General features: G+C 53.5%; 9 protein-coding genes across 12 annotated transcripts; 5 read left to right on the forward strand and 4 right to left on the reverse strand.

Annotated features, from left to right (window-relative positions):
* Positions 1 to 592: 592 nt before the first annotated feature.
* PRKACA (protein kinase cAMP-activated catalytic subunit alpha) lies at positions 593 to 17,197 on the forward strand. Its single transcript, XM_033134364.1, has 10 exons — positions 593 to 846; positions 8,818 to 8,879; positions 9,316 to 9,444; positions 10,931 to 11,029; positions 11,957 to 12,039; positions 12,870 to 12,996; positions 13,086 to 13,181; positions 13,277 to 13,399; positions 15,127 to 15,291; positions 15,714 to 17,197. Exons 1-10 carry the CDS (start codon positions 801 to 803, stop codon positions 15,837 to 15,839), a joined length of 1,056 nt encoding a protein of 351 aa, XP_032990255.1. The 5' UTR covers positions 593 to 800; the 3' UTR covers positions 15,840 to 17,197.
* A 1,010-nt stretch (positions 17,198 to 18,207) lies between these two features.
* Positions 18,208 to 21,398, forward strand: SAMD1 (sterile alpha motif domain containing 1). The gene is made up of 5 exons (XM_033134363.1): positions 18,208 to 19,473; positions 19,897 to 20,191; positions 20,280 to 20,376; positions 20,475 to 20,586; positions 20,671 to 21,398. The coding sequence occupies exons 1-5, from the start codon at positions 18,535 to 18,537 to the stop codon at positions 20,827 to 20,829; spliced, it is 1,602 nt and encodes a 533-aa protein (XP_032990254.1). The 5' UTR covers positions 18,208 to 18,534; the 3' UTR covers positions 20,830 to 21,398.
* Positions 21,399 to 22,561: 1,163 nt separating this feature from the next.
* On the forward strand, positions 22,562 to 25,491 carry C18H19orf67 (chromosome 18 C19orf67 homolog). Its single transcript, XM_033135161.1, has 6 exons — positions 22,562 to 22,926; positions 23,598 to 23,742; positions 23,869 to 23,969; positions 24,058 to 24,243; positions 24,593 to 24,727; positions 25,179 to 25,491. Exons 1-6 carry the CDS (start codon positions 22,592 to 22,594, stop codon positions 25,351 to 25,353), a joined length of 1,077 nt encoding a protein of 358 aa, XP_032991052.1. The 5' UTR covers positions 22,562 to 22,591; the 3' UTR covers positions 25,354 to 25,491.
* A 3,004-nt stretch (positions 25,492 to 28,495) lies between these two features.
* On the reverse strand, positions 28,496 to 30,825 carry MISP3 (MISP family member 3). Its single transcript, XM_033133473.1, has 3 exons — positions 29,700 to 30,825; positions 29,116 to 29,189; positions 28,496 to 28,871 (listed from the first exon to the last, which is right to left on the reverse strand). The coding sequence occupies exons 1-3, from the start codon at positions 30,265 to 30,267 to the stop codon at positions 28,854 to 28,856; spliced, it is 660 nt and encodes a 219-aa protein (XP_032989364.1). The 5' UTR covers positions 30,268 to 30,825; the 3' UTR covers positions 28,496 to 28,853.
* Positions 30,826 to 35,914: 5,089 nt separating this feature from the next.
* Positions 35,915 to 44,380, forward strand: PALM3 (paralemmin 3). The gene is made up of 7 exons (XM_033134874.1): positions 35,915 to 36,065; positions 38,500 to 38,548; positions 39,503 to 39,583; positions 40,130 to 40,272; positions 40,416 to 40,500; positions 42,164 to 42,209; positions 42,321 to 44,380. Exons 1-7 carry the CDS (start codon positions 36,025 to 36,027, stop codon positions 44,138 to 44,140), a joined length of 2,265 nt encoding a protein of 754 aa, XP_032990765.1. The 5' UTR covers positions 35,915 to 36,024; the 3' UTR covers positions 44,141 to 44,380.
* IL27RA (interleukin 27 receptor subunit alpha) lies at positions 40,891 to 57,102 on the reverse strand. 2 transcript variants are annotated; one of them, XM_033134876.1, is made up of 14 exons: positions 56,871 to 57,102; positions 56,324 to 56,441; positions 53,583 to 53,740; positions 53,336 to 53,493; positions 51,910 to 52,069; positions 51,736 to 51,809; positions 49,535 to 49,718; positions 49,258 to 49,446; positions 47,956 to 48,057; positions 47,725 to 47,883; positions 46,063 to 46,188; positions 45,578 to 45,671; positions 45,314 to 45,407; positions 40,891 to 41,069 (listed from the first exon to the last, which is right to left on the reverse strand). In XM_033134876.1, exons 1-14 carry the CDS (start codon positions 56,968 to 56,970, stop codon positions 40,944 to 40,946), a joined length of 1,842 nt encoding a protein of 613 aa, XP_032990767.1. In that variant the 5' UTR covers positions 56,971 to 57,102; the 3' UTR covers positions 40,891 to 40,943. The 2 variants fall into 2 exon arrangements, with proteins under 2 accessions (XP_032990767.1, XP_032990766.1); XM_033134875.1 differs by lacking the exon at positions 40,891 to 41,069 and adding an exon at positions 44,518 to 45,195 and having other exon boundaries at positions 56,871 to 57,101.
* A 180-nt stretch (positions 57,103 to 57,282) lies between these two features.
* Positions 57,283 to 59,697, reverse strand: RLN3 (relaxin 3). The gene is made up of 2 exons (XM_033134877.1): positions 59,383 to 59,697; positions 57,283 to 58,048 (listed from the first exon to the last, which is right to left on the reverse strand). Exons 1-2 carry the CDS (start codon positions 59,657 to 59,659, stop codon positions 57,819 to 57,821), a joined length of 507 nt encoding a protein of 168 aa, XP_032990768.1. The 5' UTR covers positions 59,660 to 59,697; the 3' UTR covers positions 57,283 to 57,818.
* A 10,361-nt stretch (positions 59,698 to 70,058) lies between these two features.
* RFX1 (regulatory factor X1) lies at positions 70,059 to 101,496 on the forward strand. Of its 3 annotated transcripts, none has more exons than XM_033134427.1 (21): positions 70,059 to 70,321; positions 78,048 to 78,413; positions 84,971 to 85,080; positions 85,300 to 85,383; positions 86,025 to 86,132; positions 87,170 to 87,280; positions 88,333 to 88,428; positions 89,957 to 90,051; positions 92,782 to 93,151; positions 95,123 to 95,304; positions 96,268 to 96,387; positions 96,473 to 96,588; positions 96,806 to 96,924; positions 97,009 to 97,118; positions 97,484 to 97,635; positions 97,719 to 97,816; positions 98,871 to 99,020; positions 99,113 to 99,321; positions 99,727 to 99,880; positions 99,959 to 100,004; positions 100,149 to 100,351. In XM_033134427.1, the coding sequence occupies exons 2-21, from the start codon at positions 78,095 to 78,097 to the stop codon at positions 100,316 to 100,318; spliced, it is 2,919 nt and encodes a 972-aa protein (XP_032990318.1). In that variant the 5' UTR covers positions 70,059 to 70,321; positions 78,048 to 78,094; the 3' UTR covers positions 100,319 to 100,351. The 3 variants fall into 3 exon arrangements, with proteins under 3 accessions (XP_032990318.1, XP_032990319.1, XP_032990317.1); XM_033134428.1 differs by lacking the exon at positions 70,059 to 70,321 and adding an exon at positions 70,729 to 70,949 and having other exon boundaries at positions 84,974 to 85,080; XM_033134426.1 differs by lacking the exon at positions 70,059 to 70,321 and adding an exon at positions 70,730 to 70,949 and having other exon boundaries at positions 100,149 to 101,496.
* Positions 101,497 to 101,562: 66 nt separating this feature from the next.
* DCAF15 (DDB1 and CUL4 associated factor 15) lies at positions 101,563 to 109,290 on the reverse strand. Its single transcript, XM_033134429.1, has 13 exons — positions 109,126 to 109,290; positions 107,320 to 107,417; positions 107,101 to 107,236; positions 106,306 to 106,412; positions 106,085 to 106,224; positions 105,827 to 105,997; positions 103,541 to 103,975; positions 103,343 to 103,434; positions 103,110 to 103,238; positions 102,929 to 103,014; positions 102,636 to 102,740; positions 102,437 to 102,552; positions 101,563 to 102,063 (listed from the first exon to the last, which is right to left on the reverse strand). The coding sequence occupies exons 1-13, from the start codon at positions 109,255 to 109,257 to the stop codon at positions 102,008 to 102,010; spliced, it is 1,803 nt and encodes a 600-aa protein (XP_032990320.1). The 5' UTR covers positions 109,258 to 109,290; the 3' UTR covers positions 101,563 to 102,007.
* Positions 109,291 to 116,676: the final 7,386 nt, after the last annotated feature.

Below are 116,676 nucleotides of genomic sequence, written 5' to 3' on the forward strand. Positions count from 1 at the left end.
CTCCACCCCCACTCCCGGGCCTGCCACTGTTATCCTGCGTCAGGCCTTAAAACTGACGACGGCTGACGGCCCGGCGACCTCTGACCCGCGGCGCCGCTGCGCCCCTCCCCCGCTGGCAGGTGGACAGCGGCAGCATCGGGGGTCCGCGGCGCCCGCTGGCCGGCGGCCGCTGCCGCACTGAGCGGGGGCGGGGGACTGCGGCGCGCACAGGGGCTGGCGGGCACCCGCCTGGACCGCCTTCTGGGCCTCGGAGCAAGCCAGCCTCCGCCGCCCCGCCCGGTCGACCCCGACAGCAAGCTGCGCCGCCGCCCCGCCCTCTCACCCCGGGATTGACACTGAATGTTCTGTGGGGGGCTGGCCGGACCACGCGCTTCGACCAATTGGCGGCCTCGCTGGGCGATCCCCAAGCCCTGTCGCGAGCTTCGGCCAATCAGGCACCTCGCAGGCGCGCGAGTGGCCGGGCGTCCGCGGCACGCGTCACGGGGCTGAGAGCCTATAGCAGCGCGGGAGGGTCGCGGAGGGCCAATGGGCGGCAGCGCGGCGCCGTCAGTCAAGGTGGCCTGGGCCAATGAACGCGGGCTGCGGGAGCGTCACGGACAGCAGCAGCGGACTTGGGCTGAGGTTCCCGGGCGGGCGGGCGCGGAGAGACGCGGGAAGCAGGGGCCTGGCGGGGGTCGCGGCGCCGCAGCCAGCGCAGCAACCCTAGGGGCCGCCGCCGCCGCCGCCCAGCGCGCTCCGGGGCCGCCGCCAGCACCCGCCGCGCCGCAGCTCCGGGACCGGCCCCGGCCGCCGCCGCCGCGATGGGCAACGCCGCCGCCGCCAAGAAGGGCAGTGAGCAGGAGAGCGGTGAGTGCTCGGGCCGAGACCTGGATCCCGGCCCCGCGCTGCCAACCCCCGCCCTGTCCATCACCGCCTGGCCCCTCCCCCACGTGCCCCCCCATTGCTCTCTGCTTACCCCCAGCACGCCCTCCCCCTGCCTGTCCAAGGTTGGGGCCCAGGTCCCGCAGAAGACCCTCCATAGGGGCTACCTTGCCAAAAGCCGCCCCTCGCTGCAAAGACTGTGTCCCCCCCACCCAGCTGTCACTGCCAACCATGGCACGTATGACCGCTGGGGCCCCACATGGGGCCCTGTCACCACCGCACCCCCTCCTTTCCTGGACCCTCTTCCCAGATTCTAATCCCCCCTACTTCCTCACTCGCCAATCCCACAGATGGGACCCACCGCAATACCCCAACCCAAGCTTCTGACAGTCTTGGGAGTGTTGTGGGGTCTGTCTCCACCCCACAGGAACCTTGGCCACTTGGTGACCACACCCCTCCCCCCTCCAGCCCCCGCCATCTTTCTCCTGTCCTTCCCCTCTTCACCTTACCACAGCCCCCCTCCAAACCCACTCTGTCCCCTTGAGTTTTTCCCAGAGCCATGTCCAGCATTGTTTTTACTTTCTGTGTCATTTGGCATGGGGGACAGGATCTTTCTGGGTCCCTCTGCTCCTTTCATCCTGTCACTCTCTGTCACTCTGCTCCTGTGCTTGTGCTTTCTCCTCTGAGCAAGCGTCTGTCCCTGGTTGGGGTAGCAGACTGTTTATGAACCAAGAGAATTGCTTCAGTGTGTCCAAAGCCAAGTTTGAGCTGGTCTTCCTGGGTTCATTGCATCCTCCTTCCTGGGTTGGGGGCGGGGAGAAGGGGCGGCGGCAGGAGTGCCCCTTTCTATCTCCTGTGGTGCAGTGAGCTCTAGCTAGACTCCTTGGAGGGTCCTCAATAATAAATGGTTGTTTCACAACTGAGGCTCCGTCACTCACCCAGTCCTGTGGGCTTCTTCACCCGCTCCTGGCTCAGGATGAAAAGGGGGGGATTAAGAGTGTCTGGATTTAACAAGGCTCATTCAGCTTGAGCCAGGATGGTGAGAAAGGGGACTTGAGGGATGGCAGTTGTGGAGTAGTGGGTGACATCCAGTGACTTGCCTTTTACCAAGGGACATCCTGATCACTCCCTGGGCTCAGCCAGAGAGAGGCTTGTTCCTCCTCAAACCTCAAATTATGTTGGCCTTTTCCAGCCAGCCAGAGAAAGAGATTCTGTATCTGGAAATGCCTTCAGAAATGGCCTTGAGCCCCTTCCTCAATTCCTCCAGCTCTTAAGTTGTCATTGCTCCAGGCCTAAAGCTGGACCTCAGCTAGGATACCCTTCCTGTTACCCAGAAATAGTCAGAGATGAAAAAGGCGACGCCAGATATGCTGTTCCTAGTTACTGGTCTCAGACCCCAATGTCTGAGTCCCCTGAATGCCCTCTCCCAGAAAGACCCAGGCACCAAATCCAGGGAACTTTATTCCCACATGGATTCAGATGGCAGAACTCAGAGTCACTAAGCAGCTATGGGGAGGCCTGACATGTCACCAATGGGCGGGGGACAGGGAGGCAAGTGCCTGTAGCTGAGTGCTTGATGACAGAGGAGCAGGTGGATAGTGACCAAAAAAGGTCTGGGCATGAGCTTGGAGGGGACTAGGCAGAGGGGGGAGGGGCTGGGCCCCCAGCAGGTGAGGCCTGGGAGGTAGAAGGTGGAGGCAGGCAGCTATATATTGCAGTGGCTCAGTTGAAAGTTGGGGAGATGACATAGTCCTGGAAAACTTTCAAGGCATATCAAACACATGCAGTGTGTGTGGAGGGGTGGGAGGGGGTGGAAAGTTACACAGGGAAAAGGATCCCCAAGAAAAAGATCAGAGGCTCCGGAAGTGACCACTAAATCTCTCAGAGCACAGGCCAGATACTCAGGAATTGACCATCACAGTGAAATAGAGCCACTATTTATTGGGCATCTAGGATGTGCCAGGCTAAATGGTCTCCATAGATCTTTCTGCTCAAGTGGTTTTCATAACGGGCTGTTTTCTGAATTTTCCAAACGACCTCTCTAAGTTTGACATAGATGATGTCACAGAGGCAGGATTCACATAGATCCACCTTCCAGCCAACTTTCTGGACCCCAGAATTTCCCAACCCAGACATTCTCAAGCTGCCTCCCTGATTTTTACTCTATTATATTTCCTTAATTTACAATAATAAAAGTTTGATTCACTTTTGTTCAGATGTAAACTTTGCTCCATCCTAAGCAGTAATATAAATGAAATCATGGAATTGTTGTGCCAGTTACATTTCTCTGCTACACATTGAAATACAATGTAACTAGAAAAGTGAAACATACCTAAAATCATTTTTAGCCCTGCCACTGGGACCTATGTCATATATCAGGAAACGCCTGAAGCTGTAGTTAGTTCTAGAGGCTTGCAGGGACTCTCAGAGAAGCAAACAGGATAAGGAAGGAAGCCCCTCTTTGCTTGGAACTCTAATTCTGCAAGGATGGAGTTAGACAAAATTTGCTTTCATATAACTAGAGCCAGGCCTGGGGTGGGGGGTAGAGGGCAGTAGCCAGGCCATCCTGCAGGGGGCACCTGAATTTCATCTGCCAGACACCAACCCTACTGGGGTAAGGAGAATGTCCAAGCCTTAGTAGGCACTACTTAGGCATCCTCCAGCCCCCTGTGCCATCGTCTGGGCGAGACAGTGCCAGCCTCCTTCCAAGAGAGCAGGGATCTGTCTATCTAAAACAAGCCCTGGGGTGGGGTGGGGGAAATCTATACTCAAAGATGCCAAAACCTTGGCAGGGGCCCGGGTAAGATGCTAAGAGGGCAGAGAAAAACAGATCTAGCACTGGACTCTGAGAAGCTAGAGAAATTGAGAGAGGGCAGTGGTCCCAAGAGGCCCCTGGGATAGGCCGCCAAGTGGGGCTCAGGCCTTGGCTAGCTAGCACTGGCCAAAGGCACCCCTGGGAGCTGGCCCACGGGAAAGGGGGCAGGGCTGGTGAGAGGGAGCCCTCAGACACTCTCCCCACCAGGCCACAGGGACAAGCAGATCCAGACTCTGAGAGAAAGATCCCTGGATGGGAAGAATTGTCATCTTCTAACATCCTACAGAAGTCCAAGAGGGTCAAACTCCTTCTGTGCAGTGGCAGTTGTATGGGTGCCCAAGAGGGTCTTGCCAAGGCAGCTTTTTTCCTTAGCCCTTTCAGACCTACGGAAGCTTGAGGGTCTTACTGCCCCTCTCCTTTACCCACTGGCCGCCAGATTTGGTTTCTCTTCTTGCCATCACCCCCACAACTCCTTGGCTCCCCCTGTAGGTAGGTCTCTGGGGATGGGGCTCCAAGCTGGTGAGGCAGGTCTCATGAGCCTTCCCAGCCACCGTAGTCCTGGTGCCCTGAGAGGAACACTGAGTGATGGCTTCCAGCCCCAACAACGGTGAGGCTGAGCCCTGTTGCTATAGCAACTCCTCCGGCACACTCTGCCCTTCTGGTCAGGGAAGGGCTGTAGTAGGATTTGGGGAGGAAATGAAGAAGAAAAAGCTGTGGACTTCTGGCTGGCCCTGGAAACCCCTTATAACTTTGGGCTGGGAGCCTGGGGAAGAGCAGTGGGGATGGGTGGCCCAGTTCAGACGCGGGGGTATGGCCCATCCAGAGTGGGAGTCCAGCTCAGAGCAGGGCAGTGGTGTGGTCCGTCTTAGTGTTGGGGTTCAGCTGAGACTGGGTGTTGGTCCAGCTCAGTGATGGAGTCTGGGTCAGAATGGGGATGTCCATATGCAATCCAGGTTAGATGCTCCAGTACAGAATGGGGAGCCATCAAACTGGGAAGTGGTCTAGCCCAGTGTCAGGGTCCAGCTCAGACTGGGGGATCACCTAGTCCAGAGTAGGGGTCCAGTTCAGAATGGGATTAGTCCAGTCCAGTGTTGGGGTCCAGCTCAAACTGGAGGGTAGTCCAGCCCAGAACAGGGGATCCACGCTAGACTGGAGGAATCAGCCAGCCTGGAATAGGGGTTCTAGCCCAGGCTGGGCATCCGTGCCCCAGAATTCCTGGGGCAACCAGGTTTCAGAGGGCAGATGGTACTGAGAATGTTGTCCGTCTGGGGGGAAGAGCGGGTCTCTGAGTCTGGGCTCCTGCTGCTTGCTGTGGTCCTGGCTTTTCAAAGGGTATCTGGGGTTCTCTTTGGGAGCGAGCCCAAATTCAATCTGGACCAGGGTGGAGGCTGGCAACCCCCCTGTGGAAGACGTGGGAAGGGTGGCAGGTTTCTCAAGCCCACAGCTGGCTGGGTTTCCCTTCTCTGCCACTTCCTGTTGTCAGAAGGGCACTCTGTGAGAAGCTGCCACTGACCCTCTACTTTTTGGGGGATTTGGAAAGAAGGAGGAAGATGGTCAAGGCAGCCTCCCCCTCCCCCACCCCTGGGTTTAGCCTTTCGTTTCCGGTTTGGACCTTCATGGCTGAGAGCAGAGCCAAGCACAGGGCAAGGTTTGACAGAGGCCAAGGACATCCTAGAATGCCATCCCCTCTCTGCCCCTGCTGAGGAGCAAAAGAAAGCCAGATGTACCCATTTGTCTCTTGGGGTAGCAAGATTTGGGGGCTCCAGGGTCACAGAGGACTCAGGAAGAGATAGGGTGGCTCTCAAACCTCCCCTCTTGCCTTTCTCTCCAGCTGCTCTTTCTGCTAATTAATGGAGCTCTGGGGCCTCTTTAGACCCCAGGGAGCCCCTGACTGCTGCCTGCGCCTAAGCCTTAACTCCTTCCCCTCTACCCAGTGGGCACTACACTGGGCACATTGAGTACCATCCTCTGGGTAGTCCAGCACCCACTGGGGAAGGCAGAAAGGGCCTGGCATACCGGCAGTAGTGAAGTCCCTAAAATGGGAAGTTAGCTTTAGCACCCCGCCCCCGGGGTAGTCAGGCCAGCCAGGAGGGACAGCCTCTGGAGAATCTTTTCACCACCTTCTGCCAAGAAGGGCCTTTGCAGACCTTGGCCAGCCATGAGCAGGTACCTTTAAATGCTTCCCTGGCAACCAGCTCCTCCTCCTGGGTCCCTCGAGGCCCTCCCTCCCAAGGAAGCCAGCTCAGAGGCTCTGTATTTCCTAGTTCCCCTGCAAAGGGAAGATTTCCAAGGAGAGCCCAGGGTAGCTTGGGATGGATCTAGGGTTAGATAGTGGCCAGGGTGGCGACTCAGAGAACACCTTCCAGCTGTGGCTGCAGCTGCTCCTGTGGGCCCACCTGACTGTCCGTTTCCTGGGCTACCTGCACCACGCCCTCTGCGGCACCTAAGCCACAGCCAGTACCCTGAGCTTCCCTGGCCCGGGGCAGACGGGCCCCAGATCACCCCATCCTACTCCATCCCCCATTGCACCCTCTGTTGGAAGAGGCAGAAAGCAGAGGTGAGTATGGGGGCTCTTGGCTGGGGGTCTCCCATCATTATCCTTCTTTATCTGCCTGCTCTTCCTGGTACTGCCCTTCCCCCATGCCCATCCCCAAATCTGGCAAGCCAGTGGCACCAGAGGAGATGCAGCCTGAACCCTTCCGCAATTTGAGAGGTGAGAGAAGGGTGTGCTACCCTGTTTCCCCGAAAATAAGACCTAGCTGGACAATGGGTCTTTGGGAGCAAAAATTAATATAAGACCCGGTCTTATTTTACTATAAGACAATAAGACCGGGTCTTATATTAATTTTTTTCTTTAATTTATTTAAAATGTGTTCTTTCAGGACCCATCAGCTCCAAGTCAAGTAGTTGTTTCAATCTACTTGTGGAGGGCGCAGCTCACAGTGGCCCATGTGGGGATCGAACCGGCAACCTTGTTAAGAGCACCGCACTCTAACCAACTGAGCTAACCAGCTGCCCCTCTTATATTAATTTTTGCTCCCAAAGACGCACTAGAGCTGATTGTCCAGCTAGGTCTTACTTTCAGGGAAATACGGTAGGACCTAGGCATCCTGTGGAGCCTCTCAGTGCGGTACCAGCAGACAGCCAGAGGCCCAGGCTCACTGAGTGGGGAAAAGCAGGACATGGCAGTTCTCAGGGATGGCTGAGAGCAAAAGGGGAAGCAGGACTAGTCATTATGGATTTCCTCACAAACCTGCTCTTCCCTACCTCCCTGGTAAGTGAAGGTAGAGTCCCAACAGGGTACCCTCTCCCCCACCTTCATCCAGAATTCAGTGTGCACATTTGAAGGTGTCCAAGGAAGGTGGTGTGTGTCAAAAAATATTCTGCTAGTGAAAGTATTAGACGTGGCGCAGTTCCTAAACTCCGAGAGTTTCTCAGTTAGTGGCCCAGCCAGATGCCAACCTAGGACTCCTGGTCATTCCTTGACTGCCTGACCTCTCTCTGCCTGCTCACTCTTTGTAGGGCTTTCCTAACCAACAGTCTCTCCATCTGCCATTCTTGTAGCCCCACGGAAGGTTCTTCTGTCCAAACTCTGAAGGGAGAGCCTTGGGGGACAATGGGGGAGTCATGGCTACCCAAAGGTTGTGTGGGCCTCCTGGTACTGCATATGGATGGGACAGGCAGATGACAGGCAAAGCCAAAGTACAAATGTACAGGAACTCTCAGGGTGGCAGCCATCAGAGGATCCAGGTCAGGTCTGTCTGTAGGCCACCCGAGTGCACTGCGACCCGTGAGGAGCGAAGCAGTTAATCTCATGAGCAGTGGGATCGGGAAGGCAACCTCAGGCCTGGTCTGGTCTTCTCTTCTGTGTAATGAGAGTAATAGTAGCTCTGAGCCATCAGAATAAAAGTTAAGCATAGAAAGTGTTTAGCACACGGCTGGCACACAGGCAGGCTCCCTAACAACAGCGTGCCTGGCCCCGGGGAACGGTCACAAGGATGAGTCTGTAATGTACAAATTCGTCAGGCTGCACATTTAAGATCTGAGCACTCGACACACCCCCTGTATTTTATACCTCAATTTTTAAAAATACTTAAAAGCAAAATTAATAGCTGACAGTTCTATGACGCAAACTTTGTGCAGGCCACTGTCCAACCAACCCCCTTTGCCAAGATTAACTCTTTCAGTCCTTACAACCCTCCTGCCAGGTCATTACGATTATTATCCCTGTTTTTCAGATGAGGAAAACTGAGGCCCAGAGAGGTGAGGTCAGTTACCGAAAATCATACAGCTCATCAGAGACTAGGCTGTGGTCTGAGCTTTATCTCAGTCCCAGGGTCCTGGCACTTAACTGCTTTTCTGGGCACTGGCAAGAATGACTTTTCAAGCCTCAGTTTTCCTAGAGTTTTAAATGGGGAGAATGGATAAAATGAAAGCTGGCAAGCGAACTGAATGAGGTAGTGGAGATGAAGCAGCAGGCCCAGGGTCTGCCTACTGGGAAGTCTTCAGTATTAGCCAGATGGTGATATTCTTTGGGGTGCTGAGGAGCCCCTGGGAGGGTGGGCATCAGGTGAGGCCTCCCTTGAACCAGCTGTGGAGCCAGGGCCCCTCGATTGGCAAAGACAGAAACAGGGCCAGCTGGGGACCAAGGCGACAGCTGAGCCCCCCAAGGGCGCCTGCTACTCGAGCCCCAGAGGCCTCCACCCTGGCCCAGCCTCCCCAGAGAAGGGGCCTGAGGAACAGCCAAATCCTGAAGCTATAAATACCTCGGCTGGCGTCGTCCCTGGCCGTGGAATGTCGGTCAGAACTGGGGCGAGTGGGGGTGGGCTGGCCTGGGTGCCGCCCTCTCCCCCCTGAGAGTAAGCTCCAAGTCACCCTGCACCCCATTTGGGACGGAGCTGAGGCTGGATCCCACCTCTGTAGTAAAGGGGGCCCAGGCCTCAGCCCAGATCAGGGCCCACCAAGCTGCCCTCAGATTTCAGCCAGGGCACCCAAAGGCCCTGGGAAAAAGAAGGTCAGTCTCTGGGTTGAGACATCTATCTGTACCTCACTTTCCACAAATGGGCATCTCCCCAGTAATACCCTGGGCCTCTCCCAATGAGATGGGGTCTCCATCTAACTCTCCCCTCTCTTCCTTCCAGTGAAAGAGTTCTTAGCAAAAGCCAAAGAAGATTTTCTTAAAAAATGGGAAAATCCTGCTCAGGTAAGCCCCCTGGGTGCAGGGCCTGGGAGGGGTGAGCTGACAGCCCCCATCCCCCAGTTGTATCCCTGTGACATGGCGAGGATTTTAGGGCCATGTGGAGGGTGTCTAGACACCCATGGGGGCTTTGTGTGGAGGCACCTGATCACCCACTGCCAGGCTCCCCTACCCTAATACCCCCTTCCAACTGGCAGCACCTGCCCCCCACACAGCTGCCATCAGCTCCTGGGCCCCAGGCCAGGGCCAGATCAGGGCCCTGCCACCCTCCTCGCGGAATGTGCCCTCTGCCATCTTGTTTTTCCGCCCTGTCCTTACCTGGTCACTCCCCCTGCTCCCCAGGGCCCCCTCTGCTGGTGGCAGAGGGGATGCCCCAGACCTCGTCATCCCAGCAGGCCACAGAGACGGGGGTCCCGACCCATCCCAAACCTTCTGCACACAGAATACAGCCCATTTGGATCAGTTTGAACGAATCAAGACCCTAGGCACGGGCTCCTTCGGGCGGGTGATGTTGGTAAAACACAAGGAGACCGGAAACCATTTCGCCATGAAGATCCTGGACAAACAGAAGGTGAGCCCCGCTCTGCCCTGCAGCCTTGTCCTACTTGCTGCCTGGAATGCTCTTTCCGCCCATCCACTCACCAACTGCTTCCTGAGTCCCCATCATGTGCCAGACCCAAGGGCCAAAAGGATACCATGCTGCCTTCAGGAGGTTCCCGTCCAGGCCAGCCCCTGAGGGGAATCCAGGCATTGGGCATGGGCTCAGACGCCTCGCCGGAGGTCTTCCTAAAGGAGGTGGCTTTTACATGGGCCTGCTTTCTGTAAATATTTTTGATACCCTACTTCTGCCGGGCACTGCTCTAGAGCAATGCTGTCCAGTAGAAATGTCACACAAGCTACATATAATTTAAAATTTTCTAGATAGAACCCCATTTAAAAAAGCAGATGGAATACATTTTAACAATATGTTGTAATTAAGCCAGTATATCTACAATATTATTTCAATGTATGTAACCATTGTAAAATATCATTAATGAGACATTGTACATTCTTTTTTTTCTATACCAAGTCTTCAAAATCCAATTTGCATTTTACACTTACAACACAGCTCTGCTCCGATGTTAAATTTTCACTGGAAAGACAAGAAAAAGTAGCGAAATTGAAAAAGCAGATTTCCATAGCCCAGTTGTTCCAGACAGGCTTAAAAGTTATCCAGTAAAAGTTATCCAGTAACTGCATTGAGTGTCAGTTTTTAAATTTTCATTTTAGATACTTCAAATTTTAAACTCGGTTCCTCAGTTAACCGGCCTGATTTCAAGCTCTCAGCAGCCATGGGTGGCTAGTGTGGATGGTAGTGGGCAGTGCATGTGTAGACCCAAAGGACACAGCTGTGAACAAAGCAGAAAAGGCCCCAGTGCAGAGGTTCAGAGCTGACTGAGAGGCCAGGCTGCCTGCCTCTGACTAGCTGCCTGTGACCTTGGGCAAGTCATTTCCCTTATCTGGGCTTCCAGACTGACATGCTCACAGTGCATACCCCTCAGGGCTTCCATCAATACATGTAAGCTGCCTGCTAGGGACAGCTGAGGCCCAAGGAGGAATTAGCCCAGGGTTCAGATGGGTGTGTTTGGGTGCTTTAGATGCAGAGAAGGTATTTGTAAGCCCACCCCCACACCTCCTTGGGCACTACACCTGCTTGTCTTTCCATTTTCAGCTCTACTGTCCCTTCCTCCAGGAAGCCTTCTCTGATTACCCTGCCCAAAGACTTTGCAGGGTACCTCACCAAGGGGCACAGGCATCATCCGCAGGCCCTGAGCTTCTCCTACCAAGGCTCTGACCTCTGTGGGCCAAGAGGCCTAGTGACTCACATATTCTTGCCCTGAACTTCAGGCATGGGGACAGGCAGCCTCGGCCTTCTATTGTGTCCTCAGCACTCAGCCCAGGGCTCCACAGGCCACAAACACTCACAGGAACCAGCCCAGCCTGCACCCCTAGTTCTGGACATCATGGGAGGGGGACCTCTCACACTCCCTCCTCTCCACCCTGCTCTGGGCCCACAGGTGGTGAAGCTGAAACAGATCGAACATACCCTGAATGAGAAGCGCATCCTGCAGGCGGTCAACTTTCCGTTCCTCGTCAGACTCGAGTTCTCCTTCAAGGTGGGGGAAAAGAGGGGGCAAAGAGGGAAACCACACCTGGGGGCTGAGGACAACCAATGGCTGCCCTAGAAAGCAGGCCTACCCACTGATGGTGGGGCGCGGCGAATCAGCCTGGGCTCTCATACACCAAAATTCAACTCCTGGATCTAACTTGATAACCTTAGGTGGGTAAATCACTCAAGCTGGATGACATCCCTCAAAAATCACTGCCCCGTTTATAAGAACCTGATACACAATCTGGGTTCAAATTCCAGCTCAGTACCACCTGCCCATGTGGGGAAGAACTTCATTGCCCTGAGGCTCAGTCACCTCATCTGTAAAATGGGGATCATAACAGTCCCACCTGGTGGATTGCCATGACAGTTCCAGGTACATTGTGAACACCCTGTGTGAGCTATTTTTGGTGCTATCCTAAGGCAGGACTTCGAAAGTGGGGAAGGGCCACTCGGGGCCTGCCACCCAGGCCCATGCTTGGTGTTATGCTCTACTACTGTTGTCTTGAAATTCGTCATCATTTTTATAGCAAGCGGCCTCACATTTTTATTTTGGGGGCCCCCTCACAAATTCTGTAGCCTATCCTGGTCCCATTTTACAGATGAGAAAACTGTGGCCCAAGAGCCTTGCTCAGGACAGTCACAGACATGAGCTGCTGTGGAGTCCCCTCTCCAGCCCAGGCACCTCTAGCCAGCCCTCCCTTTCACCCTCCATGAGCAGGATAATGGCTGTCCCTTCTTCCTCCTGAGCGGAAGAAACTGAAACTGGTAGCTGAGTGAGCACTGCGCCTGGTCCTTAGCACGTGCTTCCTATGGAACCCTAGATTGATGTTGTCACCTAATTTCTGAACATCTGCTAGGCAAGGGCACCAGGGCTTCAGATGGGGCCCAGGGCTTGGGGAGCAGAGCCCTGATCAGCTGCTGCTCCCCATAGGACAACTCGAATTTATACATGGTCATGGAGTATGTGCCTGGTGGGGAGATGTTCTCACACCTGCGGCGGATCGGAAGGTTCAGGTGAGTGGACCACCGCTAGCCACCCCAGGCCTGGGGCTGTCCACAGTCAGTGCTACACAGCCAAGTCATGTGGGGAAGTGAAGGGGGCCTTTCCAGGGCCCTGTGGGCTCTCATTCCCTGAGCTGAGGAATCGGTGATGTCTCAACCACCATGAAACGAAACAACATGGAGACTTAGGTTTTGCCATTTAAGTTGGCGATTTTATGCAGTTTTTAAATTGATGCTGTTGTTTTATTTTGTTTATTCATATAGCTATGCACTTTACATGCAATAAAATGCACAGGTCTTCAATGTTCCATGAGTTTTGACAGTTGCATGCATTTGTGTAACCACCACCCAAAACACCATATTGAGCATCATCACCCCAGAAAATTTCCTCGAATGCCTTTCTTGTCAGATCACCACCCTGACACAGGCAATTGTCCCCTCTGGCTTCAAACACCATAGAATGTCTTCGGTCTGGGTTTGGGCTTGATATAAATGGCATCACACAGTTCATATTGTTTTGTCCCGTTCTACTTTCACGTCACATAATCATTTTGAGAGGGAGCCACAGTGTGCGCATATTCATCGTTTGTCCTGGTGGCGGTATTGGGTAGGATTCCATTGTGTGACTCTGTCACAATCTGTGACACCATTCCTCTGTTGATAGACATCTGGGCTCTTTCCAGTTTGGAGCTCTGTATGAATAAGGCTGCTCCTCTGACGCATTTTGGATATCTGGGCTGGAGGCAGCTCTGTAGGCCCACCTGTCGGACCATTTAGGGGCGGGCATGTCCTGTTGGGGGTGGCCATCTACTCACCCGTCCCCTCTCCACTTATCCCACCAGCGAGCCCCATGCCCGCTTCTATGCCGCCCAGATCGTCCTGACCTTCGAGTACCTGCACTCCCTCGATCTCATCTACCGGGACCTGAAGCCGGAGAACCTTCTCATTGACCAGCAGGGCTACATTCAGGTGCCCACCGGCCGGGCGAGGGGCAGCCCCAGGTGGCCATGGCCTGGACCCTCCCTTCCTCTCTGCCAACCCTGCTCTTGTGCCCTCAGGTGACAGACTTTGGTTTCGCCAAGCGTGTGAAAGGCCGCACCTGGACCTTGTGCGGGACCCCTGAGTACCTGGCCCCCGAGATCATCCTGAGCAAAGTAGGCACCTCCACCCCTCCCCCTGCCCGAGGCCCACTCTGCACACGCCTCCTCCTCAACCTCTCCCCTCACACTTCACCCCTTTCTCGCTCTAGGGCTACAACAAAGCTGTGGACTGGTGGGCCCTGGGGGTTCTCATCTATGAGATGGCCGCCGGCTACCCACCCTTCTTCGCTGACCAGCCCATCCAGATCTACGAGAAGATTGTCTCTGGGAAGGTGAGGCCCGGTGCAGGGGCTCCGCCCAGGACAGACCCTTCCCTACCCACCTTCATTGTCAAAACAATCTAGAAGTTCTTTACGTCAGGCCAGGTGGCGAAGCTAGGTGCACCGGCCACGCTAACCAAGGCCAACACCTCATACAACCTCACTGGCTAATCCTGGGCCCACACTGCTGATCTCCCCAAATCTTCTAAAACCCCAAGTCTCACTCAGACTCCCGACCTGCCCAATGTGAGGCTCTTGCACCTAGTCATCCCCCTTAGCATGACTTCTCACAAGTTTCACAGAGAAGTGAATGTGTTCAATTCCCAGACCCCACTGGGAGTCATTTCGGGTGTATGGCTCACACCCACTTTCCCAAATGTAGACTTCCTAACTCCGAGTGTGCCGGTGGGTGATGGGTATTTAGAGCTTGCTCCCACAAAGTGCATTAAGCACCCACCACCCCCTGCATCTCCATCCTACCCAGCACTCTGAGGGGCTGAGGAAGCAGAGACACAGAGAGGGGACATGTCTGGTCCAACATCCAAGGGCCCAAGAGAGCCTGGGACCCCCACTTCTGTCCTCAGTTCACCCACCTCTCTGGGACGACCCAACCATCCCTGCACCCGGCCCAGGAAATGGTGGGAGCAGCTCCCAGCTCAGCCTGGGTGGGCCAACCTGACTCCAGGTCCCAGCTATGCCACCCATTGGCTTTGAAACCTCGGGCAAGTGCCTTTCCCCCTAGCCTCTTCTTAACCCACCTGAGAACTGGGGAACTAGGCACCTGCCTCTCAGGGAGGAATCACCAACTGCAAAATGGGGTCACAAAAAAGGGAAAGATGAGGTGTCTGCCAGTAAGCAGAATAGAAATTTCCAAGAGAATGGCCCAGAGTGGGAAACAATAAGCCATAGAAGGTTCCGAGGGGGATGAGAAGAGCATAACTCCCTTCTTTGTAGCGTTTCACAGTTCCCACGCACCCTCAGCAGTATTATCTTCCTCGTGCAACCCTGGGATATCTGCCCTGTGCTAGAGAGGCAGGCACAGGCCCAGAGAGGTTAAAGGCCATGGCCAAGGTCACACAGTGTGTAAGAGGCAGAGCAGTGGTGGAAGTCAGTTCTCATAGCTGTAAAGCCAGTGACTAGTTGTATACAAGGCTGTGGGCTTAGAGCATTTGGGGAAAGTTTCTGAAAGATTTGAACTGAGCCTTAAAGAATGGAAGAGCTCTAGCTATGCAAAGAGAGAAATAGAAAAAAAATCGTTTCTCTCACAAGCATGAATATTTCTGAAGTTCCCAGACCCCAGGAGAGCCACCTTAGGAAGCACTGGCTAAAAATGCAAGTTCTGAAGTCCAACAGACCCAAGATGGAGCCACTGGATCCCATTCCTCTGTGTGACCTTGGCAAGCTGTTTAGCCCTTCCCAGCCTCAGTTTCCTCTTCTCTAAAATGGGAACCATTAGAGCACTTACCTTGGAGCAGCAGTTCTCAAAGTAGTCCCCTCTCCAGCACCATCAGCATGGCCAGGGAACTGGCTAGAAATGCAGACTCTCAGGCCCCAACCCAGATATCCTGAATCAGAAACTCTTAACAGGCCAGGTGAGCTGTTTTAATGGGATTCCAATGCACACTCAAATTTGGGGTCCTCTGTCCTATAGGATTGTTGGATGACAAAGGCAGTGTTCTCAGGTCCCCAAGCTCCAAGCCAGTTTCCCACCCTGTCTGTGTCACCCCATCCATCCCCAGGTACGGTTCCCGTCCCACTTCAGCTCTGACCTAAAGGACCTACTGCGGAACCTACTGCAGGTGGACCTCACCAAGCGCTTTGGGAACCTCAAGAATGGGGTCAATGACATCAAGAACCACAAGTGGTTTGCCACAACTGACTGGATCGCCATCTACCAGAGGAAGGTGGGCCCCCCACCCCGCCCCAGGTTGCTGAGGGTTTTGGGGGCAGGCCAGAGACAGAGAGGGCTTCCAGTGGAGAGAGAGAAAGGGAAGAGGAATTTGAAAATAGCCACGGGCCCTGGGTCAGTCTAACTGGGGCAAGCTTAGAGCAGTGGGGGTCTAGAAATAGGATTATGGGGTCACTTGGCCACTCTGTGACCTTGGGCAGGAGACAACCCACTCTGGAAAGTCATTTCCCTATTGATGAGTTGGCTATAATAAGATTCTTGGGTGGTTAAGGTGAGTCGACACCCTAATTCTAAGTTCAGGCCTGGGTCCTAGTAAGTTATCTCATGAATTTTAAGCCATTCATATTTATTGTTGTAATGGGGATTATGTTGACTGCTTGACTGCTGAGGTCTGGGTGGTTCTTGACCCCTCTCCAGGTGGAAGCTCCCTTCATACCAAAGTTTAAAGGCCCTGGGGACACAAGTAACTTTGATGACTATGAGGAGGAAGAGATCCGAGTCTCCATCAATGAAAAGTGTGGCAAGGAGTTTTCTGAGTTTTAGGGGTGTGCCTGTGCCCCCAAGGGTTTTCTTTTTTTTTGTGGGGGGGTGGGGTGGGTGGGAGGGTTGGATTGAACAGCCAGAGGGCCCCAGAGTTCCTTGCATCTAATTTCACCCCCCACCCCACCCACCAGGGTAGGGGGAGCAGGAAGCCCAGAGATATTCAGAGGGACAGAAACACCAGCTGCTCTCCCTCACCCCCTTCGCCCTCCTACCTTGTCTACTGCTTTGGCCTTCCTCCTCCCCCACGGCCCTCCACCCCAGACCACTTCAGCCTGTTTTAAACGAGTTTCTCAGTTCTAGTTAGACCAGGTCTTGCTAGTGTATCCAGGGACAGGGTGTGGAAAATGGGGCCCAAATTTAACTCCAGCCCCCACCACTGGCACCACTTGCTAAGAACCAATGAAGAATGGCCAACCTTCCCTTCAGAGCAATCCTGCTTGGGAAGGAGAGATTTTAATGATACATGCAGTGGGCTGCTTGCTAGAATTTTTTAAAAAACAATCTACAATCTTATTTACACACTTATTTAATTAAGTTCCACCAGTGCCTCCCACCTTCCTATACCCCCCTCCCACCCCCACCCCAAGTCCATTTTAACCAGGCTGGGAAGCAGACTGACTTGTAACGGAAGGAGCTGGGGTTCCAACCTCCCCACAAGCTGCTAATCTCCCCTGCCCCCCTGCCCCCAGGCCCCCTGCCAAGCCTAAAAGGGTCGCAGCCCTTTTAGGAAGCCCCTACCCCCTTCTGCCCCAAGAAACCTTTCTTCATCCTTGGGCTTTGGGACCCAGACAAAGCAGCTGCCCCTCTCCCTGCCAAAGAGGAGTTGTCCCCCAAAAAGATAGAGGGGGAGCCCCAAGCCCAGGGTCTCTCCTCCCAGCACCACTCCTCCCCAAACTCCTTAATTTTATTCTGAACTAGATTTTAATGCCCAGCCTCCTTTCAGCTCAGTTGGGAAGGCAAACCTGCAAAAGGAGGCAAAGCCCTCCTCCCCCTCGTGGCCCTGGTTCAAGGCCAGGGTTGCTGGGGAGGGGCTGCCTGTTTTATTCACCCAATAGCCTCCACACCCAACCCATCCAGGGCGCTCCTCTGCTTAGCTGTCAGCTGTCCGTCACCCCTAGCTCCCCATTTGTGCTTTTTTCTCTGAATAGAAAAGTGGGGAGCCCCCCCCATCCATCCCCGTCTGTCCCTCTCGTAACTTCTCCCCATCCTAGGAGGAGCTCTCAGGCCTGGGGTGGGCCCCGGGTGGGCACGGGGGTGATTCAACCTGTGTGCTGCGAAGGACGCGACTTCCTCTTGAACAGTGTGCTGTTGTAAACATATTTGAAAACTATTACCAATAAAGTTTTGTTTAAAAAAAAGTGTCGCTGCTGTTCCCGACTTCGGTCACCCTACACACACACACACACACACACAGTTGGAAAGGGAATTTCGCACCCCACCGTACACACGTACGTACACACACACACACACACACACACACACACACACACACGGTTGGAAAGGGAATTTCGCACCCCACCGTCCAGGCTGATCAGGATCTGACCTGGAGTCCTTGTAACCGGGTTCAGCTGACTTCCGCCACTCCCCCCCAACGCCCTGCAGAAGGGGGCATCCAACTGCCCTTTGACCCGAGATTCGGGGTCCCCCACATCTACGGCAGTCCCCCTCGGCGTCCAGCCCGGGGCCAAGAGGGCGCTCCAGAGAGACTGTGGGGCCGCCGCGCCGGGAGGCCGACCTGCGGCGGGGGCGGCCCAGGTTGGGGGCGGTCATAGGTGGGGGAGACGGTGCGCGCCCTCCTCCCGCCTTCTCAACGCCGGGCCATGCACATCCGACGGGCGCGGGGGCGGCAGCGGCCCGAGGGTCCCCGTGGCGCCCTGCGACCGGGGGAGCCCGGCCCGCGGGCGGCGAGTTCCCGGTAAGTGCGGTCCCGAGAGCGGAGCGCGCCGGGGAGGTGTGGAGAGGGGGGCTGGGCGCCGGGGACGTCTGGGTCCCGCGCCCAATGGCTGGAGGGCGGCCGAGCGCCGCCCGCCCGCCCTGCCCGCCCCCTCTCCCCTCCCCCTGGCGCTCCCTTCCCCCTCCCCCGCCTGCCGCTTTCCCCCGCCCCCGCCCCGGCGCCAACTCCGCGGCGCCTCCTTAAAAAGCGCGCGGGAGTTGTAAGGGGGGGCCGGGGCGAGCCAGAGTGAGCGAGAGCGCTGGGTAAAGGGGGTGGGCGGGGGGCCCGGGCTCCACCTTAAAAGCGGGCGCGTGGGGGTGGGAGGGAGGAAGGCGGGCGGCGGGGCGGAGGGAGGGAGGGAAGGAAGGGGGGTCGGAGTGTCCCGGGCGCAGGGCGCGCGTGCGGCGGCGGCGGGGAGGGGCCGGCCGCGCCGCGCTCCCCTCCTCCCTCCTCGCATCCCCGGCCCCGCGCGCGCCCAGCAGAAGCGGGTCTGTGTGTGCGTGCGTGCGAGTGAGTGAGTGTGTGCATATTTTTTCTCTCTTTTCTTTCTCTCTCACTGTTTTTTCTCTCTCGCTTTTTTTTTTTTTTTTTTTTTTTTTTTGCAAAGAAACAGCAGCGCCGCCGCCGCTCCGCCGAGGCGCTGCGCCCCCCGGGGGGGGAGGCAGAGGAGGCGGGCAGCGGCGGAGGGAGGGGAGTCGGGGAGGGGGGCGCCGCGCTGGGAGGGAGGCAGCGCGCACGGTGCAGCCGGGCCGGGCGGGAGGCATGGCGGGGCCCCCGGCCCTACCCCCGCCGGAGACGGCGGCGGCCGCCACCACGGCGGCCGCTACCTCGTCGTCCGCCGCTTCCCCGCACTACCAAGAGTGGATCCTGGACACCATCGACTCGCTGCGCTCGCGCAAGGCGCGGCCGGACCTGGAGCGCATCTGCCGGATGGTGCGGCGGCGGCACGGCCCGGAGCCGGAGCGCACGCGCGCCGAGCTCGAGAAACTGATCCAGCAGCGCGCCGTGCTCCGGGTCAGCTACAAGGGGAGCATCTCGTACCGCAACGCGGCGCGCGTCCAGCCGCCCCGGCGCGGAGCCACCCCGCCGGCCCCGCCGCGCGCCCCCCGCGGGGGCCCCGCCGCCGCGCCGCCGCCCACGCCCGCCCAGCCGCCAGCGCCCGCGCCCGTCGCTGCCGCCGCCCCGGCCCGGGCGCCCCGCTCGGCCGCCGCCGCCACAGCGCCCCCCTCACCCGGCCCCGCGCAGCCGGGCCCCCGCGCGCAGCGGGCCGCGCCCCTGGCCGCGCCGCCGCCCGCGCCTCCTGCTCCGCCGGCAGTGGCGCCCCCGGCCGGCCCGCGCCGCCCCCCCCCGCCCGCCGTCGCCGCCCGGGAGCCGCCGCTGCCGCCGCCGCCACAGCCGCCGGCGCCGCCACAGCAGCAGCAGCCGCCGCCGCCGCCGCCACAGCAGCAGCCGGAGGGGGGCGCGGCGCGGGCTGGCGGCCCGGCGCGGCCCGTGAGCCTGCGGGAAGTCGTGCGCTACCTCGGGGGCAGCGGCGGCGCCAGCGGCCGCCTGACCCGTGGCCGCGTGCAGGGGCTGCTGGAGGAAGAGGCGGCGGCGCGGGGCCGCCTGGAGCGCACTCGCCTCGGAGCGCTCGCGCTGCCCCGCGGGGACAGGCCCGGACGGGCGCCGCCAGCCTCCAGCGCCCGCGCGTCGCGGAGCAAGGTGAGCGCGCCGGGAAGGGGGGGCGCTGCTCGGTGGGCAGGTGCGGGCGAAGTTGGTGGCGGGGGCGCGAGTCCCGAGAGGAACCGGGCGGCGGGCGGCCAGGGCTTTGCGCGTCTTTCCTGCGGTCTCCGTGCGTGGTGACCTTGGCAAGTGACTTAATCTTCCCGAGCCTCAGTTTCCTTCGATGTAAAACGCGATTTAACTACAGTAGCGACCTCTTGGGGTTGTTGAGCGAGTTTAGTGAAATTTGGCTACTAGGGGCTTTTTTAACACAGAGCCTGGCACGGAGTGAATGCTTAAAAGTTAGTTCGCGTTGATATTAAAGGTGGCCGTTAGGCACACCATTTGGTCCTGGATCCGAGGGACTGACTGGGCCCAGGGCCAGAACAGCTGGTAACCTGTGCGCTTCTCCGTGGTAACCAGAGAGGTGGAGAAGAGCGAATGCTTGAGAAGGAAGAAGAGGAAGATGATGATGAAGATGAAGATGAGGAAGACGATGTGTCTGAAGGCTCAGAGGTTCCTGAGGGTGACCGTCCTGCAGGTGCCCAGCACCACCAGCTTAATGGCGAGCGGGGCTCTCAGGGTGCCAAGGAGAGGGTTAAGGAGTGGATGCCCGGTGTAACCCACCAGGGCCAGGATGAAGGGCGAGGGCCAGCGCCAGGCAGTGGCACCCGCCAGGTGTTCTCCATGGCAGCCATGAATAAGGAAGGGGGATCAGGTAAGGACTCCTCTGGGTGGGGGAGGGTGCCTGGTGGGGAGGAACCAAACCCCAAGACAGCCCCTGATAAATGCTTTTTCTTTCTCAGTCTCTGCTGCCACTGGGCCAGACTCCCCATCCCCTGTGCCTTTGCCCCCAGGAAAACCAGCCCTGCCTGGGGCCGATGGGACCCCTTTTGGCTGTCCGTAAGTTGGGGTGTTTGAGATACCAGGGTGGTGCCCAGGGGTGTGTAATAGAGCCAGAGAAGCATCACTGGTCACTGGTTTTCTCTGTTCCAATACAGTTCTGGGCGCAAAGAGAAGCCAGCTGACCCTGTGGAGTGGACGGTGATGGATGTGGTAGAGTATTTCACAGAGGCTGGCTTCCCTGAGCAGGCAACAGCTTTCCAAGAGCAGGTAAGTGCCCCACCCTCGACTTCTTGGGTCGCGGTGGGGATCTACTCTGACCCTGCTCTCTCTGTCTGTCTCTGTCCCACCCAGGAAATTGATGGCAAGTCTCTCCTGCTCATGCAGCGGACAGATGTGCTGACGGGCCTGTCCATCCGCCTTGGCCCAGCCTTGAAAATCTATGAGCACCATATCAAGGTGCTCCAGCAAGGCCACTTTGAGGACGATGACCCTGATGGCTTTCTAGGCTGAGCGCCTGGCCTCACCCCTGCCCTGATCCATTCCTGCCCCATCTCACCCAAGATCCCCCGAGTCCAGGAACTGGACCGGGGACACCCTCAGCCCTCATAACATATTTCAGTGAGGGGGCACCCCTCCCTACTCATCTCTTCTCTGTGTCTCCCCAACACATACACACGTCTGGCCCCCAGCACATCCCAAACTCCATGATGGAAGAGTGGGGGGTAGGACAGGGCCTGCTCATTTTACCCCAGAAGGCCAACTCTTGCCCCCCAGCCTAGGACATTTTTGGAAAAAAGAAATGGGGACTTCCCATCTCCCCTAGATCTTCAGTCCAGCCAGATGTTTCCTGTATAAATGTTTTGTTCTGCCTGTTCACTTTGGTGGGTGGCCTTTCTTCCCTCCCCCACCAGCCAAGCCCCTTCTCAGTCTGCCCCGGCTTCCAGCACCAGGGAGCAACTGAAGTGGGGTCCCTGGATCTTCCCCATTCCTTCTCTTTCTTTCTGTTGGTTGTCGCTCCAACTGGCTGTATTGCTTTTTAATATTGCACCGACGGTTTTTTAAATAAAGTTTTAAAAAAAATAATGAAAGGGCAGAAGTCCCATTTTATGAATGGAGTTGGGGGAGGGGCATTGAAGAGCCACACCAGCCTCCTGGGAGAGTCAGGTTAGGAGAGAATTCTTGGAAGGAGACAGGTAGTGAATGGAGCTAGCTACCTCATAGCCAGGAGTGACTGCTCCAGGAGGGCCAGAATATTTACTTAATTCTGTCACGTCGCCATGCCCAGAACAGTGGCTGGGCACGCAGTAGGTGCTCAAACGTCAAAGTTCACTCAGCTTTATGAGCATTTTCTGGGTTCTCTCCGTAGCTCCATGAGACAGTGTGTGTAAAAACCCACTTTACAGACAAGGCAGCTGGCTCTGCACAGCAGATTCTTGCTCAGGGACACACAGGGTGGCGTCCAACACCTCTGAGCATTTACCCAGGTTCTTTATAATTAATGTATTTGGCTTGGTAGGTTTTATATATATATATAGGTAGGTTTTATATGTATATATATATATATCTGACAGCGTTTATGTGCTGCAAAGAATTATTGGGAGCAGGGATCTGTTCTGGGCCCATGGCAGAAATCTCCAAGCCCCACAGTCCTCTTCATAAAAGGAACAAGGGATTGGGTCATCAAATGAGATCATGGGATGGGAAAATTTTTCCAGGTGAAGAATTTTATTACTAGTAGTAACTACTACAGCATTAAGTACCTGCTAAGTTCTAATGCCATTTCTTAACTCCATTAGTTTTTAAAATACAGATTCCTGGCACAAAAAGAGACTGCTGATGAGGGGTGGGCGGCTATCTCTATATTCCTGCCCTCCAGGGTTTCCACGCGCGGTAGAGACCCTTCCTCTCTAGGAAACCGCCTCGAAGAGATAAAGGCGCTGGCCCCCGGACCTCCACCCCCAGGACGTGGCCGCTCCAGTGCCAGTTCAGGTCGCCCCCGCGGGCTGGGCTGCAGGAGCGCGCGTGTACCCAGGGCCCCGCGGGCAGTCAGCGCCGACGCGAGCGGCACGCCCCTCCCGCGTGTTGAAATTCAAAACAGGCAAACTCCCTCTGCGCTGTGCGCCGCCCGCAAAGAGGTCGAGGTAGGGGAGAGTTGGCCTGGGCTGCGCTCCCAGCCCAGGTAAATCCCGAGTTCCCGGGGCGGGGTCGAACCCGCGGCCAACGGGAGTGGTGGAGGCTTAAAGAGCTCTAATCCCTGCCTCCAGCCCCCAGGATGGCCACCGAGCAGTGGTTCTTGGGGCCGCTCCCCCGGGGCCCTACGGAAACGCAGCCCCCAGACGACTTCGAACCTGGAGCAGAGCCCTGTGGAGACCCCTCGTGGTCGACGCCCCCTGGCCAACCTGGGGACCCAGCCAAGGCTCAGCAAGAGGATGTCCAGGAGCAGCTGCTGAAGTCCTCCCCCTCTACTCCTACCCCCGAGCCTCTGGCCCCAGGCCGGGGGCCCGTACCTTCTCGCCTATCCTTGGACACCATGTTCAGCCCCATCACCGAACAGCTCCACTACCTGCTCAAAAAGGCAGATGATTTCCAAAGCTACTTAATCTACAGGTGATGCTGGACAGGGTCCCAGGTCCCCGTGGATAAGGAGGATGAGGAAACAGGAGACAGAAAGAAGCGTGACTGGATAGGCGGGTGGCACACACCAGGGTTGTAAACTTAAAAGCATTAGGAGCCAAAGACAGTAAATGAAGCTAGCTGATTAGGAATCCAATTTGAAAGTGCTGAGGGCTGTGAACAATTTGAGGTTAGGGAGCGCCTGCTATTATGTGGGCTCTGGGTTGCCAAATCTCTAGGACTTTTTTTCCTCCAGTTTTTAACTGATGGCTTAAGTTTTGGACCCTGGGCAGGCTAAATAAAAAACCTATCTGAGCCAGATTTGGCCTGCTGGCTATAAGTTTGGGAGCCCAAAGCAGAATGTGATTCCCAACCCAGGAGAAAAGGGACTGTGATTCTCACATTTCAGCATCCATTGGGATTTTTCTAGATTTCTCAGCTCCACCCTGCAGAGAATCTTGAGTCAAAGGCAGTAGTAGTAGGACTCAGGTGTCAGCATTTTAACAAGTGTTCCAAATGGTTGTGATGCAGGTTGTCCTGGAAGATGCTCTGATAAAGGCCTGGCATTGGGGGGGTGGGGGGGAGGTTGCAACGGAGGTCCAGGCCAGAAACAGAATGGGAGAAATGGGGGAAAGGGAATGAGAGACCCCCCCTTCTCCTTTCAGCAGGGACCAAGTGCAGAAGGAACAGCTGGCAAAGGCTATGCCCACCTTCTTAAAGATGTGTGAGCCTTACTTCCTGTACCTGGAGGCAGCTGCACGGAGCATGCCCCCCATCTATGGAGCTCTGCAGGAGCTGGTCCGAAAGGGGGTGTGTGGGGCGATTTCCTAGACGCCATGCCCCTTTCTTCATCTTTTAGGCCTGGAGGATGGGGAGGGCCGGGGGGGGTGATCCTGGCAGACCAGCTAATCTCATGATGCCCCCTCTTCCATGCAGCTGTTAGAGATCTCTCAACAGCTGACACTGCGCCTGGAACAGCTGGTGCTCATGTATGCCTCCTTTGGGTTCGTGGACCTGGAGGAAACTGACCCCCTAAGGTAAAATGGTAGGAGACAGGGATGGTGGTGGTGGTGGTGGAGAAGTCCAGGGCTCAGCCTCCTTTGCCATTCTCCCATCTCCTGCCAGCATCTCCTGTTTCTTCTGCGGGAGGTTCTCCATCAGTCCTTCCCACGAGGTGTCCATCTTCAGATACTGTGCCCCTGCTGCCTACACTGCCAGCCGCTTCCCCCGGTACCTCTATAAGAAGATGCGCTGGAACCTGGAAACCACCTCAGAGCCCGGAGGACAGGGGCAAGACTCCCATGTGGATTAGTGAGTTCCCTTACCTGAATCAAAGCCCCCCCCACCTATGCAGAATGCCAATATGGGCCTCTGAACCATGACCATCAAAGTGTGGAAAGCCAATCAGGAAACCAAGGAAAGGCCATCCCCACATTAAAAAAAAAAAAAAAAAAAAAACGCATCCCCCAATCAAAATAAAAGTACTCATCTTAAAAGTAAGCTAAGCTGGCAGGGAGAAAAGGCCTCAGTGTTGAGTCACATCCCTACCTGAGAACTTGAAGGCAATTTCTGATGAGTTTCCACCTCACCTCCAAAATTAAAGCCCTCAGTAGAAGCTAGGAAACTGCTCACTCTTAATTTCTGCCCCTTCCCCTCCCAGCTACTTCCTGTGCTATCGAGATACGTGGGAAGACACAGGCAAGAGTCCAGCCAACTCGTGCCCCCAGATTCAGAAGCTGTGGTCGATCGGGCGATGGGTGCCCCTAGGACCAGCAAAGGATGACCTTTATTCTTGGTAGGAGCTACGGCGATGGCAAGGTGGGCCTGGGCTCTGGAGAAAGGGGCTGAACCCCACCAAAGTCCATCTACCTCCCCCAACACTGTTTCCCTTGGTAATAACAACAGCATTTTATTGTACCCTGCTTTATGCAGACTCATGTAACAAACCATTGAGGTCTATAGTAATAGCCCCATTTTACAATGAAAGAAACAGGTGCTCAGAGAGGTTAAGTTACCTGCCCAAGACACCCAGCTAGCTAATTGGCCAGGTCAGGGCTAAGTTGTTCAACTTCCCAGAGCCATCACCCTCTAGGCTTCTCATCAACAAGGAAACCACTTTCCCCCAGGGTTTTTCCCACCCCCAGCTGAAACAAAGCCTCTTTCAGCCACAGCCTCTCACTCGAGGGGAGGGGCTCCCGAGTAGCTGGGGGCGCTCACGTCCAGGCCTGTCTGTCCCCGGCCCCCAGGATTTTGTGCCCGCAGCCGCCTGGGGACTACCAGCAGCTGCTGACCATTGGCTTCGAGGAGCCGTCACACATGCTGGCCACCGACCTGCTGGTGCAGATCCTCACGGGCCAGGCAGGCCCAGCCCGGCCCCCGAGCACGGCCGACCCCGCGGCGTGGGCTGCGCAGGGGTCTTGAACCTGGAGAGTGTGAGAGCTGGAGCTTGACAGTTCCAAACTCCAGGAGAGGGGGCAGGGGAGGGGCTCAATCGTTCTCCAAGTGCAGCTCGGCCTCACCTTCCAAGAGGCGAGGCCGAACTGGCGCGTCCACATCGGGTCCAGCCCGGCCGCGGAGCCCAGCGTGCGGACACACCAGTTTTGCGTTAAATAAAAGAAAGAAAAGAGGTCACAGACTCAGCGTCCGCTCGGAGCGCCGCGCCCCACCCCCTGGGGGAGAAAGCCCCGCCCACTCGCGCGGTCTTCTGGGAAATGTAGTCTTTGGAAACAAAACCGTGGTCCAAGGACCGGTGGGTGAGAGCTCTGGGCATGCGCAGAAGGGTACATGAAGCAAAAAGGGAAGTAGTGGTGCTTGTCAACAACCGGAACCCAAAAAACCTCAAGTTTCGGGTAGCCGGGAAATTCAACTCCCGCTGGGGGTGAAGGGATCCAGGGCCACGCCCAATCGCATATTTTGACCCGGAAGTTATTTTTGTATACTGTAAAAGACGTATTTTCCCGATGGACCCCAGGAAAGGGCCCGCGATCAGTTTTCTAAGGGCCTAAGTCAAATCTTACTCTTCCAGCTTTTGGGTCCAGGAGCGGGCCGGTCGCTGTACCCCGCGCTGTGTCCGGGGCGCAGACGGGGTGGGAGAGCCGCAAAGAACTACAACTTGGGATCTCTAAAGCCTTACCCCAGCCTTAGACTGGAGAAGAGACCTGGGTTGAGAGAGGTGAATTCACCTGCCCAAAGCTACAGTGAGGAAGTGGCGGAGCCTGGACCTGAGCTGGGTCCTTGCGAGAGGAGAGGTGTCCTTCCTGACCCGGTGTCACTCAGCTGCAAGTTACACCGTTCAAACTAAGGGACGCCTTTTGGTACCCACCCCCGGGCATTTTCAGAGTTGGAGAAGAGACCTAGAGCCCTGCTTTTATGCTTTTAAGCAAAGAACTCGCTTACCTACTAATCCCTGGCTATAGTATTATCATAAGCCCTAGTTTACAGATGACAAAAACGGACGTCCAAAACCCTTGTTCTTGGAGGGAGGGGGCTTCTGGTGACAATTTCTGACTGCATTAACGATTTTTTACTCCATAGCCCACGTATGAATGAGTTCAAAGGGGTTCTGAAGCTCCTTAACACTGATTTGAGGTAGCCCGTGTGAGATTTCTGCCAGTTGTAAAACTATATAAACTGACTCAGTTCAATAGAAATATAAAGCGAGCCACAATGCAAGTCACATGTAATTTCAAATTTTCTAGTAGCCACATTTTAAAAAATAGAGATCAGACTAATTTTAGTGATATTTTATTTAACTCAATGTATCCAAAAATTATTTCAACATATAATCAATATAAGAAATTGTTGATATCTCCTTTTTATAGTCCTTTGAAATGTGTGTATTTTACACTTAATAGCACATCTCAATCTGGACTAGCCACATGCAGCTTTAGACTGTCTCATCTTAAAACTAATCCACAGGCCACTTAAGACTAAAGATTTCGGTGTGTGATGGTAGTACTGGGAGAGGAAGGAAACAGGCTGGATTTCCTGGGTCTTGTTGCTCAGGAACTGTCTACACCCATGATTCTCCAATTTGGGCATGCCTGAAAATCACATGGAGGTTTTGATCAAGGCTAGGATGAGGTCCAAAAATGTGCATTTCTAAAGAGTTCCCAAGGGATACTGGTACTGCTGGACCAGGCAACACCCTTTGAGAACTGCTAGCCTTTACATTATGGCTCTTAAATTGGGCTCCATGTTGGAAGCACCCGGGGAGCTTTACCAATGAATGCCAAGGCCTCCCTCAGATTCTGCTTTACTCGTCATAAGTGTGCCTCAGGTGATTTTAACTTGCAGGAAAGTTTGAGAATGCAGGTCTACACTTAAGCTCCTGTCAACTCGTTACATGCTTAATTCTTATCTGCCCTGCTGGAAATTAAGAAAGGACTCTGGGTGTTTCCATTTCCACCTTGGCAGTGCTCTTTCTTGCCTTTCTCTCCAGACCTCTCAGTCACGGTCAAGCATGTGATTAGTGTGCTGATGATGTGGTCAGTGGGCTGATGACAGGGTCAGGGGGAGGGTCCTTAGGCTGAGCTGCTCTGGGGGTGCAATGCTTTGTGAGCATTCTTTCGGTCTTCATTAGCCATCTTTTATCCCTGTGCAAGTTCCAGCCTGTTGCTAGATCCATGGTATACAGAGTTGGACAAATTCAGGAGTTTAAACAATGATTCTAAAATGTTTCCTGGGTCTCACCATTTTTTGGGTCTCATTGCACCTCTAAGAAACTGGTACACTAAAACCACAGAATATGATTACACCGATACAGTTTTACAACTTGGGGTGTCCACAGAACGTTTGAATCCCATCCAGGGGGGCCCTGAACCCCTTGTCTTGGGACAGAGAAATTAGGGAGACCTTGCCAATTGACAGCCATAAGCCCCATTGCAGACGGGCTGCTTGCTGCTTCCTGCATCCCCCTCCCCATTTAAAATGTTTCCTAGTCACATTATTTAAAGTTTAGTAGATTTCTCTTTTAAAAGCTGGGTTTCCAGTTGCTTTTGGAAAGCAGAAGCTCTGGCACCACTTAACTCACTCATTGGTAGCACTGCTGAGACGGAGGGACACTTACCTGCCCGTTGAAATGAGGCATTTGTTTTCAAGCATACCCCATCTCTCTCCTTACTGTCTGCCTGGGGCCCTAAACATGTGAGGTTTGCAGTCTCTGGGAAGGTTGTAAATGGCCTTCCATGCCCTGCTAAGGAGCTTGTACCTTCACTTTTTTTTTTGGAGCTGCTGTTTACATCCCGAGGGCAGGAACAATCTCTTATCACCTCTGTCTAGCCAGCGCCCAGCGCGGGGCATGCCGTTTGCACTAATAAAATGTTGACGAAGTCTGGAAAGGGAGGTGTGAGCTCATTGGTCGGAAAGCCGCAGCTCGCGGCCGCGCCGCCAGGGGGCATCAGGACCCAGGACGGGCCGTGGGAGACCCTCAGCCCCAGAACAGGGCGTTAAGGGCACATGTCGCATTACTGCCCGCGCCTCCTGCGGCTTTCTTCTTCGCTTGCCGCTCTCCCGCCCCACCCCATACCAAGAAGACCCAGAAGAAAACAGTCCGCAGTGCCCAGAAAGAAGGAACTTTATTGGGAAGTGGGGACAGCCGAGGCGGTGACCCGGTCCTCTTAACAGTCAAGGCAGGAGAGAGAGGCTAGCTCCGTTTGCCGTTAGGCGGAGAAGGGCAGGACAGTTTCACTGGCTGTGTTGTGGTGGTGTTTCCCAATGCTGAATAACACTTCTACAGCAAAGACTGATCAATTTCACAAAGTCAAGTTCAATGATGGGCTGGTCGATTTCATCTTCCCCGGCGCAGACCGCTGGCCCCGCTCCAGGCCTTCCGCTGATCTGGAGGGCACTCTTGGGCGCCCCTGCCCGCGTCTTCTGACGGGAATGTTACTTCCGGCCGGGGGTCCTAGCCTGCTCCAACTTCAAGGCTTCCGCTCCTCCTGGGAAGAGGGGGCCAGTCGGGACACGCCGGCGCAAGGTGGGGCGGTTTGGGGCCCAGGACCACCGCCGCCTCCTCATCCCCGAGCCGCGCCGGGGACTTTGGGTCTTAGCCTAGACTGACTTCCCGGGGGCGCAGGGATACACTTTTCTGGGCCCAGCATACTGGCCACACGGGGATAGGGGTGTGTGGTGGTGGTAGGGTAGTGACCAGAGCCTGAGGCACGAGGAGAAAGGGGTCCCCACCTGCTCCAGGCCGTTCTCCGAAGCTTTTCTGCGGGGAGGCCAGATCACCGCCAGCTTTCCGTCGCCCCTGATCGCTGCGGGGAAAGGGGCACTCAGCGAGGGTCGCCTCTCCTCTCACCAGCTGGAGGCGGCCAGGACAAAGGAGGCCGGCCGCGCCCCTTAAACACACACAGGCTTTCACTTCCCTCCTCCCCCCGGGAGCCTCCATTCTGAAGCAGGAGGGAGGCAAACCCAGACTGGGGAGGTAGGATCCCGAAAATTCAGGACGACCCCAAGAGTGGCAAAACCCAGGCAGGGTTCTCTGGGACACGACAAAGAGAAAGACATCTGGAATCCTCCTCCCTTCTCCCACCACGAGCTTAGGTGGGATGGATCTGGAAGTTGACCCCTCCGAATGGGGGGCGGGGTGGAGCACAGAGATGGGCAGCCCAGAGGGGTGGGCATGGAACGGAAAGTTGAGAGGGGGTTGTCCCAGGTGTCTGGGAGCCAGGGGAAACCCCCAGGAGGCCAGAAGAGGGAACACTGGTGTTGGATAGTCGGTGAGGGCGGCTGGAGCCCTGGGAATCCCGGCGTGCGCGGCTTACCGGTGAGGCTCGGCGCGGGCTCTCTGAACTCGGCGGTGCCATAGACGCTGAGCCTCTGGCGTTGCAGCTCCCGCTCGCGCTCCTGCGCCTCGCGCACCTCCTGCTCCAGCAGCGACGGCGCCATGGGCGGCGGAGCGCGGGCCAGCACCGGGCACCGGCCCTGCACGGCAGAGCGCGGCCGGCTTCCGGGCTGGGGCAGCCGCTGTGGCCCCGTGCCGCCCTCTGGAACCGGCGAGGCGCCGCACCCGCCCGCGGCCTCGAAGAAGCGCTTGAGCTCGCCCAGCGGCTGTGGCGGCGGCCGAACGTGCGGCTCCGGGGTCGCGGGGCGCGCCAGCGCCGCCTGCCGGTGGGCCTCCCGCTCGATGTCTCGCTGCATCTGTGCGCCCGCCCGCGCGCGCTCTAAGGCGCGCGGGAGCGCGGGGCCTGGGCCGGGCAAGCTGAGCACCGGCCGCACGCGCAGCTCGACTAGTTCGCGGCCCGCGCGGCCTGGGCTCAGGCCCCGGCTCCGACGCAGGCTTTCCTCACGTTCGCAGCTCCGGCGGATTTCGCGCTCGATGGGCGTCTCCATGAGCGGCTCCTCTGGGGGCTGTTGGGGAGTCTCGGAGCGCAGTGGAAAACGCTGCTGGGGGGCTTCCGAGTCTGACCCAGAGGAGGAGGTCTCAGAACCCTGAGGGGGACACTGCCTTGGAACCCCGGGGCTTAGCGCTTCGGATGGCTCGGAGTCGTCGCTGCCTGGCCTTGCACTCTCAAAGCTCCCAGGTGTGCACGGCTCGGGGCGCCCTTCGTCTTGCCCCGTTGATGGCCCGAGGACTTCGCTCTCTTGCTCGGGGGTCTCCGCGCCCTGTTCTGCAGAGGGCACGGGGACCTCGCCGCCCGGCCTGGGGACTTCGGTGTCCTGCTCTGCGACAGGCCCGGGGACTTCGCTGTCTGACCCCGGGGGCTCTGGGCCCCTCTCTTCTGACGACCCCAGGGCTCCGTTCTCAGGCCCGGAGGCCTCGATGTCCAGGGTTGGTAGCAGCTCGGAAGCGTGGGTTCCTAGAGCTTAAGTTTTGATGCCCACAGCTGGGACACGGTACCCTGCGCGGCACCTGTGGCCTCAGTCGTCGCCCGCGGGTTCCAGGGCGTTGTCCGCACCGGCCGCTTCTCTGACCCGCCCCTGGCCTCCAAGAACAGCCCCTGGGGGCAGGGCCGGGCACCGCCCCCTGCACCTGCCCGGAGGACTCGGGCCCCGCCCTGGCCCCGCCCTCGGGGCGGGAGCGCCTCTGTCCGGCACCCGGTTTTGTCCACTGGCGTCTCTCGGGTCAGCTCAGGGCACCGGATTTACCTAGACTCGGCTCGCTATTTGGGGGGCCGGTCTGGGTGCCGTTTCACTCACTGGCCGTCACGTTGGCACTTTTTCGGTCCCACGTCCCTGGAATTGCCAGGAGGCTTGGCCCCAGCTGCGCCCCGGGCTGGGTCTCTGAACCACTGGCCCTCTCGTAGTGACGTCTGTCCCCCGAAGATATTCTGGAGACTTGCCAGCTTTGCCCAGAGGGTGCCAGCGGGCAGCTACGCCCCTGGCCTCCGGGCTGTCGGTCCACGTTACACCCCTGTGGCGCACAGCTCGGGCTGGAGGGGGCGCCAGGAGTCTGGGCGTCATGCGAGGCTCCCATCTTTGCGCCACCGCTCGCTCTCATCCAGAGGCCGCTACCCCTCGCCCCTCCCGGAAAAGTCCGCGAGGCATCCGGGTCCAAGCGCATTCCCAGATTGAGGGAAGAGGGAGGAACAGATACAGTGTGGGGTGGCTGCAGTTGAAAGGCGGTCACCTTGGGCCCAGATGGCTGGGAAGGTCCAGAGAAGGATCCAGGCTTGCAGGAAGGAGCAGCTCTCTGCAGCTGGAGTCAGATCCTGGCACTCACGCAGGCGACCCACTCCCAGGGACATTGTCCACTCTCTTCCCCCCGGCTCTCTCCAAATCTGCTTTCTGTCTCCCACCCCAACCAACCATTCTGGGGTGACCTGTTAGAAAGATATAATTACCTAGAAAAAGTAGGGGCCTATGCAGCCTCAGGAAACCCTAATAATCCAACTGATCATTCCTTCTCTCAACTCTCTGCCTACCCTTTCCACCCTCTCATTCTTCTCTCTCCCGGATCCCAATCTCAAATTACTACCCTCCTCACTCTTACCATCTGACCTTCCTTCCTCTGACCCCATTGGCCTAATTGGAATCGGGCCCACCTGGGTTCCATCGTCTCATAACTTGAGCAAGGTGCCAGCCTTCTCTGAGGCTCAGTTTTCTTGTCTGTAATACGGGGATAACAGTGCCTACTCACTTGGGAGGAGACAAAGATTAAAGCTGTACTTCTGGAAAGAGTTGTCTGTATAGTGGCCTCTCCATTTTATCACCTCTAGCCCCTCTCTGGCCATGCTAACCCAGCTCTTGGTCCCACCGTTCCATTGAGCCTTCTCCATCCAAGGACGCTGATGACCTCCATTTGTCAGACCAAGTCACTGGCTCCCCTCTGACCTCCTCTCCATTAGCTCCTTGGTCTCCAGAGATACCACCTTCTCCCAGTTTTCCTCCTACCTCCAGCGCACCCCTTCTCAGACTTCTGTTCACCTGCACCAGCAGGCTTTTTACCCCTCTGGCTTCCATTGGGGTTGGCTGATGAGAGAGAGGAGAGTGAGGTCAACATATTTATCCCATGCCCCCTCCCTCAGCTGGATGCAGTTGGCTGTGTTCCTCCACTCCAGGCAGCAGCTCTGCACAGCTCTCTCTCTCCAACGCCAAGGGGTGTAACAGCTCTTGGCTGTTGCTAACCCAGGGTGTGCACAATGCTTTTATTGTTTCCCCATACCTTTGTAAACCAACTCTATTAGGTTCTCATCAATTACTCAGTTTAAGCACACAATCTCTGGGACCCTGACAAATTCCAATCTCATGCTTTAAACACCACTTCTATGCTGATGTCTCCCAAATTTATATCTCTAGCTCTGACTTCTCCCCTGAGTTTTGGACCCATGGCCAACAGTGTTCAGTCTAATAGATATATCAAACTGACTACTTTCAAAACTGAACTCTTGGTTTCCTCTAGTCCTCCCCACTATGTATGACAACTCACCCAGTCCAGTTTTCATGCCCAAAACTTAGGAGTCAGCCTCAATTTCTTCCTTTCCCTCAGGCCCCCTCCAATCCATCTGTATATTGAATCGTTGTTGGATTTTTTGGCTGTGCTCCAAAAACGTATTCTGAATTCATTCACATCGCTCCACCCTCATCCCAGCCACTTCACTTTCCTCCAATGGCTCCCCCTCAAACTTAGAAGAAAATTCCAAATTTCCTGCCCCAGCCCAAAGGCTCTGCCCACTTCTCAGTTCTCATCTTCTGACACTCTCTCCCTCAGTCACTCCTCCGTTCAGCCTTCGTGCTTCCCTCAAACCACCCACTTCATTCCCATCTCGGGGCCTTTGCCCTTTTCTCTCCTTTTGCTTGGAATGACTTATTATGTGGCGAGCTTCTACTATTCAGGTCTGGGCTCAAATGTCACTTCTTCAGACAAGTGGTCCCTGATCATCCAGCCTACATCATACACAGCCCTTCTCATTACCCTACCCCTCTTATTTTCTGTAACTCACCCTATACTGCAGTTATCACCAATCACCTTTGTTTCTTTGTATATTATCTGTCTTCCCTACACCAGAAAGTGAGCTGCGGTACAGCATTTTTGGTTTATCTTGCTCACCTTTATACCCAACTCCCCCATGCCTAGAACAGGGCCTGACACATAGCAGTTGCTTAAGAATTATTATCGAATGATACTGGGCCTACACCAATGCTGGGAATAAAGAAATAAATCAGACCTGGAAGTCGTGTTTGAGTTTGGGAGAGACACAATTATTAATATAAACAAAACAGTCTTGCCTTAATGTGGAACCCAGGACAAGAGTACAAAGGGAAGCTTATATATTTATTATACATATAAATTGTTAACAGTAATAAAATTGTTAACCAAAAAAAAAAAGGCCAAAGTGAGAAGCAACAAGCATTTATTTGAGATCTAAAAGAATTGCCATTTTGGAAGCACAGATTCAGGCAGAAACCCAACAGTGTTCCGAGTAGGAGACAAAGGCAGCGGGTGTTTGTGAGAGAAGGAAGGGGAACAATTACATTATAGAGGAAAGGCATTTCTATTGGTGCAGATGAGCTAACATAGTTATGCCAATTCGAAACAAGGTTTTAAATTTTCAGTCTGATAGTCATCAATCTGGTAGTCATATATCTGCTTTCTTGTTACCCTTGCAAACGAGTTTTTGGGACACAGTGTTGCTTTAGGCCAGTCCAAAGGTTATTTTGCCCTGTTTTAAAATTCCAAAGGTTTGAGGCATATGACATGTGAGGCAGTTTCTCTGGGATGGCAGCTCCAGCTCCATTTTAAGGTGGCTCCGTTTATATTATTATTATTATCATTATTATTATTTACAAAATCAAACTACAAGCAATTAAATAAAATATATTCTCTCCTCCAAATAGTGGGAACAACCCACATGTCCATTAACAGATGAACGGATAAACAAAATGTGGTTCGTCCATACAGAGGAATATTACTCGGCCATATAAAGGAATGAAACACTTATTCATGCTACAACATTGTGCTGAGTAAAAAAAGCCAGACACGAAAGGCCACATATTGTATGATTCCATTGATATCAAATGTCCAGAACACATAAATTCATACAAACAGAAAGAAGATTGGTGGTTGCCAGGGATTGGGGGAGGAAGAATAAGGAATGATTGCTCATGGAGACAGGATTTCCTTTTGGGGTAATGAAAAAGTCCTGGAACTAGATAGTGGCAATAGTTGCAACATTGTAAATATACTAAATGCCACTAAATATAATAAACTTTGTTATGTGTACTTTACCATAATTAAAAACTAATTTTAAAAATATGCTCTCTTTTTATCATGGCAAATATACTTTCAGAATGACCTAGAAGGCCAGGTTTAATTGACAACATTTTGAATCCCTAGGATTCAAATGGTGGTACAGGGAAATGTGTGGTATAGGGAAAACCCAGCCCTCAGTCTGGCCTTCTTTGCTTTCCACCCCCAACTCCGTCCTGCATAGCAAGGAGTGTTGTGCATGCCCCCGGGGACCCTGTCCTACATGTCCAATCTCCTTCCTCACGCTTCCCAACAGCTGTCCTTAGCCACTTCTGAGGTGGGGGGCAGGAGGCACATCCTGGCTGCATGGTCTGCCCTCAGTGCTCAAAACCACTGGGACAGGGAATTCTGGGGTCCCAAGTACCCTGAGTAGGATGAGGGAGGTGCAGGATGTAGGTGGGTATGTTCCCTTTGCTCCCTGGGGAGGGTCTCAGCTGGAGTGTGCTCTCTAAGGCAGGGGGAGCAGGGCAAGGACCATTCTCCTTGAGGTTCATGTCTTGGAATTGCACCGTGTGACCAGGGCTATGATAGGGGGAGCACTGGAGACTGTGGGAGACCAACCTGGAGGGTAGATGATTTCCCCAAGGGGTGATTAATGAAACATGAAGTCAGCTGAGAAAGTGGCTGCTGGCACTTTAAGAATGGCAGAGTGAGGCAAAACAGAGACCCTCAAGATTTGGATGGGAAGTTCTCTGGACCTTCCTCATCAGACCCCACCCCTAACTGTTACAGCATCTAAGGGTCCAGGGTCCTGGAGGACACTTGATCTAATTCTCCCATTGCACAAAAGGGGAAACTGAGGCCTCGAAACCTGGGGCAAGTTACCCCTGGGGCAAGTTACCCACAGTTACCAACAGCCCAGGTCTCCTTCTTTCCATGGTGCTCAGAATCTTCTAGCTGGATCAGCCCCTCCTTCCCCACTGAGAGCTAGTGTCCGAGAAGGGAGGGCAGTAAGCAGTGCGTAAGAGCAGCCAGCATGTGTGGTGTGCAACGACTCTCACATGTGGGGGACCCTCGGTGGGCAGCTGGACTTGAGGTGTCTGGGGTGCCACATGAAGGCGCCATACTCCAAGGTGACTCCCCACTCTGGTCCACATGCCTGACCACACATGTGAAAGCGTGTTTGCTGGGAGGCAGCCGGCTGCCGCAAGGAGGCCAGTGGCCGGTAAATAATTTATCAGGACAGCTGATAGTACCTCCCCAGAACTGCCCGCCAGCCCCCAGCCCCCCTCACCCGGTGCGCCTCCTGCCGCCCAGCCCAAACCAGCTGGACCAGCTCTCCCGGTGCCTGACCGCAGCCCCCCCTCCCCGCCAGCAAAGTCACAGCTTCCAGGGCACCTTCGGGCAAGCGGGTGGTGGGTCCTGATCTCGGAGACCAGAACGTGGGCTTCTGGGCAGAGATGGCCCTGCAGAGCCAGGTGTGGTCTCCGGCCACACCCATGTAAGTGTCCAGGGTAGGGGGGCAGGTGGACAAGACATGGGAGGGACTCATGGGGCACACTGGCCTTCCCATGGAGGTGAGAGCCCCAGATGGCCTCTTCTTAAGGGACCAGGGGGAGTGGAGGGACGCCGCTGCAGCCAATTCCGCAGGCTCTCTGATGTCCCCCTCCCCAGAGAGTCGGGTGGGAAAGTGGACCTCCATCCCCTTCTTTTTCGGGGATTTTCCGCTGGCAGACTTCAAGCCCAAAGACCAGCCTGGGGGTGGGGCTATGACTGGGGGGGCGGAGAATGCCAGGGCCCCTCACTCCTACACTTTGCCTCTAGGGACACCCCTTAGCTTCCAGGGTGGGAGGGAATGCTTGAGATCCAACGAAAAAAGTTAACAGCTCCTGAACTGGGAAAGACGATGGCAAAATCGAAATGATCACCTGCTTAATGAAATGGCCACCAAGTGTTCCTGGTGGCAAAAGGCCATAGCCATGAAAGCTGTTCTTGTAGAGTTAGAGATAAACAATAGTGATTGTGTGTACAGAGTATTTTAATATTCGAGGTGTGAGGGCCTTTTAGAGTAGGAGAGTGGAGGGGGTCCAGAGGTTTGTAAAAAATTCTAGAAAAGGGGCTCCCCCAGGGACCCCAATTTGGCTCCTCACTGTTTTGGGTCCCCATTGCATTATTCACCAACTACAAACCTGGTTGCCTAGCAATGGGAACCCGATCCCCCCCAGCAAGGAAGAGGCTGGGAGATTACATCTTGGGGGTGGGACAGCAGAGAGGGGACTTCAGCCCTTCCCCAAGGACAAACCTAGTTAGCAGGGGGCCTGGCCTTCCTGCAAAGCATGACTTCAGCCCGCTGCCCCAACTGAAATCAGAGATCAGCCCCTAGGCTGATCTCTGGCCTTCTGGCTACCAAAACAGGGTGCCCGGATTCCCCCCGCCCTTCCCTAGTGTTCCCAGTGTTTTGGGCTTGAGAGGTTGGAGTTCCTATCCTGACTCAGTGACCTTGGACAAGTCTTTTTGCCACTTCTCGGAGCCTCAGTTTCCAGATAAATAAAATGGGGTCAAGAACACTGCTTACCTCTTAGGATTGTTGGGAAGATTCAATGAATTACTATGGGTAAAGCATTTCACAGAACCTGGTACGTGGTATGCGCTGGCTAATGGTTGGCTGATTTTATTCTCAGTTGGAATGTCAACTCAGCAATGAGTCAACTACAGTGTCTCAAGATTAGGGCAGGGAGGGGGAGGCAGAGGTAGCTGTGGCAGCCTAACGGAAGCCCCATAGAGCACTTAGAGCACTATATATAGTAAGTGCTAAATGCGTGCTGATATTATGCCTTCAAGATGTGGTCAGAGAAGATCCAGTAGGCCCCACCAGAGTTTGGGCAATGAGGCTAGTACTCACCCAATAGGGTTCGTGCTCAAATTAATAAATATTTGAGGGCTTGCCCTGGGCTGAGTGTCCGGGACAACAGGCAGATAGATAACACCCTTCAGGATATTGGCCTGTCAAGCTCCTTCATGTAGTCGGTGCTCAATGCATGTCTGTGATGATAGGTTGGTGTAGTGATGACTGTCCCCTAAGTGCCCTGCAGTACCACAGTCAGCCTCCAGCTTCCAGAGGTAGCCCAGATGGAGCCAAGGGCGGCCCTGGAGGCTGGGAAGCAGGATCCTGGGGTGCTGCAAGGAGGACAATGATGGGGGTATCTCAGGTTAAACCTTAAACCACAAATCCCCCTCCCCTCCTCCCAGCTCAGAGTCCAGAGCTAGGCAGCAAGACTTGGTGACCCTTGCCCCCGTAGGAAGAGTTAGCAGGTGGAGAAGACAGCTCTGGAGTTACCAAGGCAATGGTGTGTGTCCATGGTGGGATGGACAATTCTCTTCCCAGACTCCCTCGCCCTTCAGCACTGAAAGGATCCTGGGTACGAGACAAGGTCCAGAGAGGGTGTGGAATTGGAAAGAGACACATAGCATGTTGGGAGCCTGGTGGGATTTGAAAGTTTCTGTAGGATGGACTGGGAATGGTTATTATAATTAATCAAAAACATTATTAATCATGGGAACTATTAAAGGTATTACGAATAATAAACTATATTACTGTTTTTGGAGCAGTTTTTTCCTTGTTAGGGCATCTCTCTGCAAGGTCACGGTCAAGCTATCCAGGCCCATTTTACAGATGAGGAAACTAAGGCTCAGAGATGTGATGTCAGGCCTAGTAGCTCAACCTGTAATGGTCTCCACTCTTACCTCCTCGCAGGACCCCCACCCTCTGTCCTGACTCCTCCTAGGTGCAAAGGAGACATAGAGGAAATGCTGGGCTCTAGTTGCTTTTCAAGCAGCTCAGGGATCTTGGTTCAGAAAGTGGCATTCAAGAGGTCAACCTGCTGAGGGTGGGGCCCTGGGAGAACCCCTCCGCAGCCCCTGTCCTCTCCCCACAGGCCCATGGCCGAGAGCTCCCTCTACCGGCAGCGACTAGAGGTCATCGCGGTAAGTGAGGCCCTCCCTGTGCGCCCCCGCCCCGCGCCCTGGGCATCTTCAGCCTTGCCCCAGGCCTCTTCCAAGCTTTCCTCCCATCCCAGGGAGCTGGCCTAGCGCTGTGAAGGAGGCGGGGATGAGGAGGAGCAGCACCCTCAGCTCTAGCTCTGCCTGGGGCGCCCCACCTAAATTCTCAGGCACCCTCCGCTCCCCAGTTCCTCTATCACCACCACCCCCAAAATGGGGAGGCTGCGGACCCACACTCCCAGAATCTGCATCATCCGATGCTTCATTCTTGAACCCCGATCTCCCACGTACACCATGTTTGAACCCCATCTCTCATACCCCTGTCTCACTAACCCCCATCTCTCTGAACCCTCAAATCTAAATAAATTTTCATCTCTGGACCCCATCCTTCTCACCCCCATATCTTTACCCCATGTCCCTGAACCCCCACCTCACTAACCCCCATCTCACTGTCCCCCACCTCTCTGGACCCCATCACTACAGCCTAGTCTCGCTGGACCCTCATGACTGCACCTCCATTCCGGACCCCCATTTCTTTCGCCCCCTCCCTTTGATCCCCGTATCTGGACCCTCCTCTCTGAACCCCGTCTCTCTTAACCCCATATCTCGGACCTCCACAGTTCTGTCTCCTCTCCAGATTCCTACTCCAAGGTTCCCCGCGCTCCGCATCCATAGACCCCCATTCGGCGCTGGCCAGGCCTCCGCAGCATCCGGGGCGCGACCGGCCCCGCCCCCGCCCGCCCCGCCTCCGCCTCCGCCGCTGCTGAGTCAGCGCCTCCGCAGCCCCCCCACCCCCATGGCCCCGGCCCCGACGTGCGAGCCGCGGACCCGCAGCCCCAGGAGCCCCGGGAGCCCCCGCGAGCCTGGCGAAGGAGGGAGGGCGGAAGGGGAGGCGGCGGCCCAGCGAGGTCCGCAGGCAGCTCCGTCCTCTGTCCGCAGGAGAAGCTGCGGCTGCAGGAGGAGATCCGCGCAGCACGCGGGGAGCTGGAGGAGGAGAAACTCCGCGTGGAGCGGCTCAAGGTTGGGGGGCCAGCGGGGGAGCCTGCCTAGCCTGGGCCAGGAAGTGAGGGTGCCTGTGAGAGTTGGCTGGCGGGACCATAGGTGCCTCTAATTTGGGGCTAGTAGTTGGGGGCACTGGTTCCAGCTTTGGGGGCGGGTGTCTTTCCCTGCTTGAGAGAGGGAGCGGTGGTGGTGGTGATGGGTACATTCGTTCCACCATTGGGAAGAGTATGGGGACAGTGAAGGTATTTGTCTAACTTTGGGGTAGGGAGGGGGTCAAGAGAAACATTGATTTCACCCTTGGGTGTGTCTGTCCCATTCTGGAAGGTTTGGGGCTGTTGCTGGGTGTTTTCTCCAGCCTGGGGAAGCTATGGGCTGGTAATGGGAATGTCTGTCTCACCTAGCAGTGTTGGGGGTCAATGAGGGCATGTATCCCAGCCTAAGGGAGAAATGTCTGTCTCATCTGGGTGATTGAGGGGCAATCTGCCCAGCCTGAGGGGTGAGGCAGGGACCCTGCATGGGGCAAGGGCGTCCTGTACCCAGCTGGAGCCCCCTTCCTATGCCCAGAGGAAGTCTCTCCGGGAGCGGTGGCTAATGGACGGGGCGCCTGAGGGGTCTGAGGGACCCGAGGATCCCGCCTCCCAGGACCCTCAGTCCCCCGAGGGACAGGCACAGGCCCGCATCCGGAACCTGGAAGACAGCTTGTTCACGTGAGTGGGGCCCCTGCCTGCCTCCTTGGCCCCAGCCTACTAGGCCAGGACTTCCTGGGGCCCACTCCCGGGTGGCATATTGAGACTGGGGGATCGATTGAGCCTGGGGGGCTTGGCTCCCAGCAGCCCCCTCTCTTCCCCAGACTCCAATCTCAGCTGCAGCTGTTGCAAAGTGCGTCCACAGGTGCCCAGCACAAGCCCTCAGGCAGGCCCACCTGGCGCAGACAGGTGAGGAGTCAAGGAGCAGATGGTGGGGCAGGGGCTGTGGCCACAGGGCCCCAAGCAGGACCTCTGCAAGGGCAGTTTAGATGCTTGGTCCTCTGCTACTTCTTTGCTTTGTCGTCTTGGGCAAGTCACATTCCTTACCCAAGCCTCAGTTTCCCAGTCTCTGAGAAGAGAATATCAGCACACATCTGTAAGAGGTGTGTGAGATGGAAGACAAGATCACAGCTTAGAACCAGAAACAGGCACAGGGAATGTTTTGATACATGGTTGCTAGTATGGCCCAAATAAGGAAGGCAGGTGGAAAATCTGGGTGAGTGCTCATGAAATTCAGTTTCAAAGGTGGGAATAGGCCCCCATGAGATGCTCTACACAGATTCTGGGGATTTGGGGTTTTCATTTTGGTAATGCTTTTATTAAGGTAGAATCCACATGCCACACACTTTGCTCTAAAAATCTGGCTGGGTTTTCCCTGAAGTCCAAAGATCTGGCCACATTTGCGCCTGGCCACAGTGAAGTATGGGTTTTCCACAGTCCCCACCTCGGCATGATGTCTTGCCGGAGCTCCCAAGTGCCTGTCACAGGACAGAGAGAGAGAGAGACCTGTTAATCGGCATGGGAAGCACTGGCGGGTTTTTGGTATAAGCCAGCAGTTCCTGGACAGTGATCACGCACAAGGCGTGCTTCCTTGCCCAAAGGAGCTCATAGACCAGATGAGGATAGGGTTGCACAGAGTCAGTGAAGGGGAGCCCTGGGCATGTGATTGCATGGAGGAAGCATCTGAGTGAGGGTGAGGATTCAGGGAAGGCTTCCTGGGGGTAGTGACATCTATGCTGAATCTGGGTGGGATCCAAGCAGGAGGGGAAAGGGAATTGCAAGCAGAGAATAGGTTGTGCAAAGGCATTGGGGCTGGAAAGAAGACAGGATCAGAAAACTGTGAGGAGATCCATGGAGCTTGGCCTAGGCGACCTGCGTAGCTGTTCCCGACTTCCCTCCCTGAATCCATCTTCCTCTTCCTTCCTTCCTTACCCTTTTATAGTCAGCCATACTGACCCTCCTTTCTGTTCCTTTAACTTGCCTAGTTCATTGCAGCCCCAGGGTCTTTGCACTTGCTGTCCCCTCTGCCTGGAATGCCCTTCCCCACTTCTTGACTCAAGGCCTGCTCTTCTCATCCTTCAGATCTCTGTTCAATGTCACCTCTTCCGAGAGGCCCTCCTGCATCTTATATCTAAAGGAGGTACCTCATCACGTTCCAGGCACTCCTTAACCTCTCATCCTTCTTTTTTCCCCTGCCATAGTCCTTTTTATACACTGATGTTATATATTTATTTGTGTGTATTTATGACCTGCCTTCTCCCACTGGAATGTATATTCCAAAAGCAAAAGGCTTAATGTCCCTTGTTCACAGAATCCTCCGTAGCTGGCAGAGTAGGTCCCTAGTACAGAGATATTGGCTGCGCAGCACAGTATTGATTAAGCACCTACTGTGTGCAAGACGCTGGAGCAGAGGGCAATAAGTTGGGTGAAGAAGGCTAAGGTGCAGTAGACGGTTTGGTTCTGAAGGTAATGGGGAACCATTGAGGGTGTTTGAGCAGGAAAGGAGTACTAGCATGCAGGAGGTTCAAGGTAGAGACAGGCTGGCTTCACCTTGTCTCTGCCATTCCTGCAGGGTCATCGTCCGCTCTCCCAGCCCACTGTGGAGGCAGGTACTACAGGTGGGTGTTTGTGCCCCTAGGTGTGGGGGTCTCAAGAGGGCGGCCTGAATCTGGGTGGCCTGAATCTTACCTTGTCGCTCCCTCTCTCCTCTCCTCCCCCGACTCCCCCAGGCCAGACTGATCTGAAGAGAGCCTCCTTGCCAGCTGAACCGGGCACGTCCCCAGAGTCCCCCTCTGAGCCCAGAGATGAGGTTGTTGGGGTTCCACCAGCCCTGAGGCGGGTCCCCGGGCCAGCTGGGGGCTCCTTAGAAGCCAACGGGCCCTGCCCCAGACCCAGCCCCCCTCCAGAGCAGCAGAGTCAGGGGATGACAGTATCTGAGGTGAGGGTGGATGAGGCCAAAGAAGAGGGCATGGTGAAGGTGGTGTGGAAGGGGCTGCGGGCCACAGAGGACTGTGCTTTGGGGCCCACAGGCCCTGAGCTGGAGGCTAAGGTGGAAGAGATGGTGCTGGAGGCCATTGGGGACAGGCCGGAAGCTGACCACCCAGAGCTCCCGTCCTGGGTGAAGACAGACAGGGGAATCGTGGAGGTGGTCTGGGAAGGGGTGGGAGGCAAGGATAGCAATGACGCAGAGGCCACGGGGGAGGTGGGTACAGGCCTGGAGGCTGTGCAGACCTGCTCACCTAGACTCCAGGAGGGACTAGAGGGAGTAGGTTCTGGAGAAGGGGAAGGGGCCCCCAGGGGCAGCCCTGATGGCTATGGTCAGGGGGGCTCTGCAAGAGAGGAGGGGTCCTTCATTTGGGTGGAAAGAGTGACCCTCAGCGAGGAATGGGAGGAGCTGCTAGTGGAGGGCTTGGAAGGGCCAAGGGCACTGGGGAGGGAGGGAGGAGATGAGAGTCCACTGGGAGCGGAGAGGGAGGGAGGAGAGGAAACCTGGGAGGTAGAGAGGAGACAGGCAGAGGAATCAATGGGCACTGGGAAGAAAGGAAGTGAGGAAAAGGCGAGGGCACAGTGGGAAGGAGTGGAGATGTTGCTAGGGGTGGAGAGGAAAGGAAGTGAGGAACCCTTGAAGCCAGAGAGGCGAGTTAAGGAAAAAGTGGAGACAGATCCGGAAAGAGGTGAAGAACCATTCTCAGCAGAAAGCAAGGAAGCTGAGGAGCCTTTGAGGGCAGAGAGGGAAAGAAGTGAGGAGCCACTGAGAGTAGAGCAAAGTGGAGGTGAGGCAAAGCTGGAGGCAGAGAAGGAAGTTGAGGAACCATTGGGAATAGAAAGCAAGGAAGTTGAGGGATCATTGAGGGCAGAGAAGGAAAGAGATGAGGAAAAGCTCAGTGTGGAAGAGAAGGAAGTTGAGGAACCATTGGTAGTAGAGAAGAAAGATGAAGAAAAGCTAGAGGCAATTGAAGAACCATTGGGGACAGACAGAAAGGAAGGTGAGGGATCACTAATGGTAGAGAGAACAAGAGGTGAGGAGCCATTGGAGGGAGAGAAAAAAGAAGATGAGGAATCACTGAAGGCAGAGAAAACAGGAAGTGAGGAGCCATTGGAGACAGAGAAGACACAAGGCATCCAGGAAGATGTGAGTCCAGAAGAGCAGAGAGAGTCAGGAGGAGGGAAGGAATGTGAGGCTGAGGAGGTGAGTGACGTAGAGGTTCCCCTGGGGGCCAAGGAAGAGCCACAGCCAGAGGAGGAAGGACCACAGCCCCAGGAGAAGCAAGAAGGCTCCCTGGAGGAGGAAGCAGTGAAGCCCCAAACCCCTGCTGAGGGCCAGGACCCCTCCGGGGATGCCACGCCCCTTCTGGCAGAGACCCCAGCTCCTGAGCAGCCTGCCGAGTGCCAGCCATTGCTTCCAGTGGAGCGGCCCAAGGCCAACCCCAGTGCCCACCCTGTGCCCACCTATGCACCTGCCCAGCAGCCCGAGCCACCTGCTCCTCCTGAGGGCGAAGAGGCGAGTGGCCCTAAGCAAAAAACGTGCCAGTGTTGTGCGGTGATGTGAGCTTGCGCCCTCCACCCCACACCCCGCTCCTCTCACAGCTACCTCGGCCTCTTGGCATCCAGCAGAGGGTCCCAGGCACAGACAGGGCACAGGGGACTGGCAATGGCATCCGGGAGCCAGCTGGCCCACACATCCACTCCACCTGGGCTTCTGGACCCCTTGCCCACTGCCTGACCTTGGTCCCCTTCTCCGACTAAGCCTTTATACTTGAAAATAAAACATTAAAGCATTCCGACAGCATGAATGTGTGTTTTTGGCACGGAACCACCTTACTATCTCCTGGTGGGAAACTGAAGGCTTCACTCAGAATCAGAGAATATGAGTGATTGAGCGTATAGGGATCGCTGCTGTAACAAAAGACCTCGAGCTACAGTAACTATAAAAACAAAAGTTTATTTCTCTAGGTGGCTCTGATCCCTGCAGTCACTTGGGGACTCAGGTTCCTTTCCATTTCTTGCCACCCCCCCCTTGGGTCCAGCTGAAGCTGGATCACATTGAAGTTCCAGCTCATGGGAAAGGGAAGAGGATATGGAGGCTCCCCACTCAGTCTCAGCTTCTGCACATACCACATTCTGCACATACCACAGAACTCTGTCCATGGCCACACCTAGCTGCAAGGGATGCTGGGAGTATGCCCAACAACGGCTCTGTTACAGCAGGAGGACAGATTTGGGGAGGCAGCTGCCACTCTGGATTTCGTTTGCTCCCTCATCCATCCGTATATTCTCTATAGGGCCAGGCCCTTCTCTGTAGGGGTCCTTCAATCTCAGTTCTTCCTGGCTCGGTGTCCTCAGGCAATTCACTCAAGCCTCTCTGAACCTCAGTGTCTTCAGCTGTCAAATGAGCACCCCGCTCCCAGCCTGGGGTTGGTTCAGGCCAGAACCTGGAGCTTGAAGGCCCAGAAGGGCCAGCTCTTCAGGCGTGGGCAGGAAGTGTTTCTCATACCCAGAGTCAAGCTGGGAGGAGACCTGCGGGGGTTCCGTAACTGGTAGCGGTTCTATGTCTTCCACTTCCATTATGGGCAAGTCCTTGGGGGGCTGGGCCTGGGGCACCTCCTAGAAAAAGAGGAGGCTCAGATTCTGGCCCCCATTCTCCCCCCACTGCTCCCCACCCCACTGTCTCAGCATCCCCCAACCCCCTGGAGGTTCCTGACAAGCCAGGCTTTTTGCTTACCTCCATACAGGGCTGGGTGGAATTGCTGTTGGCAGGATCAGGGACCCTCTCCCAGACCCAGCGGGGCAGTACCTTGTGTCGCAGGTGGGGGCACCTGGCAAGTATGTAAGAGGGAAGGGAATCCAGGTGGCCAGATACCCATGCCCAGGTTGCAGTGTCCAGTGATGTCACAGAGCCCTGGGGTGTCCCCTCACCCCAGAAGCTCAGCCAATATCCAGCTGTCCTCCCCACCTGGGCAGAGACCCATGCGTCTGACAGCCTCACCTTCTGGAGGTGGCTAGGCTCACACCACAGCCTATCAGGAACAAGCCCCACAGGAAAAAGATACCAGGCAGAATTTTCAACTTCAGGGTGTTATCTAGGGGGAAGGAGCAGACAAATAGTTGGACACCTGGAGGGAAAGGAGGGGTCAGGTAAGGCTCATTGATGGGTGGGACTTGGGTGAGGGCAGTGGATAAATGGGTGGGGCTTATGAATGGGTAGGGCATAAGAGTGGGGGAAATCTTGGGGTGGGAGTGGGGCTTGTGAATAGACCAATAATCAGTGAAGACGTCCAAGTCAGGGGTGGATGAACGGGTCAGAGAGACACACAGTGCCTGATAATCCACAGCAGTATTTAACAGAATCAAAATGCATCATCAATAAACCGCCCCCCAAGTCAAAAGATTGCCCACTCACTGAATCCCAGTGAACCATTTCATATACCCTTCAAATGGAGCAGGCCTCCTCCTATGGCAGTGCCATCCTACCTGGTAGGTGAAGCCGGAGCCTGGGACCAGGTGGGCCCTGTCCTGCGATGGTAGATGCCATCACCCACAGCTCACAGGGACCCCAGGGAAGGTTGGGCAGGGTGATGTTCTGGGTGCTGCCACTCACTGAAGGACACACACAAAGAGGTCGGGGAGGCAGTCAAGTCCTACCTCAAGGCCTTTGCACATGCTTTCTCTCTGTCTGCAACACTCCCCTAGATGTCCACACAGCTCTCTTCTTCAGGTCTTTGCACAAAGGTCATCTCTTCAGGGAGGCCTTCCCTCACCGCATTACATATAAAGTTGCACCTCTTTCACTACCCATTTTCCTGTTTCATTCTCTACCCAGCATTTATCACCATCTGACATACTGCTTAGATATTATTTACTTTGTCTATACTTGCCTGTCCCCCATTAGAAAGTAGCCCCACATAGGCCATATTCTCAGCACCTGGATCATCCTGGCACATAGAAAGCACTCAAAAAATGAAACAGATTTGAATAAATGAAAGAATGAATGAACATCACATCCCTCACCTGCATAGAACCCAGTGAAGGGAGACGCCCTAGACCAGGGGAAGACATTTGGACCTCCCAGAACTATTGTTTGCTTTTTTCCTGAATTGCTCTTTTTTGTTTTTAAGCCAAAAGAGGAAGTAGCTTTTTGGTTTGTTATAAGGTTATAGGAGACATAAACATGGATCAAAATATATTGCCAAAGAAAGATGCCCAAGCTAAGTCATCAGGTGAAAAGAAAAAGTTACAAAACATCACAGTCATAAGATTCATGGATAAAACCATAGCTTATAATATGGTCCTCTTTTAATAACAATAATATACATGTATGTATATTTAATATTATATAAATATGTTTTTAACCTAATGATCTATACATATGTTTGCAAGGTGCAATCATGGCAAAGTAATTATGTTAAAAAAGTAGCCTTTCTCAATTAGAGACAAAGGTGAAGCACTGATGTATTTAGGGGTGAAATGACACCAAGACTCCAGGAAAAAGAAGTGTGGGGATAAACTGAAAAAAGATTGGCAAAATGCAGGTAATTGTTGAAGCTGGCTGGTGGGCACACGAGGATTTGTTATATTCTCCCTACTTTTGTATGTGCTTGACATTTTCTATAATAAAATGTTTAAAATCTTTAAAAAAACACAACTCCCATCTATGTTGACATATACATGGAAAAATCTGGAAGCTTTGTTGTCAATATCAGTGAAATGATGAAAATGCTGATATTCTTGATATGGTCCTTCATTCAGTGTGTCAGCTTTTGTTTAACAAGCACAGATAATTTTTGTGTTTAGAAAAAAGGGTAATGAAGATATTTTTAAAAAGGAATTTGTGCTCAGAGTGAAAATTTAGTGTATACCCTAAGGTATGAAAAACAAATAAAAATCATCTGTAATCCTGCAATCCTGAGGACATTGAGGGGAATTTATTTTCATATTTCTACCTCTGCTTTGCTCGATGCTGGTTTTATTTTATAACAATGGAATCATCCCATGGAGTTTTGAATCCTTTCATCTTTTTCACTTAATAAAATACGAAAGGCATCTTTCAGTGTCAATAAATGTAGATTGGAGTCTTGGTTTTTAATGGTCAAAAGACAGTCCATTATACTAACAGCAGGAGGCAGGAAAGCTCACCATTCATGCAGACAGAAGGCCTGGTGCCACTCTGTGTACACAAGGTGTAGTGGGTGAGATGGCCCCGAAGTTGGTGCCTTGGGACTTCTCCCCACGCTATGGCTGGGGTCCCTGGGGGGCCATCCTGAAGTCGCCAAGGCGCTGGTCCTGCTAAAGGAGCTGAGGAGAAAGCCAGCGGGTCAAGTTCTGCCGGGGTTCCAGGACTCTCCACCCCGCAGTCCCATCGCTTACCTAGCTCCTCTCTGAAGCTCCAGACGGAGGCGGCAGGGTACATGCCCCCAGAAAAGACTGCAGTCACTGTGATTCGGTAGGGGACCCCTTCTTTGAAATTCCCTGGGCAGGGGAAAAGCAAAGACCAGTTAGAGTTGGCTCCCTCTGTCCCACTCATTGCCTAGGTGGTAAAAGTCTTCATTTGGGTCTCCAGAAGGACACACTGAAATCAAGATCTGGGTATAAGTCATTTATCTGGGAGGTAACCCCAGAAAACACCCAGAGGGGCAGTGAGGAAGCGAAAAGAGAAGGAAGAGCAGCCAGTAAACGATGCGTTTGAGAACCAAGTTCCCAATGTGGGCAACGGAGGCTGGCTCCAGCCAGGCTGCAGCAGAGCACACCAGACGCCCATCCATCCCGCTTGAGGAGGGAGGGAGCAGGAGTAGTTATCCACCAACCCTTATTAGTCCTTGGTCAGGGCTGCACCTGAAGTGCCTTAACTCCCCACACTCCCAGGCAAAAGGCTTCAGGAACCGGAACAAGGCCTCAGGCCAGGAAATGCAGGCGCTGGAGGCTGGGAGATGGTCAGACACCAGTGTAGGAGGGGGGCCCTGACACCATCCATAAGGGGTAAGTGGGGTTCCTGAAGTCCCTCCTCAAAACCTCCTGCTGCTGCAATGCTTCCCCCAGCTGGGAATTTTCCAGAATTGAGGCTCCTCTTCTTTTGTCCCTACCTGGTCCAGCTCTCATCGTCTCCCTCCTGCACCAGTAAGTTCCTTCCGTTGTTTAGCTCCTGCTGATGCCCCCTACACCTCAACCTAGTCCGTTCCCCCCATAGCAGCCAGGGGGCGCCTGTGAACCCCTGAGTCAGAGCACGTCCCTCCTCTGTTCAGAATCCTCCCCCATCTCACTCAGGCAAAAGACAAAGTCCTCCTCTGGGCCACACGGCAGAGAGTGGAATGAAGGCTCAGGGTTTGGCTTCAGGAGCCTGACTATGTCATTTAAATCCTGGTTCTACCACCTACTTGCTGTGTGGCCTTGGGCAAGTTACTTAACCACCCTGGGCCTTTCTCGTCATCCATAAATTGAGCATAATAGCAGAAACCTATTTTATAAGGAAGTTTGAATAATTTAATGTTTATGGTAAATGCCAATAGACATCAGCTGTCATCACTGTGTACCAGTGTCTAGAACAGAGCCTGGCACACAGTGGGTGGTTAATGAAGTAACGATACTTTAAGCATAATACTTTCTCCTGCAAACGCACCCATCAGCCTGCTCTCCAACAGCTGGGATGGGACCCCAGGTCTACCAGGGCCTCACCTGGCAACAGGGCACTGAGGTTCCCAGGAGGAAGCCGGACCCAGCTGAGGTCCTCCAGGCGGTCGCCATCTCGAGCCCAGTCTACCACGTGCTCCTGTGGCTCCCCGGACCCCTGTTGCCAAGTCACCAGCAGCTCTGTGCTCCCAGCAATGCTGCTGACCACCACGCCATGGGGGGCAGAGCCTGGACCTAGAGGACAAGTCTCAGCTGCCCACTCAGGAGGTCCCCTCTTCGGCACTTCCAGGCTACTGAGTAGAGGAAGTTCACAGCCTCTTACCCAAGCAGACCAAAGAAAGGTTGGTGAGAGGCTCCCAGCTTGTGGCATTGATGGCGGACACTGCAGCCCACTCCGCCTGGGTGGGGATAGAGTAGCTACAGCAGGGAGTCTCCTCTGGGATCAGCTCCTGACCGTTAACCTGGAACCAGACTCTATAGCTCACTTGCACGCAGTGCCCTGGGGCCTGAGGGATGAAGGGAAGAAGCGGTTAATATCTCCCATTTATCAGACCTACTGTGTATCTCAGCGAGGTCACCTGATGAACCAGTCAGTGAAATATTTTTGTTGGCTCTACTTTACAGATAAGGAAACTGAGTCTCAGAAAGCCTCAGCGGCAGAGGTGGAATTAGAATACAGTGCCAGGGCCAGAACTAGGGTGAGGTGAGTGAGGAACCTACCTGGGGTGCAAAATTTAAACGGGAGGATACCAAAAACCCAGTAATCAAGTTATATTATATTTTAATCAAAATTAATGCAAAAGACCCCATAACAAACAAAACATCAAGATTTTAAGTAAAGACAGGATCTGACTCTGTACATGTACATTCCTGCTTCATTAACTTCACCCTAGCCCGTGTCCTGTGCAGTTTTTGGGGATTTCGGAACTCCACTGTTGTGTAGAGGAGTGGTTATATTTAGCAAAGATGATGGTACCCTCCAGGGGGATTGGGGAAAATTTGTGGAAATTTTTAGTTGCCTCAATGATTGCTATTTGATGGGCAAGAATCAGGATACTACATTGTCCTAGAAATAAAAAACTGTCCCCTGATCCTTATGTTTGAATGTCATCCCCACTGGAAACTTCTGAAGATGAAAAACCTAATACTTTTAATTGATCCTAGAACTAAAAAATATCATTTGGAGGTCTGATTTTAATATTCACTGCATTGTTATATATTCAGAACATATGGGGACTTTCTAGGCAGTTTTTATGATCAATTCCCAGGACAATCTATGTTTTGATCAGAGACTGTTTCAGTGTGCCCTGTATCACCTCACCCCTTTGAAAGTCCCTGGAAACTCGCTCTATAGCCGGGCATGTGACTGATTGTGGTAAATGTCCTGTTTGTGTATGAAAAGAATATATGTTCTGGTGTTTCTTATGTGAGTCCATTAACTTGTTTGTTAATCACATGTTCAGATATTCCAGATCTTGACTTGTTATCCATCTGTTTGTTACGAAATTACTGAGAGTGATGTTTTAAGCTATCCCACAATGGTTGTGGGTTCACATATTTCTCCTTATTGTTTGGTCAATTTTTGCTTTATGTATTTTTTTAAAGCCATGTTACTAGGTACATACAGATTCAGTACTTTTATATCATCCTAGTAAACTGAATTTTTTGCCATTACATAGAAGTGTATTTCCCCTTTATTTTCTACTGAATATTATAATTAGAACACTGTATTATACATTTTTAAAAAACATGTATACATGGGTTATATTATCTAGGTATTTCATGTCAGTATAGTAAAAGGGCATTAAAAGTATGTGTTGTGAAACAGAGGTACTGTTTCTGTGAACTGCTATGTGAAAGCCAGTAAATCTCAGCTCTGCCACTTACTAGTTGTGTGGTTTAGAGCAACCTCTCTGTGTCTCATTTGTTTCTCATCTGTAAAGTTAGTTAATATAAATAAGTGTACAGGCTAGGACCTGGCTCATAGTGAGAGTTCTATAAGTGTTATGTAATGGTTTAAATGAATGCTATTGGATTGTGTGGCCCGAGAAGGTATGGGCTCTGTTGTTTTGTTCCTTGCCATATTTACTGTGAGCCAGGGCCTAGCAAAGCCTAGAACACAGTAGGTGCCCAGCAGATTTGGATCAGTGAGGTCTGTTGCACCCTTGTCTGTCATCTCTTAATGCCCTTTTGATACTAGCAACTCAGCCCTCTGCACACTGTGCTATATTTTGTGGAGCTGAGCCTAGTCTTGCTTCTAAACTCTTCACCTGCTATCTCCCCTGCCTGGAACACGTGCACCCATCTTCAGGTCTCAGCTCAAATCTCCCAGAAGCAGCTGACATTGGTGGAGGCTTGCTGTGTGCCCAGCGCTGTGCCAGGACCGCTCCGAGCATTCCCCTGCTTTAAGCCTTGACACAATCTCTAGAGGGCAGCACAGGAACCTCTGTCTTCTTTACATCATTGTTATTTGGGCGTTTCCTGACTTGTGCAGAGAAATGCTTAACGGTCTCCACAACTCACCTTCCACAAAAGCAGGGATTTCTGTCCACCTTGTGTCCCGCAGAGGTTCCCTGATATCCATACATCTTTTGGAGCTGGCAAGGATGAGGAGGGCGGCACAAATAAGAGGGGCATGACTGGACAGGCTTCCAGGAGAGAGGACGAAGGCAGAGGGGTAAGCCAGGAGATCCCTACCGGAAGGCAATGTCTGGAAGGACAGAATGGGGCTCCACTCGCCCCACAGCTCCTCTTCTTTCTCCATTCGGCAGTGGCCAAACACCTCGTAGCCAGTGGCTAGCTCCAGGTCCTGGATATCAATAGAGGTCAGGGGTATGGACTTCAGTTCTGGTTCCAGCTGTGGGAGAGACAGGAGAGAGCAATGAGGCCGAGGGCTGAGTTGACAGTACTTGACCTTATATATCAGCAGGGTGGTCAACTGTCCTGCTTTGCCTGGGACTGAGAAGGTTCCCAGGACATGGAACTTTAGGTTTTAAAATTGGGACAATCCCAGGCAAAAAGAGATAAGCTGGTCACACTATGTGCCAGGTATGACAGTAGGCGGTAAACTATTATTATCCCCATTTTTCAGAAGAGGGAAACTGAGGTCCAGAAAGGGGAAGTGACTTGCCAAAGGTCACAGAGGGGTGAGTGCTGGAGCTGGGATTCGTACCCAGGCAGTGAGATTCCAAAGTCTGCATCTCAGCATTGTTCTGAATTGCATGAATAATCACAATGCCAACAACTCTTCTCTATATTGTGGTATTTTGCATCAAAAGCTGTGGCTGGGACAGTTCATTACTCACAATATCCATTTCCCCTCTTCCTTTGGAAATAGAACCTCTGGTATCAGTTGGGAGCCTGGCTATGAAGGATAAAGTCTATATTTCCTAGCTTCCTTTGCAGAGAGGTGAGACCATGTGACTATATCCTGGCCAATGAGATATGAACAGAAATGACATATGCAACTTCCAGGGTGTGCTTATAGTGTATGGGCAGGTCCTCCAACTGCGTCTGGGGTCTCACTGCCCTGGGGTTGTCTTCCACTTTCTTGCTGGGTTAGCTTGGGAAAGTTGCTTAACTTCTGTGAGGTTCAGCTTCCCCAACTATAAAACAGAGATCTTAAGATCTCAAAAGCATCTGCTATGTAGGGAGGTTGGGTAGGAGGTGGGAATCAAGAAAATCCACGCTGATTGCTTAGCCTGGGACTTGATACATGGCAGGTCTCAGAAATGTCAGCTGCTTTTATTAATTATTTTGGAGTGTTTTGAGAACCAGGTGCTGCCCCTCATCTGTAAAATAGTGCTCTCTAAAGTGCTGTTATTCTTGTTTTAAGGTTAACGTAGCTCTTTGAGGATTTTTATTCATTTACAAAAATGTTATAGGAAGTTTGCTGTTTCTCAAAAATTCCAAGAGGGATTTGGATTGGGACTGCATGAAATTTATAGATTTTGCAGAGGGTGAGGGGGTGTTAATTTTTTAGTTGAAGAATATATGTGTACAGGCCTTTTATGTGGGATGCAGATAGACTCCAGGGGCAGGTGAAGAACGCACGCTGGGCTGGGTGTCTGATTTGGGGACGATGCCTGAAAAAGGGTGAGGGGAAAGCACTCCTGACACTCACCAGGGTCCAAGCCATCTCCTGGCATCTTCGATAGTAGAACTGACAGACCAGGACCTTATCGGGTGGCCACACAGGTGGGGTCCATTGAACAGTGGCCTCCAGGGGCTCATCCTCTGAAAAGTACACATCAGGGTCCAGCCGAGGAGCTTCTGGCTTCACTGAGGAAGGGGAGGCCAGGGTACATTGAGTTGGGGCCTCCAGGACCACCCACCTCCCAAATAGCGCCTCCCTCCCTTCTGCTTGTTACTTCGGGTCTCCAGGTTCACGAAGACTGGGGGCCAGAGAGGCCGGCCTGCCTCGGCCCCCCACACAAGGAGTTCATCAGATGTGGTCAACTGTTCCCTTGGGATGGTCACCCAGCTCTGCCCGAAGGGTACTGTCACAGTCCAGGTTCTGTTGGAATGACTGTGAGGAGAGAAGTGCGAATTGGAGGGGTGTACATAGGGATGGACCCAAGCCATAGTAACAACTTCTCTGCCTGGGTTCAAATCTCAGCTCTGCTGCTTTAGAACTGTGTGACCTTGAGCAAGCAACTTAACTTCTCAGTGCCTCAGTTTCCTCATCTACAAAACTAGGGTGATAAAAGTACCTGCTAAAAGGGCTGAATAGGGGAGGGGAATCAATGAGATAATAAATGGAACACCGTTGGGTGCCCAATACATTTACGTGAGCATCGGTTGTTTGTATTTATTGAGCACCTATTATGTATATGCACATTGACATCTATGCAACTATTCAGTCAGCAAATATATATGTGCCAGGTCCTGTTATAGACGCTGAGAATAGGACTATGACCAAAGGAGGCAAGGACCTGCTCTCTGGCGCTGGTATTCCAGTGGAGAAGGTAGATGAGAAACATAAACATATAATTGATGGTGGTATAAGCAATATAAAGAACAATCAAGTTGGGTGAAGAGGAAGCAACATAATGATGGGCTGAGGAGTGACAGTGCTATTTTAGGGAGAGTGGTCAGGAAAGATCTCTCAGATGAGGAAACATTTGAATCAAGGTCTGAAGGACGTTGGAACTATGCAGTACCTGGGGAAGAGCATTTTAGGAAGAGAAAACAGCCAATGCAAAGACCCTAGAGTCAACTGTCTGTGTTTGAGGAAGAGCAAAGAGGAAACTGTGTGGCTGGAGTGGAGTGAGTGAGGGGATGAGTGGGAGGAGGTGAGGGCAGGGAGGTGACAAGCAGATTGTTCAGGTCCTGGTGGGCCACAGGGAGGACTGGCATTTACCCTGAGTGAGGTGGGAGCCCTGAGAGGCTGTGAGCAGAGGCGGGACATGCTTTGACTCAGATGTTCACAGGTGCCCTCTAGATGCTATAGGGGAGAAGAGTGTGTACGGTTGAGGGTGGAAACCAGACCCAGAGAGGAGGTGACTGCACTGTCCAGGCCAGCGAAGATGGGGGCTGGACAAGGTGGGTGCTGAGGAAGTGGGGAGTGCCAGATTCTGGATTAACACTGAAGGTGGGGTAGGCAAGGCTTGCTGAGGGATCGAATGTGGGTGAGAGAAAGGAGCGAAGATATTCCCACAGATTGGATTTCAAAGTTTCAAAACAAGGCCTTCATTTAAAAAAAAAAACAAAAAAAAAACCCAGAAACACAGGTATTGGAGAAGATGTTGAGAAATTGGAGCACTCATACATTGCCGGCGGGAAAGTAAAAGGCTGCATCGGCTGTGGAAAAGTTTAGTGACTCTTCAAAAAGTTAACATAGAATCGCCAGAGGACCCAGCAGTTCCACTCCTAGGCATTTACCCAATAGAATTGAAAACAGGGACTCAACAACTTGTCCAGGTATGTTCATAGCAGCACGTGTCACAGTCACCAAGAGGTGGAAACGGCTGACATGTCCATCAGCTGGAGGATGGATGAACAATGGAGTATTACTCAGCCATAAAGAGGGATGAAGTCCTGATATGTGCTACAATGTGGATGAACCTTATGCTCAGAGAAAGAAGCCAGTCACGAAATGCACATTGTGTATGATCCCACTGATATGAAATGTCCAGAACAGGCAAATTCATAGAGACACAAAGCAGATTCGTGGCTGCCAGGAGCTGGAGGAGGAGGGATAGGGAGTGACTGTTGATGGGGAGGGAACATCCTTTTGGGATGACAGAAATGTTTTGGAACTAGAGACAGTGGTTGCACAACATTGTGAATGTACTAAAGCCACTGAATTGTTCACTTCAAAATGGTGAATTTTATGTTATGAGAATTGCACCTCATTAGGAAAAGGGGGACTCTTCTCTAACTCCCCGGCCCTATACCAAGTAAAACTAGGCCCCACCCTTCTGGAGATGGATGGTGGTGATGGTTGCACAGCAATGTGAACGTACTTAATGCCACTGAACTGTAAAATGGTTGAGAAAAAAAGATGGCAAATTTTATGTGTATTTTACCACCATTAAAAAAAAAGACAGCCCCCAACCCTGGTTTCCCACCTTTCAATGGCCCTTTTACTCTTTGCTCACTTGGCCAAATTTGAAATGAATTTGAGTTTCCAGGTGTGATTCATCATGAAAGAACGCCAGTCACAAAGCCAAGACTGTGGGCCCCATGAGGGCCAGTCTTTCTGTCTCTTTCACTGCTGCATCTCCTGCACTAGACCGAATGATCTTTTCATATGCTCAGAGTGGTTAAGCTACTTGCCTAAGGCCACACAGCAATAAAAATAGTTTCTAATTATTAAGCATTTTCTCTTTGCCAAGTGCCTCACTCATTGTAACCCAGAACCAATCCTGGGAGGCAGGTTTTATTTCTTACCTCCATTTGATAGGGGAACAAAGGAGTCTCAGACAGGGAAAGTGACTCATCCAGGGTCACACAACAAGAAAATGAGGGAACCTGTAATTATTGAAGGGCTTGAGAGTTGGGGAGAACTGGGGACCAGGACTCCTGGGTCCTCTCAAATGAAGAAGGCCTGGACCTGATCCGCCACCCCTCTAAAGCCTGTTTTCCCAAACCCTAGCATTGTACTCACTACTTCTGGCTCTGGAGGTACAGCGTGGAGGGGGCTCCCAGGTCCCTAAGAGTCTCCCACGAGCAGTTCAAATCGCCAAAGGGTCCAACTCCATAGCACTGCAAGGGCCCAGGGCTGCCTGAAAAGGGGAGCGGGAGGGTCACAGAGAAAAGGGTCAATTGCCCCAGCCGCCTGCACTGCCCAGAACCTGAACTTCCTCCGACTCTTCACAATCCTGGAGGACGATCGGGGTCCCTTACGGAAGTGAGCAGCAGAAGGGGGGCGCTGGGCACTCCTACCCAGGCTTTAGGCATAACTCCTCCCCTCCCTCTGCCAGCCACATCCTGTTACCACCCCAAGAGCCCCCACCCCCACCCCGCGACTTTGCTTTCCATCACCTGCCGCCCATTCCCCACTCCTTTCTTCTCCTGTCCCGGCCAGGGAGGAACAGAATGGCGTCCGGACCTCTGTCATTCATTGCGCGGACTTGGGTTTCGCCCTGCAGGATTTGCGATTTAAGGGGCAGCGCGCGGCAGAGCGCCCGACAGGAGCTCGCCTCAGAGCTTACCCTGAGGTCGTGTCCGGTGGAACAGCAACACCAGCAGAGGCAGCAGCGCCAACGTCGGCCTTGGCCATGGCCGGCAGGGGGCGGCCCGGGTCCCCCTCATGGCACCCCCAGAGCCCCCAGTCCGGCCCGGCCCTGCCCGGCCCCGGCGGCTGCGCCGCGCGTCTTGCTCTCGGAGTCCAGCACTCGAGAGACTACGGGAAACGGAGCAACCCCTCCCAGCCGCCTCCGCACCTTGCGCTCTGGTCTCCGCCCCTTCCCCCCGCCCCAACGGAAAATCCGGGTGGGAGGGGGAATGGGGAGGCGGCCTGGGGCGTCTGGCTGAGGGAGCTGAGGGCGCGGCCGAGCTCCCCTAAAACTGCACTCCTCCCACCCTCCCCAACAACAACACACACACGCTGCAGAGTCCTTTGGAACTTTTATTACTGGGGTTAGGGAAGGTTCTGATCCCTCCGCGTATCCAGCCGCCCACCCCAGGCTATAAAGAGAACCTAGGGGTCCTGCCACCAACCCTGGGATCCACAGCCTTAGAATCCCAGCAGGTGGGGCTGGAGGGAGAGGGGCTGGAAGGCAGAGAAAGGCTGGGCTGGAGCAAGAGCATCATTTGGGCTGGCCAGGGGACAGTGGCCACAGTTGGGGCGGGAGAAAGTCACAGTTTGGGCAAGGGCCGCAGTATGGCTAGTTTGCGTAGAGTAGGGGCACCGTAGCACAGGGAACAGCATAATCCAGACAACAGCGTGATATGGGCTGGGGAGGTCAGGATCGGGGGTGCCCGTTTTGCCAAGTAGGGTACAGCTTGCTCAGGGTCAAGGTAGGCTGGTCTAAGGTCAGGATTGTTGGAGGGGACTGTGTTGAGTCCCTAGCGCCTGGCCTCCGTGACTCGCTGATGAGTGAATGTACGAGGGGTCAGACAGGTGCCCAGCATGCCCCCTGGCCACCCAGGTTTCCAGTCTAGCAGAGGCTGCTGATTTCACTCTTGCTGCAACCCCACTTGCAGCAGTTGCTGGAGATGCCAGCCAGGACATCGCGACTGCCCCGCAGAGTTCCTGGAGTTCCCTGCCAGCCGGGGCGGCCCCCATAGAATGCCTGGGGGAACTTGGTCAGGGCCAGCCACTCGCTGGAGGCCACTGCCTCATCCAAGTCGCTGTCTGCATCTGGGTCTGCATCGGGGAAGGCGTCCCCTGCAAAAGATGAAAAGAGTTAGTGCTTGGGGCTCAGCTTCTGTCACACCCAGAGTTCTGGCTTCTGGTTGGTCTAGCTACTTTTCTGTTCATGTTACACAGCCTTGTGGTTAAAGGTTTTGATTCCACTGAGGCCTGGGTTCCAGCTTTGGTGAGCAGATTATTCAACCACACTGAGCTTGACTTGCCTCTCCTATCATTTATTTTCCCTTACTCCGTGTTTATGGAGGACCTGATGGTTAAGAACATGTGTTTGGGAGCCAGACTAACTAAACACTAATCCAGCTTCTCTGAATTATAGTCCTGATCAAGTGACTTTACTTCTCTGAGCCTCAGTTTCCTTGTCTGCAAAGTAAGGAAAATAATAACTCCTACTTTCTAAGGTTTTTTACAGAGTAGAAGAGTTAATTAATACCCATTTAAAAAACTGTAGAACTGTCTAGCACAGGACAAGCACTCAAAATAACATTGAGCATTTATTGAGCACTGTGTGCCAGACACTGTTTGAAGGGCTTTCGTGGATGAATTCCTTTATGCTTCTCAATGAGAACCCCCATGAGGTGGGCGCTACTATTACAACCCCATTTTCCAGAGAGTAACACTGAGGCCTGACTCAGTAGAGTAACTGCACAAGAACACCCAGCTATTGAGTTGTAGAGCGGTTATTGGAACCCAGGCAGTGTATCTTCTAGGTCCACATTCATACAACCATCATCATCAGCATCAACTATTTTTTTTGCCAGGCCTCTGCCCTTTAGGAAACTAGGCCCCCTGCCCCCAACTTGAGCCCAGACTGAGCCCCCTACCCAGCTTGGACTGTGTCCTTATCTGTTTTGACTAATTTTTGCCACTGAACAAACTGGTGAGATGCAGGGACTATGCCTCCCATTTGCAGATAAAGGGGCTCAGAAAGTAAAGGAGGATCCTCCACTAGGTGGTCAAACCTGGCCTTGGACACACTGCACCCCCACACTTCCTTCCCCAAGAGGCTGGAAAGCACTGCAGTGACAGCCTCTGAATGGTGTCCTCCCTGGCATGGTGTAAGCAGCAGCCTTGCTCGGTGCAGGGCTGGGCACATAGCAGGTGCCCCAGAAATAGTAGTCTGTCCTCTGACTTTTAGCCCATGGAGTTGGCTTGCACCCTGCCCCCCATCCTAGCTTTACAGCTGGGCCAAATGGCACAGCTTCCAGGATGGGCCAATCTCCCCATCTGCAGATTGTAGGGCAGGGACGCACCTGACCTGGCCCCTGGTTTCATTTCTGTCCCTGGCTCCTTGGGCCTATCCCGTGTCCCGTCCCTCCCCCCTCACACACACACTACCTCTCCAGCCTCACCCAATGCTTCGTGAGCCAGGATGTCTGATCGCCTCCACCGGGAGCCTCCGCAGGTGAAGATGACCGCCCGGATGAATTCCCGCCCGCAAAGCTTCACTCCGTAGGGTGCTGCCCGGGCCTCGGCCCCCAGCCATAGCCCCCCAGCCAGTGTCCACATGGCTAGCAGCAGCAGCAGTGGGCGTTTGGCCATGACGGACAGGGATGCCTGGGATGCGAGAGAGGGCACAGCAAGGCAGTTTCCCAGGGGTCGGTGCCTCTGCTGCCTCCTGGTCCCCATTTATACATCCTGGCTCCCCCCCTCCTGTCGTGGAGGAACCAAATGACCTCCTTTATCTCTTCCAGCAGAGGGGAAGCAGGCATACAACCCCCTACCCCGACCTTTCCCGTTTCCCCAATTAAGTGATAACCTTTCGCCAGGGATAGGATGACGTGGCTGGCTCACTGTCATCTTCAACAGAGAGTGGCAAGAATTTAATTCAGCAGAACCCAGACGCCTACCAGACAGGGAGAGAGAGGGTGCGGCCAGACCCCATACACTTCCCAGGGCTGGGGTCCTGGACCTCCGCTATAACAACAACTATAGTGAGCCCTTACACAGCACGGGCTGTGGAGCCAAGCACTGCTCTAAATATTTTTATATTTGTATAATCTATTTAATCCTCCTGATGACCTAGGATAAGCCTCAGAATCTCCTGGAGGGCTTGATAAAACCCAGATTGCTAGGCTCACGTGCAGAGTGTCTGAGAATCTGCATGTGCAACAAATTTCCAGGCCATGCTGATACTGCTGGTCTAGAAACCACACTTTTGAGAGCCACTGGACTAGGAGATTAGGACTATGATTATTCCCACAGTACAGATGAGGAAACCGAGACACAGAGAGGTGACATAAGGTGCCCAAGGTAGGCTAATAAATGGGGGTGAGGTGGGAATTGGAACAGAGCTATTTGGCTCTAGAATCCATGGTCTTCGAGGGAAATTTTTAAAGATTATATATGGGGACAGAGCTTCAGTTTTTGCAAGATGAAAAGAATTCTGGAGCTGGATGGTGGGGATGGTGTACAACAGTGTGAATATACTTAATGCCACTGAACTGAGCACATAAAAATGGTTAAAATGGTAAAATTTATGTTGCATGTATTTTTCCACAATTACAAATAATAAAGTATTTAATTGATACCCTATACATAGAGGAGATGTGACACGCTGGGAAATGTTTAATAATGGCCTCTCCAGAAAAAAACTGAATTGTAGCAGTTGTCGGTTTCTGGCCCATTTCAAGCTACCCCTGTGATGTCAGCGTGATGTCCCCCAATTCCTGAAAAGTTAAAAATCCGTTCTCATGAGTCAGTATAGCTGGCTCCAGGATACCACTGAAAGATGAAAAATTTACATGTGCAATTTGAAACATCATTTTAAACAGGGTACTGGGTCATCATCACTCAGATCAGGAAACAGGACAGTGTCAGCACCACAGATGGTGCCCTCACCCCGTATCCTCCCTGGTCACAATCCCTCACTTCCTCCAGAGGTAACTGCCATCCTGACTTTAGCCTTGATCATTTCTCTGCTTTTCATTAGTTTTAACACCAACATGTGCCTCTCTAAAACACAGAGCTGAGTCTGTTTCTTTCTTTTCTTTCCTTTTTTCATTCTAACAAATTATACTTTTTATTTCACACACAGAAAAATGCACAGATCATTAGTGGATACCTGGAAGAATTTTCACAAATAGAACACATTTCTGTAACCACCACTCAAGTCCAGAGAGAGAATATTCTCAGCCTCCACCGAGAGCAGGGCCATGAAGCTCCATCATCTGGGAGGAGGAATATGGAAGAATTGGTGGACTTACGTGAAAACTATGACAAAAATACAAAAAATTGATAAGTACTTGGGTGAGGTACATGGAGGCTCTGCAAAGCTCCTGTTTCCCATTAAAATTCACCCATTGCTTTTACATTCATTGGTGGATCATGTGTGTGGAAACTATTATTGTGGTGTTTGTTTATCAGGAATTACCCATTTATTTCACTCCTTCTACATTTATTATTACTTATTATTTGGAATTCTTCTGTAAGGCAGATTTCCATCTCCATCGATTTGTTTATTCAATCATTTCTTTACACCCATATGGACTCATGAATAGTTATGTTGGTCCTTGGGTTATAATCCAGTACTATTGTTATTTTGTTGCCCAAATTGTTCCATCTTTGACCACTTTCACTTGACTCCTGCTGTAAACATTTTATTGCAGGCACTGTTCTTTTGACATTTTTTTGTCTGTTTCTTTGAGTTTGTTTTTTCTTTTCTTCCACTTCCTTACCTTCTAGCACCACAAGATGTTCCAGGTTCATCTTGTGTTTTCCTCACCTAGAATCAGCCATTTTCTCAAGGAATCTAGGTTCCCTTTATTGGAGAATGGCATTGGGAAACCAACATCTGGATGCTGGGTGTGCTCATTGCTACTGGGGGTGGGGGGTTATGTTGTTGCTCTTTGGCCCTCTCAGCTAATAGCATTGCTTTTTTTTAATATTGAGGTAAAATTCATATAAAATAAAATTAACCATTTAAAACGTTACATGTACGTCACGTGCACACACAGTTCATAGCAGCACTATTCAAAACGGCCAAAAATCAGAAAAAAAACAAATGTCCATCAAAGGATGAATGGATAAACAAAATATGGTCCATTCATACAATGGAATATTACTCAATCATAAAAAAGAATGAAGGGCTGATACATGTTACATTGTGGGTGAACCTTGAAAACATTACACTGAGTGCAAGAAGCCAGACATAAAATGTTACATATTGTATGATTCCATTGATATGAAATGTCCAGAACAGCAAATCCATAGAGACAGAAAGCAGATTAGTGGTTGCCAGGGCTTCAGAGGAAGGAGGAGTGAGGAATAATTGCAACTGGCTTTTCCTTTGAGGTGATGAAAACATTTTGGAACTAGACAAAAGTGATGGTTGCATAACATTGTGAAATACTTAATGCCATCAAATTGCTCACTTTAACATGGTTAATTTTATGTTATATCAATTTCACCTCAATTTTAAAAAACAACAATAGAACTTCCGATGATGGGCAGAGTTGGGTTTGAATCCCATCTCTGTCTGTTTCCTGCTGTGTGACCTTGGGCAAGTCATTTAACCTCTCTGTGCCTTGGTTTTCTCACCTGTAAAACACGGAGGATTCAATAAGTATGTCAAATTCATACAACAGTCTGTGGCACGCAGTAAGTTCTGCTTAAATGTTATTTGTACTTGACATATTCCCTTTGGATTGGAACTTTATTCCTTTGTCCTTTTCTTCATGACAAACTCATGGCCTTGGTTGCCCCCTGTAGATGCCTCGGGTCAAGGGCAGTGCTCCAGAAGGCAAGAGTCATGTCTGACTGTACTACTTTGAAAGGGCTTATGAATAATATGCTCTCCCCCTCTGTCTTTTCTCTCAGCAACTCTCCAAGGACGCACCTTTTTCCCTTTCATCTGTATCCCCAATGCCTGGCACAGGGGCTGGCAAAGAACAAGAATGCCAGGAAATTTTTGCTGCCTGACTATCCAACTTTAACTGACCAGCCCAGAACCAGAAGCCCCTTTTGTGCCTCACACAGAATCCAAGTTTTGAGCCCAACTGGGTAGATCTACTTCACCAGGCTGTCTGGGGACTTCGGTGAGATTATGTAAAGTGTTTAGCGTCCTGCATAGCACATAGTAAATGCAGTGGATTGAATGGTGCCCTGCAGAAGGATAGGTCCATGTCCTAACCCCTGGGATCTGTGAACGTGATCTTATTTGGAAAAAGCGTTTTTGCACATATAGTTAAGGATTTTGAGATGAGATAATCCTAGATTATCTGGATTGACCCTAAATTCAATGACAAGTGTTGAAGATTGCAGAAAGAAGTGACAAAGCCATATGAAGACAGTCAGAGATTCGAGTTGAGGGGCCAAAAAAGCCAAGTCATGCCTGAAGCTGCCAGAAGCTGGAAGAGACAAGAAAGTATCCTCCCCTAGAGCTTTTGGAAGGAGCGTGGCCCTGCTGACATCTTCATTTTGAACTTCTGGCCTCAAGAATGGTGAAAGAATAAATTTCCATTTCTGTAAGCCACCTGGTTTATTGCAAGCTGTTACAGCAGCCATAGAAAGCTAATACATAAGTGTTAGGAAATGTTATGTGCTACCCATATCATTATTATTTCATTATCATTGTTATTTTGGTCCGCATAAAATTGCACCAAAATCTTACCAACCCCAAATAAAACTCCTCTCTCCAATCTTTTTAACTGATTTTTTGTTTGAATAGTTAATATATTCAGGTGCGTCAAAAAACAAAAAGGCTAAGAAGGTTTACACTGCAGAATCTCGCTCCCAAGTCTCAGTTGCCCTCCTTTCCCCCTCAGGTAGCCCACTTCTCTTGATTTCCTGAGTATCTTTCCAAACACATTTACAAACAAATATAAATACAGGTTCTTATCCGCCCCCCCACCTGTTTTCATATTAAAGGTAGCATTAAAATTTTTGTTGTGGTGGTAGTAAATTAGACATAACATGAAATATACCATTTTAGCCATTTTTGTGTGCCCATTTCAGAGCCATGAGTACATTCACGTTGTCGTACAACCATCCCACCATCCATCTCCAGAACTTTTTTATCTTCACAAACAAACTGTGTCCCCATAGCCTCCCCGCTCCCAGCTCCTGGTAACCACCATTCTCCTTTTTGTCTCTATGGATTTGCCTCTTCCAGGTACTTGATATAAGTAGAATGATACAGCGTTTGTCGTTGTCTAGCTTCTTGCACTTAGCATATGCTTCATGGTTCATCCATGTTGTAGCACAAGTTAGAATATCAGTTCAAGATAGCATGTTTTACACAACAATCTTCTTCACCTTGTCTTTTTTTTTTTCACTAAAGAAATGCTAGAGATCTGCCCTTCCCAAACTCCCTTTATGCACGCTTGTTATTTTTCCACAGCTGCGTAGTGTTCTGCTGGGTGAATGCCCCATGGTTAATTTCACTCCCAGAGACCGATATTTTTCATCTGTTTGTTCTTAGGCTAACACAGCAGTGAGATTTCTGGCTTGAAGACTATGTGCATTTGTAATTTTTACAGAGATTGCCAAAATTCTCCCCTTGGGGGTGAGATTCACACTCCTTCCAGCAATGGATGAGTCCTGTTTCTCTACAGTCTCACCAACACAGTGTGTGTCAACCTTTGGACTTTTGCCAGCATGACAGGTAAAAAAATGGTATTTCATAGTAAAGAAAATTTGCACTTCCTTCACCACGAGCAAGGCGGAGCATATTTCCATGTGCTTGAGAGCTATTGATGGTTTTCTTTTTCCTCTCTGGTCACCTTTCTTGCTCCTTATTCTTTGGGGTTGTGGATCTTTTTCTTCTTGATTTCTAGGAGTTCTTTATATATTAAGCAGATTTGCCATCTGGTTAGGAAATGAGTTGTAAATATTTTCCCCAAATTATTTGTAATTTCTCTAAACTTTTGAATTAATGACCATGAACATTTATTGAGGATTTGATACATGCCTGCTTTTGTGCTCGGCATTGTAACCACACTATCTCATTTCAACTTTATTAACCCTAGTTTTCATCTCTAGATGACTAGAGCATGCATCTCTGAAAAATAAGGACATTTTCCTACATAATCATAAAACTATTTTCACACCTAACAAAACCTAAAACAATCAATCTTCAATATTGTCTTACACCAAAGACATCTTCAAATTTCCCTGAGTCTCCGAAATGTCTTTCTAGTGTTGGCTTAGAGTAACACTGGCCAATAGAACTGTCTCTGATTACAGGAATGTTCTATATCTGTGCTTTCCAATATGGCAGCCATTAGCTACATGAGGTTGTTTTATTAGGTTGGTGCAAAAGTAATTGCAGTTTTTGCATTATTTTCCCCAACCTTTTAAACCGCAATTACTTTTGCACCAACCTAATAAATGTATCCAGTGCAAATGAGGAATTGAATTGCTCGTTGTATTTTACTTTAGTTACTTGTAGTTTTAATAGCCAAATGGAAAATTATAGGTCAATATCCCTGATCAACATAGATGAAAAAATCCTCAACAAAATATTACCAAACCAAATTCAACAGCACATTAAAAGGATCGAACACCACAAATGGGACTTATCCCAGTGATGCAAGGATGGTTCAACATCCACAAATCAATGTGATACACCACATTAATAAAACGAAGGATAAAAATCACATGATCGTCTCAATAGATGCAGGAAAAGCACTTAATAAAATTCAACATTCTTTCATGATAAAAATCTCTCAACAAACTGTATTCACAGAGAACGTACCTCAACATAATAATGGCCATAAATGACAAGCTCACAGCCAATATACACTCAACAGTGAAATGCTAAAAGCTTTTCGTCTAAAGTCAGGAACAAGACAAAAATGCCCGCTTTCACAACTTTTATTCAACATAGTATTGGAAGTCTTAGCCAGAGAAATTAGGCAAGAAAAAGAAATAAAAGGCATCCCTCTCCTCCCAAAATAGCCACGTAGGAGTAGTGGCTACCATATTGGACAGTGCACATTTAGAATCTGCTTTCCTGACCCAAATACATCCTGCCTGTCTCACTGTCTTCATTCCTCACCTCCCAGTTGGCCCTCAGCCTTTTGCAATATGATATCTGTCCCCCAAATGGCAGTGAACCCAGGTCTCACCCAACCCCACCTCTCCCAAAACTCTGTCATACCTTCATCAATCCAGGCAAAGCCCTCATCGATTTCATTCCCACCCCCCACCCCCGTCATCCCAGATCCCCAGTTCTTTGCCTTTCCCAAACCATTGCCAGCATCTCTAAGGCATTTGCTGTGTGATCAGGTAGATATTCTTGAAGAACAGGATGTATCATTTTGTATGTTTATACTTCTACTTTATATGCTTATGGGAGTATGTTGCAATTGGCACAATGACATCTGTATCCTTTTAGCTATGTGATACATTGTGTTGTTTAAGAGAGTCAAAGTATTTATTAATTTATTTCCTTCAGCTTTTTTCAACAGTGGGGGTGGGGGGTAGGATAAGTTGACACATGTTCATGTTCCCCATGCATTTTCTCTAAAAGCCCGAGTAGTTAGAGAACTGTCTCTCAGATTTTTGTTATTTTTATTTGTAAATCTCAGTTTATTCCTTTCTTTTCCAACCCTTCCTTTCAGCATGATGATGCAGTACTTATAGGAATAGATTTCCGTGGTTATCTTAACTCATTAAACTCCTACTTGCAAGGTATTTCCCAAAACCTGTTTGAGTGTCCCCTGACATTACATTTCATTTTATCCATGGTTATATCTGCAGTGTTTATAAAGCAAATATATATATATATATATATATATATATATATATATATATATATATATATATATAGTTTTTCTTTTATCCTACTGTGTGCATAATTTGAAAAGTTTGTTCAAAGAACCAGCCTGCTAATCATTCACTGCACCTCATGTATAATAAGCAGAAATGCATCGGCTTTGTGATGAATTGCCAGCATACCAGAAGGACATCTTGTTTGCATTGCAATGCACAAAGTGTCAGATTCTTATTTTGTTACTCGCTGGCACATTAAGGGATAGTTTTTTAAATTTATTTCTTTTTTCCCCCTCCCTTTTAGCAAAACTCCATGGAGACCTCTTGATCTTGCCACTTGGGTCAGGAACAAGGGTGCCTTATTTTAAAATGCTATAGTGTCTGCAATTCACCCCATCAGCACTACATTTAACAGCTTTCACCATTAGCTGCCACAGTATTCTGTATTATGCAGCCTTTTTATTACATTTTTCTAGTTACTAGGAATGGACACCTATGTTCCATCCAATTTCCCACCTCAGTGGACATGCTCATCTGGTGCAAAACTTTCAATGAATATAAAACTTTGAACAGAACTGCCAAGTCATAGTTTTCCCAATTTACCGGGGAGCCAATAACTGGCTTAAACAAGAGAGAACATTTATTTATCTCTGCTGGTGGACAGCCTGGGGACCCCAGGTCATTCTGTCAGTTGCTCCTCTAGGGCAATATATCCAGGGACATTTGGCTGTGTCTGGAGACACCTTTGGTCGTCACACCTGGCGAGGGGTGTACCACTGGCATCTAGAGGATGGTGACCAGGGATGCTGCTCAATATCCTGCAATGCACAGGACAGCCGCCCACCCCATGACAAAGAATGATTTGGCCCCAGATGTCAATGGTGCTGCCTGACCTAGAATAGCTCACACTTCTTTTTTTGACTGACTTGTTGAAGAGACTGGGACAGTTGTCCCGTAGTGCACCCCACCCTCTGGATTTGTCTGTTGCTTCCTGATGTTGTCATTTAACTTGTTTGTTGAGCCCTTCCATTTCCTGCCAACTGGATGTTAGGTCGAGAGACTTGATCAGAGCCAGGTTTAACATTTTGGCAAGATGTGTCCTAGGGGAAGCTGTGAACTTCCTTTTGCATCACATTAAGAGGCCCACAAGGCCCTCGGGTCCTCGTACTGTGATACTGAGCTTCATCAAAGCTAACCCTGGTGACATTCTGGCCTCTGTAGTAAAGTCCATTCCCCTACACCCAGCGAGCCCTCTGGTCCCCTGTGCATATCTTGTTCCTCATCATTCTCTCACCCGATGTTTTATAATGCTCATGATGAGCAGTGCCTCAATTATTTCATTGGATTTTGCAAAATAATACATTTTTTAATTATTTCAGTCCTGTTTTTTTTTTTTTTTTTTTTTTTTTTTTTTTTTTTTTTTTAAGCTGGCATTCTTCTTGGGCTCTTTGGTGACTGTGAAACACATTACCTTCCCAAGGTAAGACCATACTTAATTCCTTACTTGTAATTACCAATGTTTCCAGGAAACAGTTGGTCAAGATTCACTTCCAATGATATAATAAACGTGTTTTTAACTTGCAAATTGAGATTTAACATACATGCAGTGCACAGATCTTAAGTGGAAAGCTCGGGAAATTTTAATATCTATATACCTGTGCTACTGCCATTAGATAAGAACATAGAACATTTCTAGCCCCATACTGCACTGCCTTCCCTGCCATGAAAATTTATAATGAATATTTGTGATTGAAGAAATGATCTCTAGGTGTGGCAGTGCCCATCTTGGAGTTCATAGACTTCAGGAAGTGGGCAAATGGGTGGGAGGTAGAAATAGGGCTTCTAGGTCCCGCTCCCACATGGCTGGCCCTAGAACCCAACCTGTCTCACAGAAGTAGCTGCAGGGACTGAGTGACTTGCTTGCCAACTGGAATGGATCCTGGGCACCTCCTGCCTGGAAGACTCATTAATTTGGGGGAACTTGTCAAAACGGGCTCAGCTGGCATTTCCATGCAGACTGGGGCTGCTGCTACTTCTCCTCTTTCATCAAGGGGCACATCAGGGGCAGCAAAGCACACTGGAAAGTCCCAGAAAAGGAGAGAGGTTGTCTGGGCTCTGCTGCCACCAGCTGTGTGACCCTAGGGGAGCTACTTCCCCCTCTGAGCCTCTGTTGGCTCACCTGTCAAATGGGGGTAATATCCTACTTTGCAGGGTGTTGGGAGGATTTCATCTGGCTACATTATCTCTCTGACCTCACCTCCTGGAACTTACCTCTTTGTTTATTCTGCCAGAGCCAGATGTTTGTTCTTGCCCTCATATTTTGGTTCTGCAGTTCTCTGCATCTGTTTTTAGGGGCCTGCTTCTTCTCACAACTCAGGTTCAGTTCTCATGACCCCACCTCAGGTAACATAGGTTACATACAGCATCCTCACACTCTTCCTGAACACCCTCTAATGTTGCTCCTACAACCCCTATAAACCTATTTTATGTATTAATTTCACTGATAATTGTGTCTCCTCCTAGTAGAATTCAAAGTCTAAGGACTTGTCTGCTTACTTCACTTTTACAGCCTGGGCCTTGCATGGAGGAAGTGTAATTTTGGTTGAACTAGGAAACAGAAGCTCAGAGAGGTGGAGCCACTCTTTCATTGTCACACAGCAGAACTGGAGTTAGAACCTTGAGCTCTAAGCCTTTGCTTTCTTTTTCCTCCCTTCTCTGACTCTGGCAGGGACGAGGGAACAAAATTTAACGGGATGTCAAAAAACTCAGTCATCAAGATAATTATTGTTTTCAAAAATCAAAATTAATGCAAAAATATGATCAAAATATTTTTTTAAGTAAAAGACAAGATCTGACCCTGCTTTGACTCACCTCATCCTATTCCCAGTCCTGGTGGATCCTGTCTTTATTAAAAACTTTAATATCTTGTTCCTCATGGATTTTTTTCCATTAATTTTGATATTTAAAAAATATTGCATTAGAATATTACCTCTCTCGATGACTGAGTTATTGCGCCCGAGGCGCTCACCTTTCTCTTTCTACTCCTCCCCTGGGGAAACTGAGGCATGGAGGATTGGAAGGGGGGTGCAGTGCGGAGCTCTGCTGAACTGCCGGAGCTCCCCCGGGCGGGGCCGGGCACTGACCTTAGCTTATCGCGCGCAGTGGAAGCAGCTAATTAAGTCCCCCGCCTGCGGGAGACCTTTCCCTGCCAGCGGGGCCGAGATAGCCGCGGTGACCTTTACGGAACCCAAGGGGCGGGGAGGCGGGAGAGGGAGCGGCGACCGCGCTTAGGAAGGAGGTGGCGAGGTTGGGGGTAGCTCCGGGGCTGGGACCTGGGCTCAAACACCGCCTCGGCTCCCCACGTCCAACCCATCATCATAGGGCGATGGGGGAAGGGGAAAAGCACCCGTGACGTCATCGAACCCCGAGCCTGGCCTCAGCCACTGACGTCACAGTCAGCAGGCCTGCGTCATCTCATTCCTCCCGGGACGTCTGCACGCGAGGTCAACAACTGGCCGACCAGACAAGGGAGAAGTCTGAAAGGAGAGATCTTTCCTTTCTCGCCCTTTATATTTGGTAAGGAGCTTATAGTACGCAGGAGCGGACTACCACTCCCAGCAGGTCTTGCGTGCTGCGCATGCGCATGGCCTCCAGTTAGCGCGGCAAAGCTTCGGGGTAGATTGAACTAGAAGGCTGGTTTTACAGCCGCAAACCAATCCCGACCTCACAGACCCCACCCCTTTATTCTTAGCCGCTGCTTCCTTGCGGGACTGACGGGCTCCGCTGCCTTTAAGGGTTCAGTTTCGTTTGATGGACATTCCTACCGACGAATCAGAGCGCCGGGAAGTCGAGAGGGTGTTGAAAAGCGTGCCTTGGGACCAATAGCTTAATGTTAGGGCCCAGAGCTGTCCAATCACTTCTCCCGGCGTCGCCAATCACCCTGGACCCCGCCCCCGGCCCGTGACGTAAGTAGGGTGGGTAGCAACAGTTGCCCCGGTGAGGGAAACGGAGGCGCCATAGCCACGGTAGTCGTGGCGACCAAGCAACCCGGCAACGCGAGTCAACAACAACAACTGCCCGGCCGACCCCCACCCCCACCCCCCCGGTCTGGCCCGGGGACCCTGGCACGTCCCGTCCCACTCCCAACATCTCCTCCAAGACCTCTGGAAAGCCCTTCTGTGGACAGAAGTGGGGAGAAGCCGAGGTAACAGGGGCGGCCCCGGGGTGGCGGGCCGAGACGAAGAGGACGGCGGGATCGGGGCGGTGGGTGTCGCTGTTAATAGTCCGGGGGGAAGGGGCGGGCGGTCAAAATGGCGGCGGCGACTGTCGGGGCCGTGGGGGCGGGGGCCGGGGCCCGGCTGGGGCGACACCACCCGCCCGGCCCTGCGGCCCGGCCCCCACGAGGGGCGGGCGCTCGCAGCAGTCGGCTAGTGGAGGTCGGTCGGCCAGGGCGGGGGGCTTTTATATTTGGGGAGGTGCGGAGGGGCGGGCCTGGGGAGATTGGGCCAATAGGAGCTAGGGAGGGTGTGAGGCGGGGGGGAGGGGGTGGCTGAGGCTGGTGGGCGGGGCCAGTCCTTAAGGTATAGGCGGGGCCGGCTGGTGACCCCCCCCAGGAACCCGTGGGACAGCTAACCCTGACGCCTACAGCTCTCCAGAGCAGTGGGAGGGCACCTGTGCCGCATCCCTTTAGAACAACCCCCACCACCAGTCTTCCCCAGGACTCAGTGCCTGCCACAGCTGAGGCCTCAGTTTTCCATCCTGTAAAATGGGGAGAATCATTGTCATCGCCCCTTTTCCTAATTCCTTTCAGGAATCTCCCTCACTTCATCTTTAAACTTTTACCCCATCTACTGTTTCTGAATGTTTGATAGATTAACTGTTAACTAGTTTTTATTTCAATCCTGCTGTCAGCACCTACAGCTGCTTTCTGTCTGAGCAGAGGCAAAGAGACAAAGTTTCATGGAGAAGCTGTGGGCTAGGAGTATGGCTTTAGCCTGGAGGACTTGGTTTGCAGAAAGCGAATCCTGTAGCACCCAGGAGTGATCTTGAATGACTGAGTTAGAGGAACAGAAACTTGATTGCTTCTCTGTGGGCTGATGCTGTCCTAGACCTGGTGTGTCCCTGGGCAGGGGGCTTGTCCCTGGAGATAGGACCATTCCTAGCTGTTCTGCCCATCCAGGTCTCCTTTTCTGGGAATGGGGAGCAAATGGAGCCTGAGGAAGTTTCTTAGATTTCTTAAGCTGCTTCTGATGGCCACACACATGTTTTTGTGTCAGTGAAGTTGGTGTCAACTGGGTCACATGTCACTGAGGAGGTACCAGCCTTCAGAGCCATCACACCAAGATCAGAGGGAAAGGGAAATAAGTGCTCCAAGTTTGTTAGAGGAGAATCTGAGGGACTACTTTGGCAGGTGGCAAAATCTGCCAGCTTGGGGAATAATTGTTTTTTTTTTTTAATAGTCAGCCAGGCCAAGGCTACTTTCCTTTTTCTCCATCTTTCTTTGGAGCTTGGCATCAGCAAAGCTGAGTGGCTGTGTGCAAACTGCCATTTTTAAAACCAATCAATAAACTTCAAGAAAAAGGATCTTGCTTCAGGTTCTCCCAAAGCTTTCCCCCAAGAATTTGAGATAAGGCTGTGGGGCGGGGTGGGGGTGGGGTGGGGTGCTTCACTTCTCCAGGGAATTTTCCACCCCTCTGAGAGGTGGGAAAGTTATGAAATTGGAGATTAATTTTTGGTACAAGTCTAGAAATAACCAAGTTGTCAGAAAGATCATTACCACCTGTTAGAAAGGCGAATTTTGAGCAGAAGATGATTCCGATTTTTTACTCTTGCTGACTGCCCCTCCCCCCCATAACTTACTTTTCATGGGCTCAAGCCCAAAGGGGTCATTTGACTCGGATAGGGAACACTGGCTTGGTTTGCTTGTCCTTGAAACCATCACCTGCTTTCTAGCTTTGTGCTCCCAGGTGAGTTACTTAACTTCTCTGGGCCTCAGTTTTCTTCAGTCTAAGTTGGGGGCAGGGGTCATGGGCAATGATTTTAATTTCATGTTGCTATTCTGTGGATCCCATAGGAGAATACAAGTTGAGCATCAAATACATCGTAATTGCTCAAACTATGTTGGCTGCTACTGTCATTATAATGATTGTTGCTTCCTGCTCAGCCCTCAGAATTACACCGTTGGTGTTTATTTTTATCATTTTAAATCTGGTGAAAGCTTAGTGGCTAGAAAGGTTGACTCACTTGCTGGGCTGTGTGGCTGGTGATAGGGATCCCAGGAGCTGGATGCCAGGACTCCAGTGTCTAGTGGGAAAGTGTCACTCTCCTAAAGCCCTTAGGACAGTAGCCAGAAAGAAAAATTATTCCTGGGCCCCAGGCCCCGACTCAACCCCAAGCCTTCCAGGAGGCAGCTGGGTGAGCCAGGGGTGTGGATGTCGCAGGAAAGGTGTCTCTGGGGCTGAGGTCCTCGTCCTCCCCTCCCACACGTGTCTCAGCATTTTGGGGCTGAGGACAGGGGATGGGCCAGGCAGACCCCCGAGAGACGTCGTCTGCACAAAGCAACTGCACAGTGCATAGTCTTCCTGGCCTAGGAGGTTCTTTTTGGACTAGGAGGCATCACCCACCCCTGTAACACAAGCCTGCTGCTGGCAGGAAGCAGTAACTTTTTCACAAGGTCTCACCAATCAGTAGATTCGACACTCATAGCAGTGTGTTCCTGACCCATGGACCCTCCTTTGACAGTAAAAGTTGAGCCCCACTGTGTTCTAGGAGCTGGGGATGGAGTGATGGGCTAGGTCTCTGCCCTGGGGGAGCTTCCTGTCTGGTAATGGAGGGAAGAGTAACTATGACTAAGAAAATAAACAAGGAAATACAGGGCCAGGAAGAAAATAAAACGGGAGTATGTGCTCCAGAGTGCTGGGGGGAGGGGCACTTGAAATCCAAGAAGGTGACAAAATTGAGCTGAGACCTGAATGATAAGAAGGAGCCTGTGGTGGAGGATGGGGGTGGAGGTAAGGAGAGCATATGGATAGGGGGACGAGCTGGTGCAGGAGGAGGCCTGGAGCATTTTAGGAATGAGAGACATTGTGGCTAGAACATCCAGAGTGAGAAAGGCAGGGACTGGAGGAGCCAGATCCCAAGGGCCCTGGAGGTCCTGGGAGGGACTCTGGATGTTATTTATGCTCTGTGATGGGGAGCCTTGGAGCCTTCTGAATAAATGAGTGACAAGATAGTATTTGTGCTTTCAAAGGATCTTATAGACTCTAGAGGCAAGAGTGAAGCCAGGAGCTAATGACAGGCAGTGGCAGGGTCCAGGCAGGAGGTGATGTCTGCTCAGGCTAGCGTGGTGCTGATGAAGATGGAGAACAGTGCCTCGCCTCCAAATCTATTTCGAAGGAGTTATTGACAAGTCTTAGAAACTAACGGGATATAGAAAATGAGGGAAACCCACATCATTGCAGTTAATTTCCCCATTTCCCCATAAGTCCTGTAGTGAAGCCATTCTAGAGATCAGGAGGATGAGTTTTCTTTCCCTTTCCTCAGGAGGGCCTCATCTAAGACATAAACCATGTGGTCATAGGGTCTGGCATACAGAACAGGTCGCCAACTCTGGCTACCAACTGTTTTTGTGGCCCATGATCTAAGAATGATTTTTACATTCTTAAATGATTGTGTGTGTGTGTGTGTGTGTGTGTGTGTGTGTGTGTGTGTGTGTGTTGGGGATATTTTATGACATGGATAATATGCCATGACATGTGAAAATTATATGAAATTCAATCTCAGTGTTGAGTAATAAAGTTTTATTGGCACATAGCCACACTTACTTGTTTACATATATCTATGGCTGCTTTCCCACTGCAATGGCAGACCTGAGTAATTGCAACAGAGATTGTCTGCCCACAAAGCCAAAAACCTTGACTGGCCCTTGTATAGTTTGCCGGCCCCTGATCTAGAGTAATTGATTCATTCTCCAAAGAACATAGCTGTTGGCTTTGAAGATAGGACAGCCATTAGTGCTTTTCTTGGCAGTTTCATTGCCAAGGAACAGATTTGCTTCGTGATTCCCTTGTGTCATGTGCCCTGCTCTATAAAGAAAGGGATCTCATATTTTAAAAGATGGGGAAAGCCTCATGCTCTATAGAGATTTGTGACTTATTCCTCTCTAGGAAATACCCTGCGGAACTCTGCTTAACCTGGTCATCCACAAATGGGAAAAAAAAGTACTCCTTGGTCAAATAATTATGGGAAACTTGGCATCCTGTATTGTCCCTTCTGGAGACTGACAATGGCAGTGCTAAAAAGGCCTCCCTCTAACAGAGAAGTTGGTTTTACTGTTTTATCCATCTCTTCCTCCCCTTTTTGAGCTCAGCCTTTCAGCTCTCATCCTGTCCCTGAGTGGAAGGGATGAGTCCTGTGGGCTTTGTATCTCGAGGAGGAGAAAGCACCAGTGAGTGTGGAGCTTTTAAAGCCCTCTCCTGGTAGATGGGGTCACAAGGGGCCAGGTCACCGAAGGCCGAGAAAGCCCAGGCCAGGGTTTCTCAGAAAGTGCCCCCAGGGCACCTGCCTCAGACTCATCTAGGGGTGGGAGTAGCTCAAACGCAAACTCCAGGGTCATCACAGACTCTGGGCAGTGTGGCCCGGGAACCTGCATTTGACTAGCTTCAGGTGATGCTGATGACACCTGGGTGCCTCCTTCCAAGAGCTCGAGGGTCAGGTCTGTCTCTTTCCCTCTCCATCACCACCTGGCACAGATATTTGTGGAGTGAATAATAACAATAGCAGCTTCCAGTTCTCAGTATTTGTTGGGTGCTGAGCTGATCTCATTGGATTTTTACAACAGCCTTGTGAATCGGCTGTTCTCATCACACCCAGGTGACAGATAGGGAAACAGGCCCAGAGGAAGGTCAGTCTTGATCATGAGCTGAGCCAGAGTTGTGTGATGGTGTGAGGAGCCCCTGGGAGGTGGCCCCTCTAATGTAGGAAGGAGTTTGGGGAGGGCAGGGGCTCGAGGCGGACGTCATCTCCCTGTGCGTGGCAGGCAGCCCCCTCTTTCCTCTCCAGGTGGGCAAACTCCTCCTGCTGCCTGAGTCCCCGACAGGGAAGCACTGAGACCAGCCACCCATCCGCCCTGCTTGGTGGATGGCTACCCATAACCTGGACCAGGGCCTATCCCATCTGCCTCTGCCCCTCTGTCCCTGATGACTTGGCCTGGCAGGGAAGGTGGCCCCAGAGCTCCGCCAGCTCTGTCCTTGGCAGCCAGTGGAGCCCTGTGCGTGGGCACACCCAAGTACAGACAGAAGTCCCCATTTCCTGTGTAGTCCACAGCCCAAAGCAGGGAGGCAGGGCCTGGTGGCTATGTCCTCTTTCTTGGAGCTTTGTTAATGGGCCCTGGCCAATGCTGTGACCCAGAGCCATTGCCTAAGTGCTGATCCTGCGCCACGTGCTCGGCCAAGCTTGCCCACATGACCAGACTGAACTCTTCAGCAACCCACACTGTAGGCCTACTGTCCTCCCATTTCACAGGCTGGGCAGTGGAGGCCCAGGGAGGGGAGGTCCTTCCCCACGCCACACAGGAGATAGCCAAGTTCAAGTTGTGCATCAGCCTCATCCAGGGCTTGCCTCTCATCTGCCTTGCCCCCTGCTGACTCGGACATCTCTTGCATTTGGCATCAAAGGGTAGAGTGGGAATCTCAGGAAGGGAGGACCCGGGAACCACTGTGCTGCCCAGCATCCCTCAGGCTGCCCCGGTGGGCTCCCTGCTCCCCATTCTGCTACTCTAATGGGATCCTTGGCAGGTGGCTAACCTCTGGGGGTAAGGGTTACCTTTAGGTCTCCCGACCTGAAAATCTACTGATTGTGAGAGATAAATGAGCCTGGCTCTCTGAGTAGGGCTGGGGACTAAGAGCAAGTCTAGGGGGCAGGGTCAGAGAGACATGAGTTCAAAGGCTTCCGTCCCCGTTGCTGTGTACCCTTTTGGCAGCTCACCCTGGAGCCTAGCTTTGCTCATCTGTAAAATGGGCATAGTGGCTCATCCCTCACTGGGCTGCTGTGAGGTGGTAATAATCACAGCAAAGCCCTCTGCGGCTTCTCATCAAGGAGCACTAGTTATTTTTCTCCTCCTTCCCCTTGAAAATCCCACTCTTAGTCAGACCTCAGGCAGGGCTTTCAAATTCAAATAACTTCTGGGGCAAGGCAGGGCCAGGAAGGTGTGGGGCTGGAGCTTCACCTCTGAACCACTCAAACATTTGTTCCACCGTCCTTAGATGCTCAGGAGCTGGGAAAGGGGCACATTAGTGCACGGTGGGGGGTGGGGGCGAAACCGGCTGCCCGTCCCCTGCGGAGTCAGGGCTTAGGGAGAAGGGGGTGCAGCCTGGCTTAGCCCAGCACCTGGGAGAGGGACTGTGATCCTTTCGCCACCAGAAAAGCTGCCTCTGCCTGGTTAGATGGACCCCATTCTGAGGGCAGCAGCAGCTGCGGGGTCTGCCCTGTAGCCCTAGAAGGGCACCCTCCCTGCGATGAGTTCACATCTGGAGTGTCCACCTATAACTTCCCTTAGGCAAAGGCCTGAAAGCTTCTGTGGCCCCAAGCAGTTCAGGGGGCTTTTTGAGCTTAGACATCTTCCTGGTGTCTGGCACCCCACTGGGAATGATACTCAGCCAAGAATCCAAGAGCAGATGGCGGGCAGGTAGGGAGCTCGCACAGGCTGGCTGGCACACAGCTTTCCCCACGACTTTCCTTTCCAGCAATTAGCTGGCTAGTCAGGTGCTCAGAGCACCCAGGGTTCAGACTCAGTTTTGGTGCTTCCCTGCTATGTGGCCTGGGGCAAGCTTCTTAACCTCTCTGAGCCTCAGCTCCTCATCTGGCAGACTGAACCCAAACTCAAATGTGATTGTTGCAAAGTTTAAAAGGAAATCATGTACAGAAAGCACTCAGTTACAGGGCCCAGCCTGCAGGAGCCCTCAGAACTGTATTATCACTTGTCCCTAGGTAAGGGCCCAAGCTCGCCCCAGCCCAGGGATCCCCCAGGCACCAGGGGCTGCGACAGAAGAAGGCAGGAGTCCTGGGCAGGGTAAGTGGAAGAGGCACAGAGCAGCCTCGTCCATACTCAGTGCCCTTGCCGTGATGGGTGGATTCTATCTGGCCACCAGCCTCGGGATTTAATTAAGTTAGTGATGAACCCAAACATGTCTCTAGAGAGCCAGGAGCTGTCCCTGGTTTCCTCTGCCTGTAGATTAATTCTTGTTTTTCCTTCTTCTTTTTTTTTTTTTTCCTTCTCTTCCCTCCTCCCCTTCTTCATCCCAAGGAATAAAAAAAAAAAGCCTTATTATTACCATTTTCCCCACTGTTGGCATGGCAACACAGGCATACGTTACGGAGCTACAGGCAGCCCCACAACCCTCCCAGCCACCACAGGCCCCGCCACAGGCTCAGCCCCAGCCACCGCCACCACCATCAGTGGCACCCCAGCCCCCCCAACCCCCCGCCACCGCCACCACCCCCCAGCCTCAGTATGTCACCGAGCTGCAGAGCCCCCAGCCCCAGGCGCAGCCACCAGGAAGCCAGAAGCAGTTTGTGACGGAGCTCCCAGCTGCCCCCACGCCCTCACAGCCGGCTGGCACACCCGCCCCGTCCCCAGTGTCCCAGCAGTACATCGTGGTCACCGTGTCGGGTAAGTGAATGTGTGTGCAGAGCCAGTGTGCTCTGAACAGCTCTGAGAGGAGCTTTTGGGAGCGTGGCTGTGAGGGCAGCGTGGTGATGCCCTCCCACTGTCACGTACTGGGCCTGTCGCCAGGATGGCAACTTTTAAACTCTCCAGGATTCCCGGGACGGGATTTGGGGGGTAAGTGTCTGGGGACGGACTTGTCAGGCCAGGCAGGGAGGCCTCTGGGCCCTCAGCTCCTCCCGACCAAGGCAGCTCTTAGCGCTGTTTCTGTCTGTCCCCAAGTAAGATGTCACTTAAAGAAAGGATTGGGCAGTGGAGTTCAAGTTCACACGCCTCTTGGAGAGGAGGGTGAGCATGTGGCTGCTGTGCTCTGGCCCTGGCCTCACCGCTCACCAGCCCCGTGGCTACCCTGCCTCTGTTTCCTCATCCGGAAAAGTATCGTAATGGCTTCGTGGCTCGGGATGTGTGTGAGGTGCTCAGGGAGGTGCTGCAGGGAGATCAACTGGAGAACCTGAGGCTTCGTCTCGCCTCCCCTCCCGTTTCAGTTTTGGCAGGACTTAGGGGCCATGCAGGGCTCTTGGCTGGACAAGTTCAAGAGCATGTGGCCAAGGTCTCCTGTTTCTCACTATGGCCGCTCCTTAGAGCCATGGAGCAAATGACCAGGAAGCTTGGATTATGACACCCATGGTTCCTGCCTACATCACCTAACCCACGGCCCAGTTCCTCCTAGGACGGGGACAGGCTGGGCAGAGGGAACCAGGAGCAGAAGGTTGGGACAAGCGGTCACTCCCCTGAGGAGAGGGTGCAGCTCAGACCAGGATAGGGCGTTGTTAGTGGTTTTCACTGTGGTATGAGGAGGGGGGAAGATACAGCAAAACCCCAAGCTGAGGCTGACCTGGTCCTTCCGGAGTGGGAAAAAAAGGGATGGAGGTCACAGGGCATCGTGGGGGGCTGTGGAAGCAGGTGAAGACTGAGTTTAGGACGACAGATGACAGAGACTCATATCTGTGGCAATGTACGTGGCCTGTGGGACCAGGACAGACATAGCCAGGTATCTGGGCAGCATCCTGGAGGCTCCTGGTGGTTTTGGGGTTCCCAGGAAGGGCCATGGGGTGGGAGCATGCAGGGGCTCAGAGCAGTGACTCTACCACACAGATGGTATGGAGGGATGGCACATGAGAGCCATGCTGAGCACACCAGCTGGAGGCCAGGCTGTGGGCATGGCCAGGGTTGCGGCCATACATCTCCTGTGGGTTCTCAGCACTGCCCCGTGATCCTGCTACATTTCCTCCCCAGCGTACCCCTCACTCTCCGAGTAACCCACTTCCCCTCTTACCTCCATCACCTCCCTTTCCGTCTGTGCTCTTGACCCCTCTGACCTTGCTGCCAACCTCACTGGGGACAAGGCACCATCACGTGATAAGAAGGACCCCATTTCCCCCAGCCAGCCTACCAGCTCCTGGTGTCCATCTGTGTCCACCAGCTCGCGTGTCCCAGGTCACCCCTCCAGGATTGGCTCCTGCCGTCCTGGCCTTGTCGCTTGATCCCTATCGTACATGCTTTGCCACCTGCTCACAAAGATGAAACCGCTCCATTTTAACCAGGACCAGCAGGTCCTGCACCTACTCCAGCTACTACCAGTGTCTTCTCTTCCCTTTAAGTCCGAATTCCTCAAAAGATTCATCCTGCCTTCCTCACCCCAAGCTCTCTCTCAGCCACCTATACCTTTTCTCTCATGTCCCAGATGGAGTCACCGTCCTCTCAGAGACGCCCTCCTGTCCTAGTCTCCACCCACATCCCTGCCACCCCTTCTCTGCCCCCTTTGATGCTTCCTCCTCTTCTCCTGGCCTCATCAGCAGTGCCCTCCTCAGGCCTTCGGCCTTCTCTCTACTCCAGTGACTCACCTTTCATGGTGGCCGTTTCCAGTGTCTCCGCTTTCGATGCCACCTCTATACTGACAATACCCACAGTGAAGTCTGTGCCCTGAGCTGCGGCCCTGGACCCCAGGATCCTGTGTCCAGCCTCCTGTGACCATCCACTTGGTCAAACAGGTCTCTCAAGCCACCATGGCCAAATGGACCTCTGGACTTCTCCCAATTCAAATCCTGTTGACAACCGTCGATTAGCTCCTGTCACATTCCAGCTCAACCCAGATGATTCTGAGGCAGGTGGCTCTGAGTCACTCTGAGAAACCCTGGCCTGGACTTTCTGGGCCCTAGGAGATCTTGCCCCCTGTGTCCCCTCCCATAGGAAAAGGCTTTAAAAGCTCAACACTTGCTGTACTCCTGCTGATGGACACACAGCCTTCCAACTCTGGCCTGCGAGGCCTGTGGGCTGCCTGGCCCTACCTGGTCCCACGGCCCCCCGCACCCCCGCTCTAGCTCCACTGGCCTTCCTGTGGCTCTGCTAACCCCCCAGGCTCAGTCCAGCCTCTAGGCTTTTGCAGTGTCTTCTGCCTAGAGTACGCCCATCCTAGACTTTGTGGTGGCTCATCCCTTGTGTTCTTCCAGTCTCTGCTCAGATGCCACCTCCCTGATGCCCAGACCTCCTCACCCCCACTCTCACTCCCTGTCTCCTTACTTTGCTTTAATTTTCTTCTTAACATTCATCACCACCTGCAGTGGTGGTGATAATGATGTCCACCTCCATGTCCGTGAGGGCAGCAGCGTTCTGTCCCCTGAGTCTTTGTGGAATGAAGTGCTGGCCTGACCCAGCGCAGCCCTCACAACCTGTCAGCCCCTGGGTGGCCAAGAGCAGGCGGGAAGCCTTGCCTGGTTCTGCCGGAGGGCTTTGCTCAGCCTCCAGGACACTGATTGGCCCTGGATCTCCTGGCTGCCGGCTTTAGCTGCCTTCTGGTTCAGGGTCCCTAGAGCAAGGGTCTGGAATGGGCACACAGCTCTAGGCCCCAGAACTCCCCAAGTCCCAGCCCCTCTCCTCTCTTCCCCTCAGCTTCTCCAGCTCCTTCTGGCGCTCCCCCAGGGAGGCCCCATGCTTAGAGGTCAAGGCCAGGAGAGGTCTTTGGTTCAGAGACCTGGGCAGGACTCTCACTAGCTGTGGGGCCCAGGGAAGTGGCTTTCATCCCCCACTCCCCACCCCTAGTCTTCCCACCATGCTACCGGGCACTCTGGGTTATTGAGATGACTCTTGGAATCCCTTCTTTGGTCGGGCAGTGGCTTAATCATCTTTCACAGTGATCCTGTCCTGGGGGATTTCATTTTCCTGCTTCTCCTGGCTCTGGTGGCAGTGAGCCTGTCCCTGGAAGGGTGACTGGACGATGCTTCCTTGATCTGTTCCGAGGAAGGGGAGGTTGGCTGGTGCCCTGTTGCTGCTCTGTTGACCCCTCCCCCCATCCCTTGCAGTGATTTCCCAGGGTTCCTCCATGTCCCTATCCCAGGCTATTGTCCCTTTGCATCTAAGGGTAGCCATTGGGCCATGTGAGCCAGTCCCCGGGTGGGAGGGTGTGTGGGGGGGTGTAAGTGACACCAGTGAAGGCTGCAGCAAGGCGCCTGGGTCTCCTCCAGGGCCAGAAGCAATCTGAGCTGACCAGGGACCCAGGGAGTCGAAGGGAGGGAACAGGGAGCGGCCTGGACCCAGACCTGGAGTCCAGGCTGGCAGCCAGCTGGGAGTAGCAACAGAAGGCAGGTCATCCAGCTCGGTTCTTGCAGGCTCTGCCCTAAGTTGCCTCTGGATGTGATGGAAAGGCAGTTCAAGTTTCCCTGCTCAGAAACAATCCTCTAGCTCCAGGAATCCCATATTCAGAGGCCACCAGACTCTTCACCGGAAACTTGAGGCAGAAGGAGGGTGCTGTGGGCCCTGGCAGAGTCCCCAGGACAGTAAAAGCAAGCCTGCCCCCCAGGGATGGGGCTGGGCTTAAGGTGGGCCTGCGTCCAGCCTCTTCCCTGCTTCTCTCTGGGAGCCCCTGGGAGTCCAAAGGACTTGTGCCCAGGAAAGTGATGTGAAGGGTGTCGGGGGCTGCGGTTTCCCCACAGATGGGGACACCAAGGTCAGGACAGACAAGGAACCCAGGACCCGGGGGGAAGCAGGGACCCAGAGCCCCCCTAAGAGCCCCTGACTGAAATCATCCCTGGGAGCAAAGGACCAGGAGGTAGAGGGCCAGACTGCCCCATCTGTTGTCTCTGGGGAACAGGCCTCCCTCAGCCTCCCTCAGCCTCCCCAAGTAGCTTGTGGCATTTGAGGCATGAATAGGTCTTGAAGGGGAAGTATGGGGTGCAGGGAGGAAGACAGGCTCATTAGATTGAGGGACAGGAAATCAGCTGCCACTTCCTGACTAGAGACTTGAGACGGCGGGGCCCTCCCTGATCTCATGCACATGCCCAGAATGGAGACGGCAGACAGATGCAGGCGCTCTCAGACTCCATGTCCACCCCCCACCCCACCCCCCCACACACAGGTTGGGAAAGACACAGACGGGGCACAGAGGAAGCCCTTCATCCAAGGAGTAGACTGGAATCTCACCTGCTCATCCTCATGTGCGGCCTGGCCTGCCCTCCTGACCTGGCAAACATGGGGGTCCCCGCCTTGGGGGCCACCCCAGAGGCAGGAGACAGGCAAGGCAAGACTGCTTCCCAGGCTTTCCCGTGCTAGGCAGATGTCTGATCTCAGCAGGTCCCCAGGCCTCCAACTGCTGAGGATCCCTCTCAAGAATCAGCCTTGGTGTTTTCATCAGAGCCCTCAGGGCCTAGGACGTGTCTGGGGCCAGCCCCCCTACTCACTGCCCATCCTGCATCAGGCCAAACTTCCCACGGGCCTCCTTGGTTGGGCACCATCCCTTGGGCTGGGTCTGGCTCCCTGTGCCCCACAGACACCCAGGTGTGCCGGGTTCCTCACGTGACTCAGGGTTTTCTCAGGTTTCTTCCAGGAGGCCGTCTCAGTGAGGGCCTCCTCCCTCACAGCTCAGGGAAGCCTAAGTGGATGCAAGGGAAGATTCTAGCAAAACAAGAATCCCTGCCTCCTGGAGCTGGCTGCAGAGGCAGCTGGCCTAGCAGGCATGGTGTTGTCCTAATGCCTGCCCCACATGTGGCCCAAGGGAGGCTTCCCTGGGAGGCTGAGCCCACCCTGGGAAGCTCTGGACCTTGTGGTGTCCCAATAGGCCCTGTACCCATGTCTGAGTGTGTATCAGAGCCTGTCCTCTACCCACATACCTGAATCTGCACACCACTGCCCTTGGGGCCTTAGCCCAGGCATAACCTGCGACTCTGGGTTCCATGCATGGTGTGAGGTTCATGAGGGCACAGACATCGGCCTGAGTCCTGGCCTGCCTGTTCCCAACCGGGTGACCTTGGGCAAGTCACTTCCTTTCTTCTTGTCTCTGCTGTTTTATCTGAAATCAGGGTGGCAGGCAATTAAAGTTTTATCCATCTCCAGGTGCCCAAGAAGACCCTACCACAGCTCCTGGGGCACTGGAAGCACTATAGTTAATCCCAGCCCTCCTTGTCCACCATCCCCCATTCTTGCCAGGAGCCCCAGAAAGTGGGGCTGGAACCCAGGCTCCTTGTGGCAACATGTTGGAGACAGGGCAGGCACACATGTGCCGCCAACCCCACCCCAGCCTCTGGGAGCACACCAGGCCACCTGAGTGGCTGGGATGGACATGGTCCTGGCTGGGGTGAGGGTCTCCCGGCCAGCGTCTCTCAGGGACACTACCTCCTGCACCCCCACGGCCCAGCTCCTGTTTGTTAATCACTCAGTGAGATGTGCATGAAACTCAACCTTCACCGGCCAGATAGCATCTCTGGGTACCAGCCTCCTTCCTGACCCCATATTACAGCCCCAGCCCCGGAAAGGCCCCATTCGGGCTGCTCCTGCTGGGAGGGGAATGTTTATTCCCAGAGGGCAGCTGGGAGCTCTGCATCCACCCCGGAGGATTAGCTCCTCAAGGTTGTGGGTATAAAGCCGCCCTCGCACCCTGCTGTTCCCGAAGAGGTGGGCCAGGAGCACCACACAGGCTCCCCTGGATGCTGGGGGGGTGGGGGCCAGGTGAGGTGGGCACCATGTTCTATGATTGCCTCTTCTCAGCTGCCCTTCAGCGTGAGTATCCACCTACCCCACCCCACTGAGGACAGAGAGGCTAGGACAGTGGAGAGGGTGGCGCTGCTTAGCCACCAGCCAGCAAGGCCTTCTGAGGCCACTCCTCTGACCAGCTTCTATTCCTGGGAAGCCAGGGGTCATCTTGGGGAAGGTGGCCCCAGTGTCTTGGTCCTTCTGGGCTGCTGGGACCCCATGGTAGGGGCCAGTCACTGCCTGTCCACAAGTCCTGTCTGTTGGAAAAAGAGGGTCCAGCACTCTGAGGCTTCACTGCATCATGGCTCCCCAATCACCCCTTTTGGTCTGGCTTTGGGATGAGAAGGGTGGGGGTGGGGGTGGGGCTGCTTCTGGATGTGAAGGGTCCTCCTGGTACTCAGCCCACCCCAATAGGCAGTGGCAGGCCTGGCCCCCTCAGGGGTTGGGTTGGCTTCAGGCTTCATCATCCCCTCCTGATGGGCTCAGGCTCAGGGTGGGGGTGGGGGCAGAGGCAGGGTTGACCCCGTGACCCCTTCTCCCAGAAGGTGCCATGCGGGCCAGTGAGACTGTGTCGGAGGCCAGTCCGGGCTCCACAGCCAGCCAGACCGGAGTCCCCACTCAGGTGGTTCAGCAGGTGCAAGGCACCCAGCAGGTAGGACTCACCCCTTCCCCAGGGCAGTGGGTAGGGCATACGAGGGGGCAGTGAGGGCTGTGGCTGTGGGTACCTGGCCTCCCCTCCTCACCCCATTGCCAGAGCCATCTGCTCACCTGTCCTTATCAAGATGTTCACTTCAGCTGCCCCTCTGCCCGCCCGGCCGGGCCTTCTGGGAGAAGCCAGCACGGCTCAGGGCCTTCTTCCTTGCCCCCGCAGCGACTGCTGGTCCAGACGAGTGTGCAGGCAAAACCGGGCCATGTGTCACCCCTCCAGCTCACCAACATCCCCGTGCCCCAGCAGGTAAGGCCGCCATACCTGGCCTCGGCCCTCACAGCCACCCTAGGGGGCAGAACCAACCCCCTATAGCCTTCAGGGGTCTGCCCCAAACCAGCTGCGGGACACAGGCCCCATCCAGGGGCTGCTCCACCCACTGCCTCCAGCAGGTGAGACTGTCTGGGCCCGGGGAAGGAGGAGACTTAACAGAATTAAGGATTGGCAGTAAGGAAGGTGGCTTGCAGGTCCAGCCTGGTGTCCCCAAGCAGAGAACCCCAGGCTGATTAGGCGCTGAGAGCCCATAGCCAACACAGGGACTATGAGTACTCTATCCCCCAGGAGGCTGCAGGTGGGGTGCCGGGCTCAGCACAGACCAGGGCTAAGTCCCATCAGATTCAAGGGTGAGGCTCCCTGGACACAAACCCTGGCTCTGCTGTTTACGGACTCCAGGACCTCAGGCAAGCGTGTTGGCTGCCTGAGCCTCACTGTCACCTTCTGTTAAGTGGGGGTAACAACAGTGCTGCATCGGGGCTTTTGAGGCGAATCCGTGAGCTTATAGGGTGCGACACTAGGCTGTCTCCTGGCTCAGCACAGATGCTTGTTAATGCTCATTAACTCCATACCGCCTGTCATCAGTGAACTGTGGTCCTTCTCCCTTCTGGCTCCAGGCTCTCCCTACGCAGCGGCTGGTGGTGCAGAGCACAGCCCCAGGTGGCAAGGGCAGCCAGGTCTCCCTGACCGTGCATGGCACCCAGCAGGTGCACTCACCCCCTGAGGTAGGTGGTGGCCCTGTCAGCCCCCTCCGTGCTCCTCTCCCCAGGTTGGCCATGTACTCCCATAGTATACTTGGGGCTCCCTGTTACGCCCCCCACAGCCAAGTTCCAGAATCCTCCAGCCCTCTCCACTCTCAGCCTTGACGCCCTTACTGATCCCGGACAGGGTGGCTTAGCTGCCTGATTCCTGACTGCTGCTTCCGGGAGGAGGAGCAGCTCCCCCCCACCCCTCCCCTACCCCCACCCCCACCCTCTGCGTTGAGATGGGTCTTACAGCTCAAGCTCAGGTGTATGTCCCAGGACACAAAGTGGATCCTTCCCTCTGCAGGGTGGGTAGAGGTTCCTCCACAGGGTGGAATCTGCGGACCCCCCCCCCAAACATCTTCAAGAATGTTGGGGGCAAGGAGGCCGTGGGTGGCTGGAAGCATGGAAGTTGGCTTTAGGAACTTGGGGTCAGACCCCCCAGCTCAGCCATTTACTCCTGAGGGACTGTGGGCAGGCCCTTGGAGCCTTCTGCACCTAAAGAGTTTTCTACACGTAAAACAGCTAATAATACCAGTATGTCCCAGAGCTCATAGGGGCTTTGTAGCCATCCTGCCTGGGGACAATGCCTAGTGACACTACTCATAGCTGTGTGGCTGTGGGCATGTCCGTTGCTGTCTGTGCCTCAGCACATCTGGAAATTAGGGAACCCCTTACCTACGCTTCCTCACCTCAGGGCTACAGCCCCTCCACTTATGGAGATAGTAGGTAGCCCCTGAACTAACACTGGAGTCTGGCCATCCTCACTGGGGAAGACGGGTTCCCTCACTAGCAGCTCTGGGCTTGAACCCCTAGCCTTGCCTGGGGTTGACCAGGGCTTATGGCCAGGGCTAGGCATTTGGGTGCACGGGATGTAGCTGGTTACTAGCTTAGGTGGTTGGTACTGGCCCCCATGGGTTGCTGCCTTCCCCAACAACTCTTGGGGATACCCCTCCTCCTGAGAAGGATTTTGTCAGGTTCTAGGTGCCCCCGACAACACTCCCTGTCTTTCCTTGTAGCGGTCGCCGGTGCAGGCCAACAGCAGCTCCAACAAGACAGCTGGGGCCCCCACAGTGCCACAGCAGCTGCAGGTCCACGGCGTCCAGCAGAGTGTCCCCGTCACTCAAGAGGTGCCAAGCCAAGGCGGGCAGCAGCTGGGGTGAAGGGTCCTGGCCAGGCGGCCTCTGCAGCCTGCTAGGCTGTCCATGGGAGCTACAGTGGGGAAGGCCTGTAAGAGCGGGCAAATGGGGGTCTTGCCACCTGGGCCTTTGGCAAGCACTTCTGCGTCTCTCCAGACCCAGCGTCCTCCTCTAAATATGGCTTCTGCCCTGGGGCCTGGGGGCAGGGTGGCTGAGGCTGCTGTGAGGATGAAATGTGGTCCTGTGGGAGGTTCCACTGAACAGCTTCAAGAAACAGCCTTGTCCCCTTTTGGCCCATTTGCTTGGAGGAAGCCCAAGGCCAAGCCCTGACTCACCCCTAAGGGGCTCAGGGAGACGCCCCAGCCTTCTGGAGGAGGCAGCACTCTGAGCCACCAGCCACGGCAGCCAGAGCAGGTTACGGGGCGAGAGTGGTCCGCCTTCTGGTTGTTACCTGAAGTTGGGGAGTTCCCAACCCTTCAGAAAACCGGATGAAAGCCATAGATCCTCTTCCTGGAGGAAAGCAGATACCGCATCCTGAAGAATTCGCAGACAGTCTCCTGCCTGGTACCACAGCCCCTCTGAACCTCTAGACCTGGGTTGGAGTCTATATTCCACCACTCAGTACTGCACCCCCATCTGTCCCTCACTGTGACCTGAGGGTGATACTCAAATCCCCACCATAGCATGGAAGTGAGGACAGTTGGAACTGTGGACGTGGGGGTGCAGGATAAGCCTATAGGGAGTAGGGGTGGAGAGCAGGGACCTCCTCAGTCAGTCCCCAATTCAACTCTCCGTTCTTCCACTTCCCCTCAGCTTTGCTTTGCTGAGCTTGGGTTCCACACCAGTAACTGGGCGCCCAGCGTTAACATGGTAATAAACCTGGAAAGCACCTGGTGCAGGGCCGGCAGCAAAAAGCTGGAGGTGGCCTCTTTCTTATCAGGCTACTCCCAGGCTTACATGAGTACATGTGGACAGGGGGTGGGTGCTTAGGGACGTGTTTGCTGCCATGATTACCATGGTCTGACTCCCTTTTCCCTTCCCAGAGGTCTGTGGTCCAGGCCACTCCACCAGCACCCAAAGCCAGCCCTGTGCAGCAGCTCACGGTGCAGGGGCTCCAGCCAGTCCACGTGGCTCAAGAGGTGTGTGTCTCCCCTACCTACCTCTGGGCCCACCTAGCTCTGGGCAAATTGGGACTGAGTCCAGGCCGGGTTGGGGAGGGAAGCAGGCCCCTCAGGCCACAGGGAGGGAATGAAGCCACCCCTGGGGGTCCTCAAGGGCCCAGCCCTGCAGCGGGCTCCACCTTTGGCTGTGGGCCTCCCCTTCTCCAGCACCTGGCAGTTCAGGGCCCACGTTTTGCTAAGAGAGATCTGGAGTCTCCTCTCCCTGAGACATGGGGCGGGGATCTTCTGATCGGGTTGCTGTGTGAGCCCAGCAGCCTGGTGGGTGGCGGAGGCCTGGAGCCCCGCCCGTGGCTGCCCCCGGTGACCCCCCAGTGTCTCTGTTTGTCCTCCAGAGCTCAGGCAGTCAGTTTCCCGCTAGGAAGGCAGAGCAGCAAGAGCCCCGGCCCACGCCGCCGCCGGAGCCGCCGCCTCCCCGGCTGCCCACGCCCGGGCCCGGGCCCGGCGCGCTGGCCCCGGAGCTGCCGCCGCTCCCGTCCGCATGCAGCGGCGAGGCCCCGCAGCTAGGCAGCCCCGAGCCGCAGCCGCCCCATTACGAACCCGGCATGGAGCAGTGGGTGGAGCTGGTGGGCGTGCTGCCCCCGCACCTGCTCCTGCCACAGCAGAAAGTGGTCCTCGAGCCACTGCCCGGGCTCCCGGCCCGAGCCAGCCCCGACCAGAGGGTCAGGATCCAGAGAGTTCCCCAGGTGCTAGTGTTCAGCACGGCCGCCACGGCCCTCAAAGTAGGTGGCGGATACACTGGCGGGGGGCAAGGGGCGGGCGGGGGCGGGATCCGCTGGCCCCTGCCCGCGCCCAGCCCCACAGGCCCCGGAGACCCCACCTCCGCATGGCCCATCTGGGGACCCGTCTCTGACCCCCCCCACCCCCGACACACACACACACACAAGTGGGTTCCAGGTCCCAGGCTCCGCCCCTACAGACCTGGGTGGGGGGTGGGGATGGGGAATGTAGGCCCCGCCCCTAACCCCTTGTGGGTAGTTCCAGGTTCCGTCCCATAAACTGATCTCCATCCCAGACCCCTGACTCCGCCCCTAAATCCTGTGCAGGGTCACCAGGCCCCGCTCCTGCAGACGGCTTCCGTCCCTGATGCAGACTCCACTCGAATCCCTGTCTGTAGTTCCAGGCTCCGGCTTTAGTGACAGCCTTGTCCCAGTGCTTGGGTCTGTCAGACTTTCACACCCACAGTAGGACCTTCTCTGGGGACCCTCTTCCTGCCTCACTGGCTGGAAGGCCCCACCCTGTCCCCAGCCCAAACAGGGTCCTGGCTTCTGACACAGTTCTGCTTGATTCCCAGCCCTGGCCGAGGCCACGGGCCCTGGGCCTCTGACCCAGGGCCTGGTTCATGGTGTGTTCAGAGAGCCCAGAAGTGCAGCCTTCCAGCCCAGAGCCAGCTGTCTTGGCGAGGCTGGGCATCCGCCAGGGCTTTAGAGGCAGAAACAGAGGAGCTTGCCCACCTCTGACCCTCTGCGTGTCCTTCCTCCCACGCCAGGTGCAGCAGCTCCAGCAGGTGCCTGTTCCACATGTGTACTCCAGTCAAGTGCAGTATGTGGAGGGCGGGGACGCCAGCTATACGGCCAGTGCCATGTGAGTCAGGGTGGGGGCTACGGCTGGGGAGGGGATGGGAGGAGGGTCACAGGTCTGCTCAGGAGCCCCTAGGTCTAGAGGCCCCAGTCCCAGCAGACCAGGTGACAGGTGGTAGGTGCTCCCCAAGGGCAGCGAGCCAGACAGAGGTGAAGCAGGGAGGACTTTGTAGGTTGGGAAGGAGATCCCAGCGTAGCCTAGGACTTTGGAGTCAGACAGGCCTGGATTTTAGCAAAAATTAAATTAATTAATTAATTAAAAGTTTTATAAGTTAAAAATTTCTAAGTAACAGGGAATGTTAAACAGTGAAAAGGAAATGGCCTTCACTTCTGACTCTCCACCCTGCCCCAGAGGGGACAGAAACTACCCCCTTTCTTTGTTCAGAAATAGACAGTGCGTTCTGCCCCTTATTTCTACCCCAATTGTGTACATCGACTCTCGTCGCCTGTTTGTGCGTGTGGGTCCTGCTCACCCTGTTTGTCTGCTGCGTAATACTCCACTATGCAGACGCATGAAGGATGGAGCTGCACTTTACCTGGGTGACACGTAGGCGACTTCCACTCCTGGGACTGTGCATGGCACTGCATTAACAGATGTCACATCAGGCAGATGCCATGCCCCAGGCCTGCCCTAGCCCCAGCTTTGGCTCCTCCACATGCCACCTTCCCTCCCCTAGCCCCCATAGTAATAATTCTAGGACTGTAGTTATTGTTGCTTCCGTTTTTAGAAGTTTCATTTGGTTTTCTTTGCATTTGTCTGATTTTTTTTTTTGTTACCTCCCTGTCACTTGTCCCTGTGGCTATGATACTGGAACAGATTAGCTCATGGACCGTGCTCAACTAGGCCTCTGGGTCATGATGGTGGGGGATGTGGCTCTGGCACCTGAGTATCCAGCTACCTCACAGTTCTGTCGATATATTTCTAGTGCTGAAAGTCTTTTAGCCGTGCATTTAACCAGAGCTGGCAGGGACCACAGAGAGCATTGCAGAGGAGACTGGTCCCCAAGGGCCTCTGGGATGTTAGCATCAGAGCTGAGCCATGAGCCCAGGCTTTGGGGTCCCGGGGTGTCTCCCTCTGCCTCTCCTGGTAGTATCTGTCCGTTGCTTCTGTTTGAATTTCTCCCTCCGTGGTTATAGTACGTGTGATCCCATGTGGTCCATCATTACCATCAGGTTTTTCTGCTATGTGAAGTTCTTGGGGCACTGTATATTCTGTCTTTCCCTCGCAGTGGATTGTTACTGGATTCCTAGCCCTTTGCCTGCCCTGTCCAAAGCCCCAGCTCCTTCGCCTCCCTCCCTGGCCCTGTCCAGGCCACGTCCAGAGACACACACATTCGTTCATTCAGTGAGTCATTCAGTAAATAGCTTCTGGAACAACATGTTTTTGAGCAAGTGTTACATGTGGGGAAGTGGGCTAGGCTGCCACTGGAGGGGGTGGGCACTTTCTGGTGCCAGTTCAGGTCATACGTTCTCTGTCACTTGTGTGGCAGATGTGGATTGGGGTGCAGTGATCAAGATCTGCATGCAGGTGTCTGAGGGCAGGGCCATTCACCTCAAGTGACCACACCTCTCACCACTCTCCCCACCACCCCTCCCTCTCCTTGCTGCCCCAGAGGCCTGCAAGGCTCCCTCCCCTGCTTCCTTTTCCTTCAGGTGATAGCTCCAGTAGCACCTTCTGAGCCAGGCTGACCTGGACTGGCCTTGCTACCTTTCTGGATTTGTAAAATTAACGTTATTTTTAATCACTAATACATTGAGAGGCCTCAAAAATCAAAACTATGTCCAATGATGTCTAGTAAGGCAGCAAGAGAGGTGCCTGCACCCACCCCTTCTCAGCCCCGCGACAGCAGGCAGATATTAGACATAGATGTGAAATTCGGCTTAGTCTCCCCTCTCTTCCCAACACACCATCTGCACCCTTCCCTCCTCTTCTGTTCACCTAATGGAATGTTCTGAATCTTGTTCTGTGACAAGACCATGAGACCTTCCTTTTCCTCCCTCCTCTTCTCACTCCTGTGTAGAATTCCATCATCTTTTACTTAATAGCCCCCTAAAAATGGACCCCCAGTCATTTTTACTCTCTTGCTACGATTTGCAGCTTTGAGCCGGTGTCACCTGAGGCAGGTCCTGGGATAGCTCGAGAACTCTCCAGGGCGGGATAGGTTGCTGGAGGCAAAGGAAACGCATCTGCACATGATAGCCTTCCTGGATCGGCCCCCTCAGAGTGGCCATGGCATTTAGAAGTAGAGCTCCTCTTTGTCTAGCAATCCTCTTCCCACCCTGTTTCCCTCCAGGGCAGTACCACGTTCCACTGTGCCCTCGATTTACCTTTGCTCTCGGCTTCTCATCCAGCTCCCCCCACTAGAACATTAACTTCTGAGGTGGGGCCTTTTGTGTCTTACCCATGTTGGGCCTGCAGTACCTAGAACAGTGCCCAGCATACAGTAAGCACTCAATTTTTTTTTTTTGATTGATTGAAGTGTGCGGCCTGTTTCAAGTCACCTAATCTTTCTGTCTCGGCTTCCTCACATATGAAGTGGGGACTCTCATGTCAGACTGCTTTGAGGATTCAGTGAAAAATTGCCCCTCAAGCACTGGGGGTGGTACCTGGTCCAATATACGGGGCTATGGCTTCCTGCTGCCATTCTGGGAGCACCCCCTGCAGGACCCCCTCCGTCATGCCCCTCGTTACCCAGCTCCTGCCCCTGACTCCCTTTCTCTGCTTCTTTCTCAGCCGCTCCAGCACCTACTCCTACCCTGAGACGCCGCTGTACACGCAGACCGCGGGCACCAGCTACTACGAGGCGGCGGGCACAGCTGCCCAGGTCAGCACGCCCGCCACCTCCCAGGCAGTGGCCAGCAGCGGCTCTGTGTCCATGTACGTGTCTGGCAGCCAGGTTGTCGCCAGCCCCACCAGCAGCGGGGGAGGGGCCAGCAACAGCAGCAGCGGCGGCAGTGGTGGCAGTGGCAATGGCGGTGGGGGTGGTGGTGGTGGCAGCAGCGGCAGCGGCAGTGGAGCAGGCACCTACGTGATCCAAGGTGGCTACATGCTGGGCAGTGCCAGCCAGTCTTACTCCCACACCACCCGTGCCTCACCAGCCACGGTAAGTACCCACCCTTGCCCCAGAGGAGGCAGGGGGTGGGGGGGCCCTGGGCAGAGGTGGGGGGCGGTGGGCAGTGGTTGCAGTCTACTATCAGCAGGAGCCTAGGTAGCCTGGCACCAGAGTGCTCAAATGAAGATGACCTGGGATCGACTCCTCACTGTGTGGCCTCAGATAAGTTATTCAGCCTCTCTGGGCCTCAACTAATATGCATGAAGCTCTTAGAATGGTACTCCAAGAAATGTCACCTACTATGATTATAATTGATGATAGCAGAGAGATAGTGAGGGGAGGCACCACTGTGGGGGGAGCTGCCCTGAGCAAGGTTCTTTGTTCATCTGGAAGGCAGTGGGTTCCACCCCTCTGCCCAGAGGTCACTGGGAACAGTCACCCGGGCAGCCCTGGATCCCACCCTCACCTGGGCCCCCCACCAGCTCTGTGATTGTGGATGGGGCAGGGCCTGGTAGTCCCAGGGGTCCCAGTCCTCTCAGAGCTTGGGGTCTGGAGTGATGGCTTCCCCACATTTTTAACTACTTCCCTCTCTCGTGATGACCCATCGTGGACCACATAACCAAGGTGGACGCTTTCTCAGAGGGCAGGCCCTCCCTTATGAACCCACGCAGCAAGGCTTCTAGCCTAGTTGTTTTTTGTTAATGCTGCTGTGACCCACCTAACTGATTTCATGACCCACTAATGAGTCCTCACCCGCAGTTTGCAAACATACTTCGCTAGAACAGTGCTGTCCGATAGAATGTTCTCAGGTGATAGATATGTTCTCTCTGTGATGTTCCATACAGAGGCCTCTGGCCATATGTGGCTATCAAGCACTTGAATTGTGGGGGTCACTAAGGAACTGAGTTGAGTTGCTTTTTTTAAAACTATTTTGATATAACTGTAGATTTACAGGAAGCTGCAAACATAGTAGAGAGAGATCCCCGTGGGCCCTTTCCGCAGGTTACCCGGCTAGTTACATTTGATGTAACTGTCGTACAGCATCCAACCAGGCAGCGAGCACTGCTGTAGTGTGGGGGCTGCTTGTGACCAGTCAAGATGCAGAACCATTCCAGTATACAAAGGTGTTCTTAGAGTTACCCTGCCTTCTCCCTCCCACATCCCAACCCCCTGCAACCACAAATCTGTTCCCCATTTTTATAATATAGTTATTTCAAGAATGTTCTATGAATGGAGTTATACTTCCTGTGACCTTTGACACTGGCTTTTCTACTCAGCGTAAATTAATTTAAATTTGTATTTAAATAGCTGTATGTGGCTGGCAGCGACTCTATTGGACAGTGCAGTTCTAGAGAGTTCCATGGGGTTTAGCTCCCGTGGATCATTGTGATATGATATGCCCGACAGCGTGGTTGTCAGGATCACAACTGGAAACAGGTAGAGAGAGCACTTAGCAATGAGTACGGCAGCCTCCCCTTGTCTGCAGGGGATACGTCCCCCTGCAGACCCTCAGTGGATTCCTGAAACTGCAGATTGTGCCGAACCATATATACTGTGTTTTTTTCCTATACATACATATCTGTGATAACGTTTAATTTATAAACTAGACACAGTAAGAGATTAACAACATCATAAAATAGAAAATTATAACACTGTAGTAAATGTTATGTGAATGGTCTTTCACTCACAATATCTTATTGTACTGCGTTCACCCTTGTAATGATGAGATGATACAGTGGCTCGGTGATGCGATGAAGTGAGGTGAATGACATATACATTGTGACATAGTGTTAGGAGAACTATCTGCTTTGGGCGATTCTGGATCCTTGAGCCATGACAATGTTGATGATTGGATGTCAGGAGCAGACAGTGTTGATGGTTGGGGAAATCTGATATTTTTCCGACCGTCGTTGACCTCGGGTAACAGACCGCAGAAAGCGAAACCGCAGATAAGGCGGGGACTACTGCACTGGAGAAACTAATGTGATTCTTAGCACTTTTCCATCTCCACTCCCGCCCCAGGTCCAGTGGCTCCTAGACAACTACGAGACGGCTGAGGGTGTGAGCCTGCCCCGGAGCACCCTCTACTGCCACTACCTGCTACACTGCCAGGAGCAGAAGCTGGAGCCCGTCAACGCCGCCTCCTTTGGCAAACTCATCCGCTCTGTCTTCATGGGCTTGCGCACCCGCCGTCTGGGCACCAGGTGGGACTACCCACCCCCAACAGACACAGGCCCACCCCATCCCAAGTTACCCAGATTCTCATGCCCTCGCTCACTCCCCTCCAGCCCTACTGGCCTCTTCACAACTTCCCACCTCAGGGCCTTTTCACCGCTGTACCTTCTGCCTTCTGTGATTTTCCCCACGTCCTTACTCAAATGTCTCCTGGCCCGCTTAACTAAAACTGCCTCTTTGACGCTCTCCACCCTGCCCTTTTCCACCCCCTGCTTACTTTTTCTCCTCTGCACTTCCCGTCATCCAACATGCCTCTAATGTTACTTCATTCCCTTGTTTCTGATCTGCCTTCCCATGCTGAAAGGTACATACCTTGCAAATACAGAGGCTGCACATAGTCAGTGCTTAATCAAGGCCCTTGAGTCAGTGAATTCATGCAGGAAGGAACAGGGAGCCATCCCACAAACCCACCCTTCCCTGCCTCTCCTTTGCAATCCCTCCCTGAGCCTCTCATTCCAGTTCCTAGATTAGGAATCACCTTGGGCAAAATACCACATCTCTCTGTGCCCCGTTTCCTCATCTGTCCATCAAGGATGGTGGGAAGACCCTTCGAAGGGTAGAGATGAGCATGTGGATTCATGTGCTCAGAGCTCAGAACAGCGCCTGGCACGTTTTTATGACTAGCAGTCAACAACTGTTTGCTGCATGCCTTCCCCGTGCCAGGATTGGGGGTTGACCTTGGCATGGTGCAGGCGTGCCGCAAAGATGCTGGCCCTGTTGTCACAGAGCTCAGTTGGCATGTGGGGGCCTCTCCTGGCACCCATAGCCCCTGTGTTTTCCCAGCACAGCACCCCCGGCTCTGTGGAATGTGGGTTTCCCCCCAGAGGGCTCTGTTTGGCCCCTAAGTAGCAAGAAGGCGGGTGTGATGTGACGCTCCCAATGGATGACCAGTGGCGCCTCAGCCCAGCCCTCACCCTCTGCCTCCCTCCCAGGGGCAACTCCAAGTACCACTACTATGGCCTACGCATCAAGGCCAGCTCTCCCCTGCTGCGGCTGATGGAGGACCAGCAGCACATGGCCATGCGGGGCCAGCCCTTCTCACAAAAGCAGAGGTAAGAGGGCTGGACCCTGTGCTGGCAGGTGGGGAAGGGCATGCGGCCGACCACCGAATCACCCCACCCGCCCCTTCTCCCCCAGGCTCAAGCCCATCCAGAAGATGGAGGGCATGACCAACGGTGTGGCCGTGGGGCCGCAACAGGCCACCGGGCTGTCAGACATCAGCGCCCAGGTCCAGCAGTACCAGCAGTTCCTGGGTGAGAGCTCCCTGGCCTATGGGCTGGGGCCCGGGGCAGGGTCTGTTATCCCCAGATGGTTCACTTGCCCTCCCTGAGCCTTTTCATCCCCCACTACACACGGGGGACCCTTGCTTGGTAGGAAATTGGTGACAACTTAATAGGACCCTAGGGTGAAACTCCAAGGGGACAGGCAGATGGGGACGTAGGGCCTTATGGTGTCCCCTCCTGCCCCCAGATGCCTCAAGGAGCCTCCCTGACTTCTCAGAGCTTGACCTCCAGGGCAAAGTGCTACCTGAGGGCATCGAGCCCGGGGACATCAAGGCTTTCCAGGTCCTGTACCGGGAACACTGTGAGGTAGGGCAGCTGGACAAGCAGGCACGGGAGAAGGGCCATACTACCTACAGCCCAGCTTCCCTGAGCATCTGACCTCCCCAATAGGCCATCGTTGATGTCATGGTGAACCTGCAGTTCACACTGGTGGAGACGCTATGGAAAACCTTCTGGAGGTACAACCTCAGCCAGCCCAGTGAGGTGCCACCACTGGCCGTGTGAGTCCCTGGAGGGGCGGAAGGGGGGCACGTTGAATCAGCACATAGGGCTGGCATGGCCGGACCTTGGGCATCATGCAGGACTAGGGGGCACCTGCCTGGCCCCTGCAGTTCGGGTGCACATGGCCTTCTGACCCGTACTCTGGAGTGTGCATGTGTATGGGTCTGATGCTGCGTGCATGGGATGGTGTGCCGTACCGAGTTGTTTTCTCCCTATGGTGGGGAGGGTGGGTGCCTGTGCCCCAGTATTGCAGAGTATAAGACCCCACTGACGTGGGGGCACTGGTGCCTATGTCAGCCTGACCTCAAGGGTCGGTGGGAGGCTGGGAGCCCCTGCCTGATCCCTGGGTGGGGGGTGCCCACAGGCACGATGAGGCTGAGAAGCGCCTGCCCAAGGCCAGCCTGGTGCTGCTGTCCAAATTTGAGCCTGTGCTGCAGTGGACCAAGCACTGTGACAACGTGCTGTACCAGGGCCTGGTGGAGATCCTTATCCCCGACGTGCTGCGGCCCATCCCCAGTGAGTGCACTGCCGCTGCCCCCTCAACCCCGTGTCCCGCCCCCCAACCCTCAGTCCTGCTCAGCCCCCACTGCCACCCACAGGTGCCTTGACCCAAGCAATCCGGAACTTTGCCAAGAGCCTGGAGAGCTGGCTTACCCATGCCATGGTGAACATCCCAGAGGAGATGCTGAGGGTGAAGGTGAGGGTGTGCGGGGCCAGCCTGGGCTCAGCTCGGCCCCTCCCTCTGGGCTGTGGGGCTGATGGCTGCAGGCCTCGGTACCTCTGCTCAATAGAGGCAGTAAGATTTGTCCCAATGCCTGTCTCCTGGGAGCGAGCTTTGGGTGTTGTCTTGACAAACCAGCCTCCTCAGTTGCCCACTTCCGAAACACAATCCCTTTGTAGTTTTTTTGTATACAATACAGCATATTAAAAAAATAAAAACCAACTGCAAAGTTGAAGTAGTTCTCTTCAGACAACCTCGAGAGAAAGTGCTTTAGGTGTTCAGAAATAGGCAAAATCTCAAAAAAACTAGCAACGCTTATAAGGAATCAATAGCTCTCTTCATCAGTGCTGCACATTCACTAACTACTTTAATGTGAGGAATTAGAAGAGATGTGCTTACTCTCGAGGGAAAAAAGAAAAAAGAGGGTTTTTGTAGTCCTTAAAATGCTAATTAATATGACAGCTAAACAGAACTGAATGTCTGAAGAATCACCCGAGTGTGCTGGACACAGCGGGGGCCCGTGGAGAGAGTATAAGTTGTATTCAGGGGGAAGCCCTTCAGAACTGACAAGACTTATATATTCATTTATTCAACATGTATTTATTGAGCACCTACTGTGTGCTCAGCATGGATCTGAGGGCTGGCATTACAGCAATGACCAAGATGAACAAAACTCCCACCCTCGTGGAGCTGACATTAATGGGAATAATAATGGATTTTTGGGAATAATAATAATAATGGGAATAATAATTATTTTTTACAAAAATAATAAATTTTTTGAATTTATTGAAGCAGTGCCCTTTCTGGGCAGTGCCCACCCGAGATTTTCTGTCGTGTCCTTTCATAAAAATAATAATAATGCTAGTCAGACATTTTTGAAAATCCATGTTTGATCTTCCAACAAAAGCAACTCGGTACACCCTTCTTCCTTTTTAGAAGAAAGAAATGGGCTCAAAGAGGTTGTAGTGGGTGGGGCAGGGAACAGCCGGTGTGGATTCCGCGAAAGCCACAGACCCCCCCCTCCCCGCAGGTGGCAGCCGCCGGCGCCTTCGCACAGACGCTGCGGCGCTACACGTCGCTCAATCACTTGGCGCAGGCTGCGCGCGCTGTGCTGCAGAACACGGCACAAATCAACCAGATGCTGAGTGACCTCAACCGCGTGGACTTCGCCAACGTACAGGTGAGCGCGGGGTGGGGCGGGGCAGGTGAGTGCAGGTCAGGGCGGGCCCTGGGCGGTTGCTGAGCCAAGGGGTTGCGCCCGCTGTGCCCCAGGAGCAGGCCTCGTGGGTGTGCCGCTGCGAGGACCGCGTGGTGCAGCGGCTGGAGCAGGACTTCAAGGTGACGCTGCAGCAGCAGAACTCACTGGAGCAGTGGGCAGCCTGGCTGGACGGCGTCGTGAGCCAGGTGCTCAAGCCCTACCAGGGCAGCGCCGGCTTCCCTAAAGCCGCCAAGCTCTTCCTCCTCAAGTGGTCCTTCTACAGGTGTGCACCGGCTGGGCTAGATCCGGCCAGGAAGGGGCGGGGCTGGAGGCCCCTACTCGCGGGGCGGGACCCAGAGAAGGTTCAGGTCAGAGACCAGAGACGGCCCCGCCTCCTCGGAGAGGGTGGGACGGGAGAAGGCCCCGCCTCGGAGAGGCTGGACCCAGAGGAGGCTCCGCCTCTATGGGGGTCTCTGACGCCCTTTTATGAAGGCGGAGGTCCTATTGGCGGTGGGTGGGGTGAGGGTCCTCCGCTCTCACTGGTACACGCCCCAGGGAAGCCAGTTCCGGGCCGGGGTGTTAGGGGAAAGTAGCTAGGCTTGCCCGATCCTGGGGGCATTGAGGCGGAAAGGTGGGGCGTGAGGGGCGGGGTCAGCCCTAAAGGACTTCTCTCTGCCACGGTCCCCAGCTCCATGGTGATAAGGGACCTGACCCTGCGCAGCGCGGCCAGTTTCGGCTCCTTCCACCTCATCCGGCTGCTCTACGATGAGTACATGTACTACCTGATCGAGCACCGCGTGGCCCAGGCCAAGGGCGAGACCCCCATCGCTGTTATGGGCGAGGTGCGCGCAGCGGGGCGCTGAGGGTGCGGGCGGGGCGCCCCTTGGCGAGACTCTCACCCCTTCTTTCCCCATCTTCAGTTCGCCAACCTGACCACCTCGCTGAACCCCCTGGACCCAGACAAAGGTAGGCAAGGCGTGTCCCTGTCCAGGGCCCGAGTCCGAGACCGGGGTGGGGGCGCTAGGGTGGAGGCGCTGGCAGGGGGCTGGTGGTACTACGCCCCACTCTGAGCCGCCCCACTCTGAGCCGGGCCTGGTTCGTGTGCCCCAGATGAGGAGGAGGAAGAGGAGGAGGAGAGCGAGGACGAGCTGCCGCAGGACATCTCGCTGGCTACTGGCGGCGAGTCGCCTGCTCTCGGCCCCGAAGCCCTGGAGCCGCCGGCCAAGTTGGCGCGGACGGACGCGCGCGGCCTCTTCGTACAGGCGCTGCCCTCCAGCTAAGCCAGCGACCTGCCCCTTCCTGCCCCCCCCCCCCCCCCCCGCCCCCGTCCACGCCAGGGTCCTTCACAGCTTCTGTGGCTTCGCTGTCCGCCCTCCAGACTCGGCCAGGTCCAGGAGGGGCCCTCTGAGACAGAGAATGCAAGGGGGGGGGTCCCTGCCCCTAATGGGGCCGGCACAATCACAGGGGCGGGCGAAGCCGCAGCTGCAAACTCTGACACAAAAGACGTGCCTTAAGGAACCCGCCGCTGTGCCCAGGTGCCCCTTGGGGCAGCCAGTCGGCCCCTTGGCCCCGAAGGCCGCAGCCTCTCCCTCCCCCAACCCGCCGTCCCGCCACCCCTAGGGGGCAGGCAGGCAGGCCCCCTTCCCTGCGGAACTGTTAACTTATTCAGCTCGCTGGCTTTGCACAGCCTGTCCCGGGCCCAGCCCTGAGCCCCGGGTGGGCCCAGGTGGGCATCACCTAGGGACCCCCCCACTGTCAGCAGTAGCCCTGGGACCCCTCCCCCAACAACCCCACCGCCCCCCCCCTTGGTATAAGTGCAATTAAAGTCGTGGGTGTCGCATCTTCTCCAGAGCTAGGCCCTCCCTTGCCCCGCAGCCCTAGAGGGGGTACTGCCCGGAGCTGCTTGGCTTTGAAGGGAGGGTGGCAGGGGGCACTGCCTCCAGCTTCCAAAGAGCAGCGGGCTGGGCCGGGTGCTGGAGCCCACAGGGGCCTGCTGCCGGCAGTGGAGCTCCGCTCACTCAGATCCAAGACCCCTGAGCCCCCCTCCCGCCACTGGTTTGTAATGGAACCTCCGTGCTTCTCCGTGCTGTGCGCCCCCCACCCCCATGACTATTGTGTGATTCGTGAGCGCCGCCTGAGCGGAGTCGGTAACTTGTTGGGTTTTTTTCCAACCATCATGGCCTTATCTGTTCTGGTTTTCTCAGTGTTTCAACCTGTGAGATAGATGTTTATGGCAAAAAGGAAAAAAAAAGAAAAAAAACCTGACCTATTGTATAAAAATCACTATTTTGTGTGCTCCGCGTGCTGCAGGCTTTTGGGGTGGCCCTCCCACTCCCCTCCATGTCCTCGGGCCTCCCCTCCCAGCGGTGAAAGTGTCCCCGCGTGTGGTAGTCTAGTGTGCTGAGCCGTTTTCTACCTTTTTGTAGTCTTTCTTAAAACAATAAATTCTGCTGTGATATTTGGCTACTGCTGACTCAAGGGCCTTGGGGCTCCAGCTGCCCCAAGCGCAGTAAAGGGAACTCCGTGAGGCTCAGAAATAAAACATTTATTACATGAAGAGGAATAATGGGAGCAGGAGAATGGCCACGATGTTTGCCACCTCAGATGGGGAGGCTGGGGGGAATCGGGGTCCATTCGGTCCCCCAGGGGGGCAATGTCCACACCTGTAGCCTGGGAAAGGAGCAAATATACAAAGAGCAAGGGCCCATGCCCTGTGCCTAGCACAAGGTGAAGGCAGGTCGAACAGGAGGCTCCCTCCCTCTGCCCTTTCCCAACTTAAATAGGCATAAATAAGAAGCGTCCAGACTCTCAGGTCACCAGGGGCTGCCCCGCCCGCCTCCTTCCCACAGCCTAACACTAGTGGCGGTCGGTCGTTGGGCGGCCGGCCAGCCAGGAAGAGGCTGCCAGGAAGGTGGCCAGCTCCCAGGCCACAGAGGTAGTTGGAGTCAGTGTCCAGGCCGGCCAGGCCCTCACAGCACAATCCACGTGTATCGCTCGCTGTCTGCCAGAACTTTCAGTGAGCATCCTACAGGGAAGGGTCGCGACAGAACATGGAGTCTCTGCAGGCCCAGGCTGGGGGAGGAGCCTGTCTCTTTCCCAGACCTGATTTGGGCCCAGAAGGTTCCGGAAGGCAGGTCCCTGCTGGATTCTCTGCTTCCCACGTGCAGCCACCCAATAAATGCTGAATGAATGATTGGTTGGGGATCCCCAAGTCCCACACCTGCCAGGCCCTTTCCGAGCTGGCTCCTGGGGTGGGTCTGGCTGGGCTGCCCACCCCTCACCCCAATGGCCAGAGTGCCCCTTTATTCAGTAACACAGGAGTCAGCGCCTGCCCCGGGGCCTGGCCTGGCACTAGGATAAGGACTTCTGTCCTTCTGTCACTGGGTCACGGGGCCCACCTTTGTGCAGTGCTTCGTTAGTCATCCTGTTGACGTAGCGGCCACTACTCTCAGGTACCAGCCACTTCATGACCATGTCCACACAGCTCTTGCGGTACGAGCTCCAGACACTGCCGCTGAGGGCAAACGAGTGCAGGCTCTCATTGCTCTGGCCACTCACCCCAGCTCCCAGCCCGTCCCAGCCCCAGCCCAGCCTCACCTGGTCTGCCCTTTGACCTCAGTGAGATCACCCACACTGACTGTCACAAAGACGCCTGTGTTGAGGTCCCATGCCACCTTGAGGCTGGTGTGATAGGTCTTTGGTCTGCAGAGGAGAAACGGGGTAGGACCACTACATCCCTGAGCTGGGACCCAGACTGCCCCGAGGGCCTTCTGTCTTTAGAGCAGTTAACAGAGTGCCTGCTCCAGGTTTTGGGGGCAGGGGGAGTCTTCACACATCCCCTGTCCCTCTCTGAAGGGTGTGAGGTGAGGGCAGGCTCCCTGGCCACTCACCGGAGCTGGCCCTCCTCGGTTGGGGATGGGAACGCCAGCAGCAGCAGGCCAATGTTGATAAGGACCTGGTTGGTCTCTGGACATACCTAGGGGATGAGAGGTAGTTGGGGACAGCTTTGAGGGTGACCTCCCCCCAATACAGATAGGCCCTGGGCCTGCCTTGTCCCACCCGTGGGCCCACCTCCAGGATGACGATGTCATAGTCGCTGAAGGAACAGAACTGGTGGCCCCAGGTGGCATCATGGCGGATGACCTCATTGATGACATACTCGAAGTCCAGTGTGAGCTGCTCCACCGTCAGGTACTGGCCCTGTGGGCAGGAGGCGGAGGGGCAGGGGAAGGACTGTGCCAACCGCCACCCCAGCAGGCTCCCTGGGGCTGCCCCCTGGCCTGCCTGCTGCCACCGGCACCAACCTGGACAGCGGCCCGCTCCCTCATGGGCCGCAGACTGCGGCCACGGAGATCAGTCACCACAAAGGACAGGGAGATCTTGTCATCCTCGAACTCTGAGGGGGCAGGAAGTGGGGGTAGGGGCAGCAGGAGGCCTGAGGCCCCCTCCAGGCCTGCCTCCCATGCCCAGGGCCCTGCCTGCTGGGTGGGCTCCCTGCTCACCATCCTCTGGCTCCGTCCCTTCACCGGACCCCAGCACGTAATACAGCTTGGTGTAGTTGACATAGCCAGGCTCGGGGGCCGGCACCTCCACTGCAGGGGGGCTGTCCCGGGGCACCACTTCCCCACCTGGGGGTAGGGGCTCAGAGGACGGGCGGCAACAGCTGCCCGAGGGCCCCGGGTAGGGGGGTGGCCGGGCTTCCTCCAAGGTCCCACCCTTGGCCTCTTTGGCCCTGCGGAAGATGTCAGCCACAAACTCCTTGGCTTTGGCGATGGCGGGCGAGGGCTCAGGGGCCCCAGAGGGCCGGGCTGGGGCTGTCTCGGGGCAGAGGCTGGGCCGGGCAGGGGGCACCTCTGGGCTCTGGGGCCCAGGGGGGCTAGGAGGGGCTGGGGGGTAGGTGGTGTGGTCATACAGGATTTGGCAGAAGTTGCTATCGCCTGGAACATAAAAAGAGATGGAGGTGCTGGGTGTGGGGGGGATGTCAACAAATGAGCTGAAGTCCAGGATGCTCTCCCACCCTGGGGGGTTCTTATGCCAAGAATCCTATGCTAAGTGAACAGTACAAACACCCAGAAGAGAAAAAGGCCTTTTCCTTACACACACACCCACATGCACTCATGCGCATAAATACACATTCATTCAAACCTTGCCCTTGAGCATCTGTTGTATGCCATACACTGAGGACAGGAGTGACCAAGACAGGTAATAATGCTGCCTTTGGGGAGCTGATAGTCTATGGTGACAGCAAATAAAAGGCACAGAATTTTGAGAGTTTACTACGCAGCAGCCTGAGTCCTCCCCAACGACAGCGGGCCTGCATCTATGTCTCTGTCTAACTAGGACCACACCCCACTCTGGAGAATGTGGGCTCAGCGTGGAGAGCCCCACCACGCTCCCTGAACTGAGCACCACCGTGGCTGGGCCCTGGGCCCTGCCTGTGCAGCTTCCTTTGGGCCCCCAACAAGGAAATGGGGGTGCGGGGTGGGAGCGTGTCCTCCCAGTTCAGAGAAAAACTTGTCCAAAGTCACACTGTGAGGTCATTTGCGTCTGCCAACGCACTCCTGTCCACCAGAGTGGTGGTACTTCCAGAGGGGAGGGGATGAAAATGGAAAAGTCAAAATTCCCTATGTAAACACCCTCCTCTGGTGAGAGTTAGACATCAACGACAGTGCCCCTGCCCTGGGCTGTGTGCACATGGCTGAATCCTGTCTGGACCTTCCTAACAGGACCCACGGCCATGATGGCAGGGGGGCATCGACTCCATCTAGGCTGGGCTTGCAGCTGGCAGGGGGTAGGGCCTCCCCCACGTGGGCACAGGTGGCCAGGGCAGCGGTGGGAGGCTGCGGATGGACCCAGGGACAAGGCACTCTGGTCCTGCCTGGTTTGTGGGCTCCGTTATAAACAATTAGTCCTCTCTTCATGCCCATTGCTCTTCCACCCCAGGAGCAACCATTTTATATTTTAACATAGTTACAGGGCATCTTTTTTATTTGACTGCATCGTTACAAAATTGAAACATTTGTAATTTATATGTGTTATCTGGTTATAGATCTTGTATTTCTTTTGCATTTGCGCATGACTTTGAGACATGCTCCCGGGAGTCTGCTGATCCAGGGGATGTACCCACCCTGTTCAGCCTCTCGGATCCCCAGGGATGGACACCAGATGGTCCCCAACGCCCCCCACCACAGCCTCGGACATGCACAAGCGCAGGGCTGCTGGGCCTTGGTCAACTGTTGGCCCTAGGAGCGTGGGAAAGCCCCCAGGGATGCATGTTGCCACCAATCTGTGGCATTATCCAGCTTCCTCATGTTTGCAACTCTGTTAAGGGACATCACCTGGTGATTTTCACTGATATTTCTCTAATTATCAAAGATGTAAGAAGGCCATCTGTCCACTCACCACTCCCTCCAATTTTTCATTAACATTTTTCTTTTTGAAGAGAGAGAGCGCTGTGCTGTCCACATAGGACTGTTTAAACACAACTAAAATTAAAGTCAAACACTCAGTCCTTTGGTCACATGAGCCACTTTCACGTGGCTACTGCTGGCAGCTGTAGTGGACACAGATATGGAACATCCCAGCCCCGAGGAAAGTTCTACTGGACAGTGCTGGCGTGGGGCGTGGCCGAGTTTGGATCCCAGCAGTCCTACTTCCTGGCTGTGTGACCTTGGATGAGGCACCTCTCTGAGCCTCAGTCTCCTCCTCTGTCACATGAGGTAGTGACAGGATCGATCTCACACGGTTTACAGCAAACGCTGTAACTGTCATCAGAGCCGGGGACCTACCTGCTGAATGGACCGAGACAGCGCAGGCCACCAGGGAGTAGCTGGTGTTGAGCAGTACCACCTGGTCCTTCTTGAGCTGGAAGGCGGGCTGGAAGGTGGGGAAGGGGTACACCACCTGGTACTTGGTATGTAGCATGAAGCCGTGTCGCAGGCACTGCGCACTAGGGTCACCTACAGCAACACACGCCCATAGGCTCAGCCACCACCACGGCGTAGGGAGCCACGCAGCCCATGTCCCAAGACCCCCCAGCCCCTCACCTGGGTGGGCCCGACTGGCTTCCCGGCAGGCGGCACAGCGGCCCGGCGGTGGCACAGCCACTGTGCTGATGTATATGTCGCGGTGGTTCTCGTCGCTCATCATCATCATGTTCATAAGCATTCCATTGGCCGATCGGGTGCTGGGGGCCAGCACAGTCTCAGCTGCGTGGCCCGTGCGCCCTCCCCTGCCCACCTGTGGCCTCCCCATCCCTGAGTCTCACTTGAAGCCAAAGACGATGACCTTGGAGGCATCACTGGGCCACTCGCACACAGTCAGGTACAGGTCGCTATAGATCTCCTCGTCCTGGAAGAGCCGCACCTGCCGGACCTGAGCCACATGTTCGGGTCGGTGCAGGGTCAGCGCGGCCCAGGGCCCATAGACGCCCACCTGAGGCTACATATACAATGCTGGGCTGGGCTGAGCTGACAGCAGCATCCCTCTGGTGGTGTCTCAGGCCAGGGAGCCCCAAGCAGCCCCCCATCTGCACCCTTCCTGAGGACAGCCTGGGGAGGTGCCCCTCACAAGTGGGGGAAACAGGAAGGCCCGTCCCAGGACTACACGCAGCCCACGGGAGCCCTGCCCAAGCAGAGGGAACTCAGCCAGATGTACTGGTTCCAAGCCCCATCCACCCCAAAACCATTCACCTCTCTGAGCTCCTGTGTAAACTGGGGTAAGAGCACTCACCTCCTGGGGTCGGGAAGATGGGGGTCAAATACTCAAGGTCAGGGCTAAAGCCAGGGCTAAACCCGCTTGGTCATAACAAAGCTAACGGGTGCCAACTGGTCTGAGCCTGTGAGGTTCTATGGGCTGTGTATACTGAATTAAACCACATGAAATTGCTGCTATTTACCTATTTTCAACTTTAAAACAGCAATTTTATGTGGTTCGACCCAACATGGAGTCTTAACCGTGACCCCACGAGCACACTATCTATTTTATGGACAAAGAAACTGGGGCTCAGAGGGGTGGCGTGACCTGCTGGGGCCACACTCCTGGGCACTGGGCCTGGCCCTACCAGCTTGAGCTTGCTGTGGACGTTGAACTCCCACCAGTACAGGTGATAAATGTAGAAAGAGAAGTCGTCGTCCCCACTGCTGCTGGTGTAGGAGAGAACGTACCGGCCGCACTTGGAAAAGCCCAGGAAGATGTGTCTGGGGGTGTGGAGGGCAGAGTGGCCAGGTTAGGGCCAGCCCGCCCCCCACCCAGCTGCCCCCTTGCCAGGCCCTAGCCTCACCCTGCATAGAGGAAGTCCTCATCCACAATGTTCTTTAGGGAGACGCAGACCCTGGGCGGCAGCTTCCGGAAGAGGCGAGGGGAGAGTTGCCCACTGATCTAGGGAAGGGGAAGCCAGATCTCTTGAGGCACCATTAAGCGGAGGCTACCTGCAGCCCCCCAGTCCCCTCGCCCAAGGTAGAGCAGCACCCTACGCAGGCCCACTCCCTGCCAACCGTAACAGTCACAGGTGGTCCAAGCTCTGGAAGATGGGACCAGCTGGGGGAGAGGATTGGCCGGACCTCCCTTGAGCCTCCCTCTCCACCAGGGACCGACGCTACCCTCAACAGCCCCACACTTCTTCAGCCTCAGCGTCCCTCTTGCCCAAGCACCCCCAGGCTCTGAAGACCAGCACTGGCATTACCTCCCCCAAGAAGGTTCCCCAGTCACCACTGGCCACATTGGGCCACCTGGCTGCCTTCCTGAAGGCTGTCCGATGGCACAATGAGCAGTGAATGTCCTTGATCACTAAGGAGGCTGGGAGGTGGGCATGACCAACTGCACTCACCTGTCCTTGACCCACTATCCTACACTCAGGGTGCTCAGGCCCTTCGGGGCCTCAGCTGGGGGCCAATCAAAGGTGGGGCAGACAGAAGGGTGGGACTGACCAGTGACCTTCCTTCTCCTGCCCAATTCCCTCTTCTTCTCAATTAACTTAGCCGCTTTCCAACGGACTCCCTCATCGCAAAATCTTCACCAAGATTTGGGGGGACAGGCAGGCACAAGTTGGGTGCTAGGTGATCAGGACACCCTGGATCCTGCTACCCAGTCTGATGGGTGATACACAGTCCTGACCTCAAAAGAGTCCAGTCTGATGGGAAAGAGACAACCCTGTCTGGGGCGGGAGCTCCCTGGTCGATGCGGGAGACAGCTAGCCCTCAAGGAGATTCCAGTCTGATGGAACAGCCCTGTCAGCAAGGCCCAGGCTGACAAGGGAGACACAATCCCTGCCCAGGGAGCTTCCAAGCTAAGGGCGGAGCCACAGCCCAGCCCAGGAGCTCCCAGGCTGAGGGCGGAGACTGTCCCTGCCCAAGGAGCCTCAGTCAAAAGCAGACACAGCCCTGTCCTCACGGAGCTCCCAGCCTAATGGAGAAGGTGCACTCCCTAACCACAGCGAAACAGTCCTGACCCAATTGCTGCTGACCTGACCACAGTTCACATCTCTCTGCCCTCCCGGAGCTCCCAAACTGATAGGGGAGAGATCCCGCACACTGGGAGTTTAGTCTGATGGGGGAGAAAGAACCCCGCTCAGGTGGCTCCCAGTCTAAGGGGGAAGGAAGAGCAAGCCCTCTCCGGGAAGCTCCCTCCCATTTAATGGGGGAGGCAGACGCAGGTACAGGAACTCCCAGCTCCCGTGTGGTTAGAGCCGAACAGCGAGAACACCAGCGGAGGAAGCACAAAGCCGGTAGCAGGGGCTCTGCCACGGGGGCGAGAAGACTCCATAACACAGGGGCCACAGGAGCAAGGTTTTGAAAAACGAGTTTGACCCTGGATCGCCTTTCTCCTTACTCCTCCAGCGGCCTCTAAGGCCCCCTCCATCCCAGCCCCGTCGCCGGTGCCCCGCCCCCAGCCCCTGCATCCAAGCCCTCGCCCCAACACCCCTCCACCCAAGACCTCTCCCGGGGCCCCGCCCAGCCCCCTCCCTCCGCGCCCCCTCCCCCGGGGCTCCGCCCCCAACCCCTCACCCCGCGAACACCCTCCCTCCCTCCGCCTCCTTCGTCCCTTCTCCGCACCCTGCGGCGCGCTCCTCCCGGACTCCGGGCCTCACCTTGACCCGCTCCAGCTGCTTGAGGACATGCTCCCGCCGCCGCCCCGCTGCCCGCTTTCCCCCGGCGCCCCCGGGGCCGCCCCCGCCGCTCCCGGCCCCGCTGTTCCGCTCCGATTTCGAGCTGGGCGCCATTTTCACCCCCTCCCTCCACTTCCGGAGCAACCGGCCTCTTCGCCCCACCTCCGCTGCCTCCTCATTGGCCCTTCCCAGGACCTGCGGCCCGCGGGTTGGATGAAAGCCCGCACTCGGGGCCTCTTCCCTCTATGCCTGTCCATCACAGCCATGGCGGCCCTTGATTGGTAGAGACGGTACAGCCTACGCGGTCTGCGGCTGTATTCCCGCCTTCCCGCAAGGACGCACCAGTAGCCTCACGCCGAGATGACTTTGACCCGATAGGCGGAGGCCCCTGTCCTTCCCGACGGCGTCACGCCCCGCCGTGGCTGGTGGGTTTCCATGGAGACCGCGGGCGGTCCAGGCCCGTGGGTGGAGCAATGGGAGCTTGTGGTCCAGAAGGGCCTGAATCCCCAGCCCAGGGATGTCGGTGCGGAGGTGTAGTGAGCACCCCATGGCCACCGGACCAGGCCGAGGAAAGGGATTTGGGGGAAAAAAAAAAAAGATAAGGTTCCATTAAAACATCTTTCAGATGAGCTGAGGGACAGCCTGGTGGGATGATGGTAATGATAGCCGTCAATCACTTATATGGCACTTTACACATGCCAGACACGGTTCTGAGCTTACAATTCTATGCAGTAGGTCGCCGTTATGCCCATTTTACAGATGATAGTAATCATAATAATTCTGTCTGCTATGAGTAGCATTTCCACGTGTGTTAGCTCATTAAATCATAACAGTTTTGGAGCTAGATCCTTTTATACCGTGTTTCCCCCAAAATAAGACCTAACCGGAAAATAAGCCCTAGCATTTTTCAGGATGGCATCCCCTGAACATAAACCCTAATGCGTCTTTTGGAGCAAGAATTAATATAAGACCCGGTCTTATTTTCAGGGAAACACAGTATCTTCATTTTACACATGAGGAAATTGAGGCTTACGATGTAGTGCTCCTGACTACCTGGCACATATATACCTCAGATACAAGCTGTTGTGACTATAATCAGAGAGGAAGTGAATGGATCTTGCTTTCCATATTCTTCCAGCCTCACACTTTCATTTATTCAACAAACATTTATTGAGCACCTACTATGTTCTAAGTGCAGCAGATATAGCAGTGAACAAGACAGACTATAAACAAGGAAACATATTTCTGTTATCTAATCCCAGGTAGGATTAGCAATCAAGGGGAGGGAAGAAGGTTACTTAGGCCAGTCAGAGAGGGGCTCTGTGAAGGTGAGGAGGAAGAATATTCCAGCAAAAACAAAAAGGTTTCAGGGGAGTGAGGGTGGCATGATTGAGAGACTGCAAAAAAGCCAGTTGGGCCAGAGCAGGAATGAGCAAGGAAAACAGACAGGGAAACAGATAGGGAGGGAGTGTATGGGCCTCGTAGGTAAGCAAGACACTTAAGTATAAAGAGAAGCCTCTGGAAGGTTTTTAGCAAAAGATGATAGAATCTGATATGAGATTTAAAAGATCATTGTAATCCAAAGAATTAAACAAATACCTGTGAGTCCATATGGTATAAATAAAGGATTGAATAAATAAATGGGGGGGAAAGGAACCAATCTTCTTTATAGATGTCCAACTAATAAAGACACTTGGACATGCCACTATGTTCTGTTCTGGCTGGTTGCCTGAGGTTTGGGGGTGAAATGGTAGGAGGACTGACAAAGGGGCACGAGGACACTTTGGGGATGATGGAAATGTTTACTATCATAACTGAGGTGATGGTTTTGCAGGTACATACATGTGGAATTTTGAAAAGATGAGTTTGACTCATGTATGCTTTAAATATTTTCATTTTGTTGTATGCAATGTATACCTCAATCAAGGTTTTTTTTTTATTCAACAGATAAACAAGGATATATGGTGGTAAGCCCCACTGTCCTGTACACTCAGCCCCAGCTACCCAGTTCTTGCCCCAGAGACAGCCAATATCTTTTTTAATTTATGAAAATGATCAAAACTGGTAACCTCTCTCTAACTTTTTCTTCCTCACAAGATTAGCTGTACTCACATTAATCCATGTTGTAGTTTGAATGGGGATCCACAAAAAGATATGCTGATGTCCTAACCCCCAGAACATTTGAATATGACCTTATTTGGGGGGGGAAATGTAATTAAAGGTCTTGAGGTGAGATTATTTTGGATTAGACAGGTGGGCCCTAAATCCAATGGCCCGTGTCCTTGTAAGAGACAGAAGAGGAGAAACAGACCACCCGCACATGCACACACACACAGACACACACACACACAGAAAAAGGCCACGTGGAAATCAAGGCAGAGTTTGGAGTGACACAGCCACAAGCCCAGGAATGGCTCTGATTGCCAGCAGCCACCAGAAGCTGGAAGATAGTCAAGGAAGGCGCCTCCATCAACTCTGCCAACACCTTGAGTTTGGACCTCTAGCCTCCACAAATCCAAATAATTTGGACTTCTGAAATGAATATATTTGTGCTGTTTTAAGCCACCCAGTTTGTGGTCAATTGTTATGACAGCCCCAGGAAACTAATACTATGTGTAGATCGAGTCCTTTGTGCACCATAGCATAGGTCTGGTTCTTTATTCTGTTCCCCTCTTATGGGATTTTTTTCATTCGCTTACTCAACAGATGTTCATTGATCATGAAGCGAAGTTGCAAGCTATGTGGGGTGCAGGGCAAGAGAGAATTTTCACTTTAATAAACGAGGCTGCAGGAAATGTCCTTGTGTCCTATCTGTTGGAGGCTGTGTAAGAGATTTTCCCAAGAATAGGTTGCTGGTCCTTGGGTGTCACAGAGAGTAATACTCGAAATCTTCCACTTGCTCCTCCCAAACCCCATCCCCCCACTTCTCCATCCTTTGTGGTAAGGCAGGACCATGTGACTAATCCTGGCCAATGAAATGGCAGCAGAAGGGTTGTCTGGTACTTCCTGTGTACTGCCTAATTAATACATGTGAAACAGAACCAATAAGATATATACAGATGGTCCCTGTCTTACAATGGTTCAACATAAGATTTTTCGACTTCATGATGGTGCCAAAGCAATATGCATTCAGTAAAAACTGTACTTCAAGTGTTGACTTTTGATCTTTTCCTGGGCTGGTGATAGGCCATATGATACTCTCTCGTGATGCTGGCGGAAGCAGGGAGATAATTTTGCCCAGCTGTAGACTAATATAAGTATGCTGAGTATGTTTAAGGTGGGCTAGGCTAAGCACTGATGTCCAGTAGGTTAGGTGTATTAAATGCATTTTCAACTGACAATATTTTCAACTTACAATGGGTTTATTGCGATGTAATTCCATCATAAGTCAAGGAGCATTGTATGTGTACGATGTGTGATAAAAAAATATGGTGAGTGTTTAAATAAAAAAAATTATTACAGTAAAAGACAGATTGCCATTAATCCCCCTCAAAATATTCCCCCTCACTTCAAACACACTTATCCCATCGTTCTTGCCACTTTCTGAAGCAGTTCTGGAAGTCCTCGTTCGTGAGTATCTTTAATTGTGCTGTCATGGCTGCCTCGATGTCCTGAATTGATTAAAAATGTTTACTTTTCATGGTCATTTTGACTTTGGGGAAGAGCCAGAAGTTGCACGGTGCCAGACTGCCATACCAGAAGCGATGTGTGACATGGAGGGTTGTCATGATGGAGGATGAAACTGTTTACCCATTTCATGTTAATGCACTGTTCGTGATTCATGATTTACGGCACACTTTGAAACACACCTTCTCTCCACCGTAGCTCACACCAGGCACCAAACAAGTTGACACTTGTTACTAAGGTTCAACGCGCCACTGGCTATATTGAAGATCCCTGACTTTCTGTTGGATGGAACTCAGCAGCAGCCTTCCCCATATTTCGTGATCACAACAGGATATATATATATCCTTTTATACCAGGGGTGCCAAAAAAATGTATACACGTGACTTGTATCCATCTTTTGTTATTGGTATATATTCAGTATTACAATTTTAATACAGTTTTTTTCCTTTTTTAAAATGTGTATACTTTTTTTGGCACCCTCTGTGTGTGTGTGTGTATATATATATATTTTTTTTTAAAGATTTATTATGACAAATTGGCTCATGTGATCATGAAGGATGAGAAGTCCCACAACCTGCCATCTGCAAGCTGGAGACCCAGGAAAGCTGGTGGTGTAGTTCCAGTCTGAGCCCGAAGGACTGAGAATGAGGAGAGCTGATGGCGTATATGCAAGTTTAATGGCAGGAGAAGACCAGTGTCCCAGGCAAGCAGGTTCTTCTTTTTTCAAGAAGAAAAAAGTAGTGAATTCCTCCTTCTTCCACCTTTTGTTTTATTCGGACCCTTCCTTAATGGATTAGACAATGCCCATCCACATTGGGGAGTCGTGAGTCCACTGATTCAAATGCTAACGCCATCCACAAACACCCTCACAGACACACCCAGAAATAAGGTTTAATCTGGGCACCCATAACCCCATATAATTTTGTTTAATTTTATTGGGGAATATTGGGGGACAATGTGTTTCTCCAGGCCCATCAGCTCCGAGTTGCTGTCCTTCAATCTAATTGTGGAGGGCGCAGCTCACTGGCCCATGTGGGAATCGAACCGACAACCCTGTTGTTCAGAGCTGGCGCTCTAACCAACTGAGCCATCCGGCCTCCCCGACCCCATATAATTTTATAATATAATTTTATATTTGACATAAAGAAGTAACCATTCCAAGGACCCGCATTTTCATTTTCACCAGATACTCTCAGGTTCTGCATCTCTTTCTGACCCTCTGTCTCCATAGTCGGCACCTGTTCTCTTCTGCCCACCCCTTAAGCCTCAGCATTCCTCAAGGGTCTCTCTTTGTTTCCCTTCTCTTTTCATTCTATCCTTTCTTCTTGGCTAATGTCATCCATAATGTGGCCCCACTCTCACTTCTGTGGCTATACCCTGTATCCATTAGGATGAAATTCAGTTTAAAAAAATAGGGAAAAAAAGAAATAAAAGAGAAACAGTGGCTTAAACAGGAGAGATGGCAGATCAGATTTCTCTCATGTTCAAGATGACTAGAGTGGGTTGTGTTGAAAGGCCTAAAATTCCATGTGCTGTTTTGCTATCTTTGAGCCTTACAGGGCCCCAAAGCCGCAACCATGAATTTCCCTACTGTTGTCAGATATTCCCGCCCCACTCACACACCCAATAGGAAAATGTCTCCACATAGCTAGCTCCTCTGTAAGCTGCACCAGATCTGGTCTTCAACCTAATGGATTTCACCTCTCTGCCAGGCTAAGAAATTATTCAAACAAACAAATCACATCCTCCCATGGGAACCAGAAGTCACCCCATCCTTTTGTTACTACAAAGCTTGCCTTCCACAGTCCCTGCTTCTTGACTCTGCTCCTGAATGTGCTGTCACCATGTAGCTCTGCGTGGTATACGGACTCCTTCTCCTCTTAGTTGTGAGTACATGTGACTAATAAACTGACGTCGATCTCATCTATTCCATGTTAGACGTCATGTGTTTGGTCATCTTGTACTTTTTTTTTTTTTTAAAGATTTTTTTTGGGGAAGGGGAACAGGACTTTATTGGGGAACAGTGTGTACTTCCAGGACTTTTTTCCAAGTCAAGTTGTTGTCCTTTCAGTCTTAGTTGTGAAGGGCACAGCTCAGCGCCAGGTCCAGTTGCCATTGCTAGTTGCAGGGGGCGCAGCCCACCATCCCTTGCGGGAGTCTAACCGGCAACCTTGTGGTTGAGAGGACGTGCTCCAACCAACTGAGCCATTCGGGAGCTCAGCGGCAGCTCAACTCAAAGTGCCATGTTCAATCTTAGTTGCAGGGGGCAGAGCCCACCATTCCTTGCGGGACTCGAGGAATTGAACTGGCAACCTTGTGGTTGAGAGCCCACTGGCCCATGTGGGAATCGAACCGGCAGCCTTCGGAGTTAGGAGCACAGAGCTCCAACAGCCTGAGCCACCGGGCTGGCCCTATCTTGTACTATTTTTAAGGCATGTGATTCCTCCTTCATCAACAGAGTAAATGGGTGGTGATCAAAACACTGGTCAGTATATAGATGGTACAGCTTTCCACTGTATGAGAGACCTAAGTTGGTTCTATCTTGTTGCTCTACTATTCAAGTCCTTTATTCCACAGTTGATGTCATGGCCCAAGATGGCTGATGGAGTTCCAGCCATCACATCTACATTCCAACAGTAGGAAGGATAAAGGCACTCCCTTTCCCTCAAATTTGTACATACCACTTCTGCTTACAGTCATATGGCCACAACTAGCTGCAAGAAAGACTGTGAAATGTAGTTCTTTATTCCAGGAAGCCTATGCCCAACTAAATATCAATAATTTTATGGATTAGGTCCAGATTCTGAAGGTTTTACCATCGAGATAAAAGCTGATTAAGGACTTGGGCCTTAAACTGTGTCTTGCGGTTGGATGCCATCAAAGGATGAGGAGGAGCGGGCCCAAGGTGGGCCTTGGGGTCATTAATTGCTAATGAATTAAGGAGGGCCTTTCCTGTTCTAATTAGAAGACTACATTTTCCATCAGCCTCTTGCTCCCTCCCACATCCACCCCACACTTCTACCCCACCACCCCGAAATGGGACCAGATTGCTGCACGAGCTACCCAGTGTTACTGCAACTGTCCCTTGTTCCTCTGAGTCCTCCCTACTGTGAGACCAGAGCCTCAGGGAAACTGACAAACACCAACACCCCCTCCCCATGCAAACCTTCCCACACGTACAGACACAATTCTGCATGCATTCCATAAAGGTGTACTAAATGTTGATTGTTCCAGGATCGACACTGGTGGACCACACTCCATGGCTATCCCTACAGAACTTCCTTCTGGGCTGGGCAGAGCAGCACTCGGCAGGGCAAGATTGGGCTGGGCTAGGAAGGGCTAGGCAGGCCAGGACAGGACTGTGCTGGTCTAAGCTGGGCTGGACTTGCCTGGGCTGGGCTGGGCTGAGAAGGGCTATGCTGGGCTGGGCTAGGAGGAGGGAGGGGACTTTGTTGAAGGGAGATGAGGCCAGCAGGTCATTTACAAGAGTGATGGTTAGATTTCTAGCCAATCAGCATATTTCATCCCTCTAGCCACAGCAACTGGTTCCAGATGGACATGTGACCAAAGCTAAGCCAATGAGATTCAAGCTTAGGGCTCTCCGTTAGACTAAAGCTGGGGATATCTTGGCACTACACAGAGAGGCCTGCGGTAGAACAGAGAGGTAGAGATAGAATCCATCTTAGGATGTCATTTGAGCCCCTGGATCCTATGCCTGAAGGACACCTTCCCCCACATTTCATTCATGAGTCGATAAATGCTCTTGCTTGCATTAGTTAGTTTGGTTTGGGTTCTCCATTCTTTGCAACTGAAGGAGGGTTGCCTCAAACTCAAACAGCTTGGTTCTCATTGCTGTTTTCCTGGGGCTAGGATTGGTGCAGTAGTACAGCAGCTCCCTGGGGCTGG

The sequence above is a fragment of the Rhinolophus ferrumequinum genome, chromosome 18, assembly GCF_004115265.2.
Source record: "Rhinolophus ferrumequinum isolate MPI-CBG mRhiFer1 chromosome 18, mRhiFer1_v1.p, whole genome shotgun sequence".
Lineage (NCBI taxonomy): Eukaryota > Metazoa > Chordata > Mammalia > Chiroptera > Rhinolophidae > Rhinolophus > Rhinolophus ferrumequinum.

What these genes read in the sequence shown, in the direction of transcription:
- PRKACA (XM_033134364.1), top strand. Translation starts at nt 801, where the DNA reads ATGGGCAACGCCGCCGCCGCCAAGAAGGGCAGTGAGCAGGAGAGCG. An exon ending in ACCAGCAGGGCTACATTCAG is followed by an intron (nt 12,997 to 13,085) that starts GTGCCCACCGGC and finishes TTGTGCCCTCAG; the next exon opens with GTGACAGACTTTGGTTTCGC. An exon ending in CCGAGATCATCCTGAGCAAA is followed by an intron (nt 13,182 to 13,276) that starts GTAGGCACCTCC and finishes TTCTCGCTCTAG; the next exon opens with GGCTACAACAAAGCTGTGGA.
- C18H19orf67 (XM_033135161.1), top strand. Translation starts at nt 22,592, where the DNA reads ATGGCCACCGAGCAGTGGTTCTTGGGGCCGCTCCCCCGGGGCCCTACG. An exon ending in CAAAGCTACTTAATCTACAG is followed by an intron (nt 22,927 to 23,597) that starts GTGATGCTGGAC and finishes TTCTCCTTTCAG; the next exon opens with CAGGGACCAAGTGCAGAAGG. An exon ending in CAAGACTCCCATGTGGATTA is followed by an intron (nt 24,244 to 24,592) that starts GTGAGTTCCCTT and finishes TTCCCCTCCCAG; the next exon opens with CTACTTCCTGTGCTATCGAG.
- MISP3 (XM_033133473.1), bottom strand. Translation starts at nt 30,267, where the DNA reads ATGGAGACGCCCATCGAGCGCGAAATCCGCCGGAGCTGCGAACGTGAG. An exon ending in GCCCGCGCCGAGCCTCACCG is followed by an intron (nt 29,190 to 29,699) that starts GTAAGCCGCGCA and finishes CTTTCCCCGCAG; the next exon opens with CGATCAGGGGCGACGGAAAG.
- RFX1 (XM_033134427.1), top strand. Translation starts at nt 78,095, where the DNA reads ATGGCAACACAGGCATACGTTACGGAGCTACAGGCAGCCCCACAACCC. An exon ending in GCAGTACCAGCAGTTCCTGG is followed by an intron (nt 96,589 to 96,805) that starts GTGAGAGCTCCC and finishes TCCTGCCCCCAG; the next exon opens with ATGCCTCAAGGAGCCTCCCT. An exon ending in CCATCGCTGTTATGGGCGAG is followed by an intron (nt 99,881 to 99,958) that starts GTGCGCGCAGCG and finishes CCCCATCTTCAG; the next exon opens with TTCGCCAACCTGACCACCTC.
- IL27RA (XM_033134875.1), bottom strand. Translation starts at nt 56,970, where the DNA reads ATGAGGGGGACCCGGGCCGCCCCCTGCCGGCCATGGCCAAGGCCGACG. An exon ending in CGTGAACCTGGAGACCCGAA is followed by an intron (nt 53,494 to 53,582) that starts GTAACAAGCAGA and finishes CCCCTTCCTCAG; the next exon opens with TGAAGCCAGAAGCTCCTCGG. An exon ending in CCTCAGTGCCCTGTTGCCAG is followed by an intron (nt 48,058 to 49,257) that starts GTGAGGCCCTGG and finishes TCCCCTGCCCAG; the next exon opens with GGAATTTCAAAGAAGGGGTC.
- PALM3 (XM_033134874.1), top strand. Translation starts at nt 36,025, where the DNA reads ATGGCCCTGCAGAGCCAGGTGTGGTCTCCGGCCACACCCAT. An exon ending in AGCGACTAGAGGTCATCGCG is followed by an intron (nt 38,549 to 39,502) that starts GTAAGTGAGGCC and finishes CTCTGTCCGCAG; the next exon opens with GAGAAGCTGCGGCTGCAGGA. An exon ending in CTGGAAGACAGCTTGTTCAC is followed by an intron (nt 40,273 to 40,415) that starts GTGAGTGGGGCC and finishes TCTCTTCCCCAG; the next exon opens with ACTCCAATCTCAGCTGCAGC.
- SAMD1 (XM_033134363.1), top strand. Translation starts at nt 18,535, where the DNA reads ATGGCGGGGCCCCCGGCCCTACCCCCGCCGGAGACGGCGGCGGCCGCC. An exon ending in CCCGCGCGTCGCGGAGCAAG is followed by an intron (nt 19,474 to 19,896) that starts GTGAGCGCGCCG and finishes CGTGGTAACCAG; the next exon opens with AGAGGTGGAGAAGAGCGAAT. An exon ending in GAATAAGGAAGGGGGATCAG is followed by an intron (nt 20,192 to 20,279) that starts GTAAGGACTCCT and finishes TTTCTTTCTCAG; the next exon opens with TCTCTGCTGCCACTGGGCCA.
- RLN3 (XM_033134877.1), bottom strand. Translation starts at nt 59,659, where the DNA reads ATGGGGACCAGGAGGCAGCAGAGGCACCGACCCCTGGGAAACTGCCTT. An exon ending in CCTGGCTCACGAAGCATTGG is followed by an intron (nt 58,049 to 59,382) that starts GTGAGGCTGGAG and finishes CATCTTTTGCAG; the next exon opens with GGGACGCCTTCCCCGATGCA.
- DCAF15 (XM_033134429.1), bottom strand. Translation starts at nt 109,257, where the DNA reads ATGGCGCCCAGCTCGAAATCGGAGCGGAACAGCGGGGCCGGGAGCGGC. An exon ending in AGCCAGTCGGGCCCACCCAG is followed by an intron (nt 105,998 to 106,084) that starts GTGAGGGGCTGG and finishes GTGTTGCTGTAG; the next exon opens with GTGACCCTAGTGCGCAGTGC. An exon ending in ACCGAGGAGGGCCAGCTCCG is followed by an intron (nt 102,741 to 102,928) that starts GTGAGTGGCCAG and finishes TCTCCTCTGCAG; the next exon opens with ACCAAAGACCTATCACACCA.